General features: G+C 50.1%; 4 protein-coding genes across 11 annotated transcripts; 3 read left to right on the forward strand and 1 right to left on the reverse strand.

Annotated features, from left to right (window-relative positions):
* Nucleotides 1-2,084: 2,084 nt before the first annotated feature.
* On the forward strand, nt 2,085-35,464 carry LOC120393791 (acrosin-like). 2 transcript variants are annotated; one of them, XM_039519527.1, is made up of 5 exons: nt 2,085-2,167; nt 5,779-5,977; nt 29,339-29,604; nt 34,046-34,191; nt 34,477-35,464. In XM_039519527.1, the coding sequence occupies exons 1-5, from the start codon at nt 2,092-2,094 to the stop codon at nt 35,305-35,307; spliced, it is 1,518 nt and encodes a 505-aa protein (XP_039375461.1). In that variant the 5' UTR covers nt 2,085-2,091; the 3' UTR covers nt 35,308-35,464. The 2 variants fall into 2 exon arrangements, with proteins under 2 accessions (XP_039375461.1, XP_039376210.1); XM_039520276.1 differs by lacking the exon at nt 2,085-2,167 and adding an exon at nt 2,334-2,754 and having other exon boundaries at nt 34,477-35,463.
* Nucleotides 35,465-39,205: 3,741 nt separating this feature from the next.
* LOC120396067 (acrosin-like) lies at nt 39,206-43,099 on the forward strand. 3 transcript variants are annotated; one of them, XM_039521865.1, is made up of 5 exons: nt 39,206-39,375; nt 39,805-40,008; nt 40,514-40,779; nt 41,153-41,298; nt 42,845-43,099. In XM_039521865.1, exons 1-5 carry the CDS (start codon nt 39,221-39,223, stop codon nt 43,082-43,084), a joined length of 1,011 nt encoding a protein of 336 aa, XP_039377799.1. In that variant the 5' UTR covers nt 39,206-39,220; the 3' UTR covers nt 43,085-43,099. The 3 variants fall into 3 exon arrangements, with proteins under 3 accessions (XP_039377799.1, XP_039377125.1, XP_039378570.1); XM_039521191.1 differs by having other exon boundaries at nt 42,609-43,025; XM_039522636.1 differs by having other exon boundaries at nt 39,242-39,371; nt 42,609-43,025.
* Nucleotides 43,100-43,966: 867 nt separating this feature from the next.
* Nucleotides 43,967-63,322, reverse strand: RABL2B (RAB, member of RAS oncogene family like 2B). Of its 4 annotated transcripts, XM_039520369.1 has the most exons (10): nt 63,128-63,322; nt 62,521-62,599; nt 61,583-61,734; nt 61,274-61,303; nt 58,386-58,465; nt 54,245-54,324; nt 46,063-46,174; nt 45,028-45,125; nt 44,685-44,768; nt 43,967-44,420 (listed from the first exon to the last, which is right to left on the reverse strand). In XM_039520369.1, exons 3-10 carry the CDS (start codon nt 61,696-61,698, stop codon nt 44,343-44,345), a joined length of 678 nt encoding a protein of 225 aa, XP_039376303.1. In that variant the 5' UTR covers nt 61,699-61,734; nt 62,521-62,599; nt 63,128-63,322; the 3' UTR covers nt 43,967-44,342. The 4 variants fall into 4 exon arrangements, with proteins under 4 accessions (XP_039376303.1, XP_039376306.1, XP_039376304.1 ...); XM_039520372.1 differs by lacking the exon at nt 62,521-62,599 and having other exon boundaries at nt 61,583-61,731; XM_039520370.1 differs by lacking the exon at nt 62,521-62,599.
* A 122-nt stretch (nt 63,323-63,444) lies between these two features.
* On the forward strand, nt 63,445-69,617 carry NME6 (NME/NM23 nucleoside diphosphate kinase 6). Of its 2 annotated transcripts, none has more exons than XM_039520368.1 (5): nt 63,445-63,517; nt 64,729-64,845; nt 67,055-67,094; nt 67,778-67,938; nt 68,229-69,617. In XM_039520368.1, the coding sequence occupies exons 1-5, from the start codon at nt 63,445-63,447 to the stop codon at nt 68,393-68,395; spliced, it is 558 nt and encodes a 185-aa protein (XP_039376302.1). In that variant the 3' UTR covers nt 68,396-69,617. The 2 variants fall into 2 exon arrangements, with proteins under 2 accessions (XP_039376302.1, XP_039376301.1); XM_039520367.1 differs by lacking the exon at nt 63,445-63,517 and adding an exon at nt 64,334-64,527 and having other exon boundaries at nt 64,743-64,845.
* Nucleotides 69,618-108,107: the final 38,490 nt, after the last annotated feature.

The following is a 108,107-nucleotide window of genomic DNA, read 5'->3' on the forward strand; positions in this document are numbered from 1 at the left end:
GGGTGCATGCCTGGGAAACTGGCTGGTGTCTGCTGTTGGCACTTAGGTAGCCCAGTTTGGGTGAGTGGCACCACCTGCTGTCATGTTGGGTGATAGCAGGGCCTGGGTGAGGCTGGCTGTGTCCTCAGCCCAGCTGTGTGTCTTAGAGAGACACCGCAATTCCCACGGCTCACAGGCTGCACCTCAGGGGTAGCAATCCATCACAGGCATAAGCAAAAGTCCCCACTGCTTAGCCTGGGTTAGCCCTAAAGGACACATAAAGTTTGCTTACCATAGAAACATCTATTACTTTTTGGAAACTTAAGTTTGTAACTCATTTGTGTGCATATGTCTACCTGCTTTAACCTTGTAAATAACTCTCTGGTTTCCTTTGCCTGTTAATAAATCTTAAGATAGTTTATTATACAGTTGGCTACACTGGTGTTGTCTGGGGTGTGAGATCTGAAGTGCACTGGACCTGGGGTGAGTGACCAGTCTTTTGGGACAGAGTAGCCTGAATATTGCTCTGATATTTGGCATAAGGGACCATCGATCACTAAGGGCTAGTCGACACTGGCAATGCTAAAATGCTGCCGTGGCAGCACTTTAATGTGGCTTGTGTAGTCACGGCAGAGCGCTGGGGGGAGCTCTCCCAGTGATCTAAACAAACCACCTGCATGAGAGGCGTAGCTCCCAGCGCTGGGGCACTATTTACACTGCCACTTTACAGCACTGAAACTTGCTGCGCTCAGGGGCTGTTTGTTCATACCCCTGAGTGAGAAAGTTGCAGCGCTGTAAATTGCCAGTGTAGACAAGCCCTGGGTAGCAGGCAGATCGGCATACCGAGGGGACTGTTGGTTACTCCGTTACAGCTGTTATGGTGTCTGAGCAGTTTACACTGGATAATTGGTTGGTGAAATCAAAATCTAGCACTCACAGGCAGTCTGGGATTGTGCCCTGGTTCCTAGCAGCCTGCCCCGAGGTTGGGATTCATGCTTTTGAGCTGACACCAATGCCTTTCTGGAAGATGCTTTAGCCAAACCCATCAGGAGAGGGTTTCACAGTTCCACAGGCTCAGTGCTACGCCTCAGCTTCGGAACAGACTCTTGGAGGAACGCCCACAGGGTGAGCCACACAGCCTCATCCCCCCTAGACTAAACTTCTGGGGCTTCAGTCCTCCTGCTTCACACCGTGCGCCCTGCCCAGCGACTCCAGCTGAGGCAGCCCTCAGCAGAGACTTCAGGGATGAATGCAGCCTAGCAGATATTTGCAGTGACACACAAGCAGCATTTTCAGAACAGTCGGGTTTATTAGTCAGCGGGAACGTAGCATTGGAAGTCCTTAGGTCAGCACAGAGACATGCAAGGTAAAGCATAGTCCATTCTGATCAGCCCAGAGCAGTTCAGCAGCCAAGCTGTGGCACGCTCCATTTTCAGGCTCCGGTGCTCTCTCTGACTTCCTTCCTTTCACTCAATTCCCAGGTGAGAGAGCCAGAGTCCTTAAGGGGCAGGCCTGATTACAGTTCAGTTCACATCCTGCTTGCCAGGGTTTCCTGCTCTTACGTGTTGATTGTTCAGTCACTGGGGAGGCGGGGGTGTCTCTTTGTCTTACTGGATCCTCTGGAGGTCTGGGTCAGGTTCAATCAGTTCCTTAAAAACCCAATCATTCCACCCGGATTGCTAGGGGACACACACTCATCTCCTGTCCCTGCGCTGTTCCAGGAGCAGGTAGCACACAGAAACTGAGGCATGCCTTGGATTAATGAAAATATTAGAGAAAATTCCCACTTCATCATACGGGGTAAGTGGGTAACAGAGCCTGGCCTGGGTCCTGCAGGAGGTCACACAAGATGATCTAATGGTCCCTTTTGGCCTTAAAAAATCTATGACCCTGCCCTCCGGCCTGCTTAGCTCCCCCATCCCAGGCTGGCTTATACCCCCGGCCTCTCCTCCAGGCTGGTTCAGCTTGGCCCAGCCCCTTGGGGAGGCAAAGTCCAGCTGTGGGTCCAGCTCATTCCAACCGTCTCCTAGCATAACGTGGGAGAATGTGGCTCCGCCAGTCCAAGGCGAGGCCTGGTGATGTCACAATGGTGCCCAGGAGCCGGACCTGGCGATGGGGTCCCTGGCCTGGCTGCCCGTCGGGCTCCTGCCCCTGCTGCTCCTGGCGACGCAGGGATACAGCTCGAAGCGTGAGCGGGATGTGGGGCCAGGGGCGCTGGAACAATTTGTATAGTGGGGGTGCTGAGAGCCAATGAACCAAATTGTGACTCCTGTATGTAATGGAAACCACTTCAACGCAGGGGGTGCTGGAGCACCCCCAGCACCTTAGTTCCAGCACCTACGTGGGGGCTCCCATGGAGGTGGCCAGGGGGTCCTGCCCCCACTCATGCCATGAGCACAGCCCCATGGTGGGGCCTGCCCATGCACCAGTGCCCAGACACACTCCCTGGGGGAGCCCCAGCCCCTCCCGTGCTCCCTGCAGGAGAGGAGGCAGAGAGGCCAAGCCATTCCTTTACAGGGGAAAGGGGAGGAGAGTTAGTGGGAGGTGTTGGGGGGGGCTGAGGCCTTTGCCCATAGGGAGATGGAGAAGGCCGCAGGGTAGAGACATCTTCAGAGGGTTTAGGCAGCTCCCGTTAAGTATCCAGCAGCCCCAGCCCCAGAAGTGAGAAATACGTGGGAACTCAGAGATCGTTTCCAACTGGCCACAAGGGGACGCCGTTGCCTCCCACTAATTCATCTGAGCATCTTTAACTCCCGCGAGGCCCTTGTGCCAGAGGTGGGGAGCCCAGGGCAGGGATAGCAGGGGGCTGTGGGTTGGATTGAGGGGTGTTGGCAGAGCTTGGGCAGGGGGATGGAGCTCAGGGCAGGAGTAGCAGGGGGCTGTGGGTTGGATTGAGGGGTTTTGGCAGAGCTGGGGGGGGATGGAGCTAAGGGCAGGGGTAGCAGGGGCTGGGGTTGGATTGAGGGGTGTTGGCAGAGCTGGGGGGATGGAGCTAATGGCAGAGGTAGCAGGGGGTTGGGGTTGGATTGAGGGGTTTTGGCAGAGCTGGGGGATGGAGCCCAGGGCAGGGGTGGCAGGGGCTGTGGGTTGGATTGAGGGGTGTTGGCAGAGCTGGGGGATGGAGCCGATGGCAGGGGTAGGAGGGGGCTGTAGGTTGGATTGAGGGGTGTTGGCATAGCTAGGGGGGGATGGAGCTCAGGGCAGGGGTAGCAGGGGGCTGTGGGTTGGATAGAGGGGTGTTGGCAGAGCTGGGGGGGATGGAGACGAGGGCAGGGGTGGCAGGGGCTGGGGTTGGGTTTAAGGGTATTGGCAGAGCTGGGGGTGGGTGGATGGAGCCCAGGGCAGGGATAGAAGGGGGCTGGGGTTGGATTGAGGGGTGTTGGCAGAGATGGGGGGATGGAGCCGAGGGCAGGTAGCAGGGGGCTGGGGGTTGGATTAAGGGTATTGGCCGAGCTGGGGGGTGGGTGGATGGAGCCCAGGGCAGGGATAGCAGGGGGCTGGGGGTTGGATTGAGGGGTGTTGGCAGAGCTGAGGGGGATGGAGCCCAGGGCAGGGGATAGCAGGGGCTGTGGGTTGGATTGAGGCGTTGGCAGAGCTGGGGATGGAGCCTAGGGCAGAGGTAGGAGGGGCTCTAGGTTGGATTGAGGGGTGTTGGCAGAGATGGGCGGGGATGGAGCTAAGGGCAGGAGTAGCAGGGGGTTGTGGGTTGGATTGAGGGGTGTTGGCAGAGCTGGGGGGGGATGGAGCTAAGGGCAGGGTAGCAGGGGGCTGGGGGTTGGATTGAGGGGTGTTGGCAGAGCTGGGGATGGAGCCGAGGGCAGGGGTAGCAGGGGGCTGGGGGTTGGATTGAGGGGTGTTGGCAGAGCTGGGGAGATGGAGACGATGGCAGGGGTGGCAGGGGCTGGGGGTTGGATTGAGGGGTTTTGGCAGAGCTGGGGATGGAGCCCATGGCAGAGGTAGCAGGGGCTGTGGGTTGGATTGAGGGGTGTTGGCAGAGCTGGGGATGGAGCCGATGGCAGGGGTAGCAGGGGCTGGGGTTGGATTGAGGGGTGTTGGCAGAGCTGGGGGGGATGGAGCCGAGGGCAGGGGTAGCAGGGGGCTGTGGGTTGGATTGAGGGGTGTTGGCAGAGCTTGGGGATGGAGCCGAGGGCAGGGGTAGCAGGGGCTGGGGTTGGGTTTAAGGGTGTTGGCAGAGCTGGGGTGGGTGGATGGAGCCCAGGGCAGGGATAGCAGGGGCTGGGGTTGGATTGAGGGGTGTTGACAGAGCTGAGGGGGGGATGGATCCAAGGGCAGGGATAGCAGGGGGCTGTGGGTTGGATTGAGGGGTTTGGGCAGAGCTGAGGGGGATGGAGCCCAGGCCAGGAGTAGCAGGGGGCTATGGGTTGGATTGAGGGGTGTTGGCAGAGCTGGGGGGGATGGAGCCAAGGGCAGGGGTAGGAGGGGGCTCTAGGTTGGATTGAGGGGTGTTGGCAGAGATGGGCGGGGATGGAGCTAAGGGCAGGAGTAGCAGGGGTTGTGGGTTGGATTGAGGGGTGTTGGCAGAGCTGGGGGGGATGGAGCAAAGGGCAGGGGTAGCAGGGGCTGGGGTTGGATTGAGGGGTGTTGGCAGAGCTGGGGATGGAGCCAAGGGCAGGGGTAGCAGGGGCTGGGGTTGGATTGAGGGGTGTTGGCAGAGCTGGGGAGATGGAGCGAGGGCAGGGGTAGCAGGGGCTGGGGTTGGATTGAGGGGTTTTGGCAGAGCTGGGGATGGAGCCGAGGGCAGGGGTAGCAGGGGGCTGTGGGTTGGATTGAGGGGTGTTGGCAGAGCTGGGGGGGCTGGAGCTAATGGCAGGGGTGGCAGGGGGCTGTGGGTTGGATTGAGGGGTGTTGGCAGAGCTGAGGGGGATGGAGCCCAGGGCAGGGGTGGCAGGGGGCTGTGGGTTGGATTGAGGGGTGTTGGCAGAGCTGGGGGGGATGGAGCCGAGAGCAGGGATAGCAGGGGGCTGTGGGTTGGATTGAGGGGTGTTGGCAGAGCTGGGGGGGATGGAGCTGGTGGCAGGGGGCTGTGGGTTGGATTGAGGGGTGTTGGCAGAGCTGAGGGGATGGATCCAGGGCAGGAGTAGCAGGGGCTGTAGGTTGGATTGAGGGGTGTTGGCATAGCTTGGGGGGATGGAGCTCAGGGCAGGGGTGGCAGGGGCTGTGGGTTGGATTGAGGGGTGTTGACAGAGCTGAGGGGATGGATCCAAGGGCAGGGGTAGCAGGGGCTGTGGGTTGGATTGAGGGGTGTTGGCAGAGCTGGGGATGGAGCCGATGGCAGTGGTAGGAGGGGCTGTAGGTTGGATTGAGGGTGTTGGCATAGCTAGGGGATGGAGCTCAGGGCAGGGGTAGCAGGGGCTGTGGGTTGGATTGAGGGGTGTTGGCAGAGCTGGGGATGGAGCCCAGGGCAGGGATAGCAGGGGGCTGGGGGTTGGATTGAGGGGTGTTGGCAGAGCTGGGGGGGATGGAGCCGAGGGCAGGGGTAGCAGGGGGCTGGGGGCTGGGGGTTGGGTTTAAGGGTATTGGCAGAGCTGGGGGGTGGGGGGATGGAGCCCAGGCCTGGGAAAGTAGGGTGCTGCAGGTTGACAGAACTCGGGTGTGGGGGCACCTCTGATCTTGGGTTCTTTGTTGACTCCGTCTCTGCTGTCCGGGGAGTGGAAACGGCTCTGGGGAACTGCTTGGGGGTTTGTGTATTTCCTTCATGCCCTCGATGGGTCCCTTCAGGCTCACACAGCCCAGCAATTACTTTTCACACACAGACCCTGTCTTTGATCTTCTCCACAGCCTGTGGGCGCCGCCCCCTGATGTCTGGCTACGTTGGGATGCGGATCGGGGGTGGCGTAGATGCTCTGCCGGGGGCCTGGCCCTGGCTCGTCAGCATCCAGATCCCCACCCGAATGGGCCCCCGGCATTCATGTGGTGGGTCCCTCATCAGCACTCGCTGGGTCCTCACAGCAGCTCACTGCTTCAAAGCCAAGAGAAGGTGAGACGGGGGCAGTCTGTGCCAGGACCCTAGGGAGACAGTGGTGGTGGGGGGCAGGGCTGGAAGACACTTGGAGAGCGTGAGCAGCTGATCCATAGAATGTAAGGACAGTGGCGACCATTAGAACCTCTAGTCTGACCCCCTGTATTAATCCCAATAACTTGGGTTCGGCTAAAACATTTTCCAGAAGCATCAAGTTTTTTTGTGGGGGGAAGGATGACTCAGTGGTTTGAGCCTTGGCCTGCTAATCCCAGGGTTGTGAGCTCAATCCTTGAGGGGGCCACTTAGGGATCTGGGGCAAAATCAGTGCTTGGTCCTGCTAGTGAAGGCAGGGGGCTGGACTCAAGGTCCTTTCCAGTTCTGTGAGATAGGCATATTTCCATATATTATTATTATTAGTGTGGATCTGGAGACACCATGAGATGGAGAATCCACCACTGCCCTTGGGAGTTTGTTCCAGTCCTTAGTCACCTTCATTGTTGACTATTTGGGCCTAATTTCTCATTTGAATTTGTCTGGCTTCTGCTTCCAGCAACTAGTTTTTGTTCTGCCTTTCTCTGCTAGATTGAATAGGTGTCATTGCCTGGTACTTTCTCTCCATGAAGGCCTTTATGCACTGTACTTCAGTCACTTCTCAATCTAGGCTGAGCACAGAGCTCTGTCTGTCTCTCACTGTCAGGCATTTTCTACAGCCCTTGAATCACTTCTGTGTCTCTTTTCTGCACCCGCTCCAATTTTTCAACATTCTTTTTAAAATGTGGGCACTAGAACTGAACGCAGTGTTCAGCATGGGACTCACCAACGCTGCAAACAGAAGTAAAATCCTCTCCCAGCTCCTACTCACTTCTCCTAAGTTTATACATCCAAGATCACAATAGCCCTTTTGTCACAGCATCACACTGGGAGCACATGGTCAATTACTTGTCCACTATGACCCCTAAGTCCTGTTCAGTGTCACAGGCCCCCATTCTGTAGCTATGGCCTGCATTTCTTGGCTGAGGGGAGATACGAGTGCTCTCTAGAAATACATCAGAGGGATAAATATCAGGGAGGGAGAGGAGTTATTTAAGTTAAGCGCCAATGTGGATCCAAGAACACATGGGTGTAAACTGGCCATCAACAAGTTTAGGCTTGAAATTAGGTGAAGGTTTCTAACCATCAGAGGAGTGAAGTTCTGGAACAGCCTTCCAAGGGGAGCAGTGGGGGCAAAAAACCTGAGTGGTTTCAAGACTGAGCTTGATAAGTTTATGGAGGGCATGGTGTGATGGGGCTGCCTGCAATGGCACGTAGCCAGTCTGCGACTGCTAGCAGCAAGTACCTCCAGCAGCTGGTGATGGGACTCTAGATGGGGAGGGCTCTGAATTACTACCAATAATTCTTTCCCAGGTGTCTGGCTGGTGGGTTTTGCCCTCACACTCAGGGTCTAAGTGATGGCCATATTTGGAGTCAGAAAGGAATTTTCCCCTGGGTCAGATTGGAAGAGACTCTGGGTTTTTTTTTTGGCTTTCCTCTGAAGCATGTGTAACTTGCAGGTTTAAACTAGTGTAAATAGTGAGTTCTCTGTAACTTGAAGTCTTTAAACCATGATGTGAGGCCGTCAGTAACTCAGGCAGAGGTGAGGGGTCTATTACAGCAGTGGGTGGGTGAGGTTATGTGTCCTGCAATGTGCAGAAGGTCAGCCTAGATGATCAAGATAGTTCCTTCTGATCTTAACGTCTGAGTGGTTTGAGCACTGGCCTGCTAAACCCAGGGTTGTGAGTTCAGTCCTTGAGGGGGCCATTTAGAGTTTTGGGGATTGGTCCTGCTTTGAGCAGGGGGTTGGACTAGATGATCTCCTGAGGTCCCTTCCAACCCTAATAATCTATGATTCTATATAACTTTCCATTTGGCTGTATTAAAATGTATGTTGTTTGAACGGGCCCAATTGATGAAACGATCCTGATCACTCTGTACAGCTCCCCTTGCCTCATCATTGTTTACCACTCCACCTATCTCTGGGGCATCCCTAAGTTGTACCAGCAGTGATTTGATATTCACTACCAGAGCACTGCTGAAAATGGTGAACAGCATCGGGCCCGGTACTGGGGGAAGGCCTGGGTGCCTTGGCGAGTGAGACGGGGAAGAGCTCCTCACTCACCTTTACTGTAGATCTGGCGCTCCGCTAGCTGTGGGCTGCTGGGTCTCTCTCTCCCCTCAAGCCTGCATAAAGAGGGTGAGGGGAAGGGTCAGGGGTGGCTCTAGACATTTCGCCGCCCCAAGCACGGTGGCATGCCGCGGGGGGTGCTCTGCCGATCGCCGGTCCCGCGGCTCTGGTGGACCTCCCGCAGGCGTGCCTGTGGAGGGTCCGCTGGTCCCGCGACCCTCCGCCATCATGCCGCCGAAGGCTGTCTGCCTGCCGCCCTCCTGGCGACTGGCAGAGTGCCCCCCGCGGCATGCCGCCCCAAGCACGCACTTGGCGTGCTGGGGCCTGGAGCCGCCCCTGGGAAGGGTGTGGATCTGGGGGAGGGCCCTTTCTCTGGTCGCTGCACCTCATTCACTGTTCACATGAGATGTGCTGCCAGGCGCTGCGGTTCTGCACACAGGCCATGCCTGCCTTGGGAAAGTGGATCATTTTAGAAAGGAGTGCCCCAGATTAGCCACAACCAGCTAAGAAGCTTTCACTGTCGCCCACCTCGATCTACACTGGAGGCTAAGTCATGACAACACATTTTCTGAATGACACACTCCACCCATGCGGACATCGCCTCAGTGAGGGTCAGAACTGTGGGCTGAGGGGCACTCGGATAAATCGGACTCCTGGAACATGGGTGGCAAGTTTGTAGACATTTTGGTGGTGCCCAGAACCCGCCCCCCAATTCTGCCCCCCCCAAACTCCGCTCCCACCTGCCTAAGGCTCTAGGAGGGGTCTGGGGGGGTCTGGGGTGCAGGTCCTGGGCTGGGGATTGGGGTGCAGGGTGCAGTATTTGGGATGGAGTTTGGGTGCTGGGTGCAGGCTCTGGGCTGGGGCAGGGGGTGGGTGTGCAGGCAGGGGTGAAGGGTACAGGCTTTGGGATGGAGTTTGGGTGCAGGCTGGGGGTGGGGGCATAGGAAGGGGTGAGGGGGTGCAGGCTCTGGGAGGGAGTTTGGGAGTGGGAAGGGGTGTGTGGGAAGGGGGAGGGGTGCACGCTCTGGGAGGGAGTTTCGGGATAGGAGGGAGTGCAGGGGTGAGGGCTGTGGGGCTGAGGATGAGGGGTTCGTGATGCAGGAGGGGGCTCAGGGCTAGGGCAGAGGGTTGGGGTGTGGGGTGAGGGATGTGGGGCTGAGGATGAGGGCTTCATGATGCAGGAGGGGGCTCAGGGCTGGGGCAGAGGATTAGGGTGCAGGGGGATGAGGGCCCTGGCTGGGGATGAGGGGTTTGAGGCATTGGAGAGGCTCAGGGCTAGGGCAGGGTAAGGGCAGCCTGCCTTGCCATTAGTGGAGGGCAGGCGCTAGGACCCTGGGGCAGCAGACAGCAGTTATGCCGGGAGCTGTTCTACTCCAGCAGCACAAGCAGGCAGGGGAGAGGCGCCGCGCTGCTTTCTGTCGGGCAGGGACGCAGGGGGGCGGGAACGCAGGGGGAGGGGTGGCAGGCGGGGGCTGGGACCTGCTCCAGGCAGGAACGCGGCGGCGGGGAGGCCCGCGGCCTGATCCAGGCAGGGCCGGGGGAGAGACCCAGCTCCAAATATTGCTGGAGCAGGGCACCCGGCCCTGAATATTCCTGGTGCTCGAGCACCACAAATGTATGTAACCTGCCGCCTATGTCCTGGAAAGTGTATTTGGAAATTGCTAGCACCACATAGCTGCTTGGCACTAGTGCTGCAGACTGACAGGGCCTGCCCCATGCCCTGGATTGTCAGCGCTCCCTTGGCAGGACCCTTTCAGTGTGCCAGACCCCCAGGAGGTCACACCTTTCCATAGGGGTAGGCCATGCGGCCTCAGCGCCTGCCAGACCATGTCTCCAGGCTGCAGCACTCCTGCTCCTCCCTGTGAACTCTGCCCGGAGAGTCTGCCTGAAGCAGACTCCTGTTCAGAGACTTTTATCCTAGTCAGGGATTCATAGCTTCCAAAGCCAGAAGGGTCCCTGTGAGAATCTAGTCTGACCTCCTGTGTAAACAGGCCAGAGACCTGCCCCCAAATTAATTCCTAGAGCAGAGCTTTCAGACAATCCTCCAATCTTGATTTAAAAATGGTCACTGACGGAGAAACCACCGTGACCCTTGGTAAATTGTTCCAATGGGTAATTACTGTCACCATCAACAATTTACACATATTTCCACTCTGAATTTGTCTAGCTTCAACTTCCAACCACTGGATCATGTTAGACCATCGTCTGCTAGATCAAAGAGCCTGTTATTAAATATTTGTTCCCCCGTAGGTACTTATAGACTGTGATCAAGTCACCCCTGAACCTTCTCTTTGTTACGCTAATGATTGAGCTCCTTGGGTCTATCGCTATCAGCAGGTTTTCTAGTCCCTTGATCATTCTTGTGGCTCTTCTCTGAGCCCTCTCCAATTTATCAGCATCCCTCTTGACTTGTGGCCAGCAGAACTGGACACAGGATGACAGCAGTGGTCACATCAGTGCCCAATAGAGAGGTAAAATCATCTCTCTGCTCATATTTGAGATGCCCATTTATGCAGCCCAGGATCCCATTAGCAATCTTGGGCACAGTGTCACACTGGGAGCTCATGTTCAGCTGATTATCCCGCTCCGCCCTCAAATCTTTGTCAGTCGCTGCTTCCCAGGATAGCGTCCCCCAGCCTGTAAGTCTGGCTGACGTTCTTTGTTCCTTGATGTGTATTTAGCCACATTCGAATGCATATGGTTTGCTTGAACCCAGTTTACCAAGCAAACCAGATTGCTCTGGATCAGTGACCTGCCTTTTCACTATTGACCATTCCCCACATTTCTATGTCATTTGCAAACTTTATCACTGATGATTTTGTGCTTTCTTATGTTTATTGATTGGCATTAATTCTATTGCCCCCCCCTTTATTTCTTTATTAATCGGGTTCTATCAGGCACACCATTTTCTTGCCTGGGATCGATGTCTGGCTAATAGGCCTGTAATTATCTGAGACACCCCATTTATCTTTTTTAAATATTGGCATAACATTAACTTTCTTCCAGTCTTCCTGATCAAGGCACCTTAGCAGGTATCTGCCGCAACTCCATACAGCCTTTTCGAAACAGTCGGGTTTATCAGTCACCTGGGCACAGCATTGGGAAGCCATTAGGTTAACAGAGAGGCAAAGGATAAGAAGAGTTCAGACTGGCCAAGGCCAGGGCTCCCTTGAGACATGCTGCTGTAGGAACCACCTTCGCTTTCTCTCTGTTCCTTGTGTCTCAGTTCCAGGTCAGAGACCCACGTCTTTGTGAACCCACCTCTTTATGGCCCCTTCCTGTCACCTTCCCCCGTTGTTCTCCTGCTGCAAAGCTGGGCTAAATTCACATGTTCAGCCCACTGGAGCCTCCCACAGACAAGTGCCAGTTGTTCAGCCCTTGGGGTTCCCACTGTCTCTGTAGGGTCTTCCATTGATATAGAATCATAGGACTGGAAAGGACCTTGAGAGGTCATCTAGTCCGGTCCCCTGCACTCATGGCAGGACTCAGTATTATCTAGACCATCCTTGACAGGTGTTTCATAGAGTCATAGAATCATAGACTTTAAGGTCAGAAGGGACCATTATGGCCATCCAGTCTGACCTCCTGCACAATGCAGGCCACAGAATCTCACTCACCCACTCCTGTATCAAACCTGTGTCTGAGCCACTGAAGTCCTCAAATCATGGTTTAAAGACCTCAAGGTGCAGAGAATCCTCCAGCAAGTGACCTGTGCCCCACGCAGCAGAGGAAGGTGAAAAACCCCCAGGGCCTCTGCCAATCTGCCTCGGACGAAAAATATGGAGATCAGTTAAACCCTGAGCATGTGGGGAAAACTCACTAGCCAGCACCCAGGAAAGAATTCTCTGTAGTAACTCAGATCCCACCCCATCTAACATCCCATCACAGACCATTGGGCATATTGGGCATATTTACCGCTAATAGTCAAACACCAATTAATTGCCAAAATTAGGCTATCCCATTTTACCATCTCCTCCATAAACTTATCAAGCTTAGTCTTGAAGCCAGATATGTCTTTTGCCCCCTCTGCTCCCCTTGGAAGGCTGTTCCAGAACTTCACTCCTCTGATGGTTAGAAACCTTCGTCTAGTTTCAAGTCTAAACTTCCTGATGGTCAGTTGATATCCGTTTGTTCTTGTGTCCACATTGGTACTGAACTTAAATAAATCCTCTCCCTCCCTGGTATTTATCCCTCTGATCTATTTATAGAGAGCAATCATATCTCCCGTCAGTCCCGTGAGATTCTATGATTCTATGAGTGGTAGATACGTTGGAGGGTAGGGATAGGATAAAGAGGGACCTAGACAAAAGAAACCTGATGAGGTTCAACAAGGACAAGTGCAGAGTCCTGCACTTAGGATGGAAGAATCCCATTCACTGTTACAAACTAGGGATCAAATGGCTAGGAAGCAGTTCTGCAAAAAAGGACCTAGGGGTTACAGTGGACGAGAAGCTGGATATGAGTCAACAGTGTGCCCTTGTTGCCAAGAAGGCTGTCATGGGATCTCACCCCCACTTTGAGCTTGTGGGTTCAAAGGTGGGGACCCGCAGGTATTCTCCCCCCACCCTAACCCTTAGGGTAGGATTTCTTCTCGCTGCCACCAGTCAGGTTAACGTGTCTGACGCACGGCCTGTCCCCCAAGCTTCCCCTGGGGAACCCAGATTCAAATCCCTTGAATCTCTACACACAGGGAAGCAGCCCACTTCCCCCCTCCCTCTCCTGCTCTCTCTCTGCTTGGAGACAACTCTTGTCTCCACAGAGTGGCGCCTAGCTTCCTTCCCCTGAATCTACAGGTAAGGAACTTAACCAAGTCCTGAACTTAAAAGAGTTTATTAAAAGAATAAAAGAAAGAAGAGAAAAAATACACAATCTCTATGAATCCAAGATAGACATTCATAGGGTCTAATCTTATTAATCCCTGGAGAAATTTCTCCCTTTTCCTCAGTACAAACAATACAGGCAAAATTACGAATAATCAATGCAAACACACAGAATTGCAGACACAGGATTCTTATATGCAATTACCCAGTTCTTCTAATACTCACTAGCTTGAATAGGAGAAATTAGTTCAGAAAGATGAGCAGACTTGGTTAAGCATCTGGGCTGGTGTAGGTCCAGACGGCTAAGAACTCAGAACAAAGAACACAGAGACCCAAGGTCCCGCTCTCTGGGATTTTCAAATTCTCTTCCCTGATTGGTCCTTTGGTCAGGTGTTTCACCAGGTCTGTGTTAACCCTTTACAGGTAGACCTTAACCCGTAACTAACTACTTATGACACGCCCCCCAAATCACCAACAGTGGGAGCACTGGCAGTGATTTCCTCCTAAACTGCAAAACCAACAGAGTAATAAACACATGCACTATTACATATACTACTAAGCATATAACATGTAAAGAACACTTTTTAGCCACTAGATTCTGGGAAACTGTCACGAGAGAGTGCATCAGCAACTTTGTTGGAAGCTCCTGAAATGTGTTGAACTTCAAAATCAAAGTCTTGGAGAGCTAAACTCCATCTGATAAGTTTTTTGTTGTTTCCCTTGTTAGTATGAAGCCACCTTAGTGCAGCATGATCGGTTTGTAGCTGGAACTGCCATCCCCAAAGGTATGGGCGTAGCTTTTCCAAGGCATACACAATGGCGTAACACTCTTTTTCACTGACGGACCAGTGGCTTTCCCTCTCAGACAGCTTCTTGCTGAGAAACACGACAGGATGGAAGTTGTGATCCGGTCCTTCCTGCATTAGTACCGCTCCTACCCCACGTTCAGATGCATCAGTGGTAACTAGGAAGGGTTTGTCAAAGTCCGGGGCCCTTAATACAGGGTCAGACATGAGCATCGCCTTAAGCTGGATAAAGGCTTCCTGACACTCATCAGTCCACTTAACTGCATTTGGCTGGGTTTTCCTGGTCAGATCAGTTAGTGGAGCAGCGATTTGGCTGTAGTGTGGTACAAATCGCCTGTAATATCCGGCCAAACCTAGGAAGGATTGGACCTGTTTCTTTGACCTTGGGACAGGCCACTGTTGGATAGCCTCCACCTTGGCCTGTAGGGGGTTGATGGTTCCTTGACCCACCTGGTGTCCTAGGTAAGTCACTCTGTTTTGGCCTATTTGACACTTTTTGGCCTTAACAGTTAGTCCTGCCTGCCTGATGCGCTCAAAACCATTTTCAAATGTTCTAGGTGTTCAGGCCATGAATCAGAAAAAATGGCCACATCATCGAGGTATGCAACTGCACAGTCTTCCAATCCTGCTAGTAGACCATCCACCAGCCTTTGAAGGTGGCAGGTGCATTCCGCAGTCCGAATGGAAGCACAGTAAACTCATACACCCCTGCATGGGTGATGAAGGCAGATTTTTCCCTGGCGGGTTCATCTAGTGGTACCTGCCAGTATCCCTTGGTTAAATCAATGGTAGAGATGAACTGGGCACGTCCCAACTTTTCCAATAGCTCATCAGTGCGTGGCATTGGATAGTTGTCTGGACGAGTTACAGCATTGAGCTTACGGTAGTCCACACAAAAGCGTATTTCCCCATCTGGTTTGGGAACCAGAACCACTGGAGATGCCCATGCACTGGTAGAAGGGCGGATGATACCCATCTCCAACATGTTGTCAATCTCCTGTTTAATAGCAACTTTGGCATGAGGTGACACCCTGTAGGGTGGGGTCCTAATTGGGTGAGCATTACCTGTGTCAATGGAGTGGCAGGTTTGCTCAGTCCGTCCTGGGTTGGCTGAGAACAAGGGCGCAAAGTGAGTGCACAGCTCCTTGATCTGTTGCCGCTGCAGACGTTGCAGGGTTGTGGAGAGGGTCACCTCTTCCACACCACCATTTCTTTTACCTTCGTAGTAGACACCTTCAGGCCACTCGGTGTCATCTCCTTCCTGAACTGTAAAGTGACAGACCTGTAATTCTCTGGGATAAAAGGGCTTTAGAGAGTTAACATGAAACACTTTAGGCTTTAAAGAGGAATCAGGGAATGTTATGAGGTAGTTAACAGCTCCCAGGCGCTCCTGGACCATGTATGGTCCTTCCCAGGACGCTTCCATCTTATGGGCCTGTTGCGCCTTCAAGACCATGACCTGGTCTCCTACCTTGAAGGACCGCTCCTTGGCATGTCGATCATACCAGACCTTTTGCTCCGCTTGAGCATCTCTTAAGTTCTCTCGAGCAAGGGCCCAAGAGTCTCGGAGGGTGTTTTGAAGGTTGCTTACAAAGTCCAGAATGTTAGTCCCTGGAGGAGGTGTAAACCCTCCCATTGCTGCTTTACCAGCTGTAATGGCCCCTTAACCTCATGGCCATATACCAGCTCGAATGGTGAGAATCCTAAACTGGGATGTGGAACAGCCCTGTAGGCAAACAGCAACTGTTGTAACACTAGATCCCAATTATTGGAGTGTTCATTGACGAATTTGCGGATCATGGCCCCAATGTTCCATTAAACCTTTCCACTAGGCCATTAGTTTGGTGGTGGTACGGGGTGGCAACCAAATGATGCACCCCATGAGTTTCCCACAGGTCTTTCATGGTCCCTGATAGGAAATTTGTTCCCGAATCGGTAAGAATTTCAGAGGGCCAACCCACCCTGGTAAAAATGTCAGTTAAGGCCTGGCACACCGTTTGAGCCCTGGTGTTGCCTAGAGCTACTGCTTCCGGCCATCTGGTAGCAAAGTCCACAAAAGTCAGTATGTACTGCTTTCCTCTGGGGGTCTTTTTTGGGAAAGGACCCATAATATCCACAGCTACTCGCTGAAATGGGACCTCAATTATGGGAAGTGGCTGGAGAGGGGCCTTGACCTGGTCTTGAGGTTTTCCTACCTTTTGGCATACCTCACAAGACCGGACATACTTGGCAACGTCCTTGCCCATCCTCCCAGTCGAAGGACCTTCCCAACCTGTCTTTGCTTCGGTTCACCCCAGCATGGCCACTGGGATGATCATGGGCTAAGCTTAAGAGCTTTTCCAGGTACTTTGTCGGAACTAGCAACCGTTTTTGAGGATGCCAGCCCTCCTGGTGTCCACCATAAAGACTTTCCTTGTATAAAAGTCCTTGGTCCACAACGAACCGGGATCGGTTAGTGGAGCTGAGAGGTGGTGGGTTGCTGCGTGCCGCCGCCCATGCTTTCTTGAGGCTGTCATCGGCTTCCTGCTCTGTCTGGAACTGTTCCCTTGAGGCGGGAGACACCAGTTCCTCTGGAAGTGATGTAGGTGATGAGATTGTTTCTGTTGACTGTGAACCGCTCTCCGCTGGTCCACGAGGTGTTATTTCAGGCTCCGGCTGAGCCTCTAGGGTAGGGTTGTGCACTGGTTTTCCCAGTTCAGGCCCGTTGTCGCCCTCTGGCGGTGGAGTTGTAAGCGCTGGCGTCGGTGCTGGCGCTGGTACTGCCGCTGGTTGCTCTTCCAGTTCCGGTTCTGGGACTGGATGTAGTATGGCTGCTGTAGGTGTTGGCATGGGATCCGGTTCCACCACGTCTGTCTGGGTCTCTGGTAACACAGACGGGGTCTTGGTGGATGGCTCAGGAACAGGGATGGGTGCAGCAGCTCGTCTGGCTTGGCTGCGTGTAACCACTCCCTCTGTTTCTGGCGGCTCAACATGATGGGCCAAGTGGTTGCCCAGAATCATGGGGACAGAATAATTGTCATAGACAGCAAAAGTCCACATCCCTGACCAGCCCTTGTACTGGACAGGTAAACGCACTGTAGGTAATGTTACAGGTTTTGACATGAAGGGGCGAACTGTCACTTTGGTTTTCGGGTTGATGAATTTGGGGTCCACGAAGGTTCGGTGGATAGCTGACACATGTGCTGCAGTGTCTCTCCATGCGATAACTTCCTTTCCGTCCACTCTCAAAGTTTCCCTAAAGCATATGGGTATTTGAGAGATATCTAATTCCGGGTTTCCTTGGTGTGCAGGTGCAAGGAGTTGGACCCGGTTCAGGTTCTTTGGGCATTTGGCTCTGATATGCCCCAGTTCATTGCATCCAAAACATCGCCCACTTGATGGGTCACGGGGTTGTGTTGGTTTACTGGAAACTGGTGAGGTAGAAGAAGAGGTAGGGTGTGACTGTGCTTGGTTTGTAGGTGTGGGCTTGATTGGCCCTCGATGGTAAGGTTTAGTCTCGGTGGGTACCTTGTGTGATTCGCTCCCTTTGGCAGTAGCTTTCGTGTTGTCTACCGATGCCATCCATCTGGCTCCAATCTCTCCTGCCTCAGTGAGAGTTTTTGGTTTACCATCTTGGATGTAGCGTCTAATGTTCTCAGGAACACCATCTAGGAACTGCTCCATCATCATCAGGAGGTGTAGGTCGTCTAGCTCCTTAACCTTGGATCCTGATATCCATGAGAAATAGTGTTTTTCCAGGTAAGCAGCGTGCTCTGGAAATGACATCTCTGGTTTCCATTTCTGGGCTCTGAAACGCTGACGGCGTGATCAGGGTGATGCCCATTCTGAGTCTGGCCTTGGTTAGGAACAGTGGAAAGTCGTCCATCTGGTCTCTAGGCATTTCAGCTGCCACAAGGGATAATTGTCCGCTGAGCTGTGACCTCAGCTCCATCATGTATTGGTCTTTAGGAAGATGGTATCCAATACAGGCCCTCTCAAAGTTTTCTAAAAAGGCCTCAACATCTTCACCTGCCCTGTAGGCGGGAAATTTTCTCCGAAAAGTTTGATCAGTAGGTGGATGGGGTGGTGGATTATGCTGCTTAGCCTGTTCTACTTCCAGAGCCTGCCTCTGGATTTCCAGATCTTTCTCTCTTAATTCCATTTGTCTGATGTGGTCTGCCTCTCTGGCTTTCTGGTCTGCCTCCATGGCTGCCATGGCCATCTGGTGTTCTCTCTCTTTGGCTTCCAGGATTTTTATTTGCAATCGAGCAAGCTCTAGTTGGTCACTTGTTTCCGTCATATTTGTGCCTTGGGGTGCTGGACACCCCCTCCCTGGTTATGATAACTTGAGTAGAGAAAGGGTAATTAATCCTGTGTATAGCAAATTGTGTGTTGCAACTCTCTATTGTTCTGTACTGAGCAATAGGGAAAATCTAAAAAACTCTCTGTCTCTCTGCGAGAAAAGACTAGTGAAAATCTCACTGGCTTCCTGGCTTCTGCATTTCAAAAGTCACAGGAAAAACTGGCTTCAGGAGCTTTCTCAAACCTGTTTTCCTTGTTGGACGGGATGAGCTCGGAGGAGCACTCCCCCCACCCAAGGAATCCTGATCACACAAAGAAGGGACACACCTCCTTGCAACCAGAGCTAAAAACCTCTGTCTTGAGATTCCTTATCTCCCAGCAAACCTGTGAGGGCACTTCCCCACCTAAGGAATGCACACACTTTCTTTTCCTCCAAGGTGCTTTTCTATGCCACCCGAAAGAAAACTGCTTTTTCCTCAAGCTGCCTGTCCAAGCAACCCAAAAGAAAAACTGCTTCCAACAAAGCCTGCTGGAAACTCAATTCCCTCCAGCCAAACTGCTGAACCTGCTTCTAACAATACCACTTAGAAACAGAAGACTAGTAAACTCAACTCTTCTCTCAGGTTGCTTTCCTGCTCTAGAAGAAGAGAATAGCTTCCTTCAGTGTAGCCCAGCTGAAAAAAACTCCTTCTAACAATGGGTTCGAAACTCCGCTGCCACCATGTCATGGGATCTCACCCCCACTTTGAGCTTGTGGGTTCAAAGGTGGGGACCCGCAGGTATTCTCCCCCCACCCTAACCCTTAGGGTAGGATTTCTTCTCGCTGCCACCAGTCAGGTTAACGTGTCTGACGCACGGCCTGTCCCCCAAGCTTCCCCTGGGGAACCCAGATTCAAATCCCTTGAATCTCTACACACAGGGAAGCAGCCCACTTCCCCCCTCCCTCTCCTGCTCTCTCTCTGCTTGGAGACAACTCTTGTCTCCACAGAGTGGCGCCTAGCTTCCTTCCCCTGAATCCACAGGTAAGGAACTTAACCAAGTCCTGAACTTAAAAGAGTTTATTAAAAGAATAAAAGAAAGAAGAGAAAAATACACAATCTCTATGAATCCAAGATAGACATTCATAGGGTCTAATCTTATTAATCCCTGGAGAAATTTCTCCCTTTTCCTCAGTACAAACAATACAGGCAAAATTACGAATAATCAATGCAAACACACAGAATTGCAGACACAGGATTCTTATATGCAATTACCCAGTTCTTCTAATACTCACTAGCTTGAATAGGAGAAATTAGTTCAGAAAGATGAGCAGACTTGGTTAAGCATCTGGGCTGGTGTAGGTCCAGACGGCTAAGAACTCAGAACAAAGAACACAGAGACCCAAGTTCCCGCTCTCTGGGATTTTCAAATTCTCTTCCCTGATTGGTCCTTTGGTCAGGTGTTTCACCAGGTCTGTGTTAACCCTTTACAGGTAGACCTTAACCCGTAACTAACTACTTATGACAAAGGCTAATGGCATTTTGGGCTGTATAAGTAGGGGCATTGCCAGCAGATCGAGGGATGTGATCATTCCCCTCTATTCGACATTGGTGAGGCCTCATCTGGAGTAATGTCTAGTTTTGGGTCCCACACTACAAGAAGAATGTGGAAAAACTGGAAAGAGTCCAGCAGATGGCAACAAAAATTATTAGGGGTCTGGAGCACATGACTTACGAGGAGAGGCTGAGGGAACTGGGATTGTTTAGTCTGCAGAAGAGAAGGATGGGGGGGGGGGGGGTTGATAGCTGCTTTCAACTACCTGAAAGGAGGTTCCAAAGAGGATGGATCTAGACTGTTCTCAGTGGTAGAAGATGACAGAACAAGGAGTAATGGTCTCAAGTTGCAGTGGGGGAGGTTTAGGTTGGATATTAGGAAAAACTTTTTCACTCAGAGAGTGGTGAAGCACTGGAATAGGTTCCCTAGGGAGGTGGTGGAATCTCCTTCCTTAGAGGTTTTTAAGGCCCGGCTTGACAAAGCCCTGGCTGGGATGATTTAGTTGGGAATTGGTCCTGCTTTGAGCAGGGGGTTGGACTAGATGACCTCCTGAGGTCCCTTCCAACCCTGATATTCTATGATTCTATGATTCTTCTTTTGGTTAGGCTAAACAAGGCAAGCTCTTTGAGTCTCCTTTCATTAGACAGATTTTTCATTCCTCGGATCATCCTAGTAGCCCTTCTCTGTACCTGTTCCAGTTTGCCTTGTATAATGGTACTAACACCTCCTTATCTCTACTGGAAAAACCTCACTTGATGCATTCCAAGACCGCATTAGCTTTTTTCACAGCCATATCACATTGGCGGCTCATAGTCAGCCTGTGATCAACCAATACTCCAAGCTCCTTCTCCTCCTCTGTTACTTCCAACTGATGCCTCCCCAGCTTATAACAATAGTTCTTGTTATTAATCTCTAAATGCATGACCTTGCACTTTTCACTATTAAATTTCATCCTATTACTATTATTCCAGTTTACAAGGTCATCCAGATCTTCCTGTATGATATCCTGGTCCTTCTCTGTATTGGCAATACCTCCCAGCTTTGTGTCACCCGCAAACTTTATTAGCACATTCCCACTTTTTTGCCAAGGTCAGTAATAAAGAGATTAAATAAGATTGGTCCCAAAACTGATCCCTGAGGAACTCCACTAGTAACCTCCTTCCAGCCTGACAGTTCACCTTTCAGTACGACCCGTTGTAGTCTCCCCTTTAACCAGGTTCTTATCCACCTTTTCAATTTTCATATTGATCCCCATCTTTTCTAATTTAGCTAATAATTCCCCATGTGGAACCGTATCAAATGCCTTACTGAAATCGAGGTAAATTAGATCCACTGCATTTCCTTTGTCTAGAAAATCTGTTACCTTCTCAAAGAAGGAGATCAGGTTGGTTTGGCACGATCTACCTTTTGTAAAAGCATGTTGTGATTTGTCCCAATTACCATTGACCTCAATGTCCTTAACTACTTTCTCCTTCAAAATTTTTTCCAAGACCTTACATACTACAGATGTCAAACTAACAGGCCTATAGTTACTCAGATCACTCTTTTTCCCTTTCTTAAAAATAGGAACTATGTTAGCAATTCTCCAGTCGTACGGTACAACCCCTGAGTTTACAGATTCATTAAAAATTCTTGCTAATGGGCTTGCAATTTCATGTACCAATTCCTTTACTATTCTTGGATGAAGAGTATCTGGGCCCCCTGATTTGGTCCCATTAAGCTGGTCAAGTTTGGCTTCTACCTCGGATGTGGTAATATCTACCTCCATATCCTCATTCCCATTTGTCATCCTACCATTATCCCTAAGCTCCTCAGTAGCCTCATTAAAGTATTTGTTTAGATATTGGATCATGCCTAGATTATACTTAACCTCCACTCCACCATCAGTGTTTAGCGGTCCCACTTCTTCTTTCTTTGTTTTCTTCTTATTTATATGGCTATAGAACCTTTTACTATTGCTATTTAATTCCCTTTGCGAGGTCCAACTCTACATGGCTTTTGGCCTTTCTCACTTTATCCCTACATGTTCTGACCTCAATAAGGTAGCTTGCTAATCCTTCCCATCTTCCATTCCTTGTAGGCTTTCTGCTTTTTCTTAATCACCTCTCTGAGATGCTTGCTCATCCAGCTTGGTCTACAACTCCTGCCTATGAATGTTTTCCCCTTTCTTGGGATGCAGGCTTCTGATAGTTTCTGCAACTTTGACTTGAAGTAATTCCAGGCCTCCTCCACCTTTAGAGGAGTTATTTAGTTCAATCCACTTTCCTAACTAATTTCCTTAATTTTTTTAAGTTAACCCTTTTGAAATAAAAAATCCTAGTCCCAGATCTATTTTTGTTTATCCTTCCATTTAGTTTAAACTGAATTAGCTCATGATCGCTCGAACCAAGGTTGTCCCCTACAACCATTTCTTCTATGAGGTCCTCACTACTCACCAAAACCAAATCTAAAATAGCATCCCCTCTTGTTGATTTAGCAACTACTTGGTGAAGGAATCCATCAGCTATCGCATCTAGGAAAATCTGAGCCCTATGATTATTACTAGCACTTGCCCTCCAGTCTATATCTGGGAAGTTAAAGTCTCTCATGATCACACAATTCCCATTAGTATTTACTTCATTAAAAACATTAAAAAGGTCTCTATCCATCTCCAAATCAGATCCCGGTGGTCTGTAGCACACCCCAAGCACTATTCCAGGGGAGGCTTTGGTAGCTTTCTTCCCCAATGTGATTTTTGCCCAGACAGACTCTGTCTTATCCATTCCATCACTTCTTATTTCTTTACAATTAACCTCATCATTGATATACAATGCTACTCCACCACCTTTGCCTTTATTTCTGTCTTTCCTAAACAGCACATAGCCTTCAATACCTGTACTCCAGTCATGACTACTATTCCACCATGTTTCTGTTATCCCTATAACATCCGGTTTCACTTCCTGCACCAGTAGCTCTAGTTCCTCCATTTTGTTTCCTAGGCTCCTCACATTCCCCATGTGGAACCGTATCAAATGCCTTACTGAAATCGAGGTAAATTAGATCCACTGCATTTCCTTTGTCTAGAAAATCTGTTACCTTCTCAAAGAAGGAGATCAGGTTGGTTTGGCACGATCTACAAATATCTTAATTTTTGCCGTTTGGCTTCACTGACATTTACCCGATTAGGCACAGACATTCTACCACCAGTATCCCCTATTAGACTGGTATCTACACTACCCTTCCTCCATATGTCCATTCTCCTACCCACGGCTGTATCCTCTCTTGCTTCGTTTTCTTCCCTTTCAATGTTAAAATCCGGCGTGGAGATTACCTGGACATCTACCCCCAGTTCCTAGTTTAAAGCTCTCTTAATCAGTTGTGCCAGCCTCCATCCTAGAAGTCTATTTCCCTCCTTATTCAGGTGAAGTCCATCCCGAGAGAACAGTCCTCTGTCCATGAATGCCTCCCAGTGGCCATACATCCCAAAGCCCCCCTTATGGCACCATTGCCTGAGCCATCTGTTCATCATCAAAATCTTGTCACACCATTGTTGTCCTTCTCTAGGAACTGGTAGAATCCCACTGAAGATTACCTGAGCCTCAATTTCCTTAAGCGTCTTCCCCAGCCTGGCATAGTCTCCCTTGATACATTCTAGTGAGAATCTAGCCGTATCATTCATTCCCACATGAAGGACAATCAGTGGATTCTTTCCCACTCCCATTAGGATCCTCTTCAGCCTCAGGTCCACATCCCATGTCTTAGCACCCAGCAAACAGCACACCCTTCTGTTCTCTGGATCAGCTCTGGAGTGTTTGTCCAACCTGCTCTTAAACATCTCCCATAACAGAGATTCCATAGCTTCCCTAGGCAAGTTATTCCAGTGATTAACTATCCTGAGAGTTAGAAAGCTTTTCCTAATGTCCAACCTAAACCGTCACATGCTACAATTTATGCCCATTGCTTCTAGTCCTGTCCTCCAAGGTTAACGAGAACAATTTTTCATCCTCTTCCTTGTAACAATTTTTAATGTACTTGAAAACTGTTATCATGTTCCCCCTCAGTCTTCTCTTCTCCAGACTAAACAAATGCAATTTTTTCAATCTTCCCTCATAGGTCATGTTTTTTAGACCTTTAATCAGTTTTGTTGCTCTCCTCTGGACTTTCCCCAATACGTCTTCATCTTTCCTGAAATGTGGCACCCAGAACTGAACACAACACTCCAGTTGAGGCCTAATCAGCACGGAGTAGAGCGGAAGAATTACTTCTCATGTCTTGCTTACAACACTCCTGCTAATACAGCCCAGAAGGATGTTTGCTTTTTTGCAACAATGTTACACTGTTGACTCATATTTAGCTTGTGGTCCACTATGATCCCCAGATCCCTTTCCGCAGCACTCCTTCCTAGGCAGTCATTGCCCAGTTTGTATGTGCGCAACTGATTGTTCTTTCCTAAGTGGAGTACTTTGCATTTGTCCTTATTGAATTTCATCCTGTTTACTTCAAACCATTTCTCCAGTTTGTGCAGATCATTTTGAATTTTAATCCTATCTTCCACAGCACTTGCAACACCTCCCATCTTGGTATCGTCCACAAACTTTATAAGTGTACTTTCTATGTCATTATCTAAATCATTGATGAAGATATTGAACAGAACCAGACCCAGAACTGATCCCTTTGGGACCCCACTTGATATGCCCTTCCAGCTTGACTGTGAACCACTGATAACTACTCTCTGGGAATGGTTTTCCAACGAGTTATGCATCCACCTGATAGTAACTCCATCTAGGTTGCATTTGCCTAGTTTGTTTATGAGAATGTCATGCGAGACAGTATCAAAAGCCTTACTAAAGTCAAGATATACCACATCTACCACTTCCCCCTATCTACAAGGCTTGTTACCCTGTCAAAGCAAGCTATTAGATTGGTTTGACCTGATTTATTCATGACAAATCCATGCTGACTGTTTCTTATCACCTCTATTATCTTCTAGATGTTTGCAAATTGATTGCTTAGTTATTTGCTCCATTATCTGTCCAGATATTGAAGTTAAACTTACTGGTCTGTAATTCCCCGGGTTGTCTTTATTTCCCTTTTTAATAGATGGGCACTAGATTTGCCCTTTTCCAGTCCCCTGGAATCTCTCCTTTCTTCCATGACTTTTTGAAGATAATCGCTAATGGCTCAGATGTCTCCTCAGTCAGCTCCTTGAACATTCTAGGATGTATTTCATCAGGCCCTGGTGACTTGAAGACATCTAACTCGTCTAAGTAATTTTTAAGCTTGTTCTTTTCCTACTTTAGCCTCTGATCCTATCTCATTTTCATTGGCATTCACTACGTTAGGCGTCCAGTCGCTACTAACCTTTTTGGTGAAAACCAAAACAAGAAAGTCATTAAGCACCTCTGCCATTTCCACATTTTCTGATATTGTTTCCCTCCCCCCACCACTCCCATTGAGTTACAGGCCTATCCTGTCCTTGGTCTTCCTCTTACTTCTAATGCATTTGTAGAATGTTTTCTTGTTACCCTTTATGTCTCTCGCTAGTTTGATCCTGTTTTGTGCCTTGGCCTTTCTAATTTTGTCCCTACATACTTGTGTTACTTGTTTATATTCCTCTTTTGTAATTTGACCTAGTTTCCACTTTTTTTAGGACTCTTTTTTGAGTTTCAGATAATTGAAGATCTTCTGGTTAAGCCAGGGTGGTCTCTGGCCATACTTTTTAAATTACCTATGGAGTGGAATAGTTGCTTTTGTGCCATTAATAATGTGCCTTTGAAAAAATGGCCGATTCTCTTCAACTGTTTTTCCCCTTAGACTTCTTCCCATGGGATCTTATCTACCAACTCCCTGAGTTTGCTAAAGTCTGCCTTCTTGAAATCCATTATCTTTATTTTGCTGTTTTCCCTCCTACCATTCCTTAGAATCATGAACACTACCATTTCATGATCACTTTCACCCAAACCGCCTTTGCCACTATCAAATTCTCAACCAGTTCCTCCCTATTTGTCAAAATCAGATTTAGAACAGCCTCCCCCCTAGTAGCTTTCTCCGCCTTCCAGGGGCGGCTCTAGGTATTTTGCCACCCCAAGCACAGCAGGCAGGCTGCCTTCGGCAGCTTGCCTGCGGGAGGTCCCCAGTCCCGCGGATTCGGCGGCACGCCTGTGGGAGGCAGAGCGTCCGGCAGAGCGCCCCCCATGGCTTGCTGCCCCAGGCACGCGCTTGGTATGCTGGTGCCTGGAGCCGCTCCTGCTGCCTTCTGAAATGAAAAATTGTCTCCAATACATTCCAAGAGCTTGTTGGGTAATCTGTGCCCTGCTGTATTGTTTTCCCAACAGATGTCTGGATAGTTGAAGTCCCCCATCACCACCAAGTCCGGTGCTTTGGATCATTTTGTTAGTTTATAAAAAGCCTCATCCACCTCTTCTTCCTGGTTAGGTGGTCTGTAGTAGACCACAGGCACTAACGTTTGTTTTTCCCAGTGCAGTGGGTGCTCCACCCCTGTTCCACCCCAAGCCCTGCTCCCATTTGGCCTCTTCCCCCATGGCCCTGCCCTCATTCTTCCTCTTCCCAATCCCACTCCGCCCCCTCCCCCGAGGGCTCCCTCCCATCCACCTGCCGCTTGTTCCTCTCTGCCCCCTTCCCTCCCCCGAGTGCCTCCTGCCAGCTGCTTGCTGATCAGTGTCCAGCCCCGGGGCCTGTAACCACTGGCTGGCGGGTGCTGAGCACCCCCTATTTTTTTCCACGGGTGCTTGAGCCCTGGAGCACCCATGGAGTCAGCATCTATGACATCATGCTTATTTTTTAGCCCTTTTATCCTTAAACCATCCATGTTCAACAGGTCTGTCTCCTATTTCCATCTCAGCCTCCGTCCAACAGCTCCTCCCTTTTTTCCCTGCCTGTCCTTCCTGAGCAAGCTGTACCCTTCTACACCAATAGTCCAGTTGTGTATTATCCTACCAAGGCTGTGATGTCAGCTATGTCATCGCTGTGTTTATTAACTAGCATTTCTAGTGCTTCCCGCTTATTCCCCATATTTCTCACATTAGTTAACAGACACCTAAGATTTGATTTGATTTCCCCCCTATGTTCTCTCTCCCTTATCCTGGCTGTAACGGCCCATCCCCTCTCCCCCAAACACCATATTCCGACCCTTCTCCCAGGTCTTCATGTTTTTGACTTACCTGTGGGCTTTTGTCACCTGCCCCCACCAAACCTAGTTTAAAGCCCTCCTCACTAGGTTAGTCCCTAATCCCTATATGCTATATGGGCTGGTCCCAGCCAGTCCCTAACAATCCATTCATAACACCCTGACAAAACACCTTGTGTCTCCTGCTTTGTCCCAGGAGCAGCATTTTAACCCTGCTGCACCCACTGGGTAGCAATACCATGGTGACAGGTATGGAGTCATACAAATAGGTCATAAAAATATTGCCGGAAATTCCCATGTCCCGCCCAACTAGCTAAATGCAGCCCCTTTGAACAGAGCTCGTATTATACTGTGCCAATTAAGCAGTCGTTATTCGCTGTCATTAGGTTTAGCAAAGTGCCCAAGGGGTGGTGCCCCAGTAGCTGGAAATGGAAATTGAAACTAAAAATACGGTGCAGCTGTATGAGTGGGGCGATGACCCACTGGAAGAACTGACATGTGGTGGATTCTCCATCAGTTGGAGTCTTTAAATCAAAACAGGCTGTCTCTTTCCAAGGATCCATCTACCCTTGAAGCTAGGGATGGGAGTCCCGGTAGCTTGAGCTACCGTGTCAAAAATAGTAGTCTTGGTCTGTGCACTAAGCTTGCTGTGCGTGTGTAACCCACACACCTCCAGGGGGTGGTGCTTTCTCCCCTCTAGTGGCACCAAGACCACTTAGAGATTAATGAGTCTGCTACAGCCTTTGCTAAGGGCCATGTGGTTTTCAGCTCATGCAGTAGAGGCTCATGCATTTAGCTCCAGAGGTCCCAGGTTCAATCTCACTTGTAACACTGACAGAACCCAGTCGATAGCTGTGGGTGTGTGACATACAGTGGATGTTACAGATCTGTGGGACCCACGCCTGTAGCTCTGTGCACTAACCCAGCTCTATGTATGTGACATATGGTGGGTGTTGTGGGTCTGTGGGGCCCACATCTGTGCATTAACCAGCTGTGCATGTGACATACGGTGGGTGTTACAGATCCACGGAGCCCGGGTCTGTGCACTAACCCAGCTGTGTGTGTGTGAGACGTACGGTGGGTGTTATGGGTCTGCAGGGCCCCGTTTGTGCACTAATCAGCTCTGTGTGTGTGACATACGGTGGATGTTACGGATCCACGGAGCCTGGGTCTGTGCACTAATCAGCTGTGTGTGTGTGAGACGTACGGTGGGTGTTACGGATCTGCGGGGCCCCGGTTTGTGCACTAACCCAGCTGTGTATGTGTGACGTACGGTGGGTATTAGGAGTTTGCAGTGCCCTGGTCTGTGCACTAACCCAGCTGTGGGTGTGTGACATACAGTGGATGTTAGGGGTTTGCGGTGCCCTGGTCTGTGCACTAATCCAGCTGTGTGAATGTGCGTGTGATGTACGGTGGGTGTTTGCAGTGCCCGGGTCTGTGTGCTAACCAGCTGTGTGCGTGTGACGTACGGTGGGTGTTAGGAGTTTGTGGTGCCCGTGTCTGTGCACTAACCCAGCTGTGTGTGTGTGACGTACGGTGGGTGTTAGGAGTTTGTGGTGCCCGGGTCTGTGCACTAACCCAGCTGTGTGTGTGTGACATACGGTGGGTGTTAGGGGTTTGCGGTGCCCTGGTCTGTGCACTAACCCAGCTGTGTGTGTGTGACGTACGGTGGGTGTTAGGAGTTTGCGGTGCCCTGGTCTGTGCACTAACCCAGCTGTGTGTGTGAGACGTGCGGTGGGTGTTAGGGGTTTGTGGTGCCCTGGTCTGTGCGCTAACCAGCTGTGTGCGTGTGACATACGGTGGGTGTTAGTAGTTTGTGGTGCCCGGGTCTGTGCGCTAACCAGCTGTGTGCGTGTGACGTACGGTGGGTGTTAGGAGTTTGAGGTCCCCGGGTCTGTGCACTAATCCAGCTGTGTGCTGTGTGCGTGTGACGTACGGTGGGTGTTTGCAGTGCCCGGGTCTATGCACTAACCCAGCTGTTTGTGTGTGACATATGGTGAGTGTTAGGAGTTTGCGGTCCCCGGGTCTGTGCGCTAACCAGCTGTGTGCGTGTGACGTACGGTGGGTGTTAGGAGTTTGTGGTGCCCGGGTCTGTGCACTAACCGAGCTGTGTGCGTGTGACGTACGGTGGGTGTTAGGAGTTTGAGGTCCCCGGGTCTGTGCGCTAACCAGCTGTGTGTGTGTGACGTACGGTGGGTGTTAGGAGTCTGTGGTGTCCAGGTCTGTGCACTAACCAACTGTGTGTGTGTGTGTGACATACGGTGGGTGTTAGGAATCCACAGGCCTGGGTCTATGCACTAACCCAGCTGTGTGTGTGTGAGACGTGCGGTGGGTGTTAGGGGTTTGCGGTGCCCTGGTCTGTGCACTAACCCAGCTGTGTGCGTGTGACGTACGGTGGGTGTTAGGAGTTTGTGGTGCCCGGGTCTGTGCACTAACCAGCTGTGTGCGTGTGACGTACGGTGGGTGTTAGGAGTTTGCGGTCCCCGGGTCTGTGTGCTAACCAGCTGTGTGTGTGTGACATACGGTGGGTGTTAGGAGTTTGTGGTGTCCAGGTCTGTGCACTAACCAACTGTGTGCGTGTGACGTACGGTGGGTGTTAGGAATCCACAGGCCTGGGTCTATGCACTAACCCAGCTGTGTGTGCATGTCTAGGGTCCTGGCTCGGTGGAGGATTGTGATTGGCATCTCAGAGCTCTCCCACCTGTCAGACTTAGTGCAGATCCGCTCAGTGCACAGGGCCGTGCTGCACCAGGAGTACAATCCACGCAAGGAGACAAATGACATCGCCCTCATCCAGCTTGACCGCCCTGTGACCTTTGATGACCTCACACAGCCGGCCTGCCTGCCCAGCGCACTCATGGCTGTCACCACCTTCTCCCCCTGCTACATCAGCGGTTGGGGCACCACCACCCAGAACAGTGAGGGGCTGTGTGCGCGGGTGCCACCTTCTTACCCTGGGGGCGTCTATGAGTGAGACAGACCCAGCCCTTACAGCTGGGCTGCCCTAGATCAGCCACACACGGGGACACGCACACTCAGCTAGTTGCATGGGGATGCACATGCAAATACATTTGCGGGCACCACACATGCAGACACCCTCATGGCCACACGCATGCATTGCAGTTATGAATGGGGGCACACACAGGGCTTGGAAATTGCGTCGCACGCCCCTCCTGCCCCACGCTGCCAGTAGCCCCGTGGATGGGGCTCACTTACTCCTCCCCTGTGGACAGAGAGCCAGGTTCTGCCTGGCACGGTACCTGAGCTGTTGCTTACACCTGGCCAGCTACCCCAGTGGTGTAAATGGTGAATGCTGGGCTGAGAATACTTGTCACCTGCTCTGCACAGGTGTAGGTGACACACAGTGCTGGGCAGTGGCATGCAGCTGCAGCCGTTATTGGTGGGGGGTGCTATTGTTCATGGTCAATTTATGCATCAGGGTGAATTTGCATGGCAGTGACACCAGGGGGTTCCTGTACCATGCCATCCTGCAGTACCAAATCCTACTGAGCCTGTAACAATCCAGGAATCAGACAAGCTGCTGGCTGGTCAGGAGTCTGCACTGGGCATTTTGGTCTGGGCACAGTCATCTGCCAAGGCACGCCGGCGGGTGCTGTTAGCTTCTTAACAGGCTGCACAAAGAACCTATGTGAAAGGAGCTGGGCTGTGACTGGGGTTGGGGTGGCCAGAGTTAGAAAATCCCTTTTCTACCCCCTTGTCTGTCAGGGGTGTCCCACTGCTCAGGGAGGACCTGGCTGGGGAGGATCGTGCTGGTCAGTCGGGGGCCAGGTTAAACAGCATGTCTGGGAGCAAGAAGCCCAGGCAGGCAGAGCCATCCCTTGGGTAGGGCAAATCGGGGCGACCGCTCTGGGCCCCGCGCTTTGGGGGGCCCCGGGAGCTGGTGCGATTGGGCACCATGGTCGGTCCTGGAGCGACGAATCCATCACTTCTGCCCCAGTCCCCACAACCCCTAGGGATGGCCCTGCAGGCAGGGAATGTGCCAAAGGGCAGAATGGCCCAGTGGAGCCATGGCGAAGGGCTGTTGGAACCTGTGAGAAACTCAAGGCAGAGGGTTTGGGGCTGTTGTTTCTGAGCTACTGTCCACATGGCGACTGGAGCCCTCCCCGATGGTGACTTTTGGGAACTTGGTCCCATGTGAGGGAGCAGTTCTGTCTGCGCCGCTCAGTGGCCTTCGTGGGCTGCCGCAGAATTCGCCAGTGGACTGACTGAACACATGACAGCTCCTGCTAACGGAGCCTGGAGAAAAGCTAGCAGGGTGCTGCTCTTCACAAAGCGAGCACCGAGTGATGTGCCAGTTATGGGTGTAACTTCTGTCCCTGTTGTGTGTGTTGTGGTAGGCTGCGGGGGGGGAGGGGGGGGAGCAGGGGACGGGGTCTGACTGCTGGAGGCCCCGATCCGAGCGGCTCAATCCGTCCAGGCCGCCCTGTCAGCCGCGCCACGCTCTGCGTTGGGAGGGAAATCCCAGACCTTTTTAGGTTTTTACAAAGTCCTCCCGGACGGCCATTTAAACCCCCCAAATCCGGACATGTCTGGGATAATCCGGACGTATGGTAACCCTAAAACCATGTGGCTGGCAGACAGAAACTAGGGTTGCCAACTTTCTAATAGATAAAACACAGACACTCCAGCAGTAGTGCCGGAAGCTCCCTTGCCCTGTCCCGTCCCCTGAGGCCCAACTCCAGCCCTGCCTTGTCCCCCCCAGGACCCACCCCTGCCCTGCCCCTTCCCCCAGGCCCCTGCCCCTTCCCCCAGGCCTCACCCCACCCCGCCCCTTCCTCCTGAGTCCCCAGCCCCTGTTCACTCCTCTCCCCCTCTCCCTGTTGCTTGCTGCTCTTCCCCTCCCCCTCCCTTCTACACGAGGATTTGCAACTGCTTCCAGTGCAGGTGAAATCCTGGCCCTATTGGAGTCTAGGGGAGTTGAGTATCTTCTGCCTAGTTCATGAAGTTCATGTTTGCTTCCCTGCTGTAGGTCATTATTGAAACTGCCATATAGGACCTGACCTAAGCTACTCCCCGCAGTCCCACCTCTCATCTACTGACCAGACACCACAAGTCTGGTTACTACGGGCGGGGCAGGCGGGGAGGCACTGTGCCATCCTCTGCACCAGTCCCTGCTCAACCGGGGCTGCCGCCTACCTGCATCTGGCAGCTGCAGCTCCAACCCCTGGCTTTTCAGTCGCATTAACCTGCCCATAGAGCATTCCCCCCCTTTCCCCCGTGTCTTTGCTTTCTCGTCTGCAGGCTCTACACAGCAAAGTGCACCGCTCCAGTCTAACAACATGCTTTCTGTGTGACACTAAAATAATGAATAATGGGGAACCAGATGATTTATTTGGACTTTCCAGAGGCCTTTGATGGGGTCCTCTGGAGAGCGCGTTAGGGAAAGTCAGCCAGTCCTGGGGGGAGAGGCCGAGTGCTGTCTTGGGTGAGAAACTGGCTAAGAGACGAGCACAACTAAATGGTCATCTTTCATCCTGGCTGAAGGCGAGCAGCAGGGAGCTGTACCAAGACTGGGGCAGGTTCTGGAAAGGGGGCTGTGCAGCAAGGGGCAGGTCTTGCAGCCGACACAGTCAGTTCCAGAGAAGACAGTGAGGCCTGTCAGAGGGACCAGAGCCAGCTGGGCATGGGCAGCACGAAGGCAGATGGAAGTCAGTGCTGGGCGCTGCACGGTGGAAGGACTAACTGGACCAGCTCACGCCTTGCTGGGGTCTAACCTAACTGTAACCACAGAGCACAGGGCCCTGCAGCCCAGTGAAACTTCTGCTCAATGTGCAGCAGCCACCCCAGCCCCAAAGGGGCTGTTCGGGTGCATAAGGTACGGGACAGCACGTAACTGGCCTGTTAGCGCAGCAACGGGAATGCCCTCCTCCGGGAACTGTGCTGTACTGGTCACTGGGTTGGGAGGGAGGGAAATTCAGAGACGGGCCGAGAACCAGCAGATCTGTGAAGAGAGACTGGGACTGTCTCTTGCCTTAGAGGGGAGACAAGTAAGTGATGGAGGGATTCAGAAGAATGACTGGGACAGAGAAACCTGTCAGCCACCTGTTGTCTTTTGGTCTTAGAGGGGGGAGCTCCTGGGGCAAGGACTGGCTCATTGGTCTGCGTTTGAACAGCGCTTGGCAGTGCGGCCCCGACCTGGGTCTGGCATGCCTAGGCACTCCCACCGTTCACATAAATAGCAATAACTGCGTTAAACTTCCTGGGGCAGGGACTTTCTGCCTTTTTTGCTTAATGGCTGCATGGCCCATGGCCCAGTGAGGCCCTGCCTGCAGTGGACACAGCGCCGGAAGCACTGGTGGATGGCTGTCCTCCACAGAACTGGTGCCAGACACCGCCGAGAGCACGTGTCTGTGACACCTATGCGCTGTCAGCCACACGGAGAAAGCCTGTGAAGCAGAAGCCAGGCTTTCTGGGCAGCTGGGACGAGGTGTTGTGGCCCATTAGTGAGGAGAGGCGAATGAGCACAGATCTCACAGCAGCCTCAAGAGTTAGAGTCACGTCTTCGCCTTCCCCCAGCTGCCGTGGGGAGAAAGAGATGGAAACAATCACTAAAATCCCCAGGTGCCCTGAGTGGGTCTCGGTGGCCAGTCGGCTCTGGCCTTGTTGGGTGCCATGGCTGGGAGGCGTGCCATCCCTGGGGTGACCGAATAGTGATGACTTGACGGTTACTCATGGCAATGGGAGGGGGAATAGGACAGTGGTTGAGAGGGGCCTAAGCTGCCACCCCCCTCCCCCGCAGCCATTGCCTTTGGGCCCTAATGTAGTTCCCATCTTTAAAAAGAGAGAAGGAGGAGGATCCGGGGAACTACAGGCCAGTCAGCCACACCTCAGTCCCTGGAAAAACCCTGGAGCAGGTCCTCAAGGAATCAATTCTGAAGCACTTAGAGGAGAGGAAAGTGATCAGGAACAGTCAGCATGGATTCACCAAGGGCAAGTCATGCCTGACCAACCTGATTGCCTTCTATGAGGAGATAACTGGCTCTGTGGATGAGGGGAAAGCAGTGGATGTGCTATTCTTTAACTTTAGCAAGTTTACCTGGCTGGGGTGATTTAGTTGGGGTTGGGCCTGCTTTGAGCAGGGGGTTGGACTAGATGACCTCCTGCGGTCCCTTCCAACCCTGATTTTCTATGGTTCTATGTTGGAGCAGGAGTCAGAATGACAGTTCCTGGGGCCCACGGGGAGAACTCCAGGAGCCAGAACTGGCCTTTTCTGGGGCATTGAGACACGATGCCAGGGAGGGCAGGGGGCGCAAGGGCACACAAGGGAGGGGCAGAGCTGAGGGCAGGATCCGGGCTGGATGAACAGGGACAGAGCTGAAACCGTCTCCTTCCCTGCAGCCGTGCAGACAGCCGACATCTTGCAGGAGGCCAAGGTGCAGCTCATTGACATCACAACATGCAACAGCAGCCGCTGGTACAATGGGGCCATCGCCAGCAACAACCTGTGTGCAGGGTACGAGCAAGGAGGCGTCGACAGCTGCCAGGTACGCAGGCCAGAGCCCTCTCACTGCACAGCCCCCACCCCAGCACTAGCCCCTCTCCCCCTGCCCTCCTTGGGCATCACCAGCCTGTCCCCAGCCAGCAACTGCTGTCAGGTACACCGGCCCTGCCCCCCAAGTAACACCCACTCCCCCAGAAGTGAGCGCAGGGCCGGGGAAGAGCTGAGCTCTGTAGATATCAGGCTGCTTGGGCCTGAGGGGCTGCAGCTGGTGCTAAGGAATTGGAGAAGGGCACACGCTCTCAGTAACACTCCTTTCCTCTTTCTGCAGGGGGACAGTGGGGGACCCTTAATGTGCAAAGATGAGGTCACATCCCGGTATTACGTGATTGGCATCACCAGCTGGGGCCAAGACTGTGCTCAGGCCTACAAGCTGGGCCTATACACCTCTACCCAGCCCTTTCTGGAGTGGATCCTGGCGAACACTGGGTTCCTGGAGCCCGAGGAGAAGACGACACCTGAGGAGATACTGCCACCACAGATCGTGCCCCTCCAGTCTCCTGCTGCTGCCACCAAACTCGCACCTGTCCTTCTCCCTGTCCTGCAAGAGCCAGTTGCCCCACTGGAGCCATCCTACATACCTCCAGAGCCACCCTACATACCCCCTGAGCCTGTCGCCCCCCTGGAGCCACCCTACATATCTCCAGAGCCACCCTACATACCCCCCGAGCCAGTCGTCCCCCTGGAGCCACCCTACATATCTCCAGAGCCACCCTACATACCCCCCGAGCCTGTTGCCCCCCTGGAGCCACCCTACATATCTCCAGAGCCACCCTACATCCCCCCCGAGCCAGTCGTCCCCCTGGAGCCACCTTACATACCTCCTGAACCACCCTACGAACCCCCAGAGACACCCTACATCTCCCCAAAGCCAGCCATTCTCCCAGAACCAGTGAGCCCACACAGACCATTCCTCACCCACAAAGCCATTTATACCCCACAAATTAATCTCCCCAAAGCCAGTTATCCCCGCAGACCAGTAATTGTTCTGAAACTACTGATCCCCTCAAAGATCTACACCCACACCCGTCACAAAGAGAGCAGCCCCTCCCCACCAGCTGTCTCGGCCCTGTCTGCACCCCAGAGGCCTGGAACCGCCTAGGACTTTAAGAATGACTGAGACAAACTGGGAAGAAGAGTCTTGACTCCACCTCTGGGGGAATGTAGTGGCTGGAGGGGACCAGCAGTGCCTGTGCCCTGAGGGACAGTGCATTACATGTGTTGAATTTCCCTCTGGCTGCCCTTCTGGTCTGTTTAGCCTGGGGCCCTTGGAAGGCACCAGTGTCCCGGCTTCTCCCCAGGAACTGAGGCGTGTGCCTAGATGTCGCAGCGCTGCTCAGGCAGCAGGCCCAAGTCACACATATGGAGGCCTTGCAGAGGCTGCTCATAGGGGCCCATCTGTATGTTCACCCATCTCCCGCTACATGCACCTTCCTCAAATAATCTGCAACCCCACAGAGTTGGTGACTGAGAGGACAAGGCTGGTGAGGAGAGCATGCAGTGTCCTGCTCTCCTGTGGGTCCCTTCCAGCCCCTGATTTCCTGCGACCACAGTTCTGCAGCCAAGATCGACGTGAGGCGTGGGGAGAGGAGTGATGGTAGACAGTCTGGCTCCTGTGTTGCCGTGGGTAACTGAGGCACACAGGACATCTGTGGCAGAGCCAGGAATTGAATCCAGAGCTCCTGAGCGGCAGCCCTTTGCTTCAGCTACCTGGGCTGTTTCAGGTCATTAGCCCCTCGGTGTTTCTCAAAAGGCTCACGCCCAGGGAGGCTGGGCCTGCCTGCAGCGCTTCAGTTACGTTGTACGTGGGACCAAATGTATCTGCAAGGGCCTCACCGCTTTGTGACATGGAGGGGTGAGGCCAGTTCAGTCGCTCCCAGGTGGTACAAATGAATCGGACTGTACCTCAGTTGTTCTCACCTGGCTGCTGTTCAGCCACCTGGGGCGATCAGTGCACACTAAGCTAGGGCCAAAGCCGCCACATTGGCTCCCTCACTGATGTACACAAAGCCGCACTTTGCAGTGCTATGCCCCCTTACGCAGCACGACTCTCTCAAGCTGGTGACCAAGGCACAGGCGCTTTGTAGCTAGTGCTCCTACAAGCCCTGGGCTGCTTAGCCATTGCCCAGCATGGGAATCTATGGGACAGTTCTCAAAGAATAAAAATGATTCCTCACCGGAGTAATTATGACCCTGCTCCCTTCCCCGAGTCTTGGAGAAGCATTCACAGAGTAGGAGGGCATATGGGATGTTTGGGGTCCATTTATGCGTTTGAAAGCCTGGATGAGTGGCCTCAATGGATGCTGTTTTTAGGGATTGCGACCTTGCCTGTTGTGCAAGTGTTCACCCTAACTGTGTGGATCCACATGGGCAATCGCCTTGAAGAACCAGCCAGGACGGGAAAGAATGAGTTTGGGGAGCTGGGAGAGAGGGAGGTGAAAGCAAAATCATGGCCCAGTGCCCTCCCACACTGCCATCAGCTGCAGAGCTAGGAACAAAGAATGGAGGTCACACGTACCAGCGGGGGACTGGAAAGCAGGGCCTCTGACAAGGACTTACGGGGTCATGGTAGAAACCAACTGAAATGAACTCCCAGGGCAACGCTGTGCTAGGAGAGTACATGTGATCCTTGGCTGTGTTAGCAAGGGGATATCAGGCAGGACTAGGGAGATGGTATTACCTATACATACAGATTTAGTGAGACCATTGCTGGATACTGTATCCAGTTCTGGGCCTGCACTTCCATAAGGATACTGATAAATTGGCAAGTATTAGGCAAAGAGCTATGAGAACGTTTCAAGGTCTGGGAAACACGCCTTAGAGTGAGAGACAGATTGAGCAGTGACTTGACCATGGTCTATTAGTACTTACATAGGGAGGAGATTTCTGATAGCACAGGCCTCTTTACCCTAGCAGACAAAGGCAGAACAAGATCTCAGGGCTGGAAGCTGGAGCAAGACACATTCAGAGTAGGAATAATGCACAATTTATTTAATGTTTATGTTCTCTTCTGATGTTAAAATCTTCCAATGCACCTTGTTCTGCTATGGCTACTTGGGCACTCAGGCTCCCTGGCATTCCCCACCACTGAAGAACCCTGATACCAGCTGCAGGGAGTTTATAAGCCTCAGACAGGCACCCCCTATTCCTCATTCAAATCCACCATGCCCACAGGAAGTGACTATATTAGAATTACACGGGAGGAGAATTGTTTTCAAAGGCCTCGCCCTTTGCAGCAGGCTGACTTCTCTGGCAAGGTGTCCCCATTGCCGTCACACTCAGAGGGAGGCTCTTGTCTGGAAGGCTCTGCTCGCACCTTTAGAACTTAGAAAGCTTTTTCCTTGCTGGTGGATGGCCCAGGTCTGATGGGTTCCTGCAGATAGACTAGGGTGTGCGGCTGGAAAAGCTAAGCTCTCGAACAATGCTGACTTCCTAAGTGCATCTGTGATGTATTCATTGCCCCTGGCAGCACTAGTGAAATGAGTAATGATACTGAGCTATTGATTGCTGCTTTGCAAAGCACTGTTTAAATACTCACTAAATACATCTCTGCTGTCATAAACAGACCCAGTCTGTGCAGTACATGCTGCAGGTGTTAGCTGGGCTGCCCCAGTGCAAACTGTGAGCAGGGCCTCTTGCTAGAGCCTGGCCAAACTTTACCCCCCGTCCTCCAGTGACGCACCCCACCACACTGGGCACAGCTTCTTACCTCACAACCGTGCACCATGTGGGGACGTGTCTGCCCACGTTCAGTGTAGATACATGCAAAGTAATGCACATTGGAGGGGAACATCAGAACTACTCATACACTGTACAGGGCTCTACCAGCTCAGAAAGGGACCTGGGTGTCAGTGCAGCAGCTCAATGTGCAGCTGCAGTCAAAACAGCAACGAAGGTGCTGGGACGCATAAGGCATGGACTGGAGTCTAATGCCTTTATATATTCCAGGGTGCAGCCTCACCTGGATATGGCAGAATTTGAAGGAGTGCAGAGAAAGGCTTTGAGAATGCTCAGAGGCCTGGGAAAACTATCATATGAAGACAGATTGAAAAGATTGGGATTATTACTCTAGAGAAGAGATGAATAAAAGGGGACATGATACAAATCTATAAAGTAATAAATGGTCTAGTGAAGTTAGATCAGGAGCTTCTGTTCTCCCTGTCTCTCAGCACAAGGACAAGGGGTCATTTGAGTAAATCAAAAGGTGGCAAATTCAAAAACCAGTAAAAGAAAATACTGTCCATCAAAATACATAGTCTGCAAACTCATCGCCACTGGAAGTCATTAAGGACAAAAATTTAGCAAAAATCCAAAAAGGACTGGACATTTAGATGGATAATGAGAATATCCAGATTTATAAGAGTTAATGCAAAAAGAGGTATTGGGAGGAATATAAAACATTGGATTAAATCCTGAAGCACAATCTCTAACAATTAAAGGTTACCTTTGCGGGGAGGGAGAGGAGCAGATTACCCTTCATCTACTGCTTTGGGGTTCTTACACTTTCCTCTGGAGCACCTGGTTCTGGACAGTTGGGCACAGGACACTGGACTAGAAGGATCTTGGAGCTTACCGAGCCTGGCCAGTCCTAGGTTTCTTGTTCTAGTGTATGTATCAGTGCACTCTGGGAGAATGTAGGCAGCTACTCCATGATGCCTCAGCAGGGCACAGAGTGCCTGGAGAACAGGCTCACACAACCTACACTGTGTGGGGTAATGCACCCAGAGTGCCCTATGACAGAGAGAGCAGGATGGGAGGAGAGCTGGCCAAGCTGGATACGCTGTTCAGGGAGATTTCCCTCTGTGCTGTAAGCAGAAGCCAGTAGCCTACCTGTTCCTACCTGCCCCAGAGGTATCTCCATCGTCCATGGAAGTCACCGTCTATGTCACCCTCTCAGTGTTCACAGTATTGGCTCTGGTGCCTCCATCAGCACCTTCCCAGCTCTTCTTGCTTGTCACAAAGAAAGAAGGACACCAGAGACCTATGTGATGTCATATTGGCCAGACACTGATTGGATGGAGGCCCGGGACTTGGTTTATGATGTCATGAGTGGTGAGGCAAGTCTCCGTAGATGCAGGCATCTGGTGCTCCGGTGGAAGATGCTGCTGCTCTCCCTCCTCCTGTTCCACACCCTGGTCTGGCCCATGCACAGCATGAATGGCAGCTGTGAGTAAGTGACACCTGGGCCATGAGAGGAAATACTGAGAGTGGCCCTGGGGCACTTCCCAAGCACCAAAGGGCATTGGCTTCCCCCCAACATAGGGCTGTCCTGAATGACAGGGATTCCTGCCTCCTTCCCAGGGTCACGCCCAGGTTCAGGTGACATCTGTGCCTCTTGGGTTAGCAATAAGGCCCTGGCATATAAATCCCATGGGCCATCTCACATGGGGTGGGTAACACACAGGGCTCCTAGGCCCTGCTGCTGCCCACGTGCTGTGTCCAGGGAGAGGCATTTGGCATGACACAGAAGATGCATGGCAAGAGCTGGGGAGTGAGACAGAAACAGGCTGGGGCAAAGGTCAGCCCCAGGGGAAGTGTCAAATCCCTGCTGCCTCCAGTCAGGCCACAGGCAGCAGGGCAGTAACACACCTGTCTCCAGTGCAGTTTGTGGGCGCCGCCCCCTGATGTCTGGCTACGGCGGGATGCGGATCGTGGGTGGCGTAGATGCTCTGCCGGGGGCCTGGCCCTGGCTCGTCAGCATCCAGATCCCCACCCGAATGGGCCCCCGGCATTCATGTGGTGGGTCCCTCATCAGCACTCGCTGGGTCCTCACAGCAGCTCACTGCTTCAAAGCCAAGAGAAGGTGAGATGGGTGACCTTGGGGGAGGGGTGCCCTCACAGGCCAGGCAGGGGGCCAGCAGCTCAGGCCACCCACCCACTGTTCAATGTACTCCCAGCACTTGCAAGCCAGAAGGGCATCTGGGCAATGCCATGGAACTGGCCAGGCCATGGGGCTGATCCTTATGGGGAGAGACAGCTGGGCACCACGGCCTATCCCACAGCCTGGCACTGCTCCCTGGCCAGGCATCAACACAGCCTAGGCTGAGCCCCTGGTGTGCATGGGCACTGACTGACAGCTTGTCCCCAGGTGAGAGCCCGCTGGAGAACACACTGTCCGAGCAGATGGCCGTTGTTTTTCTGTACCTGGCTCCCTGCTGCTGCTCTCTCTCCTGTACCTCAGACAATAGCTGGGTGCATTGCACTGCCCTACAGTGCATCTCTCTCTGGGGCCCTGCACTGTCCAGGAGAGGAACCACTCTATCCCCTCCCACCTCCTCCCCGTGACTGACTCCCACTCTGTTCTCCAGGCTGCTCCCGCAGTGGCGTGTTGTGATCGGTGCGTCCCAGCTATCCCAGCGTGGCCCTGAGGCCCAGGTGCGCTCCATCAAACAGGTGGTGCAGCACGCGCACTACGAGCCGCGCATGGAGAGTAATGACATCGCTCTGCTGGAGCTCGACCAGCCAATCAAGTGCAATGACTACGCACAGCCCGCTTGCCTGCCCGATGCCACGGTGGAGGTGTCGAACCTGTCCCACTGCTACATCAGCGGCTGGGGAGTCACACAGGAGACATGTGAGAGCCCCAGGCTCCCTGTTCAGTCTAACTGGGCACAGTGACCTCAGCTGGGACGACTGGGGTCTGGCTATCCTGAAGGTCTAGGCCTCTGCTGCTGGGAAAAGACAGCAGCTGCCCCTCCTGACAGTGCCAGTGCCCTCACAGCTCACCTCACTGAGCCAAGGGCATGTGCCCACCGAGGGCTGGATCCAAACCACCCGCCCAGGCAAGGGAGGAGGAGGAGGGAATGCATTAGCAGAAGCACCTCCCACAAACCTGACAGAGCAGAGTGAAGGTTGGGCACTGGGGGAGGGGCACACCCATGTGGCGTATTGGGAAACGAGAGATAGGGCTAAGAGCTGTGCAGTAAATATTCTTCATGTCCCTGCAGCCCAGGAAACAGCCGACATCCTGCAGGAAGCCAAGGTGCATCTCCTTGACATCACAACCTGTAACAGCAGCCGCTGGTACAACGGGGCCATCGCCAGCAACAACCTGTGTGCAGGGTACGAGCAAGGAGGCGTCGACAGCTGCCAGGTACGCAGGCCAGAGCCCTCTCACTGCAGAGTCCTCCCCAGCTCCACTCAAATGCTTGTGCTGTGGCCTCACAACCCCTCTTCTGGGATCCCCGCCTAGAACTCTCACTTTCCCCTGCTCTGCTGGAATCCTCACCTGGGACCCCTGCCTCCTCTTCCTCCAATATCCCTACCCAGGGCTCTGCTTCCCTCTCCTTTCCCACCAGATCCTCCCCCCTCTCCTCCGACATTAACAGTTTTGGCACCCTTGGCTATAGTCTCCTTTAGTCCCAGATGACGCTGTTTCTGGCATACAAAAGAAATTGCAACCCCATCATTCCTCCTCACCCATCCCCAGGCTCCTCCACTGGTGCCCAGTCCCTTCCAAACTGCCCCACCCCATTTTAAAACCCATGCCCCAGTCCTTCTGCTTGTCCAGCAGCTCTGGCCTCTCTCTACCTGGTGGTATGGGAACCTTCTCCTCTGTCTGCCTGCTGCTAGAACTCCTTCCATTTGCCCATCTCCTGGGTAATCTCAGCTGGAAACCTCTGCTCTTCTCTCTGTCACTGTATTAGGGGTGTAAAGCCCCAGGGAGGCTATGCAAAAGGAGGGGGATTGTAGAGCCCACAATGAGCTGCGTTGGGCTGTGGCAGTCTCCCAAAGGAAGCGGGAAGACTCCCATTTAAGTGTCCTCAGCAATGGAACTGGCCAGAACACTAGGGAACAGGCCACAGGAAACCATCCACAGGAATGGACAAGAGGGGCCCAGTAGGCGGTTTTTATCTCTAATGTCAATGACTCAGAGACTCAATTTGGGTCAGGCGCTCTTAGGATTAAGAGCACAGCTACTGCTCAGGGCCAGTGAGGCAGACACCCTGTACGTGGTACGCAGAGCAGAGCTGGGAGGAAGGCCCCGTGCCACAGCACTGCTGCATAGTGGCTGCGTTCAGAGGTGCGGTACTCTGTATCAAGAGGGCTCTGTAGGGGAGGAGGAAGGGGAGGGAGCTGACTGCTCAGCTATGAGCTAACACCGAAATGCAGCTGACTCCTGATGGGGGAAGCCCTGGCTGCAGCCCCTAGACAGTCCATTCCCAGGGGTTGGGGGCACTGCAAGATTGTCCCCTTTTGGAACATGTGCTAGGCCTTTGCCAACGCTAGCCAGGCCTTGGGAGTGAGCCCCTTCCTCTGAGCTCTAGTTGACAAATGTCTCCCAGTGGCTGATGCCAGATGGGGTGTGGGTCCTTAATCCTCTTCCAAGGAGTCACCCCTACTGCCAAGCCTGACGCACCATGAGGAGCTGGCTTTGCCTCAGACCTCTCTCCCCCGCTGCAGGGCGACAGCGGAGGCCCCCTCATGTGCGCAGAGGAAAGATCAAAGCGCTTCTGGGTTATTGGAGTCACCAGCTGGGGGCTGGGCTGCGCCAAGGCACAGAGGCCAGGGGTCTACAGTTCCACTCTGCACTTTCATGACTGGATCTTGGGGAAAGTCAGGCCCAGGCCCAGGCCCAGGCCCAGGCCCAGGCCAGGCCTCTGCCTGTCAGTCCAGAGCAGTCTGTCTGACTTCTTCAGGAAGCTGAACGAGTTCCTACAGGGCCTGAAGGGAAAGGGGACTTGACAATGGAGGGGAGCAGAACACAGCGGAGGCTGAGATGGACAGTGGCCATTTCTGACGCTTTGCCCACTGCGCTAGAAGACTCTGTACCAGCATCCAGCTCCCATCCTTCCCGTTGCCCTTGTGGATGGAGACTGGGCACTTACCTCACCGCAGAAGTAAAACAGTGCCCACAACAGAACCAGCTCTGCCTCTGATCTATTCAGCCTCTTACGCCATGCCCAGAGCCACACAGGAGCAGGGGCCGCACACAGCCAGCTGGGCTAGAATGGTGGACCGAGCAAGGGGGGGATGGCTCGCCGTGGGCCGGGACAGTGTGGGTGGAGAAGGGTGGCACACAGAGCCAGCTGGGCTGGAACAGTGGGCACGAGGAAGGGGGGGATGGCTCGCAGTGGGCCGGGACAGTGTGGGTGGAGAAGGGTGGCACACAGAGCCAGCTGGGCTGGAACAGTGGGCACGAGGAAGGGGGGGATGGCTCGCAGTGGGCCGGGACAGTGTGGGTGGAGAAGGGTGGCACACAGAGCCAGCTGGGCTGGAACAGTGGGCACGAGGAAGGGTGGGATGGCTCGCCGTGGGCCGGGACAGTGTGGGTGGAGAAGGGTGGCACACAGAGCCAGCTGGGCTGGAACAGTGGGCACGAGGAAGGGGGGGATGGCTCGCAGTGGGCTGGGACAGTGTGGGTGGAGAAGGGTGGCACACAGAGCCAGCTGGGCTGGAACAGTGGGCACGAGGAAGGGGGGATGGCTTGCCGTGGGCCGGGACAGTGTGGGTGGAGAAGGGTGGCACACAGAGCCAGCTGGGCTGGAACAGTGGGCACGAGGAAGGGGGGGATGGCTCGCCGTGGGCCGGGACAGTGTGGGTGGAGAAGGGTGGCACACAGAGCCAGCTGGGCTGGAACAGTGGGCACGAGGAAGGGTGGCGCACACAGAGCCAGAGAAGCATTGGGGTGGAATGGATGGGCTGGTACGGTGGTGGGGTCACGGGAGGGGTGAAAGGTAGAGCTGGCTGGGTTGAAACAGCAGTGGGAAGGGCAGCTATTCAAACATGGTTCGGGTGCAGGAAGGACCCAGGCTCAACGCTTTGTAAAAAAATCCTTTAGTGTTGGTTTTCTCAATCTGGGCTCTGCTAATAGACACCTGGGCAGGACCCTTCCCTGCAGGGCAGGCAGCGGCCCAACACCTCAGCAAATGCCCTCCTTCCCTCCCACAGGGGCAGGCAGCAGTCACATGTATTCTTGTTCCTTCTGTGTCCCGGATGCTCAGGAGGATGGGGTCCAGGCCAGGAAGATCAGGCCCAAACAGTCTCCCTCCCAGGGAGGGATGGTCCCAGCCAGAGGCTCCCAGCACAGCCAGTGCATGAGAAATCTGCTCTCCCCTGACAGAGAGTGATGGTTCTACCCAACCATGAAGAAGCTGGGCGATAGGGAGCAGCACAAGGTTGGTCTGAGGCCTGGGCTCAGGTGGATGGGGGCTTCTCCTCAGGGCAGTTCTCCTCTTTATCCGAGTCCTCCCCCTTTTTCTGCAGCTCAAAGTTCTGGAAGGGAGCAGGACGGGGGAATGGTGAGAAGCAAATGGGAACCAGCCATTCCCCACCCCACCATGGCACTCCCAGCACAGCATCTCATCCCCTCACCCCTAATCTGGGACAGTCTGTACAGGATCCCCACAACGCTCCCAACACAGGGCCCGCCTCACCCACTCTGAGCTGGGACTGGGGGCTTTTTCCTAGTGAGGGAAGGTGCGTGGTGCTGGCAACCACTAAGGAGAGGGAGGCGAGCTTTAGGCAGGGCTCTCTTACCTCCAGCTCCTGCATGACCTCATCCATAAAATCCCCTGAATTCTGTTTGTACGCAACGGCCAGTTTGATAGCATCACTGAAGAGCTGGGGAGAAAGAGGGGCACTTGTCACTCTGGGAATGAGAGGGGCGTCTGAGATGCCCAACCCCAGGTGAATGCACAGGACTTTCCCCCCCACCCTAAAGCACTCTAGAGAAACCAGCCATGAGACAACCCTCCAGCAACGGGACCCCCTACACCTGGGAGGCAGCCAGTGAAACATCCTGTCTCACAAAGAACCCCTGCTTCGTCTCACCTCCCCATGCAGCCTGGCACCAGTCCCACCTAACATAGCCAAGATTTACCTTCACTACATTGGTGCCATCTGCAGCTGAGACAAAATAGAAGGGCAGATTGAACTTCCGGGCAAAGTTGAAGCTTTTCTGAGTCACTTTCATATCCGCTGAAGGAGCAAAGGAGAAGCAGTTGTTGAGTCATCACTGCTGGTAGCAGGCCAAGCATGCCCTGGGACAGCATAGAGAAGGAATCCATGCAACCTGCATGGGGGCATCTCGCTGGCAAGGCCCCCTTCATATAGCGCATGGTTTGGATGGTGCCTCCTGACAACGAGAGGTCCCTGCAAAGGGTGGCAGGCTAAGCTAACAATTAGCAAGGAAGTACTGGATGGAAAAGGACCTTTTTGTTGCTGGTCAAGGCTTTCCACAGAGCGACCGACAGGGACTCTCACCTCACTGAGGGACATCTGGTGCAGTGTAAACAACGGATCATTACTTGTCATCTGTCCCAGCTCCCAGGCCTGCATGGCTCTGTCTGTGCTAGGGATGTCTTTCAAACGTTTCACACTATTGCTAACAGTGGTTCACCGCCTAGGACACTTGCAGCGTACCGGTGTTGTCATAGAACCATCACCTTTGCCCTCCCTCCGCTGCTTTTCCACTGTTTGTCACACTCACTTGTTGATTCTTGTCCCAAAGCAGACTGCAATCTCTGTGGGGCAGGGACAGTCTCAACCTATGCACAAAGGGGCCTGATCTGGATGGGGCCTCTGGGTCCTTCCACAATACGGACTATAAACAGTAGCCAGGTCAGGGAACCTGGTGAGCTAAGAGGGCTGTGCCAGCTGGCCAATGTGCTGCAAGTTGCTGTTCAGGGCAGGGGATAGGAAAACAAAATGTGTGTTTTCAGTTTCTTTTTCTGGGCAAAACAAAGTCAAGAGGCAAAAACATGCTGAGAAAGGCCCGCACTTTATCTAGTAAAATATGACTGATGGAGTCCATCTCCAAGAAGCCCTTGGGACCAGCCAGGCGGTCACTTCCCTCAGCCATATCACAAAAGGACCATCCCACAGCACTGAAAGGCTAAGAGGCAGAAACACTCACCATCAATTTTGTTGGCCACCACAATGCAGGGGATCTCTGGGCGGAACTCTCTCAGCTCCTTGTACCAGTTATTCAGGTTCTTGTAGGTGACCTTCCTCTGCACATCAAACACCTGCCAAGGAAGAGCCACCTGTCACCAGGCCTGCAGCTGGACAGTCCCTGAGCAACCCACTGCACTGAGCATTTGCAAAGAACTCATGCCACCATGCAAAACCACTGCCTTTCTTTTTAAACACACAGAATTGCAGAGTTAGTGCCTGAAGGGAAGATGCTGAAGGGAGATTATTTAGATTGGATCAAAATGTTTGATACAGCATCCCATGGAATTAATTACAATTGGCTTAGACTAGACACCAGCGTAGGGGCTGACAACTGGCAGGAAGGTGGTAAAACAGAGGCTATGGTAAATGGCAAACTATCATCAAGCCATTAAAAATAAAACCAGCCCCTCTCCCTGCACTAAGCTATCATCAGCCTCTTGATCTCCCTGCACAAGGTGCCTTGTATAGTGCTGAGGATACTCGCCCTTAACAATAAGGAGGGTGGGGAAGGGTCAGGCCCAGTCTGATTTACAAACTTCATTAATAATCTAAGAGACTAACAAATGTATTTCAGCACGAGCTTTCGTGAGCTACAGCTCACTTCTTCGGATGCATAGAATGGAACACACAGACAGGAGATATTTATACATACAGAGAACATGAAAAGGTGGAAGTATGCATACCAACAGGAAGAGTCTAATCAATTGAGATGAGCTATCGTTAGCAGGAGAAAAAAAACTTTTGAAGTGATAATTAAGATGACCCACAGAAGGAGAACTATGTTAAGGTGTGAGGAGAACTATGTTAAGTTCTCCTCACACCTTCTATGGGTCATCTTAATTATCACTTCAAAAGTTTTTTTTCTCCTGCTGTTGATAGCTCATCTCAATTGATTAGACTCTTCCTGTTGGTATGGGTACTTCCACCTTTTCATGTTCTCTGTATGTATAAATATCTTCTGTCTTTGTGTTCCATTCTATGCATCCGAAGAAGTGAGCTGTAGCTCACGAAAGCTCATGCTGAAATAAATTTGTTAGTCTCTAAGGTGCCACAAGTACTCCTGTTCTTTTTGCGGATACAGACTAACATGGCTGCTACTCTGAAACTTGTCATTAATAATCTAGACAAGGGAGTCAGCAACATGTTAGTGAGGTTTACAAATGATGCTAAGTTAGGAGGAGCTGAGAATAATAGTGTGGACAGAGGAGAGTAAAGAGATTAAAGCCTGGAAAGGGAACACATCTGGGCAGGAAACTCCAGCAATGGGAAGCAGCAATGGCTGACATGGGCAGTGAGAGGAGGCAGCAAATGGGACATTAATTTACAATGCACTAATCCTGCAGAATAACCAATGCAGCTTTGTGCTGCATGCTCCAAGGCATCGAGTCACAAAACAACAAAGGGACAGACCTCCCTATATGGCTTTGATGTGATTGCACCAGGAAAAGTGCATCCTGTTCTGGGCATGGTATTACTGGAAAGCTATTGATGAATTGGATGGAGTTGAGCAAACAACAGAAATACAAAGGGGTGGAGGGATGGAGTTATGAGGAAAGGTGAAAGGTGCTAAAGGTAAATAATGACGGGAGAAGGAACAGGAGAACAGTATAGGAAGGACTGTCAACAGCAAGCCAGGAAAGGAACTATTTACAGCACTACGTAAGAACATAAGAATGGCCATACTAGGTCAGACCAAAGGTCCATCTAGCTCAGTGGTTCCCAAACTTTAACAACCTGTGAACCCCTTTCACTAAAATGTCAAGTCTTGTGAACTCCCTCCTAAAAATGAATATCTCCAGGATTTTCTCCTTTACCTGAGTATAAATTATAAAAGCAGTGACTTGGAAATATAAAATTTGTTTTTATGACATGCTTATTATACACTATTTATTATTATTTATCATTACAGTATTTTTATTACATTAGGAAAACAGCAACACTCTTCCAAGATCTCACTTTCGTAGCTCGTATCACTTTGAATAAGCCTGTTATAAGACAAGGCTCCTATATTTCATCAAGGAGTATCAGATGTGAAACAGCATGAAGGTATTTAAGAAGCCAACTCAAAGAGTTCCTCCTACACAAGCATTCAAGTCTTAACCAGTCCAGGCAAACAAGACATGTTACAACAAAGCTTAAACTTGTTCTTCATAATAATTTTAAAAACAATACTAGCTGTCTATTTAATTTTAAAAACATCAAAAACTATCCACCTCCCTTTCCATTTCTTATAAGGAATCTTGAAGTTTAAATCTCCTCAGTGTGATAAGTATCAGAGGGGTAGCCGTGTTAGTCTGGTTCTGTAGAAGCAGCAAATGTGATAAATATGCTTGCTTTGATCTGCTTAGCTCTTGAAGGTCCAGGGGCTCCGTGCTGCTGGCCCATGCTGCCCGGGGTTCCTAGGGACAGCTCTGTCCACCATTAGGGAATTTTTCCCGAGAACCCCCTGTAACATTTGTTCACGAACCCCAGTTTCGGAACCACTGATCTAGCTCAATAACTTGTCTTCTGACAGTGGCCAGTGCCAGACGCTTCAGAGGGAGTGAAAAGGACAAGGTAATTATCGAGTGAGCCATCCCCTGTTGTCCAGTTCCAGCATCTGGCAGTTAAGGGCTTAGGGATACCCAGAGGATGGGGTTGAATCTTTGATCATCTTGGCTAATAGCCACTGATGAACCTATCTTCCATGAACTTATCTAATTATTTTTTTAACCCAGTTATAATTTTGGCCTTCACAACATCCCCTGGCAGGGAGTTCCTCAGGTTGACTGTGCAATGGGTGAAGAAGTACATCCTTTTGTTTGTTTTAAGCCTGCTGCCTATTAATTTCATCGGGTGATGCCTGGTTCATGTGTTATGTGAAGGGGTAAATAATACTTCCTTATTCACTTTCTCCACACCAGTCATGATTTTATTAACATCTATCATATCCCCCCTTAGTTGTCTCTTTTCCAACCTGAACAGTCCCAGTCTTTTTAATTTCTCCTCATCTGGAAGCTGTTCCATACCCATAATCATTTTACATAAGAAAGGCCGTACCGGGTCAGACCAAAGGTCCATCTAGCCCAGTATCTGTCTACCAACAGTGGCCAATGCCAGGTGCCCCAGAGGGAGTGAACCTAACAGGCAATGATCAAGTGATCTCTCTCCTGCCATCCATCTCCATCCTCTGACGAACAGAGGCTAGGGACACCATTCTTACCCATCCTGGCTAATAGCCATTTATGGACTTAGCCACCATGAATTTATCCAGTCCCCTTTTAAACATTGTTATAGTCCTAGTCTTCACAACCTCCTCAAGTAAGGAGTTCCACAAGTTGACTGTGCGCTGCGTGAAGAAGAACTTCATTTTATTTGTTTTAAACCTGCTGCCAATTAATTTCATTTGGTGACCCCTAGTTCTTGTATTATGGGAATAAGTAAATAACTTTTCCTTATACACTTTCTCGACATCACTCATGATTTTATATACCTCTATCATGTCCCCCCTTAGTCTTCTCTTTTCCAAGCTGAAGAGTCCTAGCCTCTTTAATCTTTCCTCGTATGGGACCCTCTCCAAACCCCTAATCATTTTAGTTGCCCTTTTCTGAACCTTTTCTAGTGCTAGAATATCTTTTTTGAGGTGAGGAGACCACATCTGTACACAGTATTCGAGATGTGGGCGTACCATGGATTTATATAAGGGCAATAATATATTCTCAGTCTTATTTTCTATCCCCTTTTTAATCATAGAATCATAGAATCTCAGGGTTGGAAGGGACCTCAGGAGGTATCTAGTCCAACCCCCTGCTCAAAGCAGGACCAAACCCAACTAAATCATCCCAGCCAGGGCTTTGTCAAGCCTGACCTTAAAAACCTCTAAGGAAGGAGATTCCACCACCTCCCTAGGTAACCCATTCCAGTTCTTCACCACCTTACTAGTGAAAAAGTTTTTCCTAATGTCCAACCTAAACCTCCCCCTCTGCAACTTGAGACCATTACTCCTTGTTGTGTCATCTTCTACCACTGAGAACAGTCTAGATCCATCCTCTTTGGAACCGCCTTTCAGGTAGTTGAAAGCAGCTATCAAATCCCCCCTCATTCTTCTCTTCTGCAGGCTAAACAATCCCAGTTCCCTCAGCCTCTCCTCATAAGTCATGTGCTCCAGCCCCCTAATCATTTTTGTTGCCCTCCGCTGGACTCTCTCCAATTTATTCACATCCTTCTTGTAGTGTGGGGCCCAAAACTGGACACAGTACTCCAAATGAGGCCTCACCAGTGCTGAATAGAGGGGAATGATCACATCCCTCGATCTGCTGGAAATGCCCCTACTTATACAACCCAAAATGCCATTAGCCTTCTTGGCAACAAGGGCACACTGTTGACTCATATTCAGCTTTTCGTCCACCGTAACCCCTAGGTCCTTTTCTGCAGAACTGATTCCTAACATCCTGTTTGCTTTTTTGACCGCCTCTGCACACTGCGTGGACATCTTCAGAGAACTATCCATGATGACTCCAAGATCTTTTTCCTGACTCGTTGTAGCTAAATTAGCCCCCATCATGTTGTATGTATAGTTGGGGTTATTTTTTCCAACGTGCATTACTTTACATTTATCCACATTAAATTTCATTTGCCATTTTGTTGCCCAATCACTTAGTTTTGTGAGATCTTTTTGAAGTTCTTCACAATCTGCTTTGGTCTTAACTATCTTGAGCAGTTTAGTATCATCTGCAAACTTTGCCACCTCACTGTTTACCCCTTTCTCCAGATCATTTATGAAAAAATTGAATAGGATTGGTCCTAGGACTGAGCCCTGGGGAACACCACTAGTTACCCCTCTCCATTCTGAGAATTTACCATTAATTCCTACCCTTTGTTCCCTGTCCTTTAACCAGTTCTCAATCCATGAAAGGACCTTCCCTTTTATCCCATGACAGCTTAATTTACATAAAAGCCTTTGGTGAGGGACCTTGTCAAAGGCTTTCTGAAAATCTAAGTACACTATGTCCACCGGATCCCCCTTGTTCACATGTTTGTTGACCCCTTCAAAGAACTCTAATAGATTAGTAAGACACGATTTCCCTTTACAGAAACCATGTTGAACTATTGCTCAACAGTTTATGTTTTTCTATGTGTCTGACAATTTTATTCTTAACTATTGTTTCACCTAATTTGCCCGGTACCGACGTTAGACTTACCGGTCTGTAATTGCCGGGATCACCCCTAGAGCCCTTTTTAAATATTGGTATTACATTAGCTAACTTCCAGTCATTGGGTACCGAAGCCGATTTAAAGGACAGGTTACAAACCTTAGTTAATAGTTCCGCAACTTCACATTTGAGTTCTTTCAGAACTGTTGGGTGAATGCCATCTGGTCCCGGTGACTTGTTAATGTTGAGTTTATCAATTAATTCCAAAACCTCCTCTAGTGACACTTCAATCTGTGACAGTTCCTCAGATTTGTCACCTACAAAAGCCAGCTCAGGTTTGGGAATCTCCCTAACATCCTCAGTCATGAAGACTGAAGCAAAGAATCCATTTAGTTTCTCCACAATGACTTTATCGTCTTTAAGCGCTCCTTTTGTATTTTGATCGTCAAGGGGCCCCACTGGTTGTTTAGCAGGCTTCCTGCTTCTGATGTACTTAAAAAACATTTTGTTATTACCTTTAGAGTTTTTGGCTAGTCGTTCTTCAAACTCCTCTTTGGCTTTTCTTATTACACTCTTGCACTTAAGTTGGCAGTGTTTGTGTTCCTTTCTATTTGCCTCACTAGGATTTGACTTCCACCTTTTAAAGGAAGTCTTTTTATCTCTCACTGCTTCTTTTACATGGTTGTTAAGCCACGGTGGCTCTTTTTTTAGTTCTTTTACTGTTTTTCTTAATTTGGGGTATACATTGAAGTTGGGCCTCTATTATGGTATCTTTAAAAAGGGCCCATGCAACTTGCAGGGATTTCACTTTTTGTTGCCTCTCTCTGTATCTTTTCCAATTCTAACATATATTTTTTGAGATGGGAGCGCCCTGAATGGCACACAGTATTCTAGGTGTGGGCACAACATGACTTATATAGTGGCATTATGATATAATAAGATATTTTCTGTCTTATTATCTCTGCCGGTCGTTGGTCCTGTGGCTCCGGTGGACCTCCTGCAGGCGTGCCTGCAGAGGGTCCGCTGGTCCCGCGGCTCCACCGAAGCTGCGGGACCAGCAGACCCTCCGCAGGCATGCTGCCGAAGGCTGCCTGCCTGCCGCCCTCCCAGCGACCGGCAGAGCGCCCCCTGCGGCATGCTGCCCCAAGCACACGCTTGGCGTGCTGGGGCCTGGAGCCGCCCCTGCAGGCATTTCACTCTTGTGACTGTTCCTTTTAATTTCTGTTTAACTAGCTTCCTCGTTTTTGTGTAGTTCCCCTTTCTGAAGTTAAATACTACAGAGGTGGGCTTCTTTGGTATTTCACCCCACACAAGGATGTTAATTTTCATTACATTATGGTCGCTATTACTGAGTGGTTTAGTTATATATACCCATTGGACCAGATCCTGTGCGCCACTAAATCGAGAATTGGCTCTGCCTTTGTGGATTCCAGGACTAGCTGCTCCAAGAAGCAGTCATTCATAGTGTCTAAAAATGTTATTTCTGCATCCCATCCTGAGGTGACATGTCAATAGTTAAAATACCCTATTATTATTAACTTTTCAATTTTTATAGCCTCTCTAATGTCCCTGAGCATTTCATAATCACCATCACCATCGTGGTCAGGCGGTCGGCAGTATATTCCTACTGCTATACTCTTACTATTCAAGCATGGAATTACTATCCATAGAAATTCTATGGCAGTTTGATTCATTTATGACTTTTACTACATTTGACTCTGTGCTTTCTTTCACATATAGTGCCACTCCCCAACCAGCCTGACCTACTCTGCCATTCCTTTATATTTTGTACCTTGGTATTACCGTGTCCTATTGATTATCATCATTCCCTCAAGTATCTGTGATATCAATATCCTCACTTAATACCAGGCACTCAAGTTCACCCATTTTAGTATTTAGACTTCTTTCATTTGTCTATAGGCACTTATAAAATTTGTCAATATTTAATTGTCTGCCTTTGTGTGATGTAACCGAGTGGGACTCTCTTTCATTTGACTGTTTCTTTTAAGCTTCTACCTGTACTTTATCAACTTCTTTACTAGGACATAGAGAACTCCCATTAATAGATCCTCCCCTAAGGAATGTCTCTGTCTGCACCATGTTTTCCTCCGCACCTTTCAGCTTTCACCAGTCCTTTGTTTAAAAATTCCTCTACGACCTTTTTAATTTTAAGTGCCAGCAATCTGGCTCCATTTTGATTTAGGGGGACCCCATCCTTCCCATATAGGCTCCTCCTTTTCTAAAAGGTACCGCAGTTCCTAATAAATCTAAACCCATTTCTACATCACTGTCTGATCCATGCATTGAGACCCTGCAGTGATGCCTGTCTACCTGGCTCTCTGCTTGGAACTAGAAGCGTTTCAGACAATGGAAGTCCTAGACTTTTATCTCTTACCTAGCAGCCTAAATGTGACCTCCAGAACCTTTCGCCTACCTTCCCCTATGTCATTGGTACCCACATGAACCATAACCACCAGCTCCTCCCTAGCACTGCACATAAATCTGTCTAGATGTCTTGAAAGATCTGCAACTTTCACACCCAGCATGCAATTTACTATGCAGTTCTCCTGGTCATCGCAAACCCAACTATTTATATTTCTAATAATCGAATCCCCCATTACTATTACCAGTCTCTTCCAATAACTGGGGTCCCCTCCCCTGGAGAGATATCCTCAGTGTGAGAAGATACCATGGCATCATCTGAAAGGAGGGTCCCAACTATGGGATTGTTTCCATCTGCTCCAGTTTGATGTTCTCCTTCCCCAAGACTTTCATATTCCTCAGCAGTACAGAAGGTGGGGGTGGGACCGCTCTGCTGTGTCCCGGAGAGTCTCCTCTGTGTACCTCTCTGTCTTCCTTAGCTCCTCCAGTTCAACCACTCTGGCCTTAAGAGGCTGTACTTGGGGTAACATTATTAAAGGTAATGTGTAGGATGCATACCAAACAGGTTCTGTTATCAGCCAGGAATCCTTTACACACACAGAGTGAAAGCCAGAAGAATGCCCTTACCATGATACAAGCATGGGCCTTGTGGTAATAGGATGCATGCATACTCTGGAATCTCTCCTGTCCGGCTGTGTCCCAGAAGTCTGAAAGGCACAAACCAGCAAGTTCAGCATGCCATGACAGGAAAGAACTTCCAAGCCCCTCACAACCCAGCCCCAGAGTTCAGCCCTCTCCTATATGCCGACTGACACGAGCCTTTGCCATAATAGGCGGAGACATTCCTTGACCAGTTTACAAACATAGGCTCTAGCGATACATGGAGTTTAGCTATGCCTGTACAATGTCCCAGCAGAGACAGTTGGCATTGGTGTAAATACAGTAGTGCAAAAAACGCAGACTAGCAAGGCAAGGCAAGGCATGGGTGCGAAAGCTGAGGAAAATAGGGTGAGAAGTACGCAGATAGTACTGGGATGATTGTGGGATCCAAACCTATACAGATTAGGGGTGATCTCAACAATGGCAGTGTGATCTTTTTAGCAGGGTGGTCCGTAGAGCATTCTCCATGCCAGAATCCTGGCTGTCCTCCTCACTGGGCAGCCTAAATGTGGTTCTGTCCAGCTGCACTGTCCCTGTGGCTGCAGAGCCATGGAGGATAAGGTGGTCTCTGAAGTAGCCAGGTCCCGAACTACTGAGTGACTCTGCTGTGAAGTGTAAGAGGAAGGGGAGCAAGTGTAGCTTCACTAACTTCCCCACTGCACAGCTCCAACCCCCTCCTTTCCACTCCATTCTTTCCTGCATTGTACCAACACCCTCCCCCAGTTCTAACCTCTCCATATTGCCTCCAACTGCTCAGACTCCCCTGCTCCGCCTCTCCCCACCCTCAAACAGTTTGGACACTGCTCCAGCTCCTCCAACATTCCCACCATCACACCCATTGCTATGGCTACTCACATACATCCCCCCGCTCCCCGGCCCCAATCTCTCCCTCCTTCTTGCCATCCATGCCTCTGGCCCTACACTATTTTACATCTTATCAATGACCTGAAAGAAAACAAAATCATCGCTGATAAAATTTGCAAATGAAACAAAAATTGGGGCAGTGGTAAATAATTAAGAGGACAGGTCACTGATGCAGAGCAATCTAGATTGCTTAGTAAACTGTGTGCAACCAAACAATATGAGTTTTAATATGCCCAAATGTAAATGTATACATCTGGGAACAAAGACGGTAGGCCATACTCACAGGATGGGGGACTCTAGCCTGGAAGGAAGTGATTCTGAAACAGATTTGAGGTTCTTGGTGGATAATGAGCTGAACATGAGCTCCAGATATAACACTGTGTCCAAACGAGCTAAAGAGATCCTGGGATGCTAGAGTACTGTGTTCATTTCTGGTGTTTACAATTCAAGAAGGATGTTGGTGAATTGGAGAATATTCAGAGAAGAACCATGAGAATGATTAAAAGATGGGAAAACATGCCTTAAAATGATAGACTCAACTAAAAGGAGGTGAAAAGGTGACTTGATTACAGTCTATAAGCACCTACATAGGGAACAAATACTTCAACCCAGCAGAAAAAGGTCTAATATGATCCAGTGGTTGGAAGTTGAAGCTAGACAAATTCAGACTGGAAATAAAGCGTACATTTTTAATTATAAGAGTAATTAATCACTGGAATAATTTATCAAGGGCTATGATGGATTCTCTATCACTGGCAATTTTAAAATCAAGATTGGATATTTTTCTAAGAGATCTGTTCTAGGAATTTTTTTGCGGGGTGGGAGTTCTGTGGCCTGTACTATATTGGAGGCCAGACTAGATGACTGCAATGGTCCCTTCTGGAGATGATGATTATTATCAATGAGACTATATGTGTAATGTGTAGGCTCTTTGCTGTTTTAAAAATCCCTTTTTCTCTAATACAGTACATACTGCTCATTAACAATCCTGATACTGACAATTTTCGGTTATTAGCAACATTTTGCTGGAAGCTGATCCTATCCCATTAATTATAAAGTTAACTGGACTCAGATATTTGCAACTGTCATGATGCTAATTGGCAACTTTTCTTCTTTGACATGGAGCTTCCCCCATGGGTGGGGATCCAGCAGCCACACAGGAGATAATGCAGGAGTCCCAGCACTGCAAAGTGGGAGGAGAGGCTGGGAGGGTAGGCTGCAGAGAGGGCAGCAGCATGGAGATGAGCTGCAGCCCGAATGCCAGGGTTTCCACTGGGGGCAGGGATGTCGGGGGCCCATGGGGCTGCAGAGTACTTCTTCTTGCGTTGTCTGGGCTGTGCCCTGCCCTGGCACTGGGGGCCTGGGCTCAGTACCCCCATTCCCCATGGAAAGACCCAGTAGTAGGCAGGTTTTGGGGGCTGCAGCCAGGTATGGAAGCACTGGGATATGAAAAACCCAGGGAGAGGGAGAATGCAGGAAGAGGTACAGTGCAGCCCCACGAGCCCCCAGCATCCCTGCTCCCCGTGGAAAGCCCCAGCACCTGGGCTGCTGCTCGCCTCTCCCCAATGCTGCCCTGTCCAAAGACTACCCCCACAGCTTCCTCTCCAGTGGTGCTGCAGGCTGGGAGGGGGAGCTATAGGCAGGGCAGCAGCTGGGATGCGAGTTGCGGTCCAGATGCTTTCCAGGGGGAGCAGGAGTGCTAGGGGCCTGCATGGTGCCTCTCCTGGCGCTCTCAGGGCTGCATCTTGGCCTGGTGCTGGGGGCCCAGGCTCAGCATGTCCCAGCACTTCATTCCTGGCTGCAGTCCCAAAAACCTGCCTTTTGGTTATTGGCAACTTCTGGAGAATAGCAACTTCTTGCTGGGAAATGAGAGGTTGCTGATAAGTGGTATATGCTGTACTTCATTCCAACTGCTAAATCAAAACAATTGGTTTGAAGAAAGCTGTTGGTCAGTATTGCTTTTCACAGGATCCTGAAGGTAGGAAGCACACAGGTTCCTGAAACTGAGTCTGGCCAGCAAGATGATAAGCTTTTGGTATTCATGGCTCAGTGTACCAGGATACCATCTAAGAACAGAAGAATCATGAGATTCCATCCCAAGAGACCAAACACTTTGGAGTCAGAGAGATCAGAAAGAGGATTGAAGTGCCGCTAGCCTCACTGCCATGACACGGACCAAAATAGGACAGAACACTGAGTCATTTGTAACCTTATTCTCAGGTTTTCACACTGTTCCTGCCCCACTGGAGAAGCACATTAGTAACGTTTCCCATTTCTGATGACACCACCACCATCCTGTGGCCCAGCCTTACTGACCTCTCCCTCTCCTCCTCCTATCTTATCCAAATCTCACTGCTTTTTCATGTACAATATATTAAAAATCCAGCTCTTCTTTTTGGTCCCAAAAGCTAGAACACCTGTCTAGGCTTCAATCACCTCCCATCCTGATTACAGCAGCCTTATCCTCGGTGGCGTCCATGATTCTTTCATCATGCCCCTCCAGTCCATCCAAAATACAGCCCATAACATTAACTTCCTTGCCTGCCAAGCTGACCTCTCATCCCTTTTGGTCCCTCTGCTGGCTCCCTCTTTGCAACTGCATTAAATTTAAATTCCTTGGTCTTGCCTCCAATGTCCTGCATCACTGCACACCTGCCTACATCACAGTACTTTTCCGTTAACATGCCCCCCATACCCCTTCCACTCCACCAATGGTACTAGCCTCAATGATCTTTTCATTCCTTCTCACACTTCTGTCTCTGGGCCTTCTTCATGCTGCCTCAGGTGCAAAATGATCTCCCAATCTGTGTTCACCAAATTCTCATTCAAATCCCTCTTAGACTCATTTCTTCTGCAGTACTCCAAAACTGGGAGTTCATAGCAATTACAAAGGTCATTCCCTTATCTCAATTTCCCAGTGTGATCTGTCTTCCTAACGGTGCCTTTGAGATTGTAAGCTCCTCAAGCAGGCACTGTCTTTGTGTCCTATATAGCCCCAAGCACAGTCAGCACGAAAAGTACAACTAAAAATAGCACAAGTGTTTCTACAAAAATGGTCAACAGTGACACTGATACCATGGACACTGCCACTGTCCTTATTTGGGTTCAGTTTACAACCAACTGAGATGCACAGGAATTCCTGGAATCAACAGAGATCCTTTAGCGATGCCATAACAGGGATTTCCTGCAGCTGTACCCAGCACTCACAAGGAGGATAGGTGCTCATCTCCTAGGAGGTGCTTACCCACAAGGATATTCTTCCCATCCACATTGGTTGTGTATTTGTAGAGTGTCAAGGCAAACGTAGAGAGCTGCTGGGATCGGCTGTGCATAGGTTAAGGAGCTGAAAAGTGAGTCTTATCCAGACACCAATCTCATGTTCAGTAGAGCACCTGTGAGGGGAACTTGCTTGAGGGGGGCTAGGGCAAGCAGTCAGCAGCTGGTCACCAAGCTGCTCCTCTGCAGGGTGTAGCATAGCCAAGCTATTCACTCAAATTTGCCTCAGAGTTTCAATCCCAAACTAAGGGCTAGTCTACACTAGAATCAATACAACCGCACAGCTGTACCGAGGTAGCTGCACCACTGTAGTGCTGCTAGTGCAGATGCTCTATGCCAGGCCTGCACAACATGCGGCCCGCAGAGCCTCCCTGTGCAGCCCGCGGGGGGATTCTGAATCCCCCACACACAGCGCTCTGCGGGCAGCCCAGAGCCCTTTGAATCCCAGCTGCAGCCGGGAGTCAGAGGGCTCTGCGCTGCCCGCAGCTGCGGGGAGCCCAGAGCCCTTTAAATCCCAGCCGCGGCCAGGAGTCAGAGGGCTCTGGGCTGCCCGCAGCTGCGGAGAGCACAGAGCCCTTTAAATCCCAGCTGCGGCCGGGAATCAAAGGGCTCTGCTCTGCGCTGCCCGCAGCTACAGGGAGCCCAGAGCCCTTTAAATTCCAGCTGTGGCAGGGAGTCAGAGGGCTCTGCACTGCCCGCAGCGGAGAGCAGCCCACAGCCCTTTGAATCCCGGCCCGCAGCGGCTGATTGCCCCCTCCATGGACCCCTGCCCTAACTGTCCCCCAGGACCTCCACCCCCTATCTAACACAGCTGGTCCTTGTCTCCTGATATCCCTTTCCCAGGACCCCACCCCCTATCTAAATGCCGCTGCTCCTTGTCCCCCGATTGCCCCCTCCCGAGACCCCTGCCCCTAACTGCCCCTTGGTACCCCAGCCCCTATCTAAGCCTCCCTTCTCCTTGTCCCCAACTGCCCCCTCCTGAGATCCCCCCCAACTTCCCCTCAGGACCTCACCCCCACCTGTCCCCTGATGAACTCCTGAGACTCCCATGCCTATCCACCTGCTGCCTGTCCCCTGACTGCCCCCCTGAACCTCCACCCCATCCAACTCCCCCTGCTCCCTGTCCCTTGACTGCCCCCTGGAATTCCTTACCCCTTCTCCAACCCCCAGCCCCCGTACCGTGCCACTCAGAGCAGTGTGTCTGGCTCTATGCAGCTCCAGACACATTGCTGTCATGCTCCCCCAAGGGGCCCACAGCGCCCCCCCCCCCCCAGCACCTGCCTTCCAGATTTGAACACCTCAAAATTCAGGAGTGCTCAAGCTCAGTTTGGGCAGCTGATCCACTGTAACTTGCTGTAGAAAAAGTAGGATAAAATTGAGCAAGAAATGCTTATTAGGACTGGAATTACTATTTTCAACAGCCATTGCCTTTTTGTTTGTTTAAAAGGAAGACAGTGATATTGCATTGGCAAATTCCCCATAGAAAGAAAGAGTGGAACAAAAGAATAATAAAGGCACCTCAACTTTTCCTCATTTATGGAGGACAGTCTTATAATATGCATCCAGATATCCTCCAATCACACAAGCTGAAAATTGTTCCACTTTACTGCAGCTCTGTAACCATATGGGAACCAATCCTGTCTGTGTTTTGTGCACATCCAAAATTCCTGCTGAATGACCCACCCTGGGAGCGAGTTACTAGTGACCCAGGGCTGGGGCGGCAGGAGGTGTGTTGGTGGGGGGGGAGCCCAGGGCTGGGGCAGCAGCGGGGTGGGGGGAGGGCACTGGTGGGGAGGAAGGGGGGAGCCCAGCGCTGAAGCGGCAGGGGGTGTGGGTGGGGGGAGAGCCCAGGACTGGGGCAGCAGGGGGGTACAGGGGGGAGCCCAGGGCTGGGACAGGGGGCAGCCAATTTTTTTTTTTTGCTTGGGGCAGCAAAAAACCTAGAGCCGGCCCTGCCGGGTTCCCCCAGCCGCCGGAGCCCCCGGCCCTTTAATTTGTCCCTGAGGGCTCCCAGCCACCTCTTCAGCTGGGAGCCCCTGGTTGATTTAAAATCAAAACCTCCCCACCCCCAACCTTCCTTTTTGGCCCACAGCTGTTTTGGTGGGGTGGCGCTGGGGAAGGAGGGTTTGTTTCCCCAGGGCTGGGTGGCCCTGGGGCGGGGTGTTTCTGTGGGGCCGGGAGGTTTCGGCCCTCAGCTGTTTTCTTTGGAGCAATGTGGCCCTCGCCGCTTTACGAGTTGTGCAGGCCTGCTCTATGCTGACGGGAGAGAGCGCTCCCATTGGCATAATTACTACACCTCCCTGAGTGGCGGTAGCTATGTTGGCGAGAGAGTGTCTCCCACCGACATAGCACTGTCCACACTGGCGCTTAGGCCAGTGTAACTTACATCGCTCGGGGAGGGGGAGGCTTTTCCACACCGCTGAGCGACATAAGTTATATTGAAGTAAGTGCTAGTGTGTACAAGCGCTAAGGGAGGGAGTAGGAGCTCTGTAGTTGAAGTGCCCATGACAGTCCTATACGCCTCACAGGACCAGCTGCTAGCACTGCAGCGCTCAGGAAAGGAATTCTAAAGAAAATACGGCGGGGGTGGGCAGGAGACCTTCTTAGGAGGAACAGAAGTTATAAGTTCCCAAGTGCTGTGTGGATTTAGCTAGCTCATCAACGTAGTATGAAGAGAGTCTAGATCAGGCAGTGAAAGCCAGGAAACAACTCTGGTGAAGATGGAATGAGAGCCCCTGATAGGAAGAACATGGTTAAACAAAAAGGCCTCAAACAGACCATTTTCCCCTCATGTACCCTCCTGGGCCCAAGAACAAAAATAAACAGCGGTGAGGTCTGAAAGAACCCAAAGGATACAATCCATCCAGGAGGAACCTTTCCATTAACCTGCAAGTAGAGAAATGACACAGGCCCATTAGTCCTTACCTGATCATCTTATTATCTTCTTTCTCCTCATCCCTGATACAGATAGGCACCCCACTCCTACCCATTCAGCCTCTCCGTTGGCCTCAGACACAGCTAATAAACCACTGTGTAGGTAACAACAATAACTAGAGCTACTGCTTTGTGCAGGGGAGAGGCAGAGACCAGACACTGGTTGAGGAGTGCCAAGCTTGTATGTTGCTGTAGCCTTCCTGGCATGTGCAATAAGGGCCAGTTACTTACTTGGATTTCCCCACAGCGCTGTCCCCCAGGCAGATAATCTTCACGTTCTCATCTGCATCATACTTTGTCTGGTCCAGCTCCTCACAGGAATCTCCCCCTGGTGCATCTCTAGCCATGCTGCCTCCACCCTAGCTGCACAGAAGCCACCTCTCCTAGGACCAAGGGGAAGATTTTATTTTTCTGAGCCTCTCAGAAAGAGCTAGGATAAGCTCCTAGTGTTACAGTCTCCTTCCTAGCCGTCAAAGAGCAGTTATGATAAACCAGAGGTGGGCAAACTATGGCCCGCAGGACCCTCCTGCCCGGCCCCTGAGCTCCTGGCCAGGAGGCTAGCCCCCATCCCCTCCCCTGCTGTTCCCCCTCCCCCACAGGCTCAGCGCACCGCGCCGCCGGCGCAATGCTCTGGACGGCCGGGCAGTGCAGCTGCAGAGCCGCAGCCTGACCCAGTGCTCTGTGCTGCGCGGTGGCGTGGCTGGCTTCAGCTACAACTGCGCCGCCAGCCACGGGTGCTCCAGGCAGTGCGGTAAGGGGGAAGGGAGCAGGGGGCGTTGGATAGAAGGCAGGGGAGTTTGGGGTGGTGGTCAGAGGGTGGGGGTGTGGATAACAGGGGGGTTGAATGGGCGCAGGGGTCCCGGGGAGCCGTCAGGAGGGGGTTGGATGGGGCAGCGGGGGGCAGTGAGGGGCAGAGGTTCTGGGGGTTGTCAGGGAGAAGGGGTGAGTAGATGGGGCAGGGGTTCTGGGGAGGCATTCAGGAATGAAAGGGGGGGTTGGATGGAGGGGCAGTCAGGGGTGGGAGTTCCGGGGGCGGTCAGGGGACAGGGATTGGGGTGGGTGGATGGGGCAGGAGTCCTGGGAGGGGGCGTCAGGGGGCAAGAAGCAGCGGGGCATAGGGGCTGGGCCACACATGGCTGTGCCTCCCCTAACCGGCCCTCCATACAAACCCGATGCGGCCCTTGGGTCAAAAAGTTTGCCAGCCCGCTGTGCTGGATCAGACGCCAGCCCTTTGGTGGAGACACCTACCTAGAATGGAATGGAAAGGCACCAATTCATCCAGAGCCTCCTGACACCACCGACAACTCCTTGGTCTCCCATCCCTCCCGGGGGCAGCTCCCCACCTGTCACCCCTGCCCCTGTCCCATCGGGGGGGACAGCTCCCCACCTCTCCCCCGGGGACAGCTCCTGGCTACCGCATCTATCACCCCTCCCACCCGGGGGACAGCTCCTCTCCCCTCCCCCCGGGGGCAGCTCCCCACCTATCACCCCTCCCCCTGCCCCACCGGAGGGACAGCTCTCCACTCCTACCCCCCAGGGACAGCTCCTGGCTACACCACCTCTCCCCCCTCCCTCCCTCCCTCCCCGGGACAGCTCCCCACCTCTGGGGACTGCTCCTGGCTATCCCATCTATCACCCCTCCCCGGGTGCAGCTCCCCACCTGTCACCCCTCCCCCGGGGACAGCTCCTGGCCACCCCGCCTGTCACCCCCCCGGGGGGCAGCTCCCGCTCTCCCCAGGCGGCCCCGTCTCCGCAGAGCCCCGGCCCGACACTCACCGGCCGGCCCAGCCGCGTCCCTGCTGCTACGCGACGCGGCGGCGCGAGGCCCCGGGCTGCCCCCCACGCGCCTAAAGGACCTCGCGGCCCAGGTTGTCCACGGAGCGCCTGAGCCGCCGACCGACATACTAGGGGTTGGGCCTGGACACCAAGGGGGGCGCCGTACCCCGCCCCCCCAGGGCAGACCCCGGGCCCCGAGCCCGCCTCCCGATCTACCCCTTCCCAGGCACTGCACCATCCTCTGTCACCATGGCGACGCGCCCGAGGCCCCGCGCGCCCCCGCCGCCCCGTGCACGCGCTGCGCGGCCGCGAGCGCCATGGGGTCGCTGCGCTCCGCGCGGCCGCTGCAGCTCACGCTGGCGGTGCTGAAGCCGGACGCCGTGGCCCACCGCTGGTGCTCGAGGTGAGGGGGTCCCCCCGCCGGCTCCAGCCGCTGCGCCCCGCCCGCTGGCAAAGCCCCTGGAGCCGCCCGGCCCGGCCCGGCCCCACCCCCAGGAGCCTCCACCCCCCCTCCCCCAGGAGGTGTTAGTTGGTGGTACCCTCCGGCCTGGCCCTTCCTCCTCCCCCACGCATTAGTAGTTGGTACCCCTGGCCTAGCCTGTCCCCTGGGAGCCCCGGCCCATTCCCGGGAGTCTCTTCCCGCCCGGCCCGGCCCCCGGGAGCCTCCACCCCCGGGCCGGCCTGTCCCCGGGAAATGTTAGTTGGTGGTACCCCGGCCTGGCCCATCCTCCCTCCCCACGCATTAGTCGTTGGTACCCCTGGCCTAGCCCGTCCCCGGGAGGCGGTGGTACCCCGGCCCATCCTCCTCCCGGGAGTCTCTTCCTCCCCTGCCCGGCCCGGCCCCCGGGAGCCTCCACCCCCGGGCCGGCCCGGCCCCCGGGAGGTGTTAGTTGGTGGTACCCCGGCCTGGTCCATCCTCCTCCTCCCCACGCATTAGTCGTTGGTAGCCCCTGGCCTAGCCCGTCCCCTGGGAGCCCCCGGCCCATTCCCCGGGAGTCTCTTCCCCGCCCGGCCCATCCCCCGGGAGGTGTTAGTTGGTGATACCCCCCGGCCTGGTCCATCCCGCCCTCCCCCACGCATTAGTCTTTGGTAGCCCCTGGCCTAGCCCGTCCCCCTGGGAGGCGGTAGTACCCCCCCCCCCGTTGGATTCTTGGTCACTGACCCATGTGAACATGGCTCCTGGGCCCAGTTATGCCCTGTTCCGCTGCTGCGGAGCCTGCCAGATCCCTCCCTGGATTGCCCATAGTGAGTTGTGCGCCACAAGCTTAGTCCTCTTTTGGAAAGACATTTGCTGGGGTTCCTCTGTCTGCAGAGGCTGGCACAAGAGTTTGATGAGGCAAGAACTGCCCCATTCTTGCTGGAGGTGCCATAGGAACCAGGGGCCCTACCCCAGAATTCAGGTCGGTGGAGTATGAGGCCTTGTGAATTATTCTAGTTGCACTGTATCCGTTTCCAGGAGCTAGCCTGTACTTACCCCCTGTGCTTGGCACTGTAGTCTCTCTTGCTCTGACCACACCTTTCTCCCAGTAGTCAGGATCCCCCTGGTCCCTTGGCTGAAGTCTTTGTTCTGCAACATCTGATGTGTTTGTGCCTCACCCTTGCCCTGCCTTTCCAGGCCGTGCACGAAACCATCCTAAATAACAAATTCCTCATCGTGCGGACCAAGGAGCTGATGTGGAGAAGGGAAGATAGCCAGCGATTTTACCAGGAGCACTCAGGTAGTGATCACAGGGAGCTTGCCACTGACCCTAACTGCGCCCTTCAGGGCGTGAACCCTGGGACGGGAGGTTGTCTTTGCTCATGCAGGGCAGTGGGGAGCACAGGAAAGGGCGCAGGTTAGCCTCTCTCAGGAGGGACGCTGCAGAAGGACAGGGGGTTGAGAGATAGGCAAAGAGGAGGAGAGAGTTGGAAAGACTCTTGTGTGGAGAGAGATTCGAAGACAGATTGTGTAGTTCAATGAGGAGACGAATGAAAGGGGGCATGACAGAGGGATACAGAACTGATTTCTCTTGGAAGGTGCTCAGATACTATGAGGATAGATGCCATAGGACAGATAGCAGGTAAATCAAGAAGTCCTGTTCACACTCTCTGAATGCAACAGGTCATTCAAAGAACCTGAAAGGCACTACACGTAAGACTTATCATAGGAAATATTTATTACGCAACACACAATCTGTGGAACTCACTGCCACGAGGCATTACTGAGGCCAAAAGTTCAGTAGGAGTCAAAACACAATTAGACACTTACCTGCATAGTTCTCTGCTACAGACTTCTTGCATGACTTTGGACTAGTCACTTAGTACCTCAGTTCCCCATCTGAGACATGGAGATAATCACACTTCCCTACATGCCTCATGTTGTGAAGATAAATACAGTACATTAAAAATTGCCAGGTGCTCTGCTCCTGGAGTAATAGGGGCCAGATATGTACCATAGATGGATGGATACAAACAAATACAGGGGGTTGGACTAGATGACCTCCTGAGGTCCCTTCCAACCCTGAGATTCTATGATTCTATGAAATAAATGGCTTCTATTATATCTGCTAGGATAAGTTTCGGAGTGGTAGCCATGTTAGTCTTGATGGTATCTTAAAAGTAGGAATTCTTCAACAAAAAAACTTCAAAAACAGACTCCAGTGAGAAACTGCAGAACTGGAAATAATTTGCAAACTGGACACCATCAAATTAAGCCTGAATAAAGACTGGGAGTGGATGGGTCACTATAAAAAGTAATTTTCCCTCTATTGATACTCACATCTTCTTGTCTGCTGCTGGAAATGGGCCACCTTGATTGCATTGGCCTTGTTAGCACTACAAAAGTAATTTTCCCTCCCTTGGTATTCACCCCTTCTTGTCAACTGTCGAGAATAGGCCACTTCCACCTTAATTGAATGGGCTCATTAGCAGTGACACCCCACTTGGTAAGGCACCTCCCATCTTTTCATGTGCTATAACAGGGATCGGCAACCTTTGGCATGTGGCTCGCCAGGGTAAGCACCCTGGCAGGCCGGGCTGGTTTGTTTACCTGCTGCTTCCGCAGGTTCGGCCGATCGCGGCTCCCACTGGCCGCGGTTCGCCCCTTCAGGCCAATGCTTACCCTGGTGAGCCGTGTGCCAAAGGTTTCCGATCCCTGTGCTATAATATATATCAGGGGTAGGCAACCTATGGTGCTGAAGGCGGCACGCGAGCTGATTTTCAGTGGCACTCACACTGCCCGGGTCCTGGCCACCAGTCCAGGGGGCTCTGCATTTTAATTTAATTTTAAATGAAGCCTCTTAAACATTTTGAAACCTTATTTACTTTACATACAACAATAGTTTAGTTATATATTATAGACTTATAGAAAGAGACCTTCTAAAAAGGTTAAATTGTATTACTGGCATGGGAAACCTTAAATTAAAGTGAATAAACGAAGACTCGGCACACCACTTCTGAAAGGTTGCTGACCCCTGATATATATTCTTCTTACTGTATTTTTCACTCCATGCATCTGATGAAGTGGGTTTTAGCGCACAAAAGCTTATGCCCAAATAAATGTGTTAGGCTCTAAGTTGCCACAAGAACCCCTCCTTACTTTTGCTAGGATAAGATAAACCCTCCTGCTGCAGGGAGGAGCTAGCCATTGACTGATAGGGTTGGGGAGACTCTCCCACAAAGGCAGGTTATCCCAGAATTGTCCACTGGGGGGTTCTGCCCCTGCTGTCGAAGCAGCTGGTATCAGTCCCAGTCAGAGACAGGCTGCTTTGCTAGACATGCCCTGGGCTGGCAACGCCTCTGTTCCTATTGTAAGAGCAGCAAAGGAAAGGGCAGTGGGGTGAGGGGAGGGTGGTAGGGCAAGGGCAAGACCAAGCAAGGGTATCAGTATGACGGGGAAACTTGGCATCTATGCCCCCTTAGAGTGAAATGCTCTCTCTCTCCTTGCAGGGCGATTTTTCTATCAGAGGCTGGTGGAGTTCATGGCCAGGTACCTCCCCTCCTCTTCCCCATCAGTCCTAGCTCAGCAGTGAATCCCAGCCATGGGGGTTGGGAGCTGTTCTGGCTGTCAGGAGTGAGTGGGGGTGACACCCACTGTCACACACATGCCATTGCCCCCTCATGCTGGTGCTGCTTCTAGCAATGCTGCTGCCATTTTGCCATGGGAGGCTCCTTCACCTTGGTAAATGCTCCCTCCCCTGCCTTGGTAAGGGGAGAATGGGGGTGGGACAGGGCAATCGGCAAGCTCATTCCTGGATTCATGAAACTTATGTCCCAGAGGCAGCATTCGTAGGACAGTGAATGATGCTTAGGCCTCAAGGCTAGAACTTGGTGATTCCAGTCCGGCACCAGCTGATCCTCAGTGCTGCCCTGCCAGCATAGCCCTTGGGGGAGTGCGAGCTGTACTGTTAAAAAATGCCATTCTTTCTAGGCTACCTTAAATCAGGTCACTGCCCTGGAATCAGGGTGTTTTAACAGTCTGGGATAACCCTGGGGTCCTGGCTACTGTCATCTCTCAATCAGCCTGCTCTGTGTCCCTGAGGACTGCTGCATGGCAGCCCCCTTCGCCTGCCACTCTGACCCTGCTGTGTCTGAGGCCAGAAAGCACTTGAGATGCCCCCATCCTGCTGTAATCTTGTCTTTTCTTGTACCCACCTGGCTGCGTTTTCACAGTGGCCCAATGCGGGCTTATATCCTAGCCCATGAAGATGCTGTTGCACGCTGGAGGTCTCTCATGGGACCCACCAAAGTGTACCGAGCCCGAAACACAGCTCCAGACTCCATCCGAGGAGCCTATGGCCTCACTGACACGAGGAACGCCACACATGGCTCAGGTAAGAACACCAGGGCAGTCATTGGGGTGGAGGAAGGCCAGATGGGGGCACTGTCTCAGTGCACTCATTGCCTCTGCTGGTGCCCAAACCCCATGTCCTTGCATCCCTGCAGGTTCCTCCAATCTAAGCAGATAGGCTCCATTCACCCCAGTCCTATGACTCAGGGATGCACTGGTAGAATTTAGGCCCATGAGCATAGGCTGTCACCTTCACCCCTCTGAGCAGAACTCAGGGTACGATCGAGGCAGTGTGCCACCATCACCTCAGGCTCTCTCTCTCTCCTCTCACAGACTCGGTGGCATCGGCCCGTAGAGAAATTGCCCTCTTCTTCCCAGAGTTCAGCGAGAGTCTCTGGTACCAGCAGGACGAGCCACATCTGCGCTGCGGCCTGGCACGCTACGACGCAGAGGAGCGTGTTCACAGCCTACCCAAGGCTGGCAGGACAGAGTCATCCTAGAGCAGAGGGGGAGACTTACCATTGACTAACCCCCTTGGAGATGGTGAGGGGGCATTGCCTTCCATGCAGGAAGTGCTGCTAGCAGCACCAGCTGGACTATCCCTGTAACAAGGACAGGGAGCTATGTAATGTCTGTTACAGTGGGCGAATACCAGATGCAATACACATTACACCACGCTCTGGGGGAGTGTCTCACTTACCTCTGGCTGCACGTGTAGCACCTAGATAGCATGGATGCTACAGACAAACCTCAGATACCAGCAGGAATCCATTGAACTTCAGAATGGCAGAGGAACCCCAGCCTGCTATTCACCAGCACTGAGTGTGCTCGCATATAAGCTGGGTGCAGTGGGGACGGGGGGCTGCCCCCACAGGGCACAGCTGTGTGCAGGGGTGAGAGCACGGGTGTCGGTGATGAGGATGAGTGTGGAATATCTCTGTGAAGCGCAAAGCCGATCCCACTGCCTTGCCCACATGCACTCTGGATGTTCATTACCAGCGACAATCTTCCTTGCTTATCTAGTGCTTTCGTCTGTAAAGCATTTCTCCAACACAGCCATGGTGTGCTGCAGTAATAAAGCTTTCTTTGCTGCAGGCATTTTCATTGACAGAGCTTGCAGAGGACAGAGTGGATCAGCTGGCATGGCCGAGCCAGATCACAGAGATACCTCTGTGTTACATGGGAGACACAACTTCACCTGTAGGGTGCTGGTTTCAGCCTAGGCCCAGGGTGGTGGGATGCAACGCATCAGGGTAAGAGCCTGTGGTTGAGCTCACTGACCTTCGGCGCACCCCCTAGCATCAGTGGCACTATCTTTAGCTCCAGCAGTTCTTACTCCCCACCTGCCTATGGCACCAGCTCTTATGTGTCTCAACCCTCCACCCAAGTCCCCTAAGGTCAGACCCCTTCTGGGGTATCATGAACAAGTCCAAACAAAATTGAATAGTAGTTCTGCCCTCTTGGGCTACTGAAATCGTCTCTTCTCTACTTAAAGACCCTATCTTGGGGCTTCCCTTGCAGGAGCCTATGCTTCCCCTGTAGCCCACTACCCCCATTCTCTGTCTGTGTACCCTAACCCAGCGCTTCTCTCAGAAAGACCTGTCTCCTCTGCTGTTTCTCCCTCAATTGAGCTCCCTCAGTCTACTTTATTATGGCTTAGCTCTGCACCCTCTGACCAGGAGCCAGTTAGCTATCCACCTCCCTGAGTGTAAAGCATGACAAATTGGATACATTCACTAGCCTTGCATATGGTGGGTATGAAGCCCCATCACAGAGCCTTTATCCTCTAGTGGATGCTGGCTCCAATCCAGCCTCATGTCAGGGGACTGGCTGGAATGGAAAACCTACCTTACGAGAAGAGACTCAAGGATCTTGGCTTGTTTAGCCTGACCAGACAAAGGCTGAGGGGAGATACGAGTGCTCTCTAGAAATACATCAGAAGGATAAATATCAGGGAGGGAGAGGAGTTATTTAAGTTAAGCGCCAATGTGGATCCAAGAACACATGGGTGTAAACTGGCCATCAACAAGTTTAGGCTTGAAATTAGGTGAAGGTTTCTAACCATCAGAGGAGTGAAGTTCTGGAACAGCCTTCCAAGGGGAGCAGTGGGGGCAAAAAACCTAAGTGGTTTCAAGACTGAGCTTGATAAGTTTATGGAGGGCATGGTGTGATGGGGCTGCCTGCAATGGCACGTAGCCAGTCTGCGACTGCTAGCAGCAAGTACCTCCAGCAGCTGGTGATGGGACTCTAGATGGGGAGGGCTCTGAATTACTACCAATAATTCTTTCCCAGGTGTCTGGCTGGTGGGTTTTGCCCTCACACTCAGGGTCTAAGTGATGGCCATATTTGGAGTCAGAAAGGAATTTCCCCCGGGGTCAGATTGGAAGAGACTCTGGGGTTTTTTTTGGCTTTCCTCTGAAGCATGTGTAACTTGCAGGTTTAAACTAGTGTAAATAGTGAGTTCTCTGTAACTTGAAGTCTTTAAACCATGATGTGAGGCCGTCAGTAACTCAGGCAGAGGTGAGGGGTTTATTACAGCAGTGGGTGGGTGAGGTTATGTGTCCTGCAATGTGCAGAAGGTCAGCTTAGATGATCAAGATAGTTCCTTCTGATCTTAATGTCTGAGTGGTTTGAGCATTGGCCTGCTAAACCCAGGGTTGTGAGTTCAGTCCTTGAGGGGGCCATTTAGAGTTTTGGGGATTGGTCCTGCTTTGAGCAGGGGGTTGGACTAGATGATCTCCTGAGGTCCCTTCCAACCCTAATAATTTATGATTCTATATAGTCTGGCTGCCTCATTCCAGACCGTATCTGATGTGAACAAGTGGAAACACTCTGAAAAAGAGGCAAGTGATACCTTCCTCCTGCTGGAGCTTACTCTGGGCAGCAGCTGTGCTGTAGGCACAATAGGGATCACCAAAGATGGTTGATAGACAGCAGTGGACTTTCAGCCTCGAGTAAATGGAAGCCCAGTTTGATGATTCTCCAGTCAGGTTGACAACCAGGCTTACCGTGGCCACATTAAAGGAGTAGTCTGTGGCATGGATTCATGAAATCTTTGGCAATCCCCATGGAACTGCTCTGGCAGGGGAATGATGGATGCTGGCTCAGGGGTTGGTGCAGAAAGTCGTGTCGAAAGCATAGCATTCTCATTGGAGCAGTTGTTCCTGCAGTGTCTGGTTTGCCGTGGCCAACTACGTAGCCTGTGCCTGCATCACTTGATTATCTGCCTGAAAGTGGGCTGCCTGCTGGCACCCCTTGAGGCAGGAGGAACTCTGCGGGGACATGCTTGGCAGATCCTCTCCTTCCAAGGGGTGTGTGGTCCAAGCAAGATTTCAGAACTGGGACTTGGTCAGAGTACCCTAGTGGTCAGAGCCAGAATGAGGAAGCAGGAACCAAGCCAGGGCTTAGAGCCAGAAGCAGAGTTTAGGGATGAAGAAAGAGTCAGGTCCAGTGGAGCAGCCTGTCAGGAAGTGATTCAGTGATTCAGACAATTTCTTGTGTCTCCTTCTGGCTTAAAATAGTCTGTTCTGGACAGTCACTTGGGCTGGTCATCATCCCCAGTCAGGGTGCTCGTGGGTGATGCCTCTGGGAGTTCCTCACTTCCGGGAGTTCAGGAATAGATACCCAGTGATGGCCCAGGGCCGCAAAGGAATTGGTGAGAGAGGAGGCCTGATTAGAGGCAAGAGGTCACAGCTGCTTTCTACTTAGTAGGAGACAGATGAGGATGGGCAGACTGGAAACTGGATGATACCTCTCAAGATCCAGCAGGTCCAAGGGAACAGATGTATGGGATACATGTGGATGGCAGCTCGGTCCAATCGCTAAGAAAATCAAGCTTATTTGCCAAGAGTTCTCTATCCATCCAAGGAAGACAGACAATCCTTGTTGGAGATTCAGTACTCAGAAGGCTTGAAAACATTCTGCAAGGAACAGGCAGACAACAGGACAGCATGCAGCCATCCTGGAGCTAAGACATGAGATGTCACTCTAAGATTGGACAGGTTTCTGAAGTTGATGGGCAAGGATCCATTGGTCATGGTTCATATCAGTGCACAGAGCCTGCAATGCAGTGACAATCTTGCACATAGCAGATTACTTCAGGGAACTTGGAAACATGGGGATCCGGTGGACATAGTGTACTTAGATTTCCAGAAAGCCTTTGACAAGGTCCCTCACCAAAGGCTCTTACGTAAATTAAGCTGTCATGGGATAAAAGGAAAGGTCCTTTCATGGATTGAGAACTGGTTAAAGGACAGGGAACAAAGGGTAGGAATTAATGGTAAATTCTCAGAATGGAGAGGGGTAACTAGTGGTGTTCCCCAAGGGTCAGTCCTAGGACCAATCCTATTCAATTTATTCATAAATGATCTGGAGAAAGGGGTAAACAGTGAGGTGGCAAAGTTTGCAGATGATACTAAACTACTCAAGATAGTTAAGACCAAAGCAGATTGTGAAGAACTTCAAAAAGATCTCACAAAACTAAGTGATTGGGCAACAAAATGGCAAATGAAATTTAATGTGGATAAATGTAAAGTAATGCACATTGGAAAAAATAACCCCAACTATACATACAACATGATGGGGGCTAATTTAGCTACAACGAGTCAGGAAATAGATCTTGGAGTTATCGTGGATAGTTCTCTGAAGATGTCACGCAGTGTGCAGAGGCGGTCAAAAAGCAAACAGGATGTTAGGAGTCATTAAAAGGGGATAGAGAATAAGACTGAGAATATATTATTGCCCTTATATAAATCCATGGTACGCCCACATCTCGAATACTGTGTACAGATGTGGTCTCCTCACCTCAAAAAAGATATTCTAGCACTAGAAAAGGTTCAGAAAAGAGCAACTAAAATGATTAGGGGTTTAGAGAGGGTCCCATATGAGGAAAGATTAAAGAGGCTAGGACTCTTCAGTTTGGAAAAGAGAAGACTAAGGGGGGGCATGATAGAGGTATATAAAATCATGAGTGATGTTGAGAAAGTGGATAAGGAAAAGTTATTTACTTATTCCCATAATACAAGAACTAGGGGTCACCAAATGAAATTAATAGGCAGCAGGTTTAAAACAAATAAAATGAAGTTCTTCTTCACGCAGCGCACAGTCAACTTGTGGAACTCCTTACCTGAGGAGGTTGTGAAGGCTAGGAGTATAACAATGTTTAAAAGGGGACTGGATAAATTCATGGTGGCTAAGTCCATAAATGGCTATTAGCCAGGATGGGTAAGAATGGTGTCCCTAGCCTCTGTTCGTCAGAGGATGGAGATGGATGGCAGGAGAGAGATCACTTGATCATTGCCTGTTAGGTTCACTCCCTCAGGGGCACCTGGGGTTGGCCACTGTCGGTAGACAGATACTGGGCTAGATGGACCTTTGGTCTGACCCGGTACGGCCTTTCTTATGTTCTTATGCTGAAGAAGAATAATGTCTCTAGCCTGTGTTTGCCAGAAGCTGGGAATGGGTGACGGGGGATGGATCACTTGATTACCTGTTCTGTTCATTCCCTCTGGAGCAGCTGGCATTGGCCAGTGTCAGAAAACAGAATCCTGGGCTAGATGGACCTTTGGTCTGACCCAGGATGGCCATTCTTATGTTCTTATTTAATATTTTTATCAGTGACCTGGAAGAAAACATAAAATTGTCACTGATAAAGTTTGCAGATAATACAATAATTGGGGAAATGATAAATAATAAAGAGAACAGGTCACTGGATTGCTTGGTAAACTGGGCACAAGCAAACAAAATATGCATTTTAATAGGGCTGGATGTAAACATATAAATCTAGGAACAAAATGCAGGCCATACTTACAGGACAGGGGCCTCTATCCTGGAAAGGAGTGACTGAAAAAGATTTGGAGGTTGTGGATGAGCTTCCCAGAGTTACGCTGTGGCCAAAAGAACTAATACAATCCTGGGATTGATAAACATGGAATCTTGAGTAGGAATAGAGTGGGGTTTTTACATCCTTATTTGGCACTGATGCAACCACTGCAGGAATACTGTGTCCAGCTCTGGTGTCCACATTTCAAGGACGTTGATGAATTGGAGAGGATTCAGGGAAGAACCACAAGAATGATTAAAGGATTAGTAAACAAGCCTTATAGTAATAAACCCAAGGAGCTCAATCTATTTAGCTTAACAAAGAGAAGGTTAAGGGGTAACTTGATTACAGTCTGTAAGTACCTACATGGAGAACAAATATTTAATAATGGGCCCTTCAATCTAGCAGACAAAGGTACATCAAGATCCAAAGGCTGGAGTTGAATCTAGACAGATTCAGACTGGAAATAAGGCACAAATGTTTAACAGTGAGAGTAATTAACCACTGGAACAATTTACCAAGAGTTGTGGTGAATTCTCTGCCACTGGCAGTTGTTAAACCAAGACTGGATGTTTTTCTAAGAGATCTGCTCTAGGAATTATTTTGGGGAATTCTGGCCTGTGTTATACAGGAGGTCAGAGTAGGTGATCATAATAGTCCCTTCAGGCCCTAGAATTGATGAATCTATATCTAAAACAGGAAGCCTGTGAAAGAATTAGTGGGTCACCTAGATCATCAAGAAGTAAAAGAGCAATTAAGAAAGATAAGGACATTGGTGAGGAGCTAAATGATCTGTACCAGTCCTCACTGCAGAGGATGTTGGGGAGGTAATAAGTAATATACGGAGATATACCTGTTTCATGGAACTGGAAGGGACCCTGAAAGGTCATTGAGTCCAGTCCCCTGCCTTCACTAGCAGGACCAAGTACTGATTTTGCCCCAGATCCCTAAGTGGCCCCCTCAAGGAGTGAATGCACAACCCTGGGTTTAGCAGGCCAATGCTCAAACCACTGACCTATCCCTCCCCTCTCCTCCCCTCTCTGCCCCCCACCTGCTCTTTCCTTATAATATCAGTTGCTAGCAGTGACCAGAAGAAATGATGCTGGAGCAAATTGTTAGTTTATGAAGCAACAAGTTACCAGGCCCACAACGTTATTTAGGTTAGGTAGAATCAGAGAGGACTGTGAAATATTCAGAGACTTGACCGAGCCAGAGGGATGCGCAACATGACGGCAAATAAAGTTTTATGTTAATAAATGCCAAAAGAATGCACATTTCAAGAAAATGTAAACTATTCACATACTTTACAAGCTCTGAATCAACTCAGGAAGGGGATCTGGTGTCCGTGGAGACAGTTCGGTGGTGAATTCTGCTCAGCGCACAGCTCTGGTCAATAAAGCAAACCAGATGTTAGGGTGCATAAGGCACAGAATGGAGGATCATATGGAAAATATTCTAATGCCTTTATATAGATCAATGGCAGCTTTCTCTGGACACCATGTGCAGCAGAGGTCTCCCCGTTTCAAAAAGGATATGGCAGAAGTAGAGCGAGTTCAGAGAAAAGCAACAAGAATGACCAGGGGCCTGGAAAAACCTATGAAAAACTGGGATTGTTACCTAGGAGAAGAGACACAACCTGGACCTTTCCAGAGCCCAGAAGAACATCTCTCCCTGTTTCTGATGTTCAGTCCATGCACAGCTGGATTAATTTGGGCTTCTGTACAGGTCACACCACATCTGCATGGCCTTTCCCTGTTCTCCACAGGTGCAGGCAGCTGCTTACACAGGAATACAAACCTCTTGCACTCTGAGTCTATGTCTACACAAGAGAGCCTACAGCAGTGCAACTGTACCAACGCAGCTGCACCGCGAAGTTCTCTCATGTAGCTGCTCTAAGCTGAGGGGATGTAATGTAGAGCTCGCCCGTCGATGTAATTAATCCACCCCCAGTAAATGGCGGTAGCCATGTTGGCGGGAGAAGCTCTCTTAGCAACATAGTGCTCTCCACACCGGCGCGTCTGTCAGTGAAACTTATGTTGCTCGGTGGTTTATTCACACCCTATAACAATGCGGCCTCGGGCGGGAGACAACTGAGAGTATCAATTCAGGACAAATTGCTTAGAGCATGGCAGTTACAGCCCAAGGCTGGGATTCCTCCACTACCAAGGCAAACCAAACCAGCCAAACAGAGAGGACTTCAGTTTTACCCCACACCCCACTGGCTAACCAGAAGTCATACAAGCAATTCCCTCAGACACTCCAGTTCCCCAGTATCACCACCAGCGCCACTCCTTATGGGGATGAATGGTTATGAAAACCAATACCCCAGTAAAAGAAAAAAGGTTTTCCCAATCCCAAAGGACCAAGCCACAGATCCAGGTCAATATACAAGTCAGATGTTGCCCACAAATCACACTGTTGCCAGTACTTTAGAATCTAAAGGTTTATTCCTAAAAAGAAATACAACTGAGAGCTAAAATTGGTTGAGTGGAATCAATTACATACAGTGATGGCAAAGTTCTTGGTTAAGGCTTGTAGCAGTGATGGAATAAACTGCAGGTTCAAATCAAGTTTCTGGAACCTTCACAGCTTGGATGGGTCATTCAGTCCTTTGTTCAGAGCTTCAGTTTGTAGCAAAGTTCCTCCAGAGGGGAGAAGCAGGACTGAAGACAAACTGGAGGGGTTTAGGGAGCCTTTTATATCCTCTGCCATGTGGAAGGACACCCCTTTGTTCTTACTGTGGAAAACCACAGCAGCAAGGTGGAGTTTGGAGTCACGTGGGCAAGTCACATGTCCATGCATGACTCAGTTCTTTACAGGTAGAGCAGCCATTGCTCACAAGCTACCTTAAATGTCCCCAGGGAGGCGCCTCATATGTGGCTTGGAGTCTCCCAAGGTCCATTGTCAGTTAAGTGTTTCTTGATTGGGCACTTAGTCTGAAGAGTCCCTTCACAATACGCTGGCAAAATGCTTCCCTGATGCCACTTAGAATCAAACACATTGAGATACAAGTACATAGGCACTATTCATAACTTCAAATACAAAAATTATACACATACAGACAGCATAATCATAACCAGCAAATTACAATCTTTTCATAGACACTTTCTTGACCTCCTTTGTACAAAATTTGGTACAACTAGAAGACCTTGGTTGCAACAATGATCCATATGGTCACAGTTCATGTCAATAATGTCACACACTCCTGAGTGACGTACGTAGTAGTATAGACATGGCCTGAGAATCCCCTCTACAACTCCAGCTCCCTGCAGAGCCCCATGCCCAGGTCTGCATGGAGGTTGAGTGATGTGGGATTTCACACATGCCCTGGCTTGTGGTTCACTGTCTGGCCCTGCCCTGCGGTCTTACACACACAACCTGGGCCAGCGCTTAGTGCACACCCTGAGGTCACACACATGCATACTGTGGATCAGCACTCCCTGCCCTGAGGTCTCGCACTCGCTGACACGCAGGGTCAGCACTCACTGCACACCCTGCTGTGGTGTCTCACCTGCATTCTTGCCCCTTTGCAACTCTGCTCTGGGTAGCGTAATGGCCCTGGAGATCAGCACCAGGGAAGGAGCATTCATCCTGCTGGGGCTCTAATTGCAGCTGCTGATGCAGCAGCTCCTGTTCGCGGTGCTATGTACATTGGAAGCTGGCTGGAAATGGGATGATCATGGGGGGATCCTCGCAGACTGGCACCTACATTTGTCCACGTAGAATCATAGAATATCAGGGTTGGAAAAAGCCTCAGGAGGCATCTAGTCCAACCCCCTGCTCAAAGCAGGACCAATTCCCAACTACATCATCCCAGCCAGGGCTTTGTCAAGCCTGACCTTAAAAACCTCTAAGGAAGGGGAGTCCACCATCTCCCTAGGTAACCCATTCCAGTGCTTCACCACCCTCCTAGGGAAAACGTTTTTCCTAATATCCAAACTAAACCTCCCCCACTGCAACTTGAGACCATTACTGCTTGTTCTGACATCAGGTACCACTGAGAACAATCTAGATCCATCCTCTTTGGAACCCTCTTTCAGGTAGTTGAAAGCAGCTATCAAATCCCACCTCATTCTTCTCTTCTGCAGACTAAACAATCCCAGTTCCCTCAGCCCCTTCTCACAGGTCATGTGCTCCAGCCCCCTAATCATTTTTGTTGCCCTCTGCTGGACTCTTTCCAATTTTTCCACATCCTTCTTGTAGTGTGGGGCCCAAAACTGGACACAGTACTCCAAATGAGGCCTCACCAGTGCTGAGTAGAGGGGAATGATCACGTCTCTCAATCTGCTGGCAATGCCCCTACTTATACAGCCCAAAATGCCGTTAGCTTTCTTGGCAACAAGGGCACACTGCTGACTCATATCCAGCTTCATTGGTGACCTTCCAGAAAACACCATCCTAGCCACATAGGCGGCAGGTTTGTATAATTTTTGGTGGGGCCCAAAATGGTGGTGCCCCCCCACTCCCGCCCTGTAAGCCGATATAAAATGAAGCTACAACGCGTCAGTGCCACAAGATTACAAGGTTGGAGAAGGGGTAGGGGGTTCCAGGGGCCAGTCAAGGGACAAGGAGCAGGGGGGGTTGGATGGGGCAGAGGTTCGGAGGGGCAGTCGGGACAGGCAGCAATTGGATAGGCATGGGAGTCCAGGGGGTTTATCAGGGGACAGGTAGGGGGTGGGGTCCTGGTGGTAATTGGGGTGGGGTCTCAGGAAGGGGCAGTTGGGGACAAGGAGAAGGGAGGCTTAGATAGGGGCTGGGGTCCCAAGGGGCAGTTAGGGGCAGTTGTCTCGGGAGTGGGTAACGGGGGATAAGGACCCATGGTGCTTAGATAGGGGGTAGGGGTCCGGGGAGGGGGCAATCAGCAGCCAGGGGCTGGGATTCAAAGGGCTCTGAGCTGCTGGCAGCCGCGGGGAGCCCTGAGCCCTTTAAATCCCAGCCGCCGCGGCTGGGATTCAAAGGGCTCTGGGCTCTCTGCCCCTGCAGGCAGCCCAGAGCCCTCCGATTCCCAGCTGTGGCTGAGATTTAAAGGGCTCTGGGCTCCCCGCGGTTGCAGGCAGCCCAGAGCCCTCTGATTCCCGGCCGCGGCTGGGATTTAAAGGGCTCTGGGCTCCCCGCGGTTGCAGGCAGCCCAGAGCCCTCTGATTCCCAGCCGCGGCTGGGATTTAAAGGGCTCTGGGCTCCCTGCCACAGCGGGCAGCCCAGAGCCCTCTGATTCCCGGCCGCGGCTGGGATTTAAAGGGCTCTGGGCTCCCCGCGGTTGCAGGCAGCCCAGAGCCCTCTGATTCCCAGCCGCGGCTGGGATTTAAAAGGCTCTGGGCTCCCCGCCGCAGCGGGCAGCCCAGAGCCCTCTGATTCCCGGCCGCGGCTGGTATTTAAAAGGCTCTGGGCTCCCCGCCGCAGCGGGCAGCCCAAAGCCCTCTGATTCCCGGCTGCGGCTGGGATTTAAAGGGCTCTGGACTCCCCGCGGTTGCAGGCAGCCCAGAGCCCTCTGATTCCCAGCCGCGGCTGGGATTTAAAAGGCTCTGGGATCCCCGCCGCAGCGGCAGCCCAGAGCCCTCTGATTCCCGGCCGCGGCTGGTTTTTCTGCTCTCTCCCGCCCGCGCAGCTGCAGGCAGCCCAGAGCCCTCTTATTCCCAGCCGCGGCTGGGATTTAAAGGGCTCTGGGCTGCCTGCAACCACGGGGAGCCCAGAGCCCTCTGATTCCCAGCCGCGGCTGAGATTTAAAGGGCTCTGGGATCCCCGCTGCTGCCAGCAGCCCAGAGCCCTCTGATTCCCGGCCGCGGCTGGGATTTATAAGGCTCTGGGCTCCCCGCCGCAGCGGGCAGCCCAGAGCCCTCTGATTCCCGGCCGCGGCTGGGATTTAAAGGGGCGAAACCTAGCTCCAAATATTGGTGGAGCAGAGCCCCTGATTTTGAATATTCCTGGCGCTTTAGCTCCACAAGCCCATATAAGTTGGCGCCCATGCCCATGGATGTAGAGGCTCTCTACACAAACATCCCACACACAGATGGAATACAAGCTGTCAGGAACAGTATCCCTGATGATGCCACAGCACAACTGGTTGCTGAGCTCTGTGCCTTTATCCTCACACACAACTATTTCAAATTTGATGACAATATACATCTCCAGATCAGTGGCACCGCTATGGGCACCCACATGGCCCCACAATATGCCAATATTTTTATGGCCGACTGAAACAACGCTTCCTCAGCTCCCGTCCACTCACGCCCCTTCTCTACCTATGCTACAATGATGACATCATCATCTGGACCCATGGGAAGGAGACTCTGGAAAAATTCCACCACGATTTCAACAGCTTCCACTCCACCATCAACCTCAGCCTGGACCAATCTACACGGGAGGTCCACTTCCTAGACACCACGGTGCAAATAAGTGATGGTCACATTAACACCACCCTATACTGAAAACCTACCGACCGCTATGCCTACCTTCATGCCTCCAGCTTCCATCCCAGGCACACCACAAGATCCATTGTCTACAGCCAAGCACTGAGGTACAACCGCATCTGCTCTAACCCCTCAGACAGAGACCAGCACCTACAAAATCTCCACCAAGCGTTCTCAAAACTGCAGTACCTGCACGAGGAAATAAGGAAACAGATCAACAGAGCAAGATGTGTACCCAGAAGCCTCCTACTGCAAGACAAACCCAAGAAAGAAACCAACAGGACTCCACTGGCCATCACATACAGTCGCCAGCTCAAACCCCTCCAACGCATCATCAGGGATCTACAACCCAGCCTGGACAATGATCCCACACTTTCACAGGTCTTGGGTGGCAGGCCAGTCCTCGCCCACAGACAACCTGCCAACCTGAAGCATATTCTCACCAGTAACTGCACACCGCACCATAGTAACTCTAGCTCAGGAACCAATCCATGCAACAAACCTCGATGCCAACTCTTCCCACATATCTACACCAGGGACACCATCACAGGACCTAACCAGATCAGCCACACCATCACTGGTTCATTCACCTGCACGTCCACCAATGTAATATACGCCATCATATGCCAGCAATGCCCCTCTGCTGTGTACATCGGCCAAACTGGACAGTCTCTACGGAAAAGGATAAATGGACACAAATCAGATATTAGGAATGGCAATATACAAAAAACTGTAGGAGAACACTTCAGCCTCCCTGGCCACACAATAGCAGATCTTAAGGTGGCCATCCTGCAGCAAAAAAACTTCAGGACCAGACTTCAAAGAGAAACTGCTGAGCTTCAGTTCATCTGCAAATTTGACACCATCAGCTCAGGATTAAACAAAGACTGTGAATGGCTTACCAACTACAGAACCAGTTTCTCCTCCCTTGGTTTTCACACCTCAACTGCTAGAACAGGGCCTCATCCTCCTTGATTGAACTAACCTCGTTATCTCTAGCTTGCTTCTTGCTTGCATATATATACCTGCCCCTGGAAATTTCCACTACTTGCATCCAACGAAGTAGATATTCACCCACGAAAGCTCATGCTCCAAAACGTCTGTTAGTCTATAAGGTGCCACAGGATTCTTTGCTGCTATCCAGCTTCTCATCCACTGTAACCCCTAGGTCCTTTTCTGCAGAACAGCGTCCTAGCCATTCGGTCTCTAGTCTATAACAGTGAATGAGATTCTTCCGTCCTAAGTGCAGGTCTCTGCACTTGTCCTTGTTGAACCTCATCAAGTTTCTTTTGGCCCAATCCTCTAATATGTCTAGGTCCCTCTGTATCCTATCCCTACCCTCCAGTGTATCTACCACTCCTCCCAGTTTAATGTCATCTGCAGACTTGCCGAGAGTGCAGTCCACCCCATCCTCCAGATCATTAATGAAGATATTGAACAAAACCGGCCCCAGGACCGACCACTGGGGCACTCCGCTTGATACCGGCTGCCAACTAGACATGGAGCCGTTGATCACTACCCGTTGAGCCCGATGATCTAGCCAGCTTTCTATCCACCACTCCCTAGTGGGTCTGCTGCTAAAACCTCTGAGCAGCTTCACACGCTGCTATTTTGCCCTTAAAAAATAGCCAGTCAATGACATGTTTCCTTCTTTACTCTAAATGTGGAGGCAGCATGGGGAGAATTCCAAAATTACACTGGGCCAAGGGAAAAGATAGTATTGAGCCCTGGAACAGCGGCAGAGCTTAAAGTCTGTGTCTTGAAGCCCAGCATGGTTAAGACAGGTGCTACACACTGAAAAAGGGAGATTCCCACTTTCCCAGGAGGACACAAGTCTTTAGGCCTGGAAGAGACAGAGATACTGGCTCTTCATATCGATCCCATTTTGATAATTTTTGGAGGTTTTGAAAACTTGGTAGTTCTCATTTCTTCCTTTTTCTGGGCCCTGCCAGTGGGATCGCGTTGTTAAGACTGATGCGGAGTCCACAGGAGGAAGGAATAGGAATGAGAGCCAACACAAAGGGCGTTATGAGCTATAAAGCTTGTATTGGCACTCAGAAGTAATGCAGCCATCTCGGACATGTTAAGGTGAGAAATGCACAATTAAGGCACCTAAACAAAGCTAAGTGTGCCCTGCAGTGACATCAGGCAATAACTGTAAGAATTTGATTAAGGCAGGTCAGTGTTTTTGGTTGCAGATTAGCTTAAATTGATTTTTAAAGACAGATTTTTTTTCCTATTGATGTCTCTCCAGGGCAGAGCTAAGGTCCTTTAGGTGCCTTAACTGTGCATTCCTTTAAGTGTATCCTTAGCTCTGAAATCCCTTGGGCTTCTAGTGTCTAGTCTTGAGATAACTACAACCTCTGTGTAAAGCTCTGTAACTTAATATTACTGTGGCCAATGATCACAACTTGATTACTTTCAATATAAGAAAACAGAGGACAGCTCCAGCTGATAATCATAGAAGATTAGGGTTGGAAGGGACCTCAAAAGGTCATCTAGTCCAACCTGCTGCTCAAAGCAGGACCAATCCCCAGACAGATTTTTACTCTAGTTCCCTAAATGGTCCCCTCAAGGATTGAACTCATAATTGTGGGTTTAGCAGGCCAATGCTCAAACCACTGAGCTATCCTTCCCCCCAAATACACAAACTGCTTCCAAATGGCTCATTTCCCAAAGCTGAGGAAATTATGAGTGAGTGGAAGACCAAAATTAGACAGAAAAAATTGCATGAAAATTAAAAGTTGTTTAAGAAGGATTTGTTAGATGAAGAAACAGCCATGACTGAGGACAGCTTTAGTTAAAGTCCATCCTGTTTTAGTGGTGAAGGGAAGACAGCAATTAGAAATAAAAAGCCACATATAACTGTGATTGGTTCAGTCACAGAGACCCCCATGGGACTGTCACCTGACATGCTGGAATTACCTCTGAGCCCGTTTTCCACTGCCAGCTTGGGACTCCATAACTCTGCCTTGTTGAGCCAGACATGCTAGTCTGCTTCAACACAGACCCAGGTCTGGTCCATGCCCCCAAAGCTACAGACTTTAAGCAAAAACTGCTCAGCAAGTCACCTATCTCCAGCACCCAGACACCCAGTTCCCAATGGGATCCAAATCCCAAATACGTCCATTTTATTCTGTATAAAGCGTATACAGGGTAAACTCATAAATTGTCCACCCTCTATAACACTGATAGAGAGATATGCACAGCTGTTTGCTCAACCAGTTATTAATCACTTACTCTGGGTTAATTAATAAACAAAAGTGATTTTATTAAGTATAGAAAGTAGGATTTAAGTGATTCCAACTAATAACAGACAGAACAAAGTAAGTTAACAAGAAAAATAAAATGAAAACACACAAGTCTAAGCCTAATACATTTAAGAAACTGAATATAGGTAAATCTCACCTGTAGAGATGTTCCAATAAGCTTCTTTCACAGATTAGACTCTTTCTTAGTCGGGGCCCTGGTACAGTCCTTGTTAGTTCCAGCTCAGGTGGTAACTAGGGGTTTTCTCATGACTGGCAGCCCCCTTTGTTCTGTTCCACCCCCTTTTATAGCTTTGACACAAGGTGGGAATCTTTTGTCTATCTGGGTCCCCACCCCTCCTTCTAAATGGAAAAGCACCAGGTTTAAGATGGATTCTAGTACCAGGTGACATGGTCACATGTCCTGTGAGACCCCAAGCCTTCATTCTCCATGTCATGTACACAGGCAGGCTTGCAGGTAAACAGAGCCATTTACAGCCAGTTGTCCTAATCAATGGGAGACATCAAGATTTGAAACCACCATTAACGGCCCACACTTTGCATAATTACAATAGGACCTCAGAGTTAATGTCATATTTCTAGTTTTAGATACAAGAATGATACATACATACAAATAGGATGGACACACTCAGTAGATTATAATCTTTGTAAAGATACCTTATGTCATAAACATACAGCTAAGAGTAGCATAAAATCCCTCCTAAGCACCTATACTAAATCTTTACCTGTAAGCGGTTAAGAAGCTCAAATAACCTGGTTAAAGGGACCAATAAGGAAAGAAGATTTTCCCTTTGCTAAGAGAGTTTTATTCCTGTTTTTTTGTTTGTTTGTTTGTTTGTAACTTTGAAGATGAGCCTAGAGGGGACTCCTCTGTGTCTTAAATCTTTTTATTACCCTGTAAAGTTACCTTCCACCCTAATTTTGCAGGTTTTATTCTTTTACTTTTTTCTTTATAATAAAATTCTTCTTTTAAGAACCTGATTGATTTTCAGAGCCTACAAATCAAGGGGTTTGGTCTGTGCTCACATTTTACCAATTGGTTAGTATATTATTCTCAAACCTCCCCAGGAAAGGGGGTGAAAGAGTTTGGGGGGAATATTTTGGGGAAATAGAGACTCCAAGTGACCCTTTTCCTGCTTTTTTGTCTAAATCACTCAGTGGTGGCAGCAGCACCGTCCAAGGACAAGGAAATGATTTGTGCCTTGGGGAAGTTTTAACCTAAGCTGGTAAAAATAAGCTTAGGGAGGTCTTTCATGTGGATCACCACATCTGTACCCCAGAGTTCAGAGTGGGCAGGGAATCCTGATACCTTACAAGAGACATTTTGCACAAAGCATATTCCAGTTTCATTATTCACACTCATTAGCATATTTCCATAAAACGTATGGAGTGCAATGTCACAATAACAAATAGAAAAGGAGGCAGTAGATAGCAAATCAATATAAATTAGAAGTTATTAAGTGTAGAAAACTTATAAGGGAAGTTAAAGACACCAGGGAAAAATCCTTGTCTGGTGGGACTAATGACACTAAGAAGGCATTTTAAAAGTATATTAGGAACAAAAGAAAAAGCAGCACAAGTGGAAGGATGGGCCCAAGTATCAGCCCATTTGTAGAGCCCTGTGCGGATACAAAAATGTGGATCCACATCCGCCAGAATCAACCTGTGATCCGACCCGCAGTCTGCTAGCTGTCTTTTACCTGTATCTGCATCTGCACCCACAGCAACAAGCTGTCTCACAAGGGCTAGTGACAGGGAAAGGCGGGTTGGAGGAGTGAGTGATTGGGGGATGGGGTCTTGCAGGGAAGGGGCAGTGTGGGGGCAGGGTCTTGATGAGAAAGGGCAGTGCGGAGGGAGGACTGGGGGGAAGGGTGTCACATCATGTGCTTCTCCCCAGGGGCTCATGAGCGATGGCACATGGCAGCAGCAGTGCACATTTCAACACAGTAGGGCAAAGGGGTGGGGCAGCGGGGCCCCACCCATTCCAATACCAATGGCTGGGGACGGGCCCTGCTGCCCAGAAGCCGGCGGGATGGGAGTGTGGCCAGTGCTGCGGGGCTGGGCCATGGTGGGGACGCTGGCCCTCTGACTCACCAGCCTGGGCTCCCTCTCAAACTATGCTGCTGTGACAAGCTGGAGACCCACTTCCGATCCTACACTTCCACCAGCATTCACACAGGTAGGGACACACCCAGCTGTAGTTACATGCAGGCTCTCTGACCAGCCACCGCATGAACCAACAATAGAGAGGTTATAGCCAAAATAACCTCCAGCCCCCCAGAGCTGTACCATCCTGCCCTGATTGAAACCCTGATCGCTATGGATTTATTGTCCAGTTTGCCTCCCCCTCAACGTGGAGAGGAAATGCAACAGCCTTTCCCTCTTGAGCTAAGATTTCCAAGCACTTCATTCAAACTGACTAATTTAGATAAAGCAAAAACAATCAAAGCAGATTACCTAGCAAATAAACAAAAACGCAAACTAATCTTAACATACTAGATAGACTGCTAATTCATATTGAATCTCTCATCCTGTCTGATGATACAAGCAGGCTTGCAGATTCTTAAGGCACAAGCTGCGCTTGCTTTTCAGCTTGGGATCCCCACCCTTGTTCCAAGTCCTTTTTCCTTAGGAACTTCTCTTAGGTGTTTAGTTGTGGGGGAGTGAAGAACCACAGACGATGTAACTCCCTGCCTTATATAAAGGAACAGATAAATTTGTTAGTCTCTAAGGTGCCACAAGTACTCCTGTTCTTTTTGCCTTATCTCGTTTTAGCATATGGCAGGAACCCTTTGTTTCAAACTTGAGTGCAGGCCAGTTTGTGGAAAAATGCCGACATCCCAAAATGGAGTCCAGAGTCATGTGGCCTAGTCACGTGGCCTGGCATATATTGCTGAGTCATAGCAGCCATAGTAAGCCATTGCTTACAGGCAGTCTGGAGCATCCCAGGTGGGGGATAAGCTTCTCCTAAGGGCTATTGTTTTTCCTAATGGCCCATTACCCTAAATAGGCCCTTTCACTTAGTGGGCGTCACCCAGACGTGACTACATGTGAAATACAGATAACATGGTCAATATTCGTAACTTCAGCTACAAAAATGATACATGTATACAAATAAGAATCATATTCAGCAAATCATAACTCTTCCAATGACACCTTACATGACCCATCTTGTACAAAATACATCATAACTATATCATAATCATACAACTTTGAAGAATATGGAGTGCAGTGTCACAGGGACCTCGAGAGCTCATTTAGTTCAGTCCCCTGCACTCAAGTCAGGATTAAGGTATTTGTCTAACCTGCTTTTAAAAATATCCAGTGATGCAGATTCTACAACCTCTCTCTGGGCGGTTTATTCCAGTGCTTAACCATCCTGACAGGAAGTTTTTCCTAATGTCCAACTTAAACCGCCCTTGCTGCAATTTAAGCCCATTGTTTCTTGTCCTATCCTCAGAGGTTAAGGAGAACAGTTTTTATCCTCCTTGTAACAACCTTTTATGTACTTGAAAATTGTTATGTCCCCTCTCAGTCTTCTCTTCTCCAGACTAAACAAACCCATTTTTTCAATCTGCGCTCATAGGTCATGTTTTCTAGACTTTTAATCATTTTTGTTGCTTTTCTCTGGACTTTCTCCAATTTGTTCACAACTTTCCTGAAATGTGCTGCCCAGAACTGGACACAATGCTCCAGCCAAGGCCCAATCAGCAATCAGTAGAGCGGAAGAATTACTTCTCGTGTCTTGTTTACAACACTCCTGCTAGTACAGCCCAGAATTATTTTTGCCTTTTTTTTTTTTTGCAACAGTGTCACACTGTTGACTCATATTTACCTTGTGATCCACTGTGATCCCCGGATCCCTTTCCGCAGTGCTCCTTCCTAGGCAGTCAGTTCCCATTTTGTGTGTGTGCAACTGATTGTTCCTTCCTAAGTGGAGTACTTTACATTTGTCCTTATTTATTTCATCCTATTTACTTCAAACCATTTCTCCAGTTTGTCCAGATCATTTTGAATTTTAATCCTGTCCTCCAAAGCACTTGCAACCCCTCCAAGTTTGGTATTGTCCGCAAACTTTATCAGCGTACTCTCTATGCCATTATTTAAATCATTGATGAAGATACTGGACAGAACTGGACCGATCCATGCAAGGCCCCACTTGATATGCTCGTCCAGCTTGACTATGAACCACTAACTACTCTCTGGGAACGGTTTTCCAACCAGTTTTGCACCCACCTTATAGTAGCTCCATCTAGGTTGCATTTCCCTAGTTTGTTTATGAGACGGTTATGCAAAACAGTATCAAAAGCCTTACTAAAGTCAAAATATACCACATCTATTGCTTCTCCCTCTCCCCCCCACCCCAAGGCTTGTTACCCTGTCAAAGAAAGCTACTAGGTTGGTTTGACATGATTTGCTCTTCACAAATCCATGCTGACCCTTACTTATCACCTCATTATCTTCTAAGTGTTTGCAAATTGATTGCTTAATTATTTGCTCCATTACCTTTCCGAGTACTGACTGGTCTGTAATTCCCTGGGTTGTCCTTAATCCCCATTTTTTAGATAGGCACTATATTTGCTCTTTTCCAGTCCTCTGGAATCTCTCCCATCTTCCATGACTTTTCAAAGATAATTGCTAATGTCTCAGATACCTCCTCAGTCAGCTCCTGGAGTATTCTAGCATGTATTTCATCAGGCCCTGGTGACTTGAAGAAATCTAACTTGTCCAAGTAATTTTTAAGCTTGTTCTTTTCTTATTTTAGCATCTGATCCTACCTCATTTTCACTGATATTCATTAAGTTAGATGTCCAATCACTACTAACCTTTTTGGTGAAAACCGAAACAAAAAAGGCATTTAGATCCTCTGCCATTTCCACATTTTCTGTTATTGTTTTCCCCCCTCATTTATTAATGGGCCTACCCTGTCCTTGGTCTTCCTCTTGTTTCTAATGTAGTTGTAGAATGTTGTCGTGTTACTCTTTATCCAGACTCTTGGGGCAAAGCTAGCAGCATCCCGTGTATAGAGCCAGGCTCTCTGGGAATACTTGACAAACAATGAGCAATAAAAATGAGAAGCTTCACAGAGTACCAGAAAAGTTAACTTCCCTACTCCCCACCCTCCAAATAGGCCACTCCCCATGTCCAGCAATGCTGTGAACCCAGCACCAGCAGAGGAGACATTGCATTTCTCCCAGCTGTCTGGAGAGCCCCTGTGCTTCTATCATGCCAGGGAGCAGCAGCACAAGCTTTCCCTATGGGTCCCCACCCAGGAACACAGGAAACTCTTTGCTGAATCTTCCAGTCATCATCAATTGGGGGGAGGGATAGCTCAGTGGTTTGAGCATTGGCCTGCTAAACCCAGGGTTGTAAGCCCAATCCTTGAGGGGGCCATCTGGGGCAAAATCAGTAGTTGGTCCTGCTAGCAAAGGCAGGGGGCTGGACTCAATGATCTTTCAAGGTCCCTTCCAGTTCTAGGAGATTAGTATATCTCCAATTATTACCTTAATGCAACACTGACATTTTGCACTTGTATAATACAGACTTCAGCAGAGAGAAGCCTAGAACCACTGGCCACTGACTGTCCAGGAATATTACTAGGACAGGAGCAGACCATGGGAAGAATGGGTGCTTCATGAATCACCAGGTGTAGGCAGGAGACAGCAGAGTCAGCTAATGGAACATGGCATTAACACAAGAACAACCATACAGGGTCAGACCAATGGTCCATCTAGTCCAGTGCCCTGTCTTCTGACAGTGTCTGGTGCCAGACACTTCAGAGGGAATGAATAAAACAAGGCACTTTATCGAGTGATCCATCCCCTGTCATCTAATCTCAGGTTCTGGCAGTCAGAGGTTTAGGGACACCTAGAGCATGGGTTGCATCCTGACCATCTTGACTAACAGCCACTGATGGACTGATCCTCCATTAACTTATTTAATTCTTTTTTTGAACCCACATATACTTTTGGCCTTCACAACATCCCCTGGCAACAAGTTCCACAAGTTGACTGCATTGTGGGAAGAAGTTTGTTTTAAACCTGCTGCCTATTAATTTCATTTGGTGACCCCTGGTTCTTGTGTTATATTAGAGATAAAAAGCATTTTCTTATTTACTTTCTCCACACCACTGACGATTTTATAGACCTCTATCATATCCCTCCTTAGTCATCTTTTGTCCAAGCTGAATAGTCCTAGGCCTTTTAATCTCTCCTCATCATACCCATAATCATTTTTGTTGCCCTTCTCTGTACTTTCCCCCCAATTCTAATACATCTTTTTTTTGAGATGGGGTGACCAGAACTGCATACAGTATTCAAAGTATGGGTGTACCATGGATGTATATAGTGGCATTATGATATTTTCTGTCTTATTATTGTAATCCTTCTGGGTTCAATATCTAAGGGTTTCTCTTGACAATACAAAACAGAACCAGCTCAAGCTCCCATCCATTAATCTGGAAAATTAACTACCACCTCTGGGTGCCTCCAAGAGGAAATACTACTACTCTTACAAGCACACAGTGTGTGTAGCCAAGAAAGCATTCAGTAAAAAGGGAAAAGGAACCCAGCACTGATTTGGGAAAACACCACAACCATGATTCAAAAGCATATGACCACGAACAAACACCCACCCCAGAATATGTTGGGTAATGGCCTTTGCTTCAGGTTCTCACCTTGTGGTGTGAAAGTCCAACAAACAAATATTCCTTTAACACACCACTCAGTTGCTGTCTTTGGTTAGCAAAGACCCAGAGTTGAGAAATATGTTCACATGAGTTCATTTTTCCCCCCCTCCAGTGGGCAGTGTTGAGCAATGCCCTAGCTGCTACAACTAGTTCACAGTTGCTGCTGTTCACTCTGCCACTGTTGATCTAAGGTTCAGCACCTGGTTATCAGTTATTTCAGCTCTAGTAATAGCTGAGCAAAACAACAACATACAACTGAGTCTAATCAGCTGTCTTTAAACAGTGGAGAGAGGCGAGCCAAACAGTGTATAGGACTCTTTAAGCAGCACCCCTACCCCCACATAGGAACACCTGTCCTCACCTTCTTTCTTCCTCATGGCATTTGGCATCCCTACCCACTGCTTAGCAAGTGCAATTCAGTTGAGGGTGACCCCCTCAATCAGGGCAGGCTAAGCACAGTTCTTCTGCCCTTTGCTCGTACAATCAGGATAACACCACTTCATCACTCAATAGTAAAGTGATTTGTAACAACACTGGCCAAAAGTGATTTTGGCAAAGCACCTCCATCATGCTATGCATTTAGGCAGAACCGGCAGTTCTATGCAAACACGGTCTGTTCCTGAAGTCCTTTTTTATCAGCTCATTACTAGATGTCAGGGGAGAACTCATCCAAGACCCGCTAAAGTTGTCTATCCCTTTCCTAGTGGTTCCTGTCATCATTAGCTTTTTGACTGCTGCTGCACATTAAGCAGATGTTTTCAGAGAACTATCCACAATGACTCCAAGTTCTCTTTGAGTGGTAACAGCTAATTTAGACCTCATCATTTTATCTGTATAGTTGGGATTATGTTTTCCAATTTGCATTACTTTGCATTTATCAATAGTGAATTTCATTTGCCATTTTGTTGCCCAGTCACCCAGTTTTGTGAGATCCTTTGTAACTCTTCACAGTCTACTTTGGACTTAACTATCTAGAGTAATTTTGTATCATCTGAAAATTTTGCCACCTCACTGTTTACCCCCTTTTCTAGATCACTTATGAATATGTTGAACAGCACCAGTCCCAGTACTGATCTTTGGGGGTATGCTGCTAGTTACCTCTTCCACTGTGAAAACTGACTATTTATTCCTACCCTGAGTTTCCTGTCTTTTAACCAGTTCTTGATCCATGAGAGAACCTTTCCTCTTATCCCTTGAAAACGTATTTTGCTTAAGAGCCTTTGGAGTGGGACCTTGTCAAAGGCTTTCTGAAAGTCCACATACACTCTATCAACCGGATCACCCTTTTCCACATGTTTGTTGACCCCCCTCAAATAATTTGAATAGATTGGTGAGGCATGATTTCCTTTTACAAAAGCTGTGTTGACTCCTCCCCAACAAATCATGTTAATCTATTTGTTTAATAATTCTTTACTATAATTTCAACCAGTTTGCCTGGTACTGAAGTTGGGTTTACTGGCCTGTAATTGCCAGGATCGCCTCTAGAGCCTTTTAAAAAAAATCAGTGCTACATTAGCTACCTTCCAGTCATCTGGTAAAGAAGCTGATTGAAGTGATAGGTTACATACCACATGAATTTACTGCAAGTGTTAGTTTATTTGGATGACTTGATTGTGTTTGGAAGAACTTTGGAAGAGCATGAAGAAAGACTTCTTAAAGTGCTTGATAGGTTGGAGGATTATGGTTTGAAGCTTTCAATTGACAAATGCCAGTTCTGCAGGACCTCGGTGAAGTATGTGGGCCACATCGTGTCCCAAGAGGTTGTGAGTACTGATCCTGATAAAATAGAAGCACTAAAAAAAAAAAAAAAAAAAAAGATGTAAGCAGAGTCAGGACGAGCCCCCAAAAATGTAACCCTTCTGCCCCTCTAAGTTGGCAGCAACAAGGGCCGGGTTCAGTATCCAGGGGTTCCGTCTAGCAAGTACTATTTAATGTAGGTTGAGTCATTTCTGTCATAAAGCAGTCTCATAGTTCCTCATTCACATAATTAAGGTCACAGCCCTTTTTTTCCCCTTCCTGCCCCAATAACAAAGAAATTGGGGATTCCACAGCTGTGAAAATAACCATCCCATGCTGCTGTGTGTTATGCTAAGTGGAGTGGGTTTACCAATGCAAATGTGCATTCCTGAAATTCCTTTGCCCACTCCTCATAATTTACCACCAGATGTCAGGGTAGGGCTCATCCTGACTCTGCTTACACAAGTAAAATAATTGGTTAAAAGTAAAGATAAGAAGGACTCTCATTTTAACTATATAATGAGGGTCAAAAGAGATGCCAGCTGGAACTAACTCCAGGACACAGCTCAAGAACGAAGCTGCCAGAATGCTTACATCCTGCAGAAGCCGGCACCCCGGACGAGATCTGATGCTGACTGACCGTTGGGAGAAGTCTGGCTGCTTTGTTGGGAGTGGTGAGCAGTAGATGCTTGGCGTGTCTATTCTGTTGATTGATTGTTAATAAATACGTGTACATGTTTAACGGTATTACTGTGTAAAGGCTCCTTCACTGGCACAAGGTCTTGTTAACCCATAGAGGGCCACTGGACCCAGGGAAGTGGGAGGGCCTAAATTGTGTGGGTAACACCTCCAGGATACATAGCAGCTGGAATAATTTACAGATTAGTGACAGGTTTCAGAGTAGTGGCCATGTTAGTCTGTATCATCAAAAAGAATGAGGAGTCCTTGTGGCACCTTAGAGACTAACACATTTATTTGGTCATAAACTTTTGTGGGCTAAAACCCACTTCATCGGATGCATGAAGTGGAAAATACTGTATGCACCTGATGAAGTGGGCTGAAGCCCACAAAAGCTTATGCCCAAATAAATTTGTTAGTCTCTAAGGTGCCACAAGGACTCCTTGTTTTTTTGTTTTTTTTTTAAAACACATTAGTACCATCTTGATGTGATGGTCCTATTGCATCATAGTAGAGAAGGGATCTGGGCAGGGATACAAGGCCAGACTTCTAGCTCTGTGTGGCACTAACTATAAGCTTCTTGACTCAGGATTTTTTTAAAGTGTGTTTTAATTTACCTGGGCTACATGTTGACACTCTAAACTGCTGTAAAATCTTTAACTCGTTTCTATTCTTTCCATGTCTCATTCAGTACTTTGTGTCCATTCTTTTCCCAGGAGCTTAGAACATGGAAAAGGAAGGAAGGGCTGAGCGGAGGGGAGAACTTTCCGCTTTACCAAGTGGCATTTTCTCCTCTTTCCCCATTGTTTTCATGTTATGGTGCAATTAACTAAATTTAGAAATAATGTTTTTAAAGTCACAGCTGAGGGCAAACACTGCAGCAGTGAGTGGCTCAGACAAACAAACTTAACAGGTCCCTTTGTGACTGATTTATATGTTATAGAAAAACACCCTGGTTAATAAATCCCCAGGAAATTCTGTACTGTTGTCATTAATGCTCAAATCTTGGAGGGATTTGTCATGGAGACAAGTCAGGACTGTTGCGGGAAAGGTCCTGAGCAGAGACAAGGAGCAGGAAAACTTCACTTTCAAACTTCAGCTTTTCCATTCAGTTTAAAGTGTGCTATTAAGGGGCACTCACTGACCCCAGTGCAGTTTCTATCTCTCAGCAGAGAGAGGTACAAGCTAAGGACTGAATAGGTAGCGGCTGTCATGCAGGGAACCTCCTCTAGGCCACTGGTAGAGGCTAGGAAGGGGAGAGGGTGGCTGGAGCAGCTGCTGTCTGTGCTGTACCTGTTCTGTGCAGTAACAGACCCACTAGGACTCTCAAGCCAGTGCATTTCATCAACACCAATACAAGACACTAAAGACAAAGTGTCGTCCCCATGGCTGCAGAAGAGATTTCACAGCGGGTCACCATGTCCCTGTAGGAACATCCTGGCCAGTGAGGATCACTGAGATCAGAGCTGGAACCAGTCTCCTCCTGACCCCTTGGACCAGGGCAAGGCGAGTTCCTTACACTACTCTCCCTGGCTTTGTGCAGGCTGATTGGGCCCCACCCCTCCCTTGTGTGAGGCTGCAGAGTCACCTCCCATTTTTCCTGAAGTTCCACCTAGTTTTTTTCCCTTTTTCATCTCACTACACACAGTTACATTCAAGCCAACTTCCTCCTGAACTGGGCCAGTGCTGCTCAGTAAGGCCCAGCCCAGGACCATATTCCCTAAGGAAATCAAGATGGTGAGAGGCAGACCAGCTAGAAGTCTCTGTGCAAAGATACAAGAAGTGAAAAATAGGGGTGAGGTCATGATGGGGTCTACTAGAGACCACCAAACACCTCCTCTTCCTGAACAAGGCATTTCTAGAACAGCCAACAAATATCTACAACATGAGACCTGGGGGACTTTATGCAGACATCTGTTGGAAAGGTATACCTATCTCAAGGACTGGAAGGTCAGTGAGTCCAGCCCCCTGCCTTCACTAGCAGGACCAAATACTGATTTTTGCCCCAGATCCCTAGGTGGCCCCCTCAAGGATTGAACTCACAACCCGGGGTTTAGCAGGCCAATGCTCAAACCACTGAGCTATCCCTTCCCGCAAGGTAATATGTCAAAACACAATATTTCCAGTAAATCCTTGGAATGTATTGGAGACAATTTTTTATTTCAGAGCGTGGAGGAAGTAACCAGGGGCACAGCCATTTTAGACTGGATTCTAACCAACAGGGAGGAATTGGTAGCGAATCGGAAGGCGGGAGACAATTTGGGTAAAAGTGACTGTAAAATGAGAGATTTTATGATTGCAAGGAAAGGGAAGAGAGAGCAGTAGAATAAGGACAATGGACTTCCAAAAAAGGCTTTAACAAAGTCAGAACTGGCAGGTAAGGTCCCATGGGAAGAAAATCAAAGGAAAAAGAAGGTCAGGAGAGCTGGCAGTTTGTCAAGGAGAAAGTATTAAAGGCACAACTGAAAACTATTCCAATGTGAAGGAAAGAGGAAAAATAGTAAGAGCCCAATATGGCTCCATCAGAAGCTCGTTAGTGACCTGAAAAGGAATCCTACACAAAGGGGAAACATGGCTAACTGCTAAGGAGGAGCACAAAAAACAGCACAAGGACATATGGGAAAAATCAGAAAGGCTAAGGCACAAAATGAGTTACATCTAGCAAGGGACATAAATACATTAGGAGCAAGAGAAATAACATCGAGAAGGCTAAAAAGCGTTTAATGCCTATTTTGCTTCACTCTTCACTAAAAAGGTTAATGGGGACAGATACTCAACACAATTAACATTAACAACAAGAGGGAAGGAACACAAGCCAAAATAGGGAAAGAACAGGTTAAAGAATATTAAGATAAGTTACATGTATTCAAGTCAGCAAGGGCCTAATGAAATTCATCCTAGGGTACTTAAGGAACTAGCTGAAGCAATCTCAGAACCACTAGTTAGCAATTATCTTCAAGAACTCTTGGAGGATGAGTGAGGTCCCAGATGACTGAAGAAAAACAAACATAATATGTATCCTTAAAAAGGGAAACAAAGAGGATGCAGGAAATTATAGACTAGTCAGCCTAACTTCGAAACCTGGAAAGATACTCAAACAAATTATCAATCAATCAGTTTGCAAGCACCTAGAGGGCAATAGGATTATAAGAAAAGCTCAGAATGGATTTGTCAAGAACAAATCATACCAACCTAATGTCCTTCTTTGACAGGGTTCTGGACTAGTGGCTGGGGTAAGGGGGTAAGTAATAGCAGGGCCGCTCAGAGGGGGGGGCAAGAGGGGCAATTTGCCCCAGGCCCCGGGCCCAGCAGGGGCCCCCACGAGAGTTTTTCGGGACCCCTGGAGCGAGGTCCTTCACTCGCTCCGGGGGCCCTGGAAAACTCTCGCGGGGCCTGGGCCCCCGGAGCTTCTTCGCTCCCGGTCTTCGCTGGCCGGGGGTCCTTCCTCTCCGGGACAGAAGGACCCCCTGCTGCCGAATTACCGCCAAAGCGGGACCCGCCGCCAGAGTGCAGCCGGGTCTTCGGTGGTAATTCGGCGGCGGGAGGCCCTTCCGCTCTGGGACCACTGCCAAAGTGCCCCGAAGACCCGCGGCGGGGGCTGCACTTCGGCGGTGGGTCCCGCTTCGGTGGTAATTCGGCGGCGGGGGGTCCCCGCTGTGGGTCTTTGGGGCACTTTGGCGGCGGGTCCCGGAACGGAAGGACCCCCCGCCGCCGAAGACCCCGAGCCCCCGGAATCCTCTGGGCGGCCCTGAGTAATGGTCATGGTATATCTTGATTTTAGTCAGGCTTTTGACTAAGTCCCACAGAACATTCTCATAAGCAAACTAGGGAAATGCAGTCTAGATACATTTCCTACAAGGAGAGTGCCGAATTGGTTGAAGGTCTGTACTCAAAAAGTAGTTATCAATGGTTCACTGTCAAACTGGGAGGACACATCTAATGGAGTCCTGCAAGGGGCTGTCCTGGGTCTGGTATTGTTCAGTACTTTAATTCATGACGGGGATAACACAGTGGAGAGGATGCTTACAAAAGTGTGCAGATGGCACCAAGCTGGGAGGGGTTGGAAGCACTTTGGAGGACAAGATTAAAATCTGAAACGACCTTAACAAATTGGATTCTATGGTACTGCAGAAAGTTCCCTCCTTGCACCCAACTGGTAGAAACTTTACTGCAGCCCCTTTAGCAGCTGTAGCATGCCTGGAGCTCCCACAACATCCTGAGTTTTGTATAAAATAACTAACCAACCAACCAACCTTTCAGTTAGCAGTAAATGCAGTTACCCAGCGCACAGCACAGGGACCTTTCTGGCATCAAATCCATGCATTAAAATGTGCAGGAGGTGCCAGAAATGCTCACATTGTATTAGAAACCCCACCTGCAGGAGACAAGAGAAGAGAAGTGAAGATGTTAGAAAAGTTTATGGACGTTTGGTAGCCTGCAATGGATGCAAGATGAGTTAGGCGCATGCTGGCCCCGATCCCCAGGAGCAGAAATGGGTCTGTCTGCTTTGCAGCCACCACAGCAAATGCTTCCTCTGTCACCTTCATGAGTTTTAATCCACCATCCAGCAAAGTGCCATTATTATTTCAAACACACACATCTCACAGCTGTGTGTGATAGACCCACCTCCTGCTCCCAGGGGCTTTGTGTGCCTGAATCATTGATTACTGTTTGCCTTTCAAGACTGCAAGGTCCCTGTGACTCCGAAATGTTCTGTACAGGCCCATCACATGTTCTATAAACCATGCAATTAATAATCAGAACACTGGCCTCTGACTCTAAAGTATTAAAGAGAATGGCCACATGCCCTTGGGAAGGGAAACACAGCTCTATTTTAAATACAAGTGAATGCAGTGGGACAGGCCTCTGCCTCGATAGGAAGACATTACTTTTATGTAATATTAAGGTTGTGCTGATGAGTGGGGCTCAATACAGTCCCTGATGCACCTTCCCCATCTCTGCGATACCCTGGAGTGGCAAGGGGTTCCAGGAGGCTAGAAGGGAAGAAGCCTGGAATACCGAGGGCCAGCTCCCATGTGCTGGCTGAAATCACTGCAGCAGAGAGGGTGGATCATTTTAAATCTCTACCAGGAAGACAGCTGGAGGAGGCTGGGGAATTCTCTAGGCAAAGGCTGGCCCTTGGTAGGGACTAATGCACTTGTATATGCATTTGCAATGACACCAAAACAGAGTATGATTTATGAGTGAACTGGACCACAGCATTGGAAGCCCTTGGGTTAGCAGAGACAAATGAAACTGGAGCAGAGGGAAACAATCCCATAGTTGGGACCCTCCCTCCAAGGATACCTCTCCAGGAAGGGAAGCTTCAGTTATTAGGTAATAGTAATGGGGGATTCAATCACTAGAAACAAAGATACTGGGATTGTGATGACCGGGAAACTGCATGGTGATTTGCCTGCCAGGTGTGAAGGTTGTGCATCTCTCAAGACATCTAGACAGACTAATGTGCAGTGCTGGGGAGGAGCTGGTGGTAGTGGTACATGTGGGTACCAAATGATATGAGCGAGGTCCTGGAGGCCAAATTTAGGCTGCTAGGTAAGAGATTCAAGTCCAGGATCTCCATGGTAGCATTCTCTGAAATGCTTCCAGTTCCACACACAGGGCCAGAGAGACAGAACATAAGAACATAAGGCAGAACTACAAGGTCTCATATGTGTGGATGAGACAATAGTGTAGGAAAAAGGGTTTAGATTTATTAGGAACTGGGGAAACTTTTGGGGGAAGCCTATATAGGAAGGATGGGCTCCACCTAAACCAAAATGGAACCAGATTGCTGGCACTTAAAATTAAAAAGGCAGTAGAGCAGTTTTTAACCAAAGGCCTGGGGGAAAGTCGACAGGTGCAGAGGAGCACGTGGTTTGGACAGAGACATCCCTTAGAGGAGGATTTATTAATGGAGAATCTCCAATGTCTTAGTAAGGAGGAGAGGATGGAAGATGATAAAATATGGGTAGGATCTGATGAGAAACAGTCAAATGAAAAACAGTCCCATTCAATTACATCACATAACAACAGACAGTTAAAAAGTTCCAACTTTTTAAAGTGCTTACATAACTCTCCTGCCCGTCAGAGTTGGCAGCATCAAGGGCCGAGTTCAGTATCCAGGGGTTCCGTTTCAATAACACAATGCAAAACTGGCTCAAGCCCCCACTCAGTGACCTGGGACAATTACATACCACCCCCCCGGGCGCCTCTACGAGGCAATACTTCCCCTCTCACAAGCACGGAGTCTGAGTGTAGCAAAATACTTTTAATAAAGGAGGGAAACAATGCAGCATTATATTGGGGAAACACCACAAACAGGATTCATAACAAAAACCATAAGCAAAAGACCCATCCCAAGTAAGTTTGGCAGTGTCCTTTTTCCCTAAGGGTCTTAAGTCCAGCAACCCAACAGTCACCCCACCCACAGTTTCTGACCTTGGTCAGTGCAGCCCCCAGAGTTCAGAAGTTCCTCTGCAGAGTTTACCTCCCAGCCTGGGTGGAAGTGGGGGGAGATATGGGAGGGGGGCATCTCACATGCTTGGGTTGATTGCCACACCTCTCCATGGGGTTCTGCCGCAGTCTTCACTTCCAGCTGCGTCTCTCTGCCAGCTGCCCTGCTATCCGTTCGCCATGCCTCTCCGCTATCCGCTCCTCTCTGCCAGCCGCTCCACTCCACTATCTGCACCTCTCCACCAAGCTGCTCTGCTCCACTATCTGCTCCGCTCACCACGCCTCTCCACTATCCGCTCCTCTCCACTGGCTGCTCCGCTCCACTAGCCGCTCCGCTTGCCACGCCTCTCCACCAGCTGCTCTGCTCCACTATCCGCTGCGCTCACCACGCCTCTTCACTATCCGCTCCTCTCCACCGGCTGCTCCTCTCCACTATCCGCTCCGCTCACCACACCTCTCCACTATCCGCTCCTCTCCACCAGCTGCTCTGCTCCACTATCCACTGTACTCACCACGCCTCTCCACTATCCACTCCTCTCCACCGGCTGCTCTGCTCTACTATCTGCTCTACTTGCCACGCCTCTCTGCTATTCGCTCCTCTCTGCTAGCCATCCTGCTAGCCGCTCATTGACTTGTCTTCAGGCCCTCCCACCCACTTAACACAGTTCTCAGAAATCTCAGCTGTTTAGTGACATCAGTGCTCAGTGATTTTAGCCAGTAGTAGGGGAGCCTCAGTGCCAGTGCACCACTAGCCCAAAGTAGGGCTAGTGCTTAGACCCAGATATCAGTGATTTCAGCTTCATACCATGTAACAAGACTCCAAATGAAGTCAAAATTAGCTCTGTTATTGCACACTGGAGAAAGATAGGATAAAAGTGGTGTTTAGGGCCCTCAGAAGGGAGCCCCTATCACCAGGCACAAATACCTGTCCCCAGCCCCCCCCCATTTCTCTCTCTCTCTAAGTCCACTTGAGTTTGGAACCCATGTCCATTGCCTAGTTAGTAATACTTAGGTGAGGGCGAGTCCCTTTGTCATAAAATGCCAAGTACAGTTCTACTGTCCTTGATTCACATAACCAGGATAACAACACTTTATTACTCCTGCCCCAATAACAAAGACACTGGGGATCCCACAGAAGCCAAAGTGACCATTTGGGCAAACAGTCTATCTTGCTAGGCAGGGTGGGTGTACCCATGCAAATGAGATCAGCCCCTGAAGTCCTTTTCCACAGCTCACCACCAGATTAGACAAATTAGAGGATTGGGCCAAAAGAAATATGATGAGGTTCAACAAGGACAAGTGCAGAGTCCTGCACTTAGGATGGAAGAATCCCATGCACTGCTACAGACTAGGGACAGAATGGCTGGGCAGCAGTTCTGCAGAAAAGGACCTAGGGGTTACGGTGGACAAAAAGCTGAATATGAGTCAACAGTGTGCCCTTGTTGCCAAGAAGGCTAATGGCATTTTGGGCTGTATAAGTAGGGGCATTTCCAGCAGATCGAGGGATGTGATCATTCCCCTCTATTCAGCACTGGTGAGGCCTCATTTGGAGTACTGTGTCCAGTTTTGGGCCCCACACTACAAGAAGGATGTGGATAAATTGGAGAGAGTCCAGCGGAGGGCAACAAAAATGATTAGGGGGCTGGAGCACATGACTTATGAGGAGAGGCTGAGGGAACTGAGATTGTTTAGCCTGCAGAAGAGAAGAATGAGGGGGGATTTGATAGCTGCTTTCAACTACCTGAAAGGGGGTTCCAAAGAGGATGGATCTAGACTGTTCTCAGTGGTAGAAGATGACAGAACGAGGAGTAATGGTCTCAAGTTGCAGAGGGGGAGGTTTAGGTTGGACATTACGAAAAACTTTTTCACTAGTAGGGTGGTGAAGCACTGGAATGGGTTACCTAGGGAGGTGGTGGAATCTCCTTCCTTAGAGGTTTTTAAGGTCAGGCTTGACAAAGCCCTGGCTGGGATGATTTAGTTGGGTTCGGTCCTGCTTTGAGCAGGGGGTTGGACTAGATGACCTCCTGAGGTCCCTTCCAACCCTGAGATTCTATGATTCTGTGTCAGGGGAGAGCTCATTCTGACTGCTTACATCTATATACCAGTGCTAAAAGTCTAAATATTAAGATGGGTGAACTTGAGTGCCTCATATTAAATGAGGATATTGATATCTCAGAAACTCAGTGGAATGAGGATAATCAATAGGACACAGTAATACCAGGGTACTACATATATTGGAAGGACAGAACAGGTCATGCTGGTGGGGGAGTGGCGCTATATGTGAAAGAAAACAGTCAAATAAAGTAAAAGTCTTAAATGAACCAAACTGTACCATAGAATCTCTATGGATAGTAATTCCATGCTTGAATAATAAGAATATAGCAGTAGTATATACTACTGACCACCTGACCAGGATGATGATAGTGACTGTGAAATGCTCAGGGAGATTAGAGAGGCTGTAAAAATGCAAAACTCAGTAATAATGGGTGAATTCAACTATCCCTATCTTTACTGGATACATGTCCCCTCAGGGCAGATGCAAAGATAAAGTTTCTTGACACCTTATATGACTGCTTCTTGAAGCAGCTAGTCCTGGAACTCACAAGGGAAGAGACAATACTTGATTTAGGCCTAAGTGGAGCACAGGATCTGATCCAAGAGGTGAATTTAGCTGAACCACTTGGTAATAGTGACCATAATATAATTAAATTTAACATCCCTGGGCATGGGGGCAGCGGGGACGGGAGACCACAGCAACCCACAAGAGTAGCATTTAAATTTCATCAAGGGGCACTACACACAAATGAGGAAATTAGTTAAAGTGAAATTAAAATGTACAGTGCCAAAAATTGAATCACTACAAGCTGCATGGAAACTTTTGAAAGATACCATAATAAAGGCTCAACTTAAACATATACCCCAAATTTAAAAAAAACATAGCAAGTTGACCCCCCAAAAATGCTACCATGACTAAACAATAAAGTAAAAGAAGCAGTGAGTAGCATAAGAACATAAGAACGGCTGTACCAGGTCAGACCAAAGGTCCATCTAGCCCAGTATCTGTCTACCGACAGTGGCCAATGCCAGGTGCCCCAGAGGGAGTGAACCTAACAGGCAATGACCAAGTGATCACTATCCTGCCATCCATCTCCACCCTCTGACAAACAGAGGCTAGGGACACCATTCCTTACCCATCCTGGCTAAAAGGCATCCTTTTAAAAGTTAAAGTTAATTCCTATTGAGGAAAGTATAAAGGAGCATAAATTCTGGCAAGTGAAGTGTAAAAATATAATTAGGAAGGCCAAAAAAGAATTTGATGAACAAATAGCCAAAGACGCAAAAAGTAAGAACAAAATTGTTTTAAGTTCATCAGAAGCAGGAAGCCTGCTAAACAACCAGTGGGGCCACTGGACAATCGAGATGCTAAAGGAGCACTCAAGAATGATAAGGCCATTGTGGAGAAACTACATGAATTCTATGCAACGGTCTTCACGGCTGAGAATGTGAGGGAGATTTCCTCAGATCTGTCACCTAAAAAGAATGGCTCAGGTTTGGGACTGTCCCAGATTCAGGCATCAATGGGGCAGTGTAGAGGGGTTTGGCCGGGGCTCGTCCCTCTCCAGGGAGGTGGGGAACCACACCACCTTGCTACTTCCATCCAGTTGTGACGGGGAATTAGCCTGGCCATGGGGGTCTCATGCCACGGCAGCAGTAGAGGCAAAACATAACAGTTACTCACACCCAGTCAGCGGACAGTAGTGAGTCACGGGCTCAGGTCCTCCTCCAGGAGCTGAGCAACTGTTATATAATGAGCAAGCCCAGGCTCCTGGCTCTGAAGGGCCTGCGAGAGGGGGAGATGCCACCCACAAGTTTGGTGGTGGGGGGACGCAGGCCCACACACTCCACTGCGTTCCAGCCCAGGGCCCTAGCAGCGGCAGAAGACCTGCTGCTGTGTCAGTGGGGATCCTGGCCACAACACACTGACATAGGCTCTGGCAGTGCTGCAGCCAGACTAGGGTCAGCTGGCCCCAGGCTACTTCAGACTCCCCCTCTAGAGGTACCTGGGTCCGGACAGCATCCTCCATGGGGTCCAGCACCATGGGCTCCTCAGGGTACCCAGTGAGGGGCAGGCTTGGCAGCTCCTCTAGGTAACTTGCGAGGGCAGGCTTGGCAGCTCCTCTGAGCTCTGGTTGGCATCAGGCATCAGCTGGTCTGGCCAGTCCTTGGGTCGGCCACCGATTGCTGGGGTCTCCCAACCGTGAGCTAGTCCACAGGCATCTGGCTTCTCCGGTGGTTGTTCTTCTAGTGAGCTCTGGGGTTGGGCTTTTATACTTCCTGTCCTGCGCCCTGACCTCTGGAGGGGCGGGCGCAGGATTCACTGGCTCCGCCCACTTTGGTGTCTGGAGAGGCTCATATCTCCAGAGCGGTGGGGAACCACACTGCCTTGCTACAGGGAGGTTTTGGAACAAATTGATAAATTAAACAGTAATAAGTCACCAGGACCAGATGATGATATCCACCCCTGAGTTCTGAAGGGACTCAAATGTGAAATTGCAGAACTACTAACTGTGGTATGTAACCTATCACTCAAACCAGCTTCTGTACTGAATGAGTGGAGGATCACTGATGCAATGCCAATTTTTAAAAAGTGCTCCAAGCAATTACAGGCCGGTAAACCTGGCTTCAGTACTGGGCAAATTGGTTGACACTATAGTAAAGAACAGAATTAACAGACACACAGATGAACATGATTTGTTGGGGAACAGTCAACATGTTTTTTGTAAAAGGAAATCATGCCTCACCAATCTATTAGAATTCTTTGAGGGGCTCAACAAGCATGTGGCCAAGGGTGATCCGGTGTACAGTGTACTTGGAAAAAGAACAGGAGCACTTGTGGCACCCTAGAGACTAACACATTTATTTGAGCATAAGCTTTTGTGGGCTAAAACCCACTTCATCGGATACTTGGACTTTCAGAAAGCCTTTCAGAAGGACCATCACCAAAGGCTCTTAAGCAAAGAAAGCTGTCATGGGATAAGAGGGAAGGTCCTCTCCTGGATCAGTAACTGGTTAAAAGATAGGAAATAAATGGTATGAATAAATGGTCAGTTTTCAAAGTGGAAAGAGGTAAATAGTGGTGTCCCCCACGGGTCTGTACTGAGATCAGTCCTATTCAACATATTGATAAATTATCTGGGAAAAGGCGTGAACAGTGAGGTGGCAAAATTTTCAGATGATACAAAACTACTCAAGGTAGTTAAGTCCAAAGCAGACTGCAAAGAGTTACAAAGGGATTGCACAAAACAGGGTGACTGGGCAACAAAATGGCAGATGAAATTCAATGTTGATAAATGCAAAATAATGCAAATTGGAAAGCATATCCTCAACTATACATATAAAATGATGGGGTCTAAATTAGCTGTTACCACTCAAGAAAGAGATCCTGGAGTCATTGTGGATAGTTTTCTGAAAACAACCACTCAATGTGCAGCAGCAGTCAAAAAAGCAAACAATGTTGGGAATCATTAAGCAAGAGACAGAGAATATCATATTGCCTCTATATAAATCCATGGTATTCCCACATCTTAAATACTGCATGCAGATGTGGTTCCCCCATCTCAAAAAAGATATATTAGAATTGGAAAAGGTACAGAAGAGGGCAACAAAAAATATTAGATGCATGCAACAGCTTCCATGTGAGGAGAGATTAATAAGATGGGAACTTTTCTGCTTGGAAAAGAGATGACTAAGGGGGAATATGATAAAGGTCTATAAAATCATGACTAGTGTGGGGATAGTACGCTTATTAAGTGTGCAGATGATGCCAAACTGGGAGGGATTGCAACTGCTTTGGAGGGCAGGGTCATAATTCAAAATGATCTGGACAAATTGGAGAAATGGTCTGAGGTAAACAGGATGAAGTTTAATAAAGACAAATGCAAAGTGCTCCACTTAGGAAGGAACAATCGGTTTCACACATACAGAATGGGAAGAGACTGTCTAGGAAGGAGTGCGGCAGAAAGGGATCTAGGGGTTATAGTGGACCACAAGCTAAATATGAGTCAACAGTGTGATGCTGTTGCAAAAAAAGCAAACGTGATTCTGGGATGCATTAACAGGTGTGTTGTGAGCAAGATACAAGAAGGGAGGGAGGAATAGCTCAGTGGCTTGAGCATTGGCCTGCTAAACCCAGGGTTGTGAGTTCAATCCTTGAGGGGGCCACTTAGGGATCTGGGGCAAAAATTGGTCCTGCTAGTGAAGGCAGGTGGCTGGACTAGATGACCTTTCAAGGTCCCTTCCAGTTCTAGGAGATTGGTATATCTGCAATTATTACCTTTAAGTCATTCTTCCGCTCTACTCTGTGCTGGTCAGGCCTCAACTAGAGTATTGTGTCCAGTTCGGGGCACCACATTTGAAGAAAGATGAGGAGAAATTGGAGAGGGTCCAGAGAAGAGCAACAAGAATGATTAAAGGTCTTGAGAACATGACCTACGAAGGAAGGCTGAAAGAATTGGGTTTGTTTAGTCTGGAAAAGAGAAGACTGATAGGGGACATGAGAACAGTTTTCAGGTATCTAAAAGGGTGTCATAAGGAGGAAGGAGAAAACTTGTTCACCTTAGCCTCTAAGGATAGAACAAGAAGCAATGGGCTTAAACTGCAGCAAGGGAGGTGTAGGTTGGACATTAGGAAAAAGTTCCTAACTGTCAGGGTGTTTAAACACTGGAATAAACTGCCTAGGGAGGTTGTGGAATCTCCATCTCTGGAGATATTTAAGAGTAGGTTAGATAAATGTCTATCAGGGATGGTCTAGACAGTATTTGGTCCTGCCATGAGGGCAGGGGGCTGGACTCAATGACCTCTCGAGGTCCCTTCCAGTCCTAGAATCTATGAATAAGTAAATAAGGAAGTGTTATTTACTCCTTCTCATAACACAAGAACTAGGGGTCACCAAATTAAATTAATAGGGAGCAGATGTAACACATACAAAAGGAAGTATTTTTTCACACAACGCACAGTCAACCTGTGGAACTCCCTGCCAGAGGATGTTGTGAAGGCCAAGATTATAACAGGGTTCAAAAAAGAACTAGATAAATTCATGGAGGACAGGTCCATCAATGGCTCTTAGCCAAGATGGTGTCCCTAGCAGGGGCGGCTCCAGGCCCCAGCACGCCAAGCGCGTGCTTGGGGAGGCATGCCGCGGGGGGCATTCTGCCGGTCGCCGGGAGGGCGGCCAGCAGCTCCAGTGGACCTCCCGCAGGCGTCCCTGCGGAGGGTCCGCTGGGCCCGCGGCTTCGGTGGAGCATCCGCAGGCATGCGTGCGGGAGGTCCACCGGAGCCACGGGACCAGCGACCGGCAGAGCACCCCCTGTGGCATGCCGCCGTGCTTGGGGCAGCGAAATGGCTAGAGCTGCCCCTGGTCCCTAGCCTCTGTTTGCGAGAAGCTGGGAATGGGTGACGGGATGGATCACTTGATGATTCCCTGTTCTGTTCATTCCCTCTGGGGCACCTGGCATTGGCCACTGTCAGAGGACAGGACAGGACACTGGGCTAGATGGACCTTTGGTCTGACCCAATGTGGCCGTTCTTATGTTCTTATTAAAAAACTACATAATCCATCTGGCCAAGTCATAGCAATCCAACAGCCAAGCTGTGGTAGATTCCATCTTAGGCTCCATCTCTCTCTGACCTCTTAGTCAGTCCCAGGAGAGAAAGCCAGTTTCTTCCTGCAGTCCACTCTTTATCCCCTACAGGTCAACCCCCAGTCCTTTGTCTCCAGGCTGGGCCATGCTGAGCTCTCAGCCCTACTTACCGGAGCTTCCCGCTATTAAGTGTCAATTGTTCAGTTGTTGGGGCTTCCAGAGTCCCTATGGACCCGCTGTTGAATTGGATCAGTTTCAACCAATTCCTTAATGACTCTATTCATTGCAGCAAAGCGGCACCTACCCCTCATGTCCTATGGTGCTTCCACGAGCAGACTTCACCCTGTTTTCCCCACTGGGTAGCAATGCAAAGGTCAGAGGGAAACTGAGGCAAGTGTAGGCTTCATAAAACTATTACAGACATTTTCCACTTCATCACACCTTTCCTGCTTGAGTGCACCTGTATGAAGCGCTACTGTTCACTCCAGCAGGATCCCATAGGGAAGTCCACAGTGGCCTCAGAATGCACATGATCCTCAAGATTTGGAGGGGAAGGCAGTTGGATAACACCAGGATGGGTGAAGAGCAAAAACCTGAACAGAACAGATCATTGGCACTTATGCAGTCCCCAGTCCATTCTCGGCGCTGAAACCAGCACAGCAGGAATCAAAGCTTGTAGCCGGACTCGGGGGTTGGCACCAGGCTCAATAATCAGCTTCCCTAACAGCTGGAGGTTCAAATCAGGACTGTAACTGAGGTGGTCAGTAACATCCACAGATGGTTTCATTTGTCAGCATCTAACCCACACTTCTGTAAGCAAGGCGGGCAGCTGGCCCTCCTGAATCCCCATCAGTAAAGGGCCCATCATCTCTGCTGGCTTTAGACAGCCATGAAAGACTCCACTGCAAGTCTGAGAACGTGGAACTGGGGAGAACCAGCTGTATAGACAGTGCATTTCTTCTCTCTGCCTGATGCAGTTCCCAGGGAAGCCGTCAGCTCCAACTCAGACTGCCCTCTGAGAAGTAGGTTTACAATTCCTTGCTGCTCTGACTATGCTGCATGTTACCCAGCCTGGCCCCAGCTCCAGGCAGCACTGCTGTTCTGGATTGGGCAGATGCAATGGCAGAGGTGCACAAAAAACTCTGCTTTGGCCACCACTATGGCTTAGGGATGCAGTGACTTGCACTGACTAGAGCGACTGAGACTTCCTCCACCAGCATCCAGCTTGTGTATCTGGCCCACCCCCAGCTATCCTGCTGCCTGGGGTGCACTCACACTGCTCCAGGATATAGAATTGCCTCTCAGCAACACAGATATGTGCAGGGTGCTCAGGTTTGTCTACTGCTGACTGAGAGCAAGAGAGGGGGAAAGGGTGAGGGCTTCAGTGTGACATGACCTGCAACCTGGCAGGCTGTATATCCAAGGGGTGCACTTTCCGCACTAAACTGAACTCTGGGAAAACAGAAAAGTGGGTCTGGAAACTCCATAAATCCCTTTTGCTGGGATTCAAAAGTGG

The sequence above is a fragment of the Mauremys reevesii genome, linkage group 1, assembly GCF_016161935.1.
Source record: "Mauremys reevesii isolate NIE-2019 linkage group 1, ASM1616193v1, whole genome shotgun sequence".
Lineage (NCBI taxonomy): Eukaryota > Metazoa > Chordata > Testudines > Geoemydidae > Mauremys > Mauremys reevesii.

Excerpts from the sequence above, each read along its gene's own strand:
- LOC120396067 (XM_039521191.1), top strand. The coding sequence starts at position 39,221 with ATGGAGGCCCGGGACTTGGTTTATGATGTCATGAGTGGTGAGGCAAGT. Across the intron at positions 39,376-39,804 it reads AGCATGAATGGCAGCTGTGA|TGCAGTTTGTGGGCGCCGCC; the intron begins GTAAGTGACACC and ends ACCTGTCTCCAG. Across the intron at positions 40,780-41,152 it reads GGGAGTCACACAGGAGACAT|CCCAGGAAACAGCCGACATC; the intron begins GTGAGAGCCCCA and ends ATGTCCCTGCAG.
- NME6 (XM_039520368.1), top strand. The coding sequence starts at position 63,445 with ATGGGGTCGCTGCGCTCCGCGCGGCCGCTGCAGCTCACGCTGGCGGTG. Across the intron at positions 63,518-64,728 it reads GCCGGACGCCGTGGCCCACC|CCCTGCCTTTCCAGGCCGTG; the intron begins GCTGGTGCTCGA and ends GCCTCACCCTTG. Across the intron at positions 64,846-67,054 it reads ATTTTACCAGGAGCACTCAG|GGCGATTTTTCTATCAGAGG; the intron begins GTAGTGATCACA and ends CTCTCCTTGCAG.
- LOC120393791 (XM_039519527.1), top strand. The coding sequence starts at position 2,092 with ATGGGGTCCCTGGCCTGGCTGCCCGTCGGGCTCCTGCCCCTGCTGCTC. Across the intron at positions 5,978-29,338 it reads TGCTTCAAAGCCAAGAGAAG|GGTCCTGGCTCGGTGGAGGA; the intron begins GTGAGACGGGGG and ends GTGCATGTCTAG. Across the intron at positions 34,192-34,476 it reads GAGGCGTCGACAGCTGCCAG|GGGGACAGTGGGGGACCCTT; the intron begins GTACGCAGGCCA and ends CTCTTTCTGCAG.
- RABL2B (XM_039520372.1), bottom strand. The coding sequence starts at position 61,698 with ATGGCTAGAGATGCACCAGGGGGAGATTCCTGTGAGGAGCTGGACCAG. Across the intron at positions 61,304-61,582 it reads AGCGCTGTGGGGAAATCCAA|GTTAATGGAAAGGTTCCTCC; the intron begins GTAAGTAACTGG and ends CTCTACTTGCAG. Across the intron at positions 58,466-61,273 it reads AGGTTCCTCCTGGATGGATT|CCGATCCCAGCAGCTCTCTA; the intron begins GTATCCTTTGGG and ends ACCTATGCACAG.